This window comes from Mauremys mutica, chromosome 2, assembly GCF_020497125.1.
Source record: "Mauremys mutica isolate MM-2020 ecotype Southern chromosome 2, ASM2049712v1, whole genome shotgun sequence".
NCBI classification, from domain to species: domain Eukaryota; kingdom Metazoa; phylum Chordata; order Testudines; family Geoemydidae; genus Mauremys; species Mauremys mutica.
Genome location: NC_059073.1, coordinates 135,300,431 through 135,422,985, shown reverse-complemented (window position 1 = coordinate 135,422,985; position 122,555 = coordinate 135,300,431). Strand labels below are relative to the sequence as shown.

At 46.9% G+C, this 122,555-nt stretch overlaps 5 protein-coding genes, 1 long non-coding RNA gene and 1 other non-coding gene across 11 annotated transcripts in view; 3 read left to right on the top strand and 4 right to left on the bottom strand.

The window, feature by feature from the left end:
- The first annotated feature begins 7,584 nt into the window (after positions 1-7,584).
- On the top strand, positions 7,585-27,742 carry SLC18A1 (solute carrier family 18 member A1). Of its 2 annotated transcripts, XM_045003618.1 has the most exons (17): positions 7,586-7,906; positions 9,758-9,955; positions 10,282-10,648; positions 12,036-12,094; positions 12,593-12,676; positions 13,992-14,084; positions 14,610-14,699; positions 16,252-16,295; positions 17,578-17,638; positions 17,804-17,899; positions 21,782-21,860; positions 22,384-22,435; positions 23,298-23,361; positions 24,073-24,192; positions 24,425-24,558; positions 25,355-27,568; positions 27,602-27,742. In XM_045003618.1, the coding sequence occupies exons 2-16, from the start codon at positions 9,832-9,834 to the stop codon at positions 25,466-25,468; spliced, it is 1,581 nt and encodes a 526-aa protein (XP_044859553.1). In that variant the 5' UTR covers positions 7,586-7,906; positions 9,758-9,831; the 3' UTR covers positions 25,469-27,568; positions 27,602-27,742. The 2 variants fall into 2 exon arrangements, with proteins under 2 accessions (XP_044859554.1, XP_044859553.1); XM_045003619.1 differs by lacking the exon at positions 12,593-12,676 and having other exon boundaries at positions 7,585-7,906.
- Positions 27,743-36,739: 8,997 nt separating this feature from the next.
- Positions 36,740-46,025, top strand: MAK16 (MAK16 homolog). 3 transcript variants are annotated; one of them, XM_045003623.1, is made up of 10 exons: positions 36,740-36,923; positions 38,264-38,313; positions 38,936-39,045; positions 40,348-40,412; positions 41,883-42,034; positions 42,402-42,456; positions 42,553-42,627; positions 43,859-43,975; positions 45,002-45,058; positions 45,674-46,025. In XM_045003623.1, the coding sequence occupies exons 1-10, from the start codon at positions 36,909-36,911 to the stop codon at positions 45,881-45,883; spliced, it is 906 nt and encodes a 301-aa protein (XP_044859558.1). In that variant the 5' UTR covers positions 36,740-36,908; the 3' UTR covers positions 45,884-46,025. The 3 variants fall into 3 exon arrangements, with proteins under 3 accessions (XP_044859558.1, XP_044859557.1, XP_044859556.1); XM_045003622.1 differs by lacking the exon at positions 36,740-36,923 and adding an exon at positions 37,057-37,167; XM_045003621.1 differs by lacking the exon at positions 36,740-36,923 and adding an exon at positions 37,202-37,306.
- TTI2 (TELO2 interacting protein 2) lies at positions 45,996-55,445 on the bottom strand. Its single transcript, XM_045003620.1, has 7 exons — positions 54,495-55,445; positions 49,959-50,145; positions 49,059-49,151; positions 48,117-48,304; positions 47,893-48,036; positions 46,652-46,814; positions 45,996-46,143 (listed from the first exon to the last, which is right to left on the bottom strand). The coding sequence occupies exons 1-7, from the start codon at positions 55,169-55,171 to the stop codon at positions 46,063-46,065; spliced, it is 1,533 nt and encodes a 510-aa protein (XP_044859555.1). The 5' UTR covers positions 55,172-55,445; the 3' UTR covers positions 45,996-46,062.
- Positions 55,446-56,205: 760 nt separating this feature from the next.
- On the top strand, positions 56,206-56,304 carry LOC123365487. The gene has a single exon (XR_006577621.1). It is a non-coding gene; the product is annotated as a small nucleolar RNA U13 (small nucleolar RNA).
- A 3,506-nt stretch (positions 56,305-59,810) lies between these two features.
- On the bottom strand, positions 59,811-83,163 carry RNF122 (ring finger protein 122). The gene is made up of 6 exons (XM_045007948.1): positions 82,840-83,163; positions 70,962-71,118; positions 64,334-64,379; positions 63,172-63,213; positions 62,515-62,597; positions 59,811-61,215 (listed from the first exon to the last, which is right to left on the bottom strand). Exons 1-6 carry the CDS (start codon positions 82,862-82,864, stop codon positions 61,101-61,103), a joined length of 468 nt encoding a protein of 155 aa, XP_044863883.1. The 5' UTR covers positions 82,865-83,163; the 3' UTR covers positions 59,811-61,100.
- Positions 83,164-92,244: 9,081 nt separating this feature from the next.
- DUSP26 (dual specificity phosphatase 26) lies at positions 92,245-100,909 on the bottom strand. The gene is made up of 4 exons (XM_045006688.1): positions 100,789-100,909; positions 96,914-97,164; positions 94,339-94,553; positions 92,245-92,879 (listed from the first exon to the last, which is right to left on the bottom strand). The coding sequence occupies exons 2-4, from the start codon at positions 97,090-97,092 to the stop codon at positions 92,680-92,682; spliced, it is 594 nt and encodes a 197-aa protein (XP_044862623.1). The 5' UTR covers positions 97,093-97,164; positions 100,789-100,909; the 3' UTR covers positions 92,245-92,679.
- An 18,143-nt stretch (positions 100,910-119,052) lies between these two features.
- LOC123364611 overlaps positions 119,053-122,555 on the bottom strand; it is a 19,437-nt gene continuing 15,934 nt past the window's right edge. Inside the window, exons 5-6 of one of the 2 annotated variants that reach the window (XR_006577181.1) lie at positions 120,111-120,304; positions 119,053-119,762 (exon numbers count right to left, since the gene is read on the bottom strand). This is a non-coding gene — a long non-coding RNA (uncharacterized LOC123364611). The remainder of the gene's footprint in view (positions 119,763-120,110; positions 120,305-122,555) is intronic. The other variant, XR_006577180.1, reaches the window with a different exon arrangement.

Here is a 122,555-nt window from a genome sequence, read left to right as displayed (position 1 = left end):
TCCTCAATTACTGATGGTATAGAAGGCATTAACAGTTTACAATATGAATACATCATCTCACTTCTTTCCATATATAGAGGAGAAATATTTATTGACCACTTCTTCCTTTGGGCACCACATTTCCAGAAAGATATTGGCAAATTTTAGCAGGTTTTGAAGACTAACAAAGTATCAGGGGCTGGAGGGACTAATGTGAGGGAAAGATTTAATAATCTAACTATACATAGTCTAGCTAAGTAATGACTAAGTGAGGATACAATCATCAAGAGGTAAAGCAGTGACTGAGAAGCAGTGTAGTAGATTAAACATAGGGCTAGAATCCCAGTAATATGGGTTCTGGTCCTAGCTCCACTATTGATGTACTGTGTTACCTTTAGCAAATCACTTACCTGCTCTGTTTAGTTCATTAGTATCTGTGAAACACTGGACAGACTATTGATATTAAATAGAAAGAAATCAGGAGATCATACATAGCAATCACTTTGAGGATGAGGTTCTACTTTTCTTTCTTCCAGTAGCTGTTTTCAGTCATCTGCAAAGCCTTTCTAAAAAGTGTTTCAGGGAGATGTGACGGGTTCGGTCACAGAGACCCCCTTGGGACTGTCACCTAATGTGCTGAATTTGCCTCTGAGCCCATTTTCCCTGCCAGCTTGGGATTCTAGAACCCTGCCTTGTTGAGCCAGACATGCTAGCCAGCTGCAAACACAGACTCAGGTCTTGTCCACACCCCCAAAGCTGCAGCCTTTAACAAAAAACTGCTCATCAAGTACTCCTGTCTCCAGCACCCAGACATCCAGCTCCCAATGGGATCCAAACCCCAAATAAATCCATTTTACTCTGTATAAAGCTTATAGAGGGTAAACTCATAAATTGTCTACCTCTAACACTGAAAGAGAAATATGCACAGCTGTTTGCTCCCCCCAGGTATTAATCACTTATTCTGGTTAATTAATAAACAAAAGTGATTTTATTAAGTATAATAAGTAGGATTTAAGTGGCTCCAAGTAATAACAGACAGAACAAAGTAAGTTACCAGGCAAAATAAAACAAAACATGCAAGTCTAAGCCTAATACATTAAGAAACAGAATAAAGGTAAATCTCACCCTTAGAGATGTTCCAATAAGCTTCTTTCACAGACTAGACTTCTTCCTAGTCTGAGCCCAATCCTTTCCCCAGTACAGTTCTTGTTAGTTCCAGATCAGATGGTAACTAGGGGATTTCTCATGACAGGCAGCCCCCTTTGTTCTGTTCCACCCCCTTTTATAGCTTTGGCACAAGGCAGGAATCCTTTGTCTCTCTCTGGGCTCCCACCCCTCCTTCTAAATGAAAAAGCACCAGGTTAAAGATGGATTCCAGTTCAGGTGATGTCATTACATGTCACTGTAAGATCTCTTTCTTCATTACCTACTGGAATTCGGGTACATAGGAAGGCTTGTAGGTAAACAAACCCATTCACAGTTGATTGATTCTGAAGCATCCTTAATGGCTTCCACTTAACATGTTTACATTAGTAATACAAGTTTATATTTTATTCTCCTAACTCCAGACATAGAAATAATACATGCAAATAAATAGGATGAACACACTCAGTAGATCATAAGCTTTGTAATGATACCTTACAAGAGGCCTTTTGCATGAAGCATATTCCAGTTACATCATATTTACACTTATAAACATATTTCCATATAACATTATGGAGTGCAACATCACAGGAGACATAGTCCAATTAGTCTAGACAGAAGGATTCTTTCATATTCTAAATAATTTAATGTATTGTTGAATACAGTGGCTGAGAATATGAGTTTCAACATCCTACAATAACACAACATCTGACATCCCAAAAAGCTTTACAGACTGTATACATTCAGCACCACAGAAATTCAGCTTCTTTGATAATGGAGCAGCAATCAACTTACAGCAAAAAAACCCACAAACCTATTAATTTATGTGTCAAGCAACATAAAGCTTCCTCTATTACACAACAAAATAGATACAATCAGAAATTAATTTCAAGTTTCACTGTGAATGTAGCACTTTTGGGAGTTGTCAGTGCTGATCTCTGTTTAGACAGCAGTTTTCATCTGACAGAGAGCTGGCGACATTATATCTGTGAGTCTTTTGTCAAAAATAATTTTATGACATGCTGCTTTGATACACTGGTATACTGGAGTGTTCCAGCCCTCTTATGGGTCACTTAGAGGATGCTCTATAACTAATATATTTTACTGCATTTTAGAATGAGGAGTCAACAGCAGAGGGCAACCGAGTCAGAATCTATTGACAAAGTGAATTCACCGTGATTGCAACTAGCCTGTAGGTTATGCATCAGGTGCTGCTTACAATGAGTTGCTCAGTCCCATATGGCATGGATTTGAGACACGCTAGGAAGTCTATAATAATTTAAGTAACATATTAGGAATGTGCATTAAATGTCATTATTTCATAGAATCATAGAATATTAGGGTTAGAAGAGACCTCAGGAGGTCATTTAGTCCAACCCCCTGCTCAAAGCAGGACCAACCCCAACTAAATCATCCCAGTCAAGGCTTGTCAAGCCGGGCCTTAAAAACCTCTAAGGATGGAGATTCCACCACCTCCCTAGGTAACCCATTTCAGTGCTTCACCACTCTCCTAGTGAAATGGTTTCTCCTAATATCCAATCTAGACCTCCCCCACTGCAGCTTGAGACCATTGTTCCTTGTTCTGTCATCTGCCACCACTGAGAACAGTCGAGCTCCATCTTCTTTGGAATCCCCCTTCAGGTAGTTGAAGGCTGCTATCAAATCCCCCCTCATTCTTCTCTTCTGCAGACTAAACAATCCCAGTTCCCTCAGCCTCTCCTCATAAGTCATGTGCCCCAGCCCCCTAATCATTTTTTTTGCCCTCTGCTGGACTCTCTCCAATTTGTCCACATCCTTTTTGTAGTGGGGGGGGGGGCCAAAACTGGATGCAATATTCCAGATGTGTCTCACCAGTGCCGAATAGAGAGGAATAATCACTTCCCTCAATCTGCTGTAAATGCTCCTATTAATGCAGCCCAATATGCTGTTAGCCTTCTTGGCAACAAGGGCACACTGCTGACTCATATCCAGCTTCTCATCCACTGTAATCCCCAGGTCCTTTTTTGCAGAACTGCTGCTTAGCCAGTCGGTCCCCAGCCTGTAATAGTGCATGGGATTCTTTCATCATAAGTGCAGGACTCTGCACTTGTTCTGGTTGAACCTCATCAGGTTTCTTTTGGCCCAATCCTCCAATTTGTATAGATCACTCTGAACCCTATCCCTACCCAGCAGCGTATCTACCTCTCCCCCCATCTTAATGTCATCTGCGAACTTGCTGAGAGTGCAATCCATCCCATCATCCAGATCATTAATGAAGATGTTGAACAAAACCGGCCCCAGGACTGACCCCGGGGGCACTCCGCTTGATACTGGCTGCCAACAAGACATCGAGCCATTGATCACTACCTGATGAGCCCGACAATCTAGCCAGCTTTCTATCCACCTTATAGTCCATTAATCCAATCCATACTTCTTTAATTTGCTGGCAAGAATACTGTGGGAGACCGTATCAAAAGCTTTGCTAAAGTCAAGATATATCATGTCCACTGCTTTCCCCATATCCACAGAGCCAGTTATCTCACCATAGAAGGCAATCAGGTTGGTCAGGCGTGACCTGCCCTTGGTGAATCCATGCTGACCGTTCCTGATCACCTTCCTCTCCTCCAAGTGCTTCAAAATGGTTTCCTTGAGGACCTGCTCCATGACTTTTCCAGGGACTGAGGTGAGTCCAGTCAAGAGTAAAAGTTTAGTTATTTCTTTGCATGTAATGTATAAAGAAATCTCCTTGAAAGTATTCCATTGTCATAAGTGAATTGCATTTATACAGCATTTGGAAACTTTAAATTACAGATACCCATTTGAGTAGAGTAGATAGTATACTCATTTTATAGACAGAGAAACACAGGAACAAAGCCATTAAGCTACCTACCAAAATCCACACAGCAAGCCACTTGCAGAACTAGAAATATAATTTAGGACCCAGGGTCCCATATACTGGATGCAACAATACTAGCTAGAAAGCCTGAAAAGTCAGCCAACCAGGCACACTGGGAAAAATATGAGAGAAAAAACCTTTCCAAGCCAGCCTTTCTCACAAGTCTTTATTGTCAGGATTTAGAAGCAGGGAAAACAGCAGACAAAAAATAAAAAATAAAAATCCCCCATCTCAGAGCTCTCCCTGGTCTAACCCTATATCTCTGATTGGGCCCTCGGCCACATAACCCCACCCTTTACACCTGTTTGAGCATGCAATGCAAACATCTTTAACTGGAAGTTAACTTCTTGCTTGCCAGTGCCTGGCTAGAGCCTCTGCCTGTCCCATGCCTCTGTCTGTCTATAAAATAGAGAAGTAAGAACGCAAGTGGGAATGGAGCCATCACACTCACTGGGTCATCATCACAATCAGCTGCTTTCTGGATGATGACTTAGGTGGAATATAAGCCACAGGAGTTAGTGGGAGTACTGAGAAGCCAAGATTGTGTTTTCATTGCAAATACCATTAGTAGTAATAACATTTTTTTTAAAAGTCTAGGGGAAGAGACTGGAAAATATCTAATGCATACATGGAAATGTTTCCAAGGAGAATATTTGAATAAGTTTTGCCATCATCTCTGTGAAAGAAGATACACAATAAAGTAACAAATGTGTGGTCACCTTAGCCTATGGCTGCTCAGAACTTCATGGTGACAGCATAAATAGAACTAAAATCCTCCAGTTCTGGATCCCTAAAACTCAAGCTAAAGAAGAATCGCTATTAGGTGGTTACCATGACATAACAGAGCAGTTATGATTCTATCCAGTAGATGGTAGTGGTACACTGCTCATGCTGTATCTGTATTGTGGATATTTGGAAGACAGTTTCCAGATCTATCTATTCTGCCCTAAACTCACAACCCAAACACATGTAAAGGCTTCCACCTCTGCTCTCCTACACAACTAGGAAATTCTTTGGTAGGTTGCACTCATCCGGAGTTATTGACAATAGTTGTTGACTATACAAAAGCCAGGTAAATGGTCTCAATGTCAAGTATAACTGTCAAGAGAAGGAAGGTGAAAATGATCAAGATTTGTTTTCTTTCACAGTGGTAACTTCTATCATGAAAGGATGGAGGTAACATTTTGGATCTAAAAATTAGAGACCGCAGAGCCTTATGTTGAAAGAACAAAAATAAATAATGGAATAAAGTCTAAAATAAATCATATTTCAAGTGACGTGTACAATGTGTCACCCACACACTGCCGTTATTTTCCAGCCAGCAGTCCGAGGAGCTTCTCAGTTGAAACACTGGACTTCTCACTTCCCTAATGACATGGCAAATGGCTGCTTATCCCTAAGGACAAAGCAGCAGAGAACAGAAAAACAAGGGGCAAGGGTTTGTTTGGAAAATCCCACTTTTAAAACAGAGGTAGAAACTATGCCGCTGCCACTATCTTGGCATGCTGCAATGGCACAAATATGTCCAGGTGTGGAAGGGGGAAAGGAGCAAGACAGTGGTCATGAGGTGGAATGTTTTATTGCAGCATTGTGATGGAGGCCTGAAAGGAGCCTTACCCAGATCCATGTGCAGCATTGCATAGTCAGGTGGTGTGGCCTTCACCTCCTCTGAAACACCCAGTATCAGTCACTGCTGGAGGCAAGCCACTAGTCTATGATGAGATTCTTAAGTTTCACATGGCAAAGAGGGTCTTATTCTGAGCTGCTTTCTTTTCCCCTGGATTGCAACAATAGGCTGCTCAGTTTCTTTTTCATGGGGAGGTTTGTTGTTGTTGTTTTTAATGACTCCCTCCAACAAAGCAGTGAGATAAACCAAACTGTCCACTGGAAAAATGTTATACCAGGTTGGAGGGCTGTGAGATTACCAGTCAGACCCAATTGTATGTCTGTGCAGGGAAGAGAATAGGAGCTTTTTCCATGTTAAACATGGAAGTATCCTTTTGAGGGAGACCCTTGCAGTCCATCCCAGGAGAGAAGGAGCATCGTCACGTCTTTACTTTCTGCTTGCAGCGAGGATTTAACTTAAACTTTCCCCTTCCTCCATTTGTAGCCCATAAGCTAATGCAATTTGCCCATTTACACACATGTACTCTGCCCCCCTTCACACACCTACGTAGATGCTGCCCCCTGCATATATGCCTTGATGCAGACCTCTCTCCCACACTTTGGAATAGCCTCCTCGCAGACACGACACACTGATGCAACCCCATACGCAGGTACACACAGTGACGCAGCTCTCCACATGTGCACTGATGCAGCGGCCCTCCCTACACTGACACAGGGCTCACCACATACACAATGACGTAGCATCTACACACAGACTTAGCCCACATGTTGGCACAAGCTCCCATACAGTCACATACACACTGACACATATCCCTACATAGTGCCTCAATTCCTGATACTCACACACACACACACACAGTCCTCAACATCCCTCTTTTTTTAATTTTGGTCCCAGAATGATGGATAAGATTTAACCCTCAAATTCCTGCTCCACCGGAGGCCTTGCCAATGAAATCTGCCTGTTTATACATAGGAGCGCTGTAACTTTGATTCAATTTTTGAACAACGAAGTAGGAGACAAAAACTGCAGCTACAGCTCCCATTTTAGCCTGTACAAATGATTCCTCTGAGTCCAGGAGATTTTGTTTTTGTCATTTTAACCTGGTGGAAGTTGCACAGGAGATTTTGAACTTGGCTGTTTGTTACCTATTTCATTTATCTGAGAAGTCTTGTTTGTCCCTGCAGTCGGCATTTGGGAAACCAGAAAATAATCATTAATTTCTCAGACTCTACTACTACTCCCAGCAGGTTCACCTCAATTCTGCAAGGGCATTCTGACCACCTGTGCAGGCATTTGGGATCCCTAGAAGGATCAGAGGCAGAACAGGGCTGGTTTGTTCTTAGAACCTCAGGACAATTGTGGAGAAACAACAGAAGGATTTTATTATTTTTAAATTTAATTTTAAGTAAATTTAAGGCTGACGAAAGATACCAGATTGACAGCCATGGAGATGAATGCCTTCTGTTTATCCACGGAACAGATATGAAGCAGGCTGCATCAGAACATCCTGTCCCAGCATCAATTTGCATCACTCCTAACTTAAAAGGTCCCACCTATATGGGTCAGAGTGGAGTTTAGATTCCATGGCCCATTCTTTCCTTGGCCTGTCTACTGAAACTGCCAACTAATTCATGGCAGTTATGTAGGTAGGAATTTTCTGATGTGGACACTGGACTACAAACCTTCAAACTCATTTCATTCAAGGATCATGGACCAATCCTCAGATGTGAGTGATCACCAGTATCTGGAATCAGTAACTGGTGCTCGTGACCTAGAGGTCCATTTCCCATGACCAGTTGCCTGAGCTAGCCAGTCCTCCAAATGTTTTATTATTATATTTCTTGTTATTTTTATTATTACAGCCTGTAGGGTGTAGAAGGCCATTTGTGGCATACAGGTGCCTTCCACACCATGGAGGAGGAGAGCTGTAAAACCCCGGAATAGCCTCCACTCACTGTGCTGAGACGCAGGCAACAGTTAAGGTGTGTGATGAAAGATAAGCATTGATGAAAAGCTGTGGAGTGCTGGTGCTTCATTGCTGCAGATAATCTGTCCATCCTCTCTCCACTCTCCCCTATATCCTTCTTTCCTGCCTCTGACGCAGAGGGAGCTGCAGGGTTGAATAGAACCTGTTTGAGGTTCCAATTAAATCTTCATGGAAGCGGGGCATTCATATCCTCCCCAGATAAAAGGATAAATTCACTGGGAACAGCAGTTTCAGACCACAGTGCCACCACTGCTACGTCTAGCAGCCAGCTGCAGAGACCAAGATGTGTTCTCTGGTAAGAGTCCTTTCTTCTCTGCTCAGTGCAATGGATTTGCAATCTGTTGTTCTGAGAGCAGATTTTAAGATCTAGATTTAAAGGATGAGTTTAATTATATTTATTTTAAATTTTCTATATTCTTCCTTCCTTTCTTTCGAGTCTCTAAACTGTTTTCTTTCTTTCTTTCTTTCTTTCTTTCTTTCTTTCTTTCTTTCCCACGTAGATTTGTGCTTTTGCATTTGTTAGATTGCATACTTTACATTTGTTTGCTTGTTCTCATTTACCTTGAGGAAATAACCAAACGAAATAACCCAAGGTTCTGAGCCAACAACTGATGGGTGGGACTCAGGCATTAGGTTAAAGAAAAACAATGTTTTTCATAAAGAATTAAGTGTAAGGGTAGATGGCATTGTCCATGATTTCACAAATCAACAGGTGGATGAGGATGAACGGTAGTTCTGATCCAATCTCCAGACCCTTTCTTCTTACCACTCTAGTCTATGAGGTGACAGCTCTTCATATCAGCCATTTAGTATATTAATGATTTTGTTTGGTTGGTTTGGTGCCAATTAACTGCAGATTTGTAATTTATATATTCACCGTGGTGGAACAAGTAATCTTTTCTCAATGCATCTTAAGCCCTGATCGTAATTGTATTTGTTCGGTTTTTAAGTCTTGTGTTTGGCTGTGATGTTTCAATTAGGTGAAATGAAAAGAGGTGTAAGGGAAATGAAAAGCCTTCAAGAAACTTAATTTAATCTCCAAGGACCAAACGTGAAATGAAAGATGTGGAGATCACTACAAATAAGCTATCAGCTCAATATTTGCTTAGAGTCTTCTAAAGCCTTACAGAAAAGAAGAATTAAATGATGCCCTAAAGCCACAGTGGCTGATTCAGGAGACTGGTAATGGGTAATAGGGAACTTCACATGTAGAAGCTACAGTTTCAAATGTAGCACAGATCCACAGCTGATGGAAATTACTGTCACTTGGTAGCTGAGCTGGTGGTCCCAGTTCAGCTCCTAATGAGTGGTGCCCACTTCTCAAAAGCAGTTGACACTGCTGACCCCTTCCTGGCAATCTCAGCAGATAAGCCAAGGGCACTGTGAGGGCATGACCCAGAGGAGATTCCTTAAGAGCAGGGGTGGAAAGGGATGTGGGGACATTTGCACTGTTGCTGCCTATGCTGCCCTGCTGTGTGCATAAACCAGAGAACTTCAGCCTGACTCCTGAGCAAAGAACCATTGAAATGAGGCACCCGCTTGTCTTTCATTCATTCTAGGCAGGCTTGGCAGAATCCAGCTGTTACTTTTTGTAATTTCAGCAGATAATATCAATGTTTATTTTCAAGCATTTTAAAAATATTTTTATCTGTTCAATTGTTCCAAATTGCACAAAATTATCTTCTACACATTTTTTTTTCAATTTGTATCTACTTACATGTTCACAGTTGCAGGAAATTATGGGGAGAGGTCAGATAATTATTTATTGATAACAGACACTGAGATTAAAAAAATTAAAGCTTTATAACCATTAACACACAAATTGTCAACATCACATATCAAAATATACAAAATAAATAACCGTACATCAAATTCTATAAGTGCTCAAGCAACATTTTTCTTACTTTGCCTAACTCTAAATTTTGATTATTATCGATGGAAATATTTTTTCCCTCAGTTTGTTTGCGTGTATAGGGTGAAACTGAAGTTTAATGACATTTACTGATACAAATCTAATCTTTCCAAGCCTAATTAGGGTATGGTCAAAAGCTCATTGAAGTCAATGGAAAGATTCCAGTTGATTTCTGGCCCTTGGATCGGGCTCTATGTATTTTCCTGGGTATTTTGCAGAGTGTCTTTCTTAAAGATTACAGGACATCCTCAGCCCTAAGAAGTCATACAGGAGTCAAAGACTGAAGCAGCCCTGCTGGGTTTCCAACAATGCCTCAAGCGGTGGAGTGCACCCCCTGGAGGTGGCTGAAGGAGGGAAGGGAGTCGCGGAAACTGGTTCTGGTGGTTGTGTTTGTCGCTCTGCTGCTGGACAATATGCTGCTCACTGTTGTGGGTACGTTAAGTGTGGGTGTGGGTGTGGGTGCAGGTGTAGGTGTCAAGGTATCCTCAATGCTGCGCTGAAGGAATTAAGACTCTGTAAATCTCAGTTGCAACTGCAGAAACCATAAGAGAAATGAGTTTAACTGGTCTCCATCCCAGGCAGTGATGCAGGTCTGGAGCCAGGTGCACTGGGAGAGTTGGGTGTGGGCAGTTTACCTGAAACCTGTCTCTAGCTCGAACTATTAACCTTTCATTAATTTCACACACACACACACACACACACACACCAGAAGTGCTGAATAAAATACTAACTAATCTCCTCCTTTAATTTTCTTCCAGTGCCAATCATCCCCACCTTCCTCTATGCAACAGAATATGAAGGTGCTAACAGCTCTGCTTCCCAGAACTGGATCATGGCAGCCCCCACAGCCTTTGCAGCTCCTCCCTTCTCCTCCATGTTCTCTTACTTTGACAACACCACAGTGACTGTCTCAGACGACGTGGCTGTCAACACCACAGTGGGGGTGAACAAGACAGAAAACAGCAGCCTGCCTCAGCTCTCTGAGGCCAGCCTGCCAGCAAAAAACAGCTGTGTAGATGGTGAGGCATTCCTCATGGAGGAGAACGTGCGCGTTGGACTGCTGTTTGCCTCCAAGGCTCTTATGCAGCTCATAATCAATCCATTTGTGGGTCCCCTGACTAACAGGTATGTCAGCCAGGCTATAAAAGAGTTTATGAGCGTGTAATGCAATGAACAAATTTGAATCACATTCCCCCTCTAGTGGCTAGTCTATTCAGGGATAGCAGCCTATTGCTGCTGCTAGCAAATAAAGTTACTCCTTCTTAAATAGTAGAGGTGTGTTGAAGTGCTGAAGGGCATGCATTTAAGCCTTGCCAGTGACCCATGTTTGGGACCATTATGATAACACAGTATGGGAGCTCACCAAAGCCATTTGTGAGCTAGACTAGCACAGTGGAAATATCAACATCCAATCGTCCAATCGTCCAGGAATTCCACATCTTTAAGAAAGCCAGCAAATTGCTTTGAACATGTGCATGACTAAGGAAATATTATTAGTGCTCCCTGGCCAAGAACTCATTTGTCCCAGGCCCTGCTCAATCCAAAGTACATGACCGAGTTAGGAACTGTGTACCAAGTTGAGCCGAGGGCATCAATAACTTGCATGATGCTCCAATGAGACTGAAAGAACTGAAATGTTGTCACACATTCTGTGTCAGTAGCTAGTAATCACAACATTTTGTACTTGAAGAGGGAACAGGAATTATTTTTTTACCCATCCTTGTCAAGTAAATAAATACTAGTGAGCAGGTGGCATTCTCACAGAGTCCACAAACTAGATACTGGGCCAGGTTTACTCCCTCCCTACTCCCTTAAATTTGTCTTTGCCTTTATTTTTAACTTAAATAACAACATCATCACATAATCCTCAGCCTAAAATTCCCCTGGAGCTTGAGGCTCCCAGGTATTTTCCCTGCAGGATCTCTCTGCCCTCTGCTTCAGAGAGGCGCCTGAGTTAGAGCTAATAGGACCCCCTGATCTGGCTGGCAGGATGGGTCAGCAAAATAGATCTGCATCTCTGTGCAGGGTCCTAGAACTTGTTACAATAATTTCACACACTTATACACACACATTTATACTTATGCACACATCTGTAGAAACTAACACACACATTTGCACCCATATACTTTGATATAAATCCTCACACTTCCATATAAAAACACTCACTGACACATACTCATATACAACAGTGCACACATTCACACTTCCCTGTACAAACACACATAGGTGTACTGATGCACACTCACCACACCCTTAGAGACACATCTATACAACCACACACACACAGCCTTGAATACATACTCGAACATTTATACACCTACACATACATATATTGTACACACCCATATTCCCCCATTCTCCTGCAGTCTCATACATACATACATACAGCATTTACTCATACATGTACACAGACATACACTCATTCGCATACATGCAATAATGCATTGGCGCTAAGATAAAGTCCTTGGCTTTAAACTCTCCTTGAGTTCTTGACTGTCTCCTCCCTTTTTAGGATAGGATACCACATTCCCATGTTCGCTGGATTCATCATCATGTTTCTCTCTACAGTCAGTGAGTATTCTGTTTCTCTACCTTTCACCGGGTAATGTCAGGTCTGTTCCAGTGAACCAGTCACTAATCTGCAATGAGGCCAGCATGGAGCCTTGGGATCCTTTGTCTGTGAATGTCCCAATGTCTGAGATATGGGAGGACAGCAGATTGGCCTACTCCCATTCTAGAAACATAAAATTCAACAGGTGGTTTCCAGTGCTTGACAGCATTTGAGTTGGATGTTTGTTGCAGCAGAATTCCACTCTTCTTGGAACACCTCTGGGTGACCCCATCAGCATGGTTACCATTTAAAGGCTCCAAAAAGGAGATCTTTGAAGAAGGTGTGTGGTGACCTCCCTTCCTCTGGACCAGAGGATAGTGAAACACACTGAAGTGGCCTTCAGAGACTGTAGGCCTGTGAGTGCATAGCTAAGAAGATTTGTGCAAGATGGTTTTAATTAGAGATGGGCTTGAAAAATAGCCCCAAATGCTGACACTGCCTTTCTACTTCCCCCGCAGTGTTTGCTTTCTCAGGTACCTACACCCTGCTGCTTGTGGCTCGAGCACTCCAGGGCATTGGCTCATCCTTTTCATCTGTCGCAGGTAAATGTACTGGCTTATGGGAGCAGCTGGCAACAAGGCAGATCTTAGCCAGCTACAAGGACTGATGTCCCAAAAGTAGCTTCTGGGCTTTGTCTGCTTTGTCTGAGCTTAAATGGTGCCTCTCAAGCAACCTGGGCCATAGAGAGTGAAAATTCACAGAGTGTGAAATGTGATGGTTCAGTTTGCAGAGCAGAGAATCACAGAGATCCTTCCTCCAGCCTAGGAAGCTCTCACTAGCATGCCCAAGCAAGCACCAGATAGAAGGAAGATTACTCAAGAGAGGCCCCAGGTGCTACAATGCACAGACCAGGAATCAGATTTCAGACTGTTCAGGGGGTGAGCTTTAAACTCTGTGGGCTTAGAATTCATAGATTCCATGGTCAGAAGGAAACATTGTGATCATCTAGTCTGACCTCTTGCATAACTTCCCCAGAATAATTCCTAGAACAGAGCTTTCAGGAAAAACATCCCATCTTGATTTAAAAATGGTCAGTGATGGAGACTCCACTGCAAATCTCGGTAAATTGTTCCAATGGTTAATTATTCTCACCATGAAAAATTTGCTCCTTATTTCCAGTCTGAATTTTCTAGCTTCAACTTCCAGCCATTGGATCATGTTGTACCTTTCTCTGCCACACTGAAGGGCCCACTGTTAAATATTTGTTCTCCATGTGAATACATATAGATTGTAATCAAGTCACCCCTTAACCTTCTCTTTGTTAAATAGATTGAGCGCCTCAAGTCTATCATTATAAGGCATGTTTTCTAATCTTTTATCATCCTTGTAGCTCTTCTCTGAACCCTTTCCAATTCCTCCTCTCCTTTGCCACAATTTGGCACATCGCTCATGCAGACATTAAGGCATGGGCTACTCCTAAAAATTAAATCAACCTAGCAACATTGCTCAGGGCTGTGAAAAATGTCATGCCCTGTGCAATGTAGCTGGGTCAATCTATCCCTCCATGTAGGTGCAGCTAGTTCGAAAGAAGAATTCTTCCATTGACCTAGCTACCATCTCTCGAGGGGATGGATTTACTACACCCATGGAAAAAAAACCTTCCAGTGTTTACGCTCCAGTGGTGTAGCTGCAGCGCTGCAGGTGTGCCACTGTAGTGCTTGGAATGCAGACATACCCCAGTACAGAGCATGGTAATACATAACACTGACTACAAATGAAATTAGGGGCCCAGGTGTGACATAGACAACTGAGCTCAGGTAGGCTGGAGACTGAAGTATCCAGGTGCAATTCAGACATGGGTCCTGATGAGATACTAGAAGCTAACTCAACTTACCTCTGCTTCCTTTCTATTTCCAGGCCTGGGAATGCTGGCAAGTGTGTACACAGATGACTACGAGAGAGGAAACGCTATGGGGATAGCATTAGGAGGTCTGGCATTGGGGGTGCTTGGTGAGTAAACTTTGTTCCCAAAAAAATTTAGATTAGTGAGAACTCAGATGCTTCTTCAGCCATTAGATGCTGGTTTCCCCAAGTCCTTGCTCTGCCCCACTGTCACACCTGTCCCCTAACATGCCACGCTGGCTCGTTCCAAAAGGCATGGCTGGTCTTTCCTCCTGCCATTCCCATGATTTAGCCCCATTTTTTCTCCTGTGCTCATTCTCTGGCACCGTTTTCTGCTCATGCTGGAAATTTTTCTCAGCAGATACCTGATCCCATGAAAATTGAATATAACAGAATATAAAATGCACCCTCCTCTTTCTCCCTGCCTCTTCAGTTCAATACATAATGAGAGGTGGGCAGAGTGCTGACATAATGCTACGGTTCTAATGCCGGCTTTCCCACGGGAGTCAACAGGAGTCTTTCCATTGGGTCTGGGGTCAGGAATAACTGACTGTTGCTTTGCTACTGCCGAAACTCCAGCGCACCCACGTACCCTTCACACCCCTCGAACTGACCCAACCCTTTCCCTTGCAGTTGGGGCTCCCTTTGGAAGCGTGATGTATGAGTTTGTTGGAAAATCAGCGCCCTTTCTGATCCTGGCATTCTTAGCCCTTTTGGACGGAGGTGAGTAACCAAGTGTGCTGGCCAGTTTTGTCTTCACAGCTCTGAGTATCCACCCCCAAACTAAAACATTCAAGAATGGGTATCTGAGAGGAAACATCCCAGGGTTTGTATGGAGGAATTGACAGGCTCTATAGTGCTATTAGCAGCAGCAGTTACTAGCACTGTTTTTTGTTGTGCATTCAGCACTGTTCACATTCAGACACTGGCTCTGTGCTCACTGCCTGACGTCTGACTTACAGATACCGTCAGACCCAGCTTCTCATTCCCCATATAACCCACTTGATTGCATCACTGGAGTGGGTAACAGATTCAGGGAAATGTGTGTTAAGAGCTCCATATGCTGGCAAAAGTGGCTACTCTGCTTAACAGACACTCCCGGTCAAGCCGAAAACAACTGAAAACAGGGTCTTATAATAGCAAGTGATAGGCAACCTTAATGAGAGGCATTGATATCAACTCTGCCTATAGTAAGTAATCGGCATCGTTAACTATAGCCATCAATACTGCTCTGCTTATAATACTCTGTCACTTCATGCTGAGATAAAATCGTTAGCATGGTGGAACAGACATCATGACCTAATTTTGTTGTTATTATAATTTATTATTTGTATTTGTATTTGTATTGTACTTGTAGTGCCCAGAGGATCCAGGCCCCATTACTTTACACTCATATAATAAAAACATGGGCCTTGCCTCCAAAGAACTTACAATCCAAGTAATAGGGGTAACATTTTCAAAAGCACCCGAATCATTGAGAAGCCTACGTCCCATTTTCAAAAGAAATTAAGGGCATGTCTAAACGGCAAATTACTGCCCAGCAAGGCAGGCTGTGAATCTCCAACACATCCTGTGCAGTGGTGTCCTGTGTGGACACGGCTACAGTGCAGTGAAAATCCCGGAGCACAACCATGCTCCAGGAATTTCATTGTGCTGCAGCAGTGTCCACATGGGACGTGACTTTGTGGCAAGCTGGTGCACTGTAGAGTCACACCCTGGTTTGCTGCACTTGCCGTAGAGACGAGACGAGCCCTTAGGCAGTTGGGAGACTTTTGACAATGGGGTTTAGGCTTCTAAATCTCCAAGGGCATAATCTGGCCTTAAAATTCTCACTGATTTCAATGCAAGTTAAGTGCCTAAATATCTTTGCAAAGCTGGCCCTTAGGCCCCTTTGAAAATCTTACCCTACGTCTTTCCATCTCTAACTTCGACTGTGCTCTCATTGTGACTGCTCAACAAATGGCTCTCACCTTAACGTAGGTTGTTTGTATGTTTTACTGCTTTGTGTTTGGATAAAGCACTCACACTATAATGGCCCAATCCTGCTCTCACTGAAGTCGACGGGAGTTTTGTCGGAACAGAATTGGGGCCTAAAATTTCTCCCATCTCAGCAGATGCCCCCTGAGTATGTTGGAATTGAGAATGCTGGCCCATTTCTGGGATCACTGGGCTTTGAGATACTGAAGGGGGGTCTACAGTAAATATGAGACAAGAGGTAATAATGGATGGAGGTGCCGTGCCAAGGGATAAGCAAATAATGGTATTTTTCTCTTAGCTTTACAGCTGTGCATCCTGCAGCCCTCTAAGATTTCCCCCGAAGTAAGTACAAACGTATGAGTGTGTGACCTTGTGCTAGAGAGTGTGAACAATGCGGGCATGGATTCCCTGTAGGGGAAGACTGTGGTGATGCACCCAGCCATAGATCATGGTGGCACCAGGACATGAATGCATGGGAAAGGGACAGAGATGGCAGCTGGGAATGGTTACCTAGATGAGTGGTTAGTGCATTGTAACGTGTATTTAATAGATTCCTGGGCGATATTCTGATCTCAGTGACGTTCGTGTAACTCTGGAATAACTCCATTTGCTTCAGTAGAGTTGTTACTCTCAGTGTCACTAAGAGCACAGTTTGGCCCTATTATCTGCCTTTTGAAACAGCCAGAAATTCAGCCTTCCCTGTGAAAGGTGCCCAATTCTTATGGATGTCCGTAGGATGCCCTGTGAGAAACAACTGCTGTGCTTCCTGCTGCTGGCCAGACACTCGTGTGGATTTACCCAGTCCATGGCAACAGGGCTCCCTGCGTGCAGCCGCAGTTTGACCAGCGCTGTGCTCCATAGGCAGCCATTATACCAGCGATGCTCTCTCTGGATAGCTGGGGGATGTTCTGACCGGGCCGCCCAGAGGATTCAGGGGGCCTGGGGCAAAGCGGGGGAGCTGTGGCGCTTGTACTCACCTGGCAGCAGTCTGGGTCTTCGGCGGCATTTCTGCGGCGGGGGGCCCTTCAGTCGCTCCGTGTCTTCGGCAGCACTGAAGGGCCCCCCGCCGCCGAAATGCCACCGAAGACCCAGACCATCGCCAGACCAGGGCTCGCGGGGCCCCTGCAGGGCCCGGGGCAAATTGCCCCACTTGCCCGCCCCCCTCCTCCCCCCGGGCGGTCCTGTGTTCTGAGCTCAACCCTGCTAGGAGTGACTCAGTGCTGATTTCGCTATAAGAATAGTCCATGAAAGGAAGATGCCAGGTTGACAGATCTGGGCTCAGGTATAAGAAGCTGACATGCTGGCTCTTTGAACCATGGCTAGGTGAAAATGCTGAGAAGAGATGCACACACAGACACTGGATCCTGACCTGGAAAGGGAAGCTCAGAAACAATCCCATGGTGGAACCAGCTCTCTTAGCACATTCCCCATCTTGGCGCTCACAGGACAATGCCAATGTGCCTTTACACAGAAGGGCTGGCTGGCCACATGGGCCATGCATCTGTACACACACAGGCTGCCTCACAACCTGGACCATGCACTTCTACAGCATCTGGTTTGGTTTACATGCTTTCACTAGAGCACTACTTGTAACCCCCTCCCCCTTCCTTTCTGTATTATGCAGAGCACCAAAGGCACCCCCGTATTCACTTTGCTGCGAGATCCCTACATCCTGGTTGCTGCAGGTAAGGCGGGATGGCTGCACCCCTCACTGCCCCACAGTGCATCTTTACCTTGTTTTTTAGAATATTCACTGGGGGCTTGTGATGGAGTCATACTCGTAATCCATTAGCAGGATCGAAATGTGGGCTGTTAAAATTGAGTGTTTCCTGTTGTTTTCTCTCTCCCAGGTGCCCTGTGCTTTGCTAACATGGGGGTGGCAATGCTGGAGCCCACATTACCCATCTGGATGATGCAAACCATGTGCTCCCCAAAGTGGCAGCTGGGTAGGTGCTTTGTTTCTCAGCCTTCTTAGTTACTGAACAACAATAATAGCCCACACGTGTTTAAACCACATCAGCTTGTAGAGGGTGGGGAAGGTGCTGGTTACTGGTGCTGCCTGTTGCATGAAATGAAATGTATGCATCCACCTGCAAAGGATGAGTGCTCCCAGACCATTACAATGTAGTGTGATCAGAGGGACACTCATGGTCTCTGAATGGGGGTCACCCTGCTGTCTATAAATAAAAGTTAGAGAAGATTCCTGACTGAAGAGAGAGAAACACCAGGGACCTGATTTTCCCTGCACCTACACTGATGTAAATCAGGAATAACTGCACTGAAGTCAGTGGGGTGACACCGGGATGAGAGGAGAATCAGGACTCAGGTTGAAAAAAGAGAAAGGAGTCAAAGAAAGTGCTGTGCAGATGGGCCCATAATAATGCAACTCCCACACAGGAGAGGGGGCCTCTGGGAGCTGTCTCAGACAGGCCTGACACATTCTCTGAGCCAAAGAGCTCAGTTACACCAAGCAATATCATCCTGTGAGGTAGAAGCTAGGTGATTTAGGATCAAATCTATCCTTAGGGTAAGGGGTGCCACTCCATTGAAATCAGTGGAGATGTGCCTGCTTACCTTGCTGCTGAATTTTGCCCTTTTCATGGCCAGACACTAGAACAGGGCTTAGCCAATTAGCAGGTTTCCCTGCTCAGTACCTGGGTCTGTGTGCTCAGCATACTGCTGCTGTTGAGACCTGAACCAGAGCCCAGCCTCTCTATGGGTATGTCTTCATTGCAGAATTATCGGCACCCGGGTCAGTCTACACTGCAGCTGGGGGCGAGCTTCCCGGCCCAGGTACACAGACTTAGAATCATAGAATATCAGGGTTGGAAGGGACCTCAGGAGGTCATCTAGCCCAACCCCCTGCTCAAAGCAGAACCAATCCCCAGACAGATTTTTACCCCACTTCCCTAAGTGGTCCCCTCATGGATTGAACACACAACCCTGGGTTTAGCAGGCCAATGGCTCATGCTAGTGTGAAGGGCCGGCTTTAGGCCAATTTGCCCGATTCCCTGGACTCGGGCCCCGCGCCTTAGGGGCTTCAGTGGCATTTCGGCGGCAGGGGGTCAATTCGAATTGCCAATTACTGCACCTCTATTCAAGGCCAGCTTTATTAACTGCGGGGCCCGATTCGAATCCCCGGTGGCGGTCTGGGGCTTTGGCGGCACTTCGGCGGCGGGGCGTCTGCTCCGGGGATCTTCGGCAGCATTTTGGCGGCAGGGGGTCCTTCCGTGCCGCGGAAGACCCAGAATGGACCCCCGACTGCCAAAGTGCCGCCAAAGCCCCGGACCGCCGCCGGGGATTCGAATTGTGCCCTGCAGTTAATAAAGCCGGCCCTGCTAGTGTGCTAAAAATAGCGTGGATGGTGCAGCAGCGGTGGAGGCTCGGGCTAGCCACCCGAGCTCAGACCCCAGGGTTAGCTGGGTCCAAGCTCAGGGGGCTAACCCAAGCCTCTGCCAGTGCCACAATCTCAACGCACAATTTTAAGAAACAAGGCTATTTGCAGAGCCACAGGGAGGGACGCATGGTGCATACTAATTACTCACTGTCTAGGAAATGTGATAAGGAGGTAACATTGCCTACCTTCGGTACAAAAAAATTATAAAAGCCAACTGACAGTGGAATGACCTTTGGGGACGCTCCAAGCTACACTTACAACCCAAATTGAATTTCAACCTGGCAGCAGCAGAGCTAATGAGAGCTGCTAATTGAGTTACTAACTAGTCAGGCAGGAGCCTTCATCCAGATAAGGGGCCATGATGCCTTGGCTGGAATGAGTGACTGAGCAGGAGTGGATGAGGTTAGCAGACTTGTCTCTCAGGGGCTGCGGATAGTGGAGGGAAGGGATAGTGTTTTGTGGTGGGAATGGAAGTCACTGAGCAATTCACTGGGGAATTATCCAGTGTCCACTGAAGATGAGTGGAATCTTCAGATTCAGATTCAGAAGATGAGTGGAAGATGAGTGGACATCTGATCAGGCCCTTGCAGAGGAAGAGGCAGAGATGGTGGAAATGGAGCCCAGAGGGATGCTAACCTGGGAACGTAAGACAAAAACCCAAACCAAAACCTCAGCTGTAACCATCCCCAGAAAAGTTTGGATCCAAGCACAAACTCCTTGGGCTGAACCAAACTCTCAGTACAAACACCCCTTTGAACTTTGAATCTGGGTCCCAACTTTGCAGCCAGGGCACAGCTTCACATTTATAAAGCACATGGCAAAGCAGTGTCCCATCTGAGCTGCCCCTCTAGACTGGATTAATACATAACATGCATTATTTGGGAAGGATCCCCCAACCCCCCCAGCTTCCAATTTTGCACCCCTTCCTGCCAGATTTCATGACCTGTGATCATTATTAATTATTTGTATGACTTAGTGCCTAGGAGCTATAGTCATGGACCAGGACCCCATTGTGCTAGGCACTGCACAAACACAGATCTGCAGCCATTTGGCTCCTGTCCATGCCACTGACATGTCACTCCCAGGAAGAAACTGCAGAACAGCATAACCTCTCTCCCCTCATCTCCCAGGGCTGAGTTTGCTGCAGAGGCCTAAAAGCCAGGAAAGAAAGCAACCAGGGCCAGGTCTCTCAGGTACCAGTGCTGAGCACTAGACAAAGGGGGCCTGATTCTCCACTCTGCATAGGGTACCAGTAACTCCCATTGATTTCAAAGGGAACAGCTGGTATCCTGCAGTAGGAGACTAGGTCCCAGGGCTGCTGAACAGCATCCCTCTTAAAAGCAACTGTAGAATCATAGAACTATAACTATAAACTTGAAACCCAAGTGTTATTCATTCTTTGTTTCAATTTGCCTCCCCTTGTGTTCCTTGGGGAAATGGGAAAAGCTCAGACTTCCCCAGCAAACCTGCAGGGATTAACAATGCTTTATAACCTTTAAAAAAGAGGAAAGGAAATTAAGCACAAATCAGTGTGCTTTAATAAGGAAGTTGCCTTAATACACAGGCAAATAGAGGCAATCATGATTTAGTTATAGTCTGTACAGGAGAGTATATTAAAAATAAACAACTGGTAAACCAGCAGGATGGTCAAATATTTGATTTTAACTTAATTATAATCCCTGAGGTTTTTCAATAGGCAGTTTTTCTACGCTATGAGATGGAAGGGGGAGAATGAGAAAGAGAGAAAGCAATACAGAGTAGCAGGATGGCTTTATGGTTAAAGCAACAGTCACGCAATCTAGGTTCAGTCCCTGGTTTTATCACAGATGCCTTGTGTGACCTCGGGCAAACCACTTGATGGCTCAGCTTCTCATCTATAAAAAGGGGATAAAATCCTTCTTTTCTACCACCCTGTGTGTGTCTTGGCTATTTAGACTGCAAGCTTTTTGGGGTAGAGGTTGTGTCTCACTATGTGCACAATGCAGCCCTGATCTTGGCTGAGGTTTGCAAGCACTGCTGTAATACAAATATATACTAATAATAACCGAGAAGAATAGAGAAGCCATTGCCTTGTAAGGGCTAATATACATTATGCCTGGAGACTCTGCATTGGATATCCATTTGCCCTGTCTAATCTCTCCTGGCTCACATGGCCAATAGCATGTGATATTTGACTGATCGCAAGACTGTTCATGATTCATCACTGGAGCAGATTTAGACTCTATGGAGGCCGGATCAAATTGGACCTTGAGCTCTTCCATGCATTTACAAAGTGGTTATTACTATGAGCATCTGACTATGAGCCATCTAGCACCTAAAGGGCTTGAGCTCTGAACTTCTTTGGGAGGTGGGAGGAAAGTCTGATGTCCTTAGGCAAATCTTCTCTGATGATCATGTGTATGTATTTGAGGCTGGGGCTCTTCTTTTGCAGGGATGGCATTCCTGCCTGCCAGCATATCTTACCTTATTGGCACCAACCTCTTTGGAGTGCTGGCCCACAAAATGGGGCGGTAAGTTGAACTCAATGGCTTTCAAACCTTGGTGTTCTTCCCAGCTGTCTCCAGAGCACCCTGCTGCTTATTTGTAATGAGGAGGTGACGCTACTCAGGGGAATGCCTGCCTCACACTACAGTGTGGTGGGGAGGAAGGGTAGCTCAATGAAATTAAAGGGCAGCAAATTTAGAAGCAACACAAACACTCTCTATTTCATGCAGCATGAAATTGGCCTATGGGACTCAATGCTGCAGGAGGATATTGAGCCAAAGACTGTCTAGATTTCTCAGAGAGGTAGAATAATTTTATGACCAATAATAATATTTATGGCTATGTAAGATAAGATAAGGTGATGAAATCTCATGCTTCAGGGTGTAAACTTCCTAAGTCAGGAAGTAAACATTCCCCCTCAGTGAGTAGCATTGCATAGTTGGTGCTGAATTAGATTGGAATGACCAATGATCTGATCCGGTCTGACAGTTCACGTGCCCTTGGGGGTTACAGTGGATCATGCTTTTCCTATCTTCTTCCTCGTTGCAGGTGGCTGTGCTCCCTGATTGGAATGGTTGTGGTGGGGATTAGTCTCCTTTGTGTAAGTATTGCAAGGTATTATGAGACCTCTCTGCAGAAGACTCATTGGAGATTAGGCAGGAAAAGCAAGAGCTTCATTGCCCCAGCCCTCCACCTGTGCAAAACTGGGTTACGTTGGGGCCCCCATCATGCCTGAGCTGACTTTGGGCATATCAGCCCAGCCCCTAGTGGAGTTTTTCCATATCAAGAAGCCAAGATAAGTTGTCTCTGCTCAAGGGATACCCAGCACAGGGTTAGCAGAGGATACTGTGTTGGCAGAGCGGTGGATGAACAACAGGGTTGCTGTTAGTCACAATTAAGGGCACAGCTAGTGCTTTATGAGGATTCAAGACTGGAATGGAAGAGTGCCTCAGATCAGGATTAAGGTGCCCTGGCAAAGCTGTGTGAAGTAACACTGGTGCCCCATCTCTCCCTCTGTGGAATCTGTAAATGGGGAACCATCCTTTTCTTCAAAAGCCAACCGGACTCTTCTGGGGCACGAGGCACTGAATGGATTCTGGTGCTCTGCAGTATCCCAGGCTTAGGGCCAGATGTGTAATGGTATTTAGGCATCTAACATTGCAGATAGGCATCTAGTGGGATTTCGCATAGTGCATTAGGTGCCTAATGCCCATTTATTTTCATAGGAAATGGGTGCCTAAATACCTTTGACATTCTGGCTTTTAGTGACTTTTCTGTCTCATCTTCCTGCAGGTCCCACTGGGCCCTGGAGGCGTGAGAAGTGTGCTCACACGCCTGGCAGTTAGTTGGAGCCCAGTGGCTGCATTACTGCGTCTATTCCACTAGTCATGTGCCCCACAAAGAAAGGCCTCTGGCCAAAGCCCCTCTGGCCTCCCTCATATCTTTTTTGTTTCCCCTCCAAGGTGCCTCTTGCGCAAAATATTTATGGACTGATCGGCCCAAACGGTGGGCTTGGCTTTGCCATAGGTAAGATGCCAATGCAACTAATCACTCTGTCCAAGGCAGTCCCAAATACCATAATCCTTACTCCGTGCCTTTGGAAGGCAGATGTCGCTACAACATACCCAATGGCTGGTTGCTGAGAGCCTCTAGTCCATGCTTGAACTCCCAGGAACCCTTATAACCTATAATATGCCCTATACCCTGCTCTCAACTACTTCCCTTATCACTCATCCTCTCCCAGCCTTGGTGGGAATGAGTCTGGCCAAGAAACAAGCTTGTGCTGTTAAGTGACCATAGAGCCACTAACACAGGGACAGCAATGGTGCACTAGGCCTTTCAGAGGCCACTGGATGGAGCTCAGTAGCTTGTCTCACCCTCGAGTGCTGCTTTGATTAGAATTGTGTGTGTTGCACTCAGGAGAGACACTGAAAGCCCTAGATCCTGGAAAGTCCATGGTCAGGACATCCGGGTCTCAGTCCCGGCTCTCCTGCCAACGTGCTCTGTGGCCTAGGGCAAATCGTTTCCTTGGCCTCGTTCCCCCCCATTCTGTAAAACGGGGATAACAATATTTATCTGTCTCGCAAAGGGAGGTTGTGAGGACTAATGAAAGTGTAGTGCCCAGAGCGCCTTGGCTGAAAAGTGCGGGAGAAGTGTTGCATGCCCTTCTGTTTGCCTTTGAAGAGATTCACTTGGAGAGGGCAATGGCTGACCATATTATTTTTGCTTTGGGGGCAGGCATGGTGGATTCCTCGATGATGCCTATTATGGGATACCTGGTGGACCTTCGCCACACCTCTGTCTATGGCAGCGTCTATGCCATTGCTGATGTTGCCTTCTGCATGGGCTTTGCTATCGGTACGGATTAACATTTGCCTGAAAGGACAGCATATATGATGATTTACCAGTGTATGGCTCCATAGCATTAATTCACAGCACCCCACCTCAGTGTTGGCTAGAAGCAATTGGTATTAGGCATAGAAATCAGCCATGATACAGTAATTTTACAATCCATCTGTATTGACCTCTCCAATTTGGCAAAGGAGGTTTTTGTAATCTTGGTCTTTGTTTAACCCTTCCTTATATCCAGGTCCATCCACAGGGGGTGTGATTGTACGGGCTATTGGGTTTCCCTGGCTGATGGTAATTATTGGAGTGACCAACATTGCTTATGCCCCTCTCTGCTGGTACCTGCGGAGTCCTCCAGCTAAAGAGGAGAAGATTGTGAGTTGAATCCTACAGCATGTGGTCTTGATAATCCAGGGGATTTGCATGTGACTGGTGCAAATGTGTGTAGAATATTGTATTCAGATCTGGGCACTGCAGCACCAGACAGATATTAACAAATTGTCTGGGTGCTGGAGGGACTGACATACTAAGGCCAGGCTAAGAGTTAAATCTGTGGTACAGTGATCTTGTGGACAGGGAGTTGGCCTAGGACTTGAGATACCTGGGCTCTGCCAATGGCTTGTTATGTGACCTTGGGCAAATTACTTCCTCTCTCTGCGCCTGTTTCTCTTTCTACCTTGTGTCTAGCTTGATTGTAAGCAAATCTGAGGCAGGGAGTGTCTTGCACTGTATATTTTGTGTATGTCTTGCTTTGTGTTCGTAGCACAGCAGGGCCCTAATTTTGGTTGGGCCCTTTACTGTAATAGTAAGAGTTTGTTCTGTTGAGCGGACAGAAGTGGCAGAGGTTGGGATTCACTCTTGTGAGCAAATGAGTGAATATTTTGCTAGTTGAGCATGGTAGGGTTAGAAAAAGCTGAAATATTATATTCTCTTGGGTTTTGGATAAGAAGCCGGAATCCACTGGAGAGCAAACAATTTCTATGATTAAAAAAACAAACCAAAGTACTGCCTAAAATTTCCCTTGGCCCACAGTTTGTCATCATTGTGCAAAGTCTGTGTAGGGCTTTAGGTTATGGTAGATATTTGTAGATATGGTAGATAGTTGTAATAATTAATGTATTATTATTTTAAAATATTATATTATTCAATATTATTTTTCCCCCATTCCCAGGCAATTTTAAACCAGGAATGCCCCATGCAAACCAAATGCTACGCCACCCAGAAACCTCTGCGGGAATTCCCCCTGACAGATGGTAGTGATGAGGAGGCAGAGAGTGAGGAATAGCAGGAGCAAAGATGCAGCTCTTGCTCTGAAGCTGTGTCAAGTTTACAAAACCCCGGACGTCTTATCAAAGAAGACTAACCCAGACTCCTTCCTGACAGCCAACAAGATCCAGGAATCCTGGCTTCATTAATCTGCCATTCTCATGGCACTGGGTGGTCAGGCAGTTTACAGGAAGCAATTGAGAGCCAGGGCTCCTGGGTTCGTATCCCTGGCTATTCTCATCTGCTGTGTGAACTTGTGCAACTCACTTAATCTCATTATGTCTCATCAATGATAAGGGATTATAAGCAGGTGGGGTCAGCCCATACTGTCCTACAGAAAAGCAGTCGTGTGGTGCAATCTACCCATCTGTGATATGTGGATAGTACCAACCTACCTCACAGGGGTATTGTGAGGCTGTTAATTAATGCCTGTGAAGTGCTTATGCTCCTTGGATGAAAAGCACTAAAGGGTAAAATACTATCTCCAGGGGATTTTCGTCTCTGGGGATCCTATTATAATCCCCAGCTTGGATTTTCTCTGTAACACCATGGAACCATCACTCTGCACCACTGTCAATCTGCCAATAAAGATACCACTACATTAATGTGCTCCCGGCTTGTATCAAGGTGGCAAAACAAACAACAACAAATCCTGCCTTAGCTTATGTGTCATGCATGCTGACTCCTCTAGGTGCCTCTTCTACTCCCTGTTCATTCATTTCCTTTGGGAATTGATAAAGAAATTCAGGTAGAAATGGGGTGGAACCCACATGTAGAATCCTTATTATTATTTATATTATCATATCGCCTAAACGCAGCAATTTCTATAGCAGCTGAGATCACTGGTCCATGTAGCTTTGTATCCCATCTGTGACAGTGGCAATCACTATGTGCTTCAGAAGAAGGGACAGGAGCCCTGCTGCAGGCAAGTTTGGAATGAGCTGTCCATAGAGGAAGCTCCTTCCTAACCTCCATCAGCTAGTGATCAGCTTATGCCTTGAAGCAGGAGGGTTTATATCCTTTCCATGAATTTTTTTTCCCTCCGTATCTTTGCTGTGAAATTTCCATGTCAAAATCGTAGCCTTATTCGTAACTCAGGGTCTGTGTGTGCCTTGAGTGCCCATCTCACTCAGTCCATATTCGCCAGTTTTTTTCCCCCCTCTTGCAAATAGAAAATGGTATAATTAAATTTCTTAGGCCACCTGGGACTGACTAGCTCAAAACCTACATACAGCAACCAGATATTTTTATTTTATGACTTTCTCCCCAGCTCTCCTGAACATCAGCACCTGCTTCCTTGTGCTGCCAGGATTTCCAACGAGAAGCGAAGCCTGTTTACTTTCTCCAGGGAGGAGGCAGAGGGAGGGACCTTCCTATGCTGAGATCTATTCACACCTCTACAATGGGTCTTCCATTTAAATATTAACTTTAACTTCATGTGCGCATACCCTGTGGCTGGATGCTATGGAAACTCACTTAAGGTGGCTGACAAGGGATGCAGAGGAGACTGGGAGACAATGGTGCCTACACAATGGGTTTCTCATCAGTTACTCAGCCACTGGGCACCTTAGCTGGCAATACTCCATTAGGTTCAGATGGGGAATGCACGTCAGACCCCTTACTCATTTCTGTATGTGTTTACAAATCAGGAGCAGAGAGGTTGCGCCCCAAAAACCGCCCCACCTGTGCATGCTGAGTTTATAATGCTTTGACTGCCTGGGGATGGTGGCTTTCAGGATTTTTTATTAGTATCTTATGCCAACAATTTGGAGAGAATTGTACATGTAGCCAAGTAACGATGTGCACATACGCGATATGTTATCATTCCTGTCAAGTCAAGTTTATTAATAGTGATTTAGCCAACATGCCCAAAACACAGCATATTACAATAAACCTTAAAACTAAAGCCACAATCGTAAAATATTCAAATACATATCAATACACATTAAAAAGAACATAAACCAATTAAACCATATAATCACCATGCCACTTGCCTCTTCCTTATTTCGGCGGCTGGCCATGCAAATAGGGTGTAGTAACGGGAAACAGAGACGGTGCTGCAGAGAGGCGTCCTAGGAAAGTCCCGGACCTTTTCTTTTATTCCCTTTCTTACAGACAGGTTACTTATTACTACATGATTGATATCAAACAGGTTACTCATTACTACATGATTGATATACTTGTTTATTTCCTACTAATTGGTTAAGGCTGGCTTTCCTCAATGGGCCATTGTCTTGTGTCTTCCGTGTAACTAAGACTTGCATAACAGAGTGTACCTACTGTACCGTACTATGAGGGGAACAATACCAAGGTTCAATGCAGGGACAGCGTGGTTTGCCAACACTTGTACCCACATCTCCCCCTTTTTGTTTTGTTAAATATGACTAATACTTTCGAGGGGGCCCTGGGTAGGTCCACGGACAGCCCTTGATAAAGAGAGAAACAAAGGAGGGGACACACTGAATGCCGCAGCAAAATAGCACGAGCAAGAGTACAGTGAGTCCTCCAAAGGTGACAAGCTGATGCAACCACCCAATGTTAGGAAGCCATGAGGAAAGCCAATCCCACCATCCCGCGAGGGGGTCTGGATTGTATCTGATTTGATCTGTTAAATTTTTAATAATCTTGAGTTGATTTTCAACTGAATGATGGTGATCAGAAATATTAAAGCAACACATATCATTAACCTTTTCACACCCATAATGATGCAGCATAAGTAAATAATCTATAGCCGCTCGATTTTGCAACACCCCATGGCGGATGTCTTCCTGCTCATCATTAAGGAGGGCTATAGCGGTAGATGTCGCATTCAAAGCCTTAGTGGCCGCGCAAGCCAAACCATTAATTCGCATACTGTTTCCCGAGGCCAACCCGGGGACCCCGACAAGAGAAACAGCCAAAGCGACAGTCTCGGTTTTTGAAAGTAAATGTACATGGCTATCACAGGAAGCATCCAAAGGAAGGCTGCGACTAACTCGCGAAATATTTAACAGCTGCCTTTTGGTTGGTAATATAAGTGCAAATCGGCTTAGGCAACAACAAGTGCCATCACTAAGATTGGCGGGCATATAATTGAAAGTATATCCTGAGCATGTCCAAAACCACCCATTTGGCAGCTGTACATGCTTGTATATATAAGAGATATTTGTCACAGCAGAACAATTCAAGGCTGGAGCAGGAAACTGCTTACAATTACTCATAGTACAATTGGTCATGCGGGCACAGGTTATGTTATGTGTGGCAGCATAGGGGGTGCGAAGGGCGAGCGCATTCCTTGGTCTGCGAGGTGTTTGAGGTCCCCAATTATGATAGCCAGCATAGCCCAAACCATGAATGGTGGAATTGGGCTCCAGATTGGAATAAAACCAAGTAGCATTTTCAACATCATTAGGATTATGGCATACAGGAATCAGACAGGTACCTAAAATGTCTCCCACCGTAACTTGCTGGGAGAGACAAAAGGATGTCTGATTTAAAGTGTGAATAAATGTCTCCCACACATTGGTGGAAGGGAGAGGGGTTGCAACACCTTGCGGCAAACACAGAACGGTCACACAAATGTACATAATCCAACAAAGAGAATTAGCATTTAAGCTGGCTACTAGCGCAAGAAAATAATTTTCTGTAGTCTTATCCGCCTTAGTTTGTTCTAATACACGTTCAGCCTGCCGCGATAAAGCTTTGACCTGTCCCCAAGTTATGGAAGCGTTGGGTGTGCCACGCTTTCGGGCCTTGTCGATCTTGTCCACCCTATCCGTCAGGGTCAGACTGAAATCCGGAATGGGATTCTTTAGCCCCTGATGCCAGGCCATCTTTCCACGGCTTCACAAAGCGAGCGGGAACCCACACAGGGCCGGTTTCAGTTGACACCGCTGCGTAGCCCCGGCCCCAGGTAATGAGCGGCACGGGCAGGCTCCACTCTGGTCCTGGCAGCTTGCGATATATCACCTTCGGCGCTGGAAGGGGCTCGGTCTGTCGATAATGGCGCTGGGCTCTAGATAAAAACTGATTATTAAACAAGGTTAAATTTAAATGATTCAGTGTAAACAAGACACGAGCCAGCCATTCTTCCTTATCTGGCAAGGATAGGGGCACTCCTTCTTTTTGTTTTTGTTTAGTAAGGGCCTCCTTTAGGGTGCGGTTAGCCCTTTCAACAATGGCCTGACCCCGGGAATTATAAGGAATGCCGAATTTGTGGAGAATGCCCCACCGGGCACAAAATGCGGCCATGGCGGAGGAACAGTAAGCAGGGCCATTGTTCAACCCACACTGGGACGTGGGTTTTCAACTCAGCGGGGCTGCCCATTACCGCAAAACTGCGAATCAAGTGATTGCAAACATGTTTGGTAGCCTCCCCTTTTTGGGCTGTTACCCAAGTGTAGCCTGAAAATGTGTCGATGACAACGTGCAGGTATTTCCAAGGGGAGAAGGGGGGAAAAAGGGTAACATCCATCTGCCAAAGTTGATTGGCTCCGAGACCACGGGGATTTACCCCTATGGGAGGACCCTGTGGGTTAAGGGTGCATTGAGGACATTGTTGAACAATACCTCGAGCATCAGAAAGAGGGATCTGAAATTGTTTAGCCAATGCCTTGGCATTTTGATGATGTAGGGCATGACTTTCTATAGGAGTACAAGGGAATGCCCGGAGTTGGGTATCCGCCTGGGCATTGCCTTCCGTCAACATGCCAGGGAAGGGTTGGTGGCTTCGGATATGAGCAATAAAAAACTGATCGGTACGGGAATGAATGAGATGTTGCAATGCTAAAAACAAAGCTAGCAAATTTTTATCTAGTGCCGGTGATACATAACTGCCACTAATATTTGAAACAACATTGGCTACATGCAAAACTTATGCATTGAAACTTATCAATGCAGGGACAGCGTGGTTTGCCAACACTTGTACCCACAATAGGGCAACTGCTTGGATCATAGATACATTGTCAATTACTAATAAACGGTCTGTTTTCTGAAAGGTTGTAGAAAAAGGCATTGGGGACAAAAAACACAGAAAGCCATTTTGACCTCAAGTGCATTACACATTACTGTATAATAAATGCTGCGATCAGTCTTCCACCTGCCCAGAGCCGCATGGGCAGAGGCAGTTACGTTTCGCAATGCCAGTATATTGGCCAAGTAAGCTGTTACTATTCATATATTTTATTTGTATGGCAGTAATGTTAGGGGCCCGAGTCAGGATCAGGACCCCATTGTGCTAGGCACTGTACAGACTCATAATACTCTGCTCTGAAAATTGAAGTCTTTTCAGGTTCTTGCAGGTGCCAGTGAGTTGGCATGATTCTAATTTCACACTGGTGTAAATTAGTAGTAACTCCACTGAAGTCAATGGAACTGCACTGGTTTGAGAGAAGAATCAGACCCATGGACTTCAAACTGAGCAAAATTGAGAATCCCAATGATATTATTCCCTGCCAGGGGACAGCAGCTTTAAAACAGATGCAGATTCTAACCCCAACGAGTTTGTCACTTTAATAAATCTACCATGCATTGTACATGAATAGGACATAAATGCCCACGTAAGGGCACATGCACACACACAAACATTATGGAGGCACCAGCCACAGTTCCATAGTTAAGACCGAGTTGACAAAATGTGTGTACTGTACTGTGTAAACCTAGCACAGAATAAAAGAAACCTATTCCAGATGGGCACTGACGCCCTTAAGTGACACGCGGTGGGGAGAGAGAGAAGCTTAGGACATGTCTACACTACGGGCACTACAGTGGCACAGCTGTAGTCCCATAGCGTAAATGCTTCCTACATCTATAGAAGGGGTTTTTCTGTCAACGTAGGTAATTTTTCCATCGACTTAGTCAGATACACACTGGTGGTTAGGACAGCTTAACTACAGCGCTCAGGGCTGTGAATTTTTCACACCCCTGAGGGACGTAGCTAGGTCTACCTAATTTTCAAGCATAGACCAGGGCAGCATCTACCTTTTGTTGGGCTAGCAATGTTGGTTAGGAGCATGAAAAAAATCAACGCCCTGACAAAGCTATGCCAGCAAAAGCACTAGTGGGAGTGCACTTATACTGGCAAAAAAGTTGTTCTATGTGCAGCGTATTCCGTTTGGGGAAAAATAGCTCTTTGATGCTATAAACTGCATCCCGCCCAGAGGGTTTGCTGGGATAGCTATACAGGCAAACTCTTTCTAAACCGGGACTAGAAAATTTTCTAAAAGAGATGCTCTAGGTCAAACAGGAATTAATTCCAGGAAGGGCAACGGGGTCAGACTAGATGATTGCTGTGGTCCCTTCTGGTTTTAGAATCTGTGTCTCTAGAGTAGGTGTGGCCAGAGAGAAACTGCATGGTATTTGCTGTTTCTCAATGAAGATTGAGATCTTTGCCCTGCAGCCATTCACACATCCATTTCACATCAGAGCAGAGAAGCATCTATGTTCTGTGTCTGTGGCAGCCTTTCACTTTATAAACTATATTACATTTCCCATTGTTGTTATTTTTCATGCTCCAGTGACTGCTGCCCTTTGTGGGCTAGATTAGGGAACAGAAGCCTTTCCTTGCTTGCAAATTTAACCAGTCACTTGCTTAGCAGTTTATCCTCTGGAGATAGGACCAAATTTGCAGCCAGCCTGAGAACTTGCACACCCAATTGTTCACCCACACAGCTGATTGTGCCCATCAAGCTGGCTATACACCCATCTTGCACACAATATTTCTGTGTTTGAACAAATTGAGTTTGTTGCTGAGATCCAGACAGATAGAGAACATAATTTACTAGCATGTGAGAGGGTACACGCTAAGCAGAGAAAGTAAGTATACTATATAAGAGTAGGTTAGACAAACACCTGTCAGGGATAGTCTAGATAATACAGGGGACTGGACTAGATGACCTCTCGTGGTCCCTTCCAGTCCTATGATTCTATTATTTGTCATACAACTGATTCTAGTCCTACTCATTCAGTTGAATATCTATCTGTCCTTGGGGAGACAAGGGAGTTGGTGGTAAACAGGACTGGAATAGCTCCCCCTGGGACTGGACCTCTGCAGATATACACACCCCTCACAGCTTCAGTGGCATGTCTGCTCAGTGTGGAATTAAAAAGAATCCATCTATGTCAGGAGCTGATTGTATCAGTCGGTCTCTGTCACTGCAGCAGCTGCAATTTCCTTTTGCCAAAAACAGAGTGTGTGAATGGAAAGAACAGACATGTCCTGTGGCCAGAACACCCTCTGCTGTGATGCTTTTATATCTGTGACACATGGCCAGAAAGGGTTAAACATCCTGAAAAATAAATGACTCAAATTCAACCCTTAAAGACATGTGGGGAGATAATGTTAGTGTTTTTGTGTATTTACATACATATGGGTAGTGGTCAACAATGTAATCAACAGTCCCTGTCTATGCTGTATCCTGATCATTCAGAAATCAAAAGAACATCCTAGCATTTAAATAATCTGTAAACACGAGATATCTCTGTATTCATCTTTTTTTTAAATGTATAGCAAATAATCTGATGAAGTGAGTTCTAGCCCAGGAAAGCTTATGCCCAAATAAATTTGTTAGTCTCTAAGGTGCCACAAGGACTCCTCGTCCTTTTAGCAAATCATCAGTGAATGGCGGAGGAACAGGCAAATGTCTTGTGTTAATTCGTATAGCTAAGTACTGGTGATGGACCCACTTCAAAGATGCCCTGATTACCTATTGTTCCCAGAGGGACTCCGACTTGTCAAAGAAGGCCTGAAATTGTAAAAAAGATCCTTGGGTCCCAATCCTGTTTATCTCAGATCTGCTTAAGCTTCATCAGGGGAAGTTTGCGTCATCAGACTGAGATTCCAGTTAAGCTGGAAACACCCTGGATATGATAGTGGACATTGGACTATAACCTATGAACTAAATTCTAAAAGAACTCTTTGCAACTACAAAGCTATGTATCTGAACCTCAAGAACTGAACTCCCATCTGTATGTATATTGATCTTTTAACCATACTTCCTCTCTTTTCTTTTTTGATAACTTTTAGTTAATAAGAATTGGCTGTAGCGTGTTTTTGGGCAAGATCTGGAATATTCATTAACCTGGGAGGTAATGTATCTGATCTATTGGGATTGGTAGAACCTTTCTATTTATATGGTGAAATAAGATTTTCAGAAATCTTCATCATATTTGACTTGGGTACTGGATAGAGGCCTGAGGCTGAGTTACTTTAAGGGACTATGTTGTTGGCTTCTGGGCAACCAGTAAGGTAATAAAGAAGCTGTTTTGTGCTGGCTGGGTAAATCTAAGTATTCGAATATGCACCAGCTTTGGAGATTATCTGCCCCATTCTTTGCAGTTTACCCCAATTGAGTTACCTCAGCTGCCCCCCACTGGGACCCTGGTCACAACATCTCACAAGGTAAGGGCTGGATCTGACCAGTTCCTGGATGAGACACCTCCCTAGAAAACCCAAGTGCTGCAAAGAGCAGTATTGGTGGCTGAGAAGGGGGTGCTCGTCCTTCTGAACACAATGCTGGCACATGGGGAGAGGCAGGGGCAGTGACAGGGCATATGCTACTGGAGCTGCAACTGTTCCGATGAAATGCAAAACTGACCTCCTGAGGTCATTAAAATCCTGCGACCATGTGCAAGTGCCTTATTATTGGTGTCTGACCTAGATTCTGTGCACTTCCATTCTGCCTCCCTAAAGCTTTCAGAGGAATTCAATATTCCACTTCAGTTCTGGTATTGACCATTTCTTACCGTTGCCGTTGTGCTGTGCACTGTTAAAGAGCTGCTGCGCTCCAACTCAGAGCTGCATCTCCAGCTGGGGGTGATGATCCCTCGGTATAGTTTGCAGAGTGAACTAGAACGAAAAGTGCTCTCGGAAACTGCATTGCCCTGTAAGGGAATCAAGCTGGGATACGTGTCTGAGGAAGCATAAACTGCACAGACTCTGAAGAATCAAGGTGCTCCTTGGAAATTTCACTGCTGCAAAAAGGTTAATTCTGCATTAACCCTTTGGAGACTGGGGATGTGCACATACTTTTCCCTAAGCACCTGACAATCTGGAAAATGCCTGCAAGTCTATAGGTGGAAAAGCATTCTTGGAAACAGGATGGGACTGTGAACAAGTGGGCACTGAGGTAAAATGGTTGCTCACAGGCACAAGGTCACTACAGACTTGTCCCTGCCACTACCCATAGGCACCAAACAGGGCAGAGTCCGAGCCCTCTAACTTGGACACATCATTGGGTGCATTAATGTCTCTACCTATTACTCCCTTGAAGAGAAGAGGAGATTCTACGGGCAGCTTTTCTGTAAAGTGAAATCCCTGTTAGTGGGATAATAGATCCATGATCTAATTATAACTTTGGCCCAAAGTTTGCTGGAGACCCCATAATGACCTGGATATGAATCCAAATATCTTAATTCTCCTTAGCCTTGGGATAGTGACACACAAGAGAGCTGATGATCAAGGAGGCATTTCACTGATTCAGAGAATTCAAGGCTGTAAAAGACCTGGTAGGCCCTGTCTAGTTCAACCTCACCTGAGCCCAGTACAGAATTGTTTCTTACAATCTATTTGTCAGGGCTCTGTCCCATCTGGTTTTAACAGTCCCAAGTGAGGAGGCTCCCACTGGTTCTCTTAGGGGGATGATTTCATGGTCTCATAGAAACTTTGCCATTTAACATTCATGCTAAATGTTCCATTGCGCATTTAACATTCATTTCAGTGCATTACAGCAGCCAGTTTAAATAACAAGCTCCTAGCTGATAAGACGTTACAATCCCTTTATTTGGCCTTCTCTAATTGACTCCATGAATCATCCAGAGCCACTGAATACAATCAGCTGAGACCTTGGCTTTAATCCGGCCCACAACCTATAGACATAAGACCTGAAAGACCAGACTTCCTCCTGCTTTTCATTGAGCTCCCTGCAGCAGGCACAGAGTGGCTGCTTTCATCTGATAAGGTGGGTTATTATTATTATTAGCCAGCAGAGAGGGGCATGGGCTCTGTTGGAGCAAGAGAACAATGACAGAGAGGTAGCTGGACCTGGAGGAGGAGCCTACTGGAACATGGCTCCTCTGGGAGGCTAGCTCAGAGGTGTAGGTACATCTTCCCCCGATGTCAGAACTGTAGTTATTAAAGAGTGTGACAGCCTCTGGCCTCCGTGAGAAGGAAAAGGCATCGTCACGAATCAGTGTCACATCCGTGTCTCTATTACATGCCCAGATTGAACTCAGCAGTGAACTGTTCCTGCCAGCCTGGAACTTTAGAGGGTTTTAAATCACTGGTGTATGAGGGATACAGAGACAGACAGAAAGGCAGGCACCTGAGAGATGATTTCAAAGAGGACAAGATCAAAGCGTGTCCATCAGCAGGGTGCAGACAGACACACTGTGGCAGGCTAGTGTGGGGTAGATTCACACCCCAGCTTGCCACAAACTTAATGTTTGTGTAGAAAAGCCCTAAGGGCTGGTCGACCTACAGCAGCCATGCGGACTATGGGAGTGTGATTTCTAAAGCATACTAACATGCTGTGTATTAACTGGTCCGTGCAGACCCTGCTGGTGTGCACTAAAGGTTCTCTAGTGTGCTTTAACACAGCGCTTCTGGAAACAGTACTGGGTTAAAGTGCACCAGGGAACAAACACACTAAACGCTAAACCAGGGACTCGGCCACCAGGGTACAAAGCTTAAACTAACATGTAAGGAAGTTTTATAGGCAAAACAGAAATGAAAGTAGATCCCATTTAGACAAGACTTTTGGGAAATATCTGGAAAAAAAAACCCCACCCTTCTCATTACAGTATCAAAGAAAGAGCCTCCAAAACTCCACTTTGGACACAGAATTCGTGCACTGCTAAAAAATAGCCCCCTCCCCCCCAAGCGAAATTAATAAAACCCCGAAAGCCAAAAGCCCTAGTTACGCAGCTGGGGTCAATGAACGGCTATTAGAGGTTTCTTGCTGCCATCTGCTGGCGGTAGGTGCGCACTACACCCCACGTTTTGCTATTCAGGATACTCTTTTGTCTTATTACCCAGAGCGATCCCTGGTGTTTTTCACCCGCCCAAAGCTCTAAGGCAGGAGCAGAGGAAAGAAGGTGCTCTCTCTTGGAAGCCGTAGCTATTGGGGTGTCCACACATAGCCCATCCCCGTCACCCCGATTCCCCCCTTTTCTGCATCACTCCCCCTCCTCTCCGCAGCACCCCCAACTCCTCCCTCCCTCGCCCCCTCCAGCTCCCATTCCCCCTTCCCTCCTATCAGCCCCCTCTCTCCATTACCTCCCCCCATCATCCCCTTCTCCCCATTACCTCCCCGTCAAATCCTACTCCCCACTCTCCTCCTCCCTCCTCCCCCGATCTCGCGAGAGCCCGGCACTGGCTCTGCCCTGTGCCCTCCCACTGTCATGGCGACTCCCTGAAGCCGACCAGCCCCAGCCCGGCGTGGAGTTCTCTGTGAAGCCCGGAGCAGGCGAGCGGCGGAGGCGAGATGCATTCGGACGATGTGAGTCCGTGGTGGGGTTGGTTCGGCTGCGTCCGCCGGCTCCAGGCAGCTGCGTCCTAGCCAATCAGCGCCCCTAAGGCAGGGTTGGTTCGGTTGCGTCCGGCCGCGCTTCCCTTCCCCTTGCCCACGTGGAAATCAGAAGGGTGCAGAGCATCGGGCCTCCTTCTGTGTAACCTACGGACCCACCGGCTCCTATGGGGCGCTGGCCATGCTGGAGCAGGGGAATGTGCCACCCTCCCCGGCGGTACATGAGGCTGGTTGCCCTAGACGGGGAAGGCAGACCCAGATCTCCCATGTGGCAGCTCAGCACATGGAGTGGGGCAGCACCTGGGTGCCTCTTTACCCCCACCCCCTGCTTCCTTGCCTCTGGGGGTGGGAGAAAGGTGTGGTGATGTGCAACCAGGTCTCCTGAATGAATGTACAGGATCCCTAGTAATAGGCTCTCCCCTCCGAGGCTTGAAAACTGGATTTCCTGCATGGCAGGTAACCATAGGGTCACCCCCAGGACTGTCTTGGGAGTTAAAGAACATGGTCAGGACAGGAGCCCAACAAGGGCCTGTGCTTTGGTTTGCAGGTTTGCCCAAGCAGCTGTGGCTTCATCTGTGATGCTCATGTGCTAGCAGCTGGCTGCTGCTTTGGCATATAATGCAGCCAGTTACATTGCTGGTGTGTGTGTTTAAATACTGCGTGTGATTATCACTGTACCCAACACTATTATAATTATAATCATAGAGCTTGGAATGCCTCAAGGCTTTACAGACTGCATAGGAGACATGGTCTCTATTCTAAAGAGCTTTGGGTTAAAATGAAAACGTGAGAGACCCACAGGGGATTGGTTAGTAGATTACAGGAAGTTCATATGCTGGTTTAGAGAACCATGCATCCATTTTAGTGGGTTTTAATATTTTGTTTGGGTTTTTGTAGTTTTACATTATGAAAACTTATAACTTTGTTGTGTCAGCAACAGTGCATCCTTCCTTGCTGGTGAACCCACCCCCCCAAAAAAACAAAACAAAGAGAAAGTATGGATACATACACTGTGCAAAGCACCAGACTCCACGCTTGGTTTCCTTGCTTGCAATGTGCTGTAGTAGAGCCATGTGAGTCTCGGCTCCTGGGTTCTATTCCAGGATCTTCTGCTGACTTGTCTGACTTTGAACCAGATAGTTTACTGCTCTGTGCCTCAATGTTACCATCTGCAAAATGGAAATAATAATCCAGATCTTCCCTCTGTTGTTAATGAGTGTTTGTAAAGTGCTGAGAGAGCCCTGGATGACTGGCTCCTCTAGAAATGCAGGTGCTAACTATGAAATGTACTAACTGACCTCTTGTTTATTCAGGTTGTCTGGGACAGTCTTGGAAACAAACAGTTCTGCTCATACAAAATAAAGTGAGTATTTCAGGATCCAGCTCTGTATCTTGCTCTTCAGATTCTGATTTGAGACCCAAGTTACTACTGGGAGGATGACTTCCTGGCTGCCGGGGTCATGTGCTAAATGTTTCAGCACTCTAATTTGACTGCTTCAGGAATTCTGCACATTCCAGCGGCTGGGGTGGAACCAACCGTTTGGAATGAAAAGGTTAGGAAACTCAGGGTATATCTACACTGGAATAAAAGACCTACAGCATGGCCATGGCTGGTTCAGATCAGCTAACAGGCTGCGGGGCTAAAAATTGCTGTGTAGTTGTTTGGGTTCATGCTGGAGCCTGGACTCTGGGACCCTCCCCGCTTGTGGGGTCCCAAAGCTTGGGCCCCTGCCTGACCCCAAACATCTACAGAGCAAATGTATAGCCCTGTGAGCCCAGATCAGCTGACAGGGTGTTTTACTGCAATGTAGACCTATCCTGAGTGTCTCCGAGACTCAGTTCCATCTATAAAATGGAGATAATAATCCTCTACCTGACAGTAGCAGTTGTGAAGCTTAATGCATGAGTACTTGTACAGTGTGAGATTCTCAGATGGAATCATCCGTGTTACTGTTAGCAACTCATCTAAAGTCTCTTCTTTCCAGAACAAAGACACACAACTTTTGCCGCAATGAGTATAACCTGACAGGTCTGTGCAACCGATCATCCTGTCCCCTGGCAAACAGCCAGTATGCCACTATCAAAGAGGAGAAAGGTGAGACTTCTGCAGTGCCCCAGCAAGGGCCTCGCAACCTGGCACGGCCCTTCCCCTTCTCTCTCTCACTGGAATCATTGGCAGCTATTGCTCTTTCCTCCGGCTAACAGGGTCCCTTTCAGGCTTCTTTGTGTCCCAAATGCACATTGGTAAACTATCCAGCCAGACATCTGCCATGCATTAAGGGTGGTGTGTGTGTATCTCTCTCTCTCTCCAGTGGGTTGAATTGCTCAGCTTTGTGCTTTCAGGAATTTTCTTTGTGTTCTTCTTTTCTTTTCACCTCCCCGGTAAGCCAACTGTAAGCCAGAGGGAATGGCTCAAGGTTCTAAGCCTCAAGTTTGAAGCCCCTAGACTCTCTGGGTATGTCTACACTGCAGTGTAAGCCCTGGGTTAGTAGAACTCAAGTTAGCAGGCCCTGGGTCTGTTAACCTAGGAGTTAAGCATCTACCCTCATTTGTAATCCCAGGTTACAAATTGTTGAAACCTGAGTCCCAACCTGGGGTTCCTTTATCTACACTACATTATGCAGGCTCAAGTCCAACTGCCCATATCCCAGACTTCCTTGTGCCCTCCCAAAATGTGGCCACTCTAGCCCTTTGTTTGTGGTGCAGGGTGGGAAAAGTTGACTGTCCACCAAACTGGACTGTGCAGAGCACAAAGAAAGTCAGCCCATCGGATTGTGGGATACTCCCAGAGCACAAGTCCAGTGAGGCTGCATCCAGATTGCAGTGCATTAGGGCTTGAACCCTGCGTGTCAGCATGACTCAGGCTCAGACCCACCACCCTCAGGAAACCCTAAGTTAGCGTGGTTTGTGTGTAGACAGAAGGAGGGTTAGGTTTGAGCCTGAGTTCGACCCTGGGTTTACACTGCAATGTAGACATACCCTCTGGAGCCACAGGGTGGGCTCAGCCCATTGCCCCACTGTGCAGTTCAGTTGTATGAGAGTTGCCTTATGTGGATGTGAAAGCTCCCTGGGGACTTTCCTCTAAGAGTTAGTCAGCCTTGAGGTCTGTGGCCTCCTGGCTCCCCCTCACCTGTACAGCTGTTGTGCAGCAGATAGCTGCTGCTCTCCACATCGAAGGTGGCTGCATGTCCGTAGGGCTGTCTGTGATGCTCTTTGTGGGGAAGGATGCTCTGTGTCTGTCAGTGGTAGCCTTCGCTGAGCCTTAGTACAACAGATTGGAGATCTGGGCAAGTGTCCCAGTGCTGGAGTTTTTTGCAGTGACTGGGATGAGCTAAGCCTGTCTCCTGGGTGCCTAGTGGTGGTTTGGGTGAGTTCATGTTATTCCTCTTTCCCTTAGGTCAGTGTTATCTGTACATGAAGACAATAGAGCGGGCGGCTTTCCCCAGTCGACTCTGGGAGCGGGTGAGTTAAATCCCATACCAAGCCTGAAATTTAATCCAGCAAGCTGACAGATGACACTGTTGTTTTTAAAAAAAAGTTCCACTATTTACCACCTATCCAAAGCGTTCCTGTTTAAACCCACCTAAATCAACCCTGATGTTTTTGTCCCTAGGTGTGGGCGGTATAAGGAGCAGGTTCTGACGTGGGGAAACAGCTCAGGACTGGCAATGGGACACAGACACTTCCACCTTGGCATTGTTCTAGTCCACGTTATTTTAATTTTTCTTCAACATATGTATGAAAATAAAAGCACCAGCTGTTCTGGAGAGAACATATCCTCTACTGCTGAGCATGAATGCAGTATATTATTTGTATACTGGACCTGCAGAACCCTTGTGTCACTGCAGTTTATGGCACTTAACCTCCTAATGAAATGTCTTATGCCAAGAAAATATCCAACGGCAGCGTAGTCCCTGCTTTTCACAGACTATTAGCTCTGTCATTTTACACTGACTCTTTCTTTAGAAAGCCAGGGCATGCTGTGTTAGAGCTCAAGACTGGGTCTTGGGAGATTTGAGTTCAATTCTCTGTTCTGCCACAGACAGTCTGTGAATTTCTCGGTGCCTCAGCTGTATAATTGGGATAGGACTTGGGGAGATGTGAAGATACCGTGGAGATGGAGGCTGTATAAGATAGTAGGTAGAACACAGAATGGATGAATCACTGACCAAATTGCTAGGCTTTCATTTGTAATCTAACCTATGATCAATAGAATCTGAAACCAGGAACATTTTAAGTGTTCTTTTGAAGTAATGGCCAAAGGATTTTTTTTCTTTGAATGTGTCTGGTCTGGTTGGCTCTGGGGATTATTAATACGTAGACTTGAACCTCTTTTTTTCAAATCTGATCTGAGTTGGTCTTATCCTCAGTTGTCATCTGACTGACAGCTGTTCATTGGCCTATCTGTAAATTGAGATGCTGGGACATAATTCCATTCACAAGTGTCCACATCACAAAAGCCATCACCACAGCTGGCTCCTTTGTATGTAGCATCAGCCGAGAGACCAAGGATTGGATAGATGGGCTACAGACTGAATTCCTTTTGTGTTAGAACACACCCATAATAAGAGACTGTCCCTGCCCCAAAGAGCTTACAGTCTAAATAGGCAAGGCAGACAAAAGGGTAGGAAGGGAATTTTCCCATTTTATAGACGAGGATATAAGGGCCAGAGAGATTAAATGACTTCCCAAGGTCACACAGGGAGTCTGTAGCAGAGCTGGGATTAGAAGCCAGATCTTCTGAGTCCCAGTCCAGTGTCTTAACTGCAAGAACATCCTTCCTCTTGACAGCTGGGTTTTAGGGAGAAAAAAAAAAAAAACAGGGGCGGAAGTGGCATAGCACCACAACCACCTTAAACTCCACTCCCTTTTGTGAGGATGTCCCAGAATTGCTTCTGCTCCAAAGCTTTTTACCCTCCCTCTCACCGTCAGGTCCGACTGAGCAAGAACTATGAGAAAGCTTTGGAGGAGATAGATGAGAACCTCATCTACTGGCCACGCTTCATCCGTCACAAATGCAAGCAGCGCTTCACCAAGATCACACAATATCTGATCCGCATTCGGAAGCTGACGCTCAAGCGACAGTAAGTGATGGCGGTTCACTTCTTTCTTTCTTCCTTCTGCTCCATACCATCAGCCTGCCTGTCTCTCTCAGAGCTGGTCTGTAGTTTAAAATAAATAAATAAATCTTTGTGCCCATCTAACTATCAGTTTGAAATTTATTTAGTTACAACCCTAATGTAGACGCACTTAAACTGATTAAAACTGCACTTTTACAAGCTTAGCCTAAGTTTCCTTTGAGAGGCCAGTTTGTACCAGGTGGGGAGCAGGGAGCATCCTGTATCGGAGGCTGTGGGGGGGACTCGAATAAACATTTACTCACTTGATAGGCATCAGTGGCTGGTAGACTGAAATCTTCACTAACTGCCCTTCTCTCTTCCTCTATCACAGGAGGAAAATTGTTCCTTTAAGCAAAAAGGTTGAAAGGCGAGAGAAAAGGAGAGAGGTAACGTGACTCTGGTGCAGTCCTGATTCCACTGCTCTTGTTTTTTTTGCATCTTGGAAATGAATTGATGCCAACTCCTCTTTCCCCTGGTACTAGGAAAAAGCCCTGATTGCTGCTCAGCTGGACAATGCCATTGAGAAGGAGTTACTGGAGAGACTAAAGCAGGAAACGGTAAGGGTTACCACTAACATCTCCTAGTACAAAAGTGTGTCTCTCCGCTAAGATAGTGGGTGTTTACCACACTCATTCGAACAGTGACGCATGAGGCAAAATAGAATCCAGCCTGCTCTCCCATTGCTGTGTTGGCACCATGTTTGCTAACAGGAGTTCACACTTGCTTGTGATCATCAGCTCTGCTGAGATGGGGGAGGCTAAGAAGGGGTTGTTCTTACACAGCCACTCTTCTGACTTTGGGGAATGCTGTTGGGAAGATGAGCTCTCTAATATTAAAAGGACAGAATTATTGGTCACTGGCTCTGTACTTGTTCATAGCTGTATTTGGTTCTGAGCCTCAGTCCTGAAGTGCCGTATAATGTGACTGGCATAAAATGCATAATAAACCAGTGAATAACCTGAGCAGTCTCATCCGCCTGCTAGAGTCAAACCCTTTACTTCCTCAGCATCTCCATCTGGGCAAGGCCTCTGGCCACCTGCAGCAGTGTCAGCAGAGTGTAGGGGTCTCTTGGCCAGGGTAGCAGTGCAGCCTTTAGCAAGGGCTGATGAGGAGAGCTGATTTAAAAAAAAAAAAAAAAAAACACACGGGGGAAGGGGAAATCACTGAAATTTGTCCTTTTTTTATCATCTTAAAATATTCAAAAGTTCAGTCTTTTCCACCAGTCCTAACAATCCGCTTTCTGTGCGCCCAAGTGGTGAGGCAGCTCAGTAGCTTCACATAGCAAATCCAGCAAACCCTACCTATGTGCTGAGATTTACCCCCACCTGCCAAACCAGAAACAGGGCATGTTGTGCATAGGCGCTGGATTTCACATAGCTGGCTCACTTGGCACCTGTTGCACTTCACTTCTGGAGGGAGCACGTTTGGCTGCACTGTATCACTGAAGTCCTTTCAATGACTTGGCGATCAACAGATCCGTGCAGGCTAAAATAAGGGGGTGACTATGGAGGAGCTGACTCTCATGGTTCAGGGCTTTAGGTGACCAATGCAGAGGTCAAGAAAGTAAGTTGTATCCCTCCCTTCCTGGTGCACACTGCTAGTCAGGGCAGATTCCTTAAGGGCCAGTATAAAATGTGGGATGAATGGATTCTGTGGCCTGTTAGTCATGTTTGGTATAACCTGTGTTCTTAGCCCCCGGCATGGTGTGAACGATAGCCAAGAGGAGTCAGTTCCTAGCTGATCTATCTTCCTGGTATGATTTAAAGCAGGTGCTTGTTTTCCTTTCAGTATGGAGATATCTATAACTTCCCCATACATGCCTTTGACAAGGCTCTGGAACAGCAGGATGCAGAGAGCGAAGCAGAGTCTGACACGGAGGAGAAGGATGAAGAGGAGGAAGACGAAGTAATGGTTTTAAAATTCATCAGAGTGGGACAGTTGGAAAGATCGTAGAATATCAGGGTTGGAAGGGACCTCAGGAGGTCATCTAGTCCAACCCCCTGCTCAAAGCAGGAACAATCCCCAGATAGATTTTTGCCCTAGATCCCTAAATGGCCCCCTCAAGGATTGAACTCACAACCCTGGGTTTAGCAGGCCAATGCTCAAACCACTGAACTATCCCTCCCCCATAAAATATATATGGAGATATACCTATCTCATAGAACTGGAAGGGACCTCGAAAGGTCATCGAGTCCAGCCCCTTGCCTTCACTAGCAGGACCAAGTATTGATTAACTTAAGTTAAACCATGACTGCAGTAGTGCTGGACCCATTATATATATATGCACATGGGGTTGTATGAATTTTGCAGAAGAGGGGTGTGTATGTAAACAACTGCATATTAATATTCATTCATGTCTCCATTCTCCTCTCTCCTATTGTTTGCCAAGTACAATAGGAGTCTGGCTTGTAGCTTTGTTCCTAGTCACTTCCTCCAACCCCAAAGCCCTTTGCAGATAACTCCATTGTCTGTAACCTGCTACGAGTGCTAAAATCCCTTACTTGAGAATCAGTGCCAATAATTGGGGGATTTAGTCCAGAAAACAGTCGAGTGTAGAGATACCACTGTAGCTTGCAGAAGGCAGCCTGCTCTATGCCGCTACTGCAGTTAGTGTTCCCTGCTCAGCAGAGACACCAGGCAAATGCATCACTTTCTTCTGGAATTTGTTCTTGTGAATGCTGTGTGGTGGGGAGAGTATGTTGCTATGAGTTCATCATTTATAGTTTTGAATCTTCTACTTAGCAACTAGGGGGCAGGGCTACAAGCTCCCCCTGTAAATCCTGCTCTGTAAAAGATGGTCCGTCCAGGACCCTGACTCTCAGTATCTGAGTGGGTTGTGCACACCCCTCTGACAGTGACACTCCCCCACCCTCCAGTCCTCGTGCAGTGTATCCAATTTAGATGCTCAACTTCTGACCTGATTTCTTACAGGATGCTGACAAGCTTGAGTTTGTAGAAGTAGATGAGAGCGACCTCAGTGACTTTGAGGTATGTGAAACACCCAGATAGCCTGCTCCAGCTACACATCAAATGGCAAGGGGTATAATGCGTGTGCAGTGATACAGACACCAAGAGTTCTGGCCCTGATCTTGCTCAATGATTACACTAAACCGGCTGATGGGTTATAGCTAAACTTAGAGCATGAGCTTGCTAATATTACGAGGACAGAATTATTGGTCACTGGCTCTGTACTTGTTCATAGCTGTATTTGGCTCTGAGCCTCAGTCCTGAAGTGCCGTATAATGTGACTGGCATAAAATGCCAGAATATTAAATCAATGGAATGCAGCCCTGATCATCCTGCCATTTTCAGTCCTCCTACAACTGCCCAGTTTAACTCCTTTTAATCCCAAACATCCTCCCCTCTGGCTGTGGTCAGAACTGTGTTCATGGATTAGTGCCTGAGCAATTGGATTCACATGTTGTTATATCAGACTGCAGCGTATCTGTTCTATTCCCTTCAAAGGCAGCATGGAATAGACAACAGGGAGCCAGGATCTACATGATAGGAGTAATGCATTTGCAGAGGAGCGGAGGCTTTGTTAAAATACAGCACTTTCAAGTCAGTATCTGTATTAACCCTCCTGCCTTCCCTCCTGTCCAGGACATGGATAAGCTGGCAACAAGCAGTGAGGAGGAGCAGGACGACAAATCCTCCAGCGAGGAAGAGGAGAAAGAGATGGCAGAGAGAACCTGTCACTCCAAATCCAAGGGCAAAACTCCTGTGAAAGGACCAGCGAGGATAAAACGAGCCTACATTGAAATAGAGTATGAACAGGAAACAGAACCTACATCCAAACAGAAAGCAACCTGACTCCTTTGAAGGAGGGTATAAACTTGAGCTGTGTGGTGGACAGTGGGACTGTATAGCTGGAGGAGTACCTGACAGTGTGACTTTAGCAGGGGGCATTTTGACAGGTGCAGAATCACAAATTTAAATATTTTAATGTAATAAAAAAACAAAAGCAGGTTCTGGCTACTAGTAGCTGTGTCTCAGGTGTTCTCTTGCACCTGTCGGATGCAGGACCGAAGGCTACAGTCGTCACAGCTGTGGTAGATTCGTTCAAGCAGGATCTGCAAGGGGAAAAGCACAAACACCTCACTTGCAGTGCTGTTTGACCTCAGATGTTACTACTCTCCTGTTACCCACCTTAATTACATTGTAGCAACTGGTGAAGGGTACTGCAAACACTGAGGCACTATGGGGTGGTAGCATCCCTGTACTTCAATGGGTCATTTTTATATCTCCACAATTTCCCTGTGTATGTATCTGAGCTACCTCCTGAACCACCTTCTGCATCACCTAGAGAAGAGGACACCTGACTGTATCTGTCTATATGCCTTTATGCCTACATGCTAGCCCAGAGAGCCTTACAATTCCATAAGGGTGGTGTGTTTAGCTGTCTCCCTTAACTACAGATGCTGCTGTGGACTCCAGGACTTTGCTAAGGGAAAGACAAAAAAAGCCCCACATGCCCAGAGCCCCTCTACGTGATATTCTGTCCTAAAAAGTCACCAGTACTTTTGTTTTCCCCTTTAAAGAAACAGATTTACAGAATGGGATTTGGAGTCCCTGGCTCACCTTCACTTGCCCCTGAGAGCAGTGATCCAGCAGGATCAGGCACTCTGTGGCCCCATGCAGCAGGGCTGTTTTCACTGGCTGTGGTGTCAGGCCTCCATCAGTAGATACACCCCAAATCATCTTCAGCAGGGCCTTGAGGAGCACAGCGAGCCTGCATGCCATTCTGTGATGGAAAACAGACACTTTGAAGAACCTCTTCCTGAGCCTGTCTCTAGGATGGTGGGGAATAGGGGAAAGCATGTCCTAACCGCTGCAGGAACCACTTACTAGAGAGTGCTGTCTGCCATTCAACTATGCATTGCTCTAGACTGCCACTGGGCTCAGTCGTGATCAGGACAGCAGCCTAAACTACATGCTAGGTTAGAAAACACTTCAGAGGCAGGGGCAAGAGGCTCATTTTTAAAGCAGCGAGAGTAGTTTAGCATTTGCCTTAAAGCCCAAAGGCTAGGAAATACTGCCTGACAGCACAGAGCTTATACAGTGTGTTCCCCCTCCCACTTCTATTACGTCTCCCCTAATTAGTCACTTATTCAAGCCAGGGTCTGAATCTATAGTGTGGGAGCCTGCTGTGTGGTGACATCGCTACAGCGCAGTGAAAGCCCCGGAGTACGGCCTGGCTTTCTCAAGTGGGCCAAGCTGCACTCTGGGACTCGGATGGTGCTGCAGCAGTGTCCACATGGGATGTTACCACACAACAAGCTGGTGGGCTGTCAATTCACAGCCTGGCTCATTGCACAGTAACCTGCTGGCTGGAGCCACCCTTGTGATTTGAACTCTCCTAAAATGCAGGCAAATACTGTGGCCAAGAGGCTGAATGACTACCACGTGTTTTAATGTAACCACCAGGGGGCATCCATATGCCCTGAATGCAAAGGAAACTGAGTATTAAAGATTGCATATATAGGACTAATGTCACTATAAAGTGCTGCTTAATTCATCCTAAGATCTACATGCAGGAAAAACAGCTTTCGTTCCCGTGTGTGGTAATTCTTCCACAGTTGCCACGTGAGGCCAAAATGAGGATTGGTCTAGGTGTGGGACTGTTTCTCAACTAACATCGCTGTAGAGGGGATTTCAGTGCTGTGATAGGACTGAGTCCTGTTGACACAGAACTCAAGACTAGAGATCCATTTCTCACTCAGTCCAAGGTGTCTTCCTCAAATCCCCAGACAAGTGTAGCTCAGTAAGGGTGAGAACATTCAGGTTTTGCTTCCTATTGTAGCCATTTCTCCTAAAGGTACCTTGGCCAGGCATGCTGTATGGTGCACTTCAGTGTCTCTAATATTCCCAATCTGGCTGCTTCATCTGGACCATCACAGACTTCCAAGTATCCCACAATCACCCGCTCCAGCCTCTTCAGGTGCTGTGCTACCAGGATGCCAAGTCTGCCAAGACAAGAAGAGTCATGGAGGGAAGTTACCGTGGCCAATAAATAATCACCGAAGGGCTAGTGCACAGTTCTTACCTCTTCACAAAGGCAGGGAGGTTCCTGGCATACACTCTCCGGAGTGGGAGCCGGTGTTCTGCTTCCATGTGAGTCAGAACTAGCTGCAGGACCTCATGACAGGGAGTTGCTGCTCTGGGTTCCTGGGACAGCCGCTGTGGGGATTTCTCCAGAACCAGCAGCAGGTCCAGCAAGCAGAGCAGCACCACCTGATGCAATGAGAAGCAGGAAAGGAGTCACTATACAGCTTCTTTGGTAGTCTGAGGGCAGTGCTCTCAACCTTTCCAGCCTACTGTGCCCCTTTCAGGAGTCTGATTTGTCTTGCGTACCCCCAACTTTCACTTCCCTTAAAAACTACTTGCTTTCAAAATCAGACAAAAATACAAAAGGGTCACAGCCACACTGTTTACTGAAAAATTGCTCTCTCATTTTTAGCATATAATTATAAAATAAAATTGATGGGAATATAAATACTGTACTTACATGTCAGTGCATAGTGTATATAGAGCACTATAAACAAGTCGTATGAAATTTTAGTTTGCACTGACTCAGTGCTCTTTATGTAGCTTGTTAAAACTAGGCAGATATCTAGATGAGTTGATGTACCCCCTAGAAAACCTCTGTGTACCCCCACAGGTATACATACCCTTAGTTAAGAACCACTCTCTTAAGGCACGGGAATGTATGTCATTCTTTCACATCTTTGGCCTCTCTACATAGACTGCAAATAGGGGGGCCAGGAGGTGGGGTCCTTTTCCCTGTCCATTAAGACCTAACTGAGATCCAAATTCATTTCATATGGGGGCAACTAATCAATGGTCAGATAGTAATAACCTAAGGCTAGATTAGAAATGGTGACCTAGAAAATGGAGGTTCTATATCCCAATCCTCTGAGCTATCCATTATATTAATTAAAATCCCAGTAGGATTAATCAAGGTTTAGAGTAAACCACAGTGGCTTACCTGAATGAGCTGTGCCTCCCGTACGTAGAGGTGATGGTACAGTGCATGGTAGACAACCTGTGCCCTGTTAAACTGGTTCAAGTCAGCAGCTGGCTGCAACAACATAGAAACATCTGTGTGTAATTCAATGTGATGGAAGATTCAGCAGTTCTGTACAAAGCTGATCACCTCAGCTTTGTTAGAACAGCTCTGCTACACTTCACAGTACAGGGAGAATGTAACAGCACATCTGTGCTTTACAAACCAGGGCTATTAAAATACTCCTCCAAATGACAAACAGCAAGCAAGGAGTGCTTTTTGTTTAATGCTTAGGGGGAATTGGGAAACAGGACATGAGTTCTATTTCCATTACTCACCATGTGGCCATAAGTCTGTACCTCTTTTTTACCATCTTTTACAGATGGGTGAATATTCACCAACCTTGCATGAGGGGGAGATAGTAAATGTATTTGTGTCTATAAAGAGATACTAGGTGAAAGGTCTAGAGAAAAGCAAAAGTGTTGTTATTATTAAACTGAGTTCCTGCTCCTGCTTAAACGACACAGCAGCACTGCCAGAAAACCCCCACAAAACTAACTTTAAAGTAATTGGGAACATATGTGGAAATACTTCAAGATTTGCCCAGCATTTTATAAATAGCCCCAATTGGCATCCACCTTTTTATGAGTCACACACAGATGGACATGGATATTTTCCAGCTGCCACTATCACTGCAGTCTGAACACTGTAGAAAAATGAAGCTAAGAAGTGGTGTGCCATGTCCAGTGTCAGCTTGGGAGTTAACAGCAGAACCAGGAATTCTGACTCAAGAGTCCTCTGCTCTAACCATTAGACCACAGTTCCTTCGTATGTTCGCCTATGGCAACATGGTCCCTCCTCCCAGCAGTGATCTTTCCTTACCACATTGAGAATGATATGATGCAGGCAGCACACACCCAGGATTTTATTCTCCTCCTGGTAGTCATCTGAGAGGAGCAGTGATGGTGGGAGGACACTCTCCAGGTGAGGGCTAAGCCATGGCCGGGTGACTTGACGCAGCGTCCAGGAGAACACATGCTTTGTGGCAGGGTTGCACTTCCAAGTTGCTCTGGAAAAATGCACAAAGCAAACATGACCCTAGTGGTTTCACTGCAGCATCACACCACAAGATTCAGGTTACAAACCAGGACTAGCCCGTGATTAGGGCAGACTTCTGTTCTTTTTTTATATGCAAACTTTTTCCCCCTTTAAATCAAATAGTTTCTTGCTCTGTAAAAAGTCTTTGACACTTCAACCAGCAAAAACGTGACAGGGCAACTAGCAGCAGAAAGTAGATTCCAAGTAAATAAAACATTAACAGTAACATTTTCACAAGTAACCACAAATTACTATTATTATTATTTTAGCTATTTACAAGTTTAGGAAGTTTTAACAGGTTTACAAATCCTTGCTGTGTAAATATCAGAGACATAACAATAATCAATCATTGCAACAATGACTTTTGTTTAGACTAGAGAAACATTATACAGTAATATATTCATCCATTCTCTCTATTTAACTGTTACCACATTACAAAGTCAGCATCTTTATACTACCCATGACCCATTGTTTCTGTAGCCACTGGTTTTGGGTGCCTTAGTTTTGGGGGCACACCTCTGAAATCCCTTGGGCCTGATTTTCTACAGAGCTGCCATTAACTTCAAGGAGAACAAGTGCAAGAACAGGCCCCAAAGAGGCACATTGTTTATTTCAGTAATGTGCTGAACAATGACCAGGCCAGAGGGGCAGTCAGCCATGTGCATACAACTTTTTGGGGGGATCCAATGTTTGGCTAATTGATTCTCCCCAACCCAGGCACCCACACTGATCCCAGCTACCTGCCCTATCTTCTCAGTATCTTCTCAGTAAAGCATGATGGGGGCTAATTTAGCTACAACGAGTCAGGAAAAAGATCTTGGAGTTATCGTGGATAGTTCTCTGAAGATGTCCACGCAGTGTGCAGAGGCGGTCAAAAAAGCAAACAGGATGTTAGGAATCATTAAAAAGGGGATAGAGAATAAGACTGAGAATATATTATTGCCCTTATATAAATCCATGGTACGCCCACATCTCGAATACTGTGTACAGATGTGGTCTCCTCACCTCAAAAAAGATATTCTAGCACTAGAAAAGGTTCAGAAAAGAGCAACTAAAATGATTAGGGGTTTAGAGAGGGTCCCATATGAGGAAAGATTAAAGAGGCTAGGACTCTTCAGTTTGGAAAAGAGAAGACTAAGGGGGGACATGATAGAGGTATATAAAATCATGAGTGATGTTGAGAAAGTGGATAAGGAAAAGTTATTTACTTATTCCCATAATACAAGAACTAGGGGTCACCAAATGAAATTAATAGGCAGCAGGTTTAAAACAAATAAAAGGAAGTTCTTCTTCACGCAGCGCACAGTCAACTTGTGGAACTCCTTACCTGAGGAGGTTGTGAAGGCTAGGACTATAACAATGTTTAAAAGGGGACTGGATAAATTCATGGTGGCTAAGTCCATAAATGGCTATTAGCCAGGATGGGTAAGAATGGTGTCCCTAGCCTCTGTTCGTCAGAGGATGGAGATGGATGGCAGGAGAGAGATCACTTGATCGTTGCCTTTTAGGTTCACTCCCTCAGGGGCGGATACTGGGCTAGATGGACCTTTGGTCTGACCCGGTACGGCCTTTCTTATGTTCTTATTATGTTCTTGTTCAGTGAACTATTTATTCCTGAAATCACAAGTGTTCCAATAAAAGCAGCAAAGAATCCTGTGGCACCTTATAGACTAACAGACGTTTTGCAGCATGAGCTTTCGTGGGTGAATACCCACTTCTTCAGATGCAAGTGGTGGAAATTTCCTGGGGCAGGTATATATAAGCAAGCAAGAAGCAAGAAGTCTGTCCTATCTCGGGGACTCTCTTTCTGCCCTGCCACCCCCACCAATATGATACAGTTCTGCGGTGATCTGGAAGCCTACTTTCGCCGTCTCCGACTCAAAGAATTCTTTCAGGACAACACTGAACAGCGCACGGATACACAGTTACCCTCCCACCAACAGCACAAGAAGAAGAACTCCACATGGACTCCTCCTGAGGGTCGAAATGACAGTCTGGACCTATACATTGAATGCTTCCGCCAACGTGCACAGGCAGAAATTGTGGAAAAACAACATTGCTTGCCTCACAACCTAAGTCGTGCAGAACGCAATGCCATCCACAGCCTCAGAAACCATCCTGACATTATAATCAAAGAGGCTGATAAAGGAGGTGCTGTTGTCATCATGAACAGGTCTGACTACCAAAAGGAGGCCGCCAGACAACTCTCCAATACTAAATTTTACAGGCTACTTCCCTCAGATCCCACTGAGGAATACACTAAGAAACTGCACCATCTACTCAGGACACTCCCTACACTAACACCAGAACTAATCAACATACCCTTAGAGCTCCGACCAGGGTTATTCTATCTACTACCTAAGATCCACAAACCCGGAAATCCTGGACGCCCCATCATCTCGGGCATTGGAACTCTCACTGAAGGACTGTCTGGATATGTAGACTCTCTACTCAGACCCTATGCTACCAGCACTCCCAGCTATCTCCGTGACACCACTGATTTCCTGAGGAAACTACAATGCATTGGTGACCTTCCAGAAAACACCATCCTGGCCACCATGGATGTAGAGGCTCTCTACACAAACATCCCACACACTGATGGAATACAAGCTGTCAGGAACAGTATCCCTGATGATGCCACAGCACACCTGGTTGCTGAGCTCTGTGGCTTTATCCTCACACACAACTATTTCAAATTTACTGACAATATATATCTCCAGATCAGTGGCACCGCTATGGGCACCCGTATGGCCCCACAATATGCCAATATTTTTATGGCCGACCTGGAACAACGCTTCCTCAGCTCCCGTCCACTCACGCCCCTTCTCTACCTACGCTACATCGATGACATCTTCATCATCTGGACCCATGGGAAGGAGACTCTGGAAAAATTCCACCACGATTTCAACAGCTTCCACCCCTCCATCAACCTCAGCCTGGACCAATCTACACGGGAGGTCCACTTCCTAGACACCACGGTGCAAATAAGTGATGGTCACATCAACACCACCCTATACCGAAAACCTACCGACCGCTATGCCTACCTTCATGCCTCCAGCTTCCATCCCGGACACACCACAAGATCCATTGTCTACAGCTAAGCACTGAGGTACAACCGTATCTGCTCTAACCCCGCAGACAGAGACCAACACCTAGAAAATCTCCACCAAGCATTCTCAAGACTACAGTACCCACACGAGGAAATAAGGAAACAGATCAACAGAGCCAGACGTGTACCCAGAAGCCTCCTACTGGAAGACAAACCCAAGAAAGAAACCAACAGGACTCCACTGGCCATCACATACAGTCCCCAGCTAAAACCCCTACAACGCATCATCAGGGATCTACAACCCATCCTGGACAATGATCCCACACTTTCACAGGCCTTGGGTGGCAGACCAGTCCTCGCCCACAGACAACCTGCCAACCTGAAGCATATTCTCACCAGCAACTGCACACCGCACCATAGTAACTCTAGCTCAGGAACCAATCCATGCAACAAACCTCGATGCCAACTCTGCCCACATATCTACACCAGCAACACCATCACAGGACCAAACCAGATCAGCCACAACATCACCGGTTCATTCACCTGCACTTCCACCAATGTAATATATGCCATCATATGCCAGCAATGCCCCTCTGCTATGTACATCGGCCAAACTGGACAGTCTCTAAGGAAAAGGATAAATGGACACAAATCAGAAATTAGGAATGGCAATATACAAAAACCTGTAGGAGAACACTTCAACCTCCCTGGCCACACAATAGCAGATCTTAAGGTGGCCATCCCACAGCAAAAAAACTTTAGGACCAGACTTCAAAGAGAAACTGCTGAGCTCCAGTTCATCTGCAAATTTGACACCATCAGCTCAGGACTAAACAAAGACTGTGAATGGCTTGCCAATTACAGAACCAGTTTCTCCTCCCTTGGTTTTCACACTTCAACTGCTAGAACAGGGCCTCATCCTCCCTGATTGATCTAACCTCGTTATCTCTAGCTTGCTTCTTGCTTGCTTATATATACCTGCCCCAGGAAATTTCCACCACTTGCATCTGAAGAAGTGGGTATTCACCCACGAAAGCTCATGCTGCAAAACGTCTGTTAGTCTATAAGGTGCCACAGGATTCTTTGCTGCTTTTACAGAACCAGACTAACACGGCTACCCCTCTGATAAGTGTTCCAATAGATTCAGAACTTGACCACAGTCCAGCACTGCCCCTTACCTCACTGCAATGCTCAGCAATATCTCCAGTCCTTTGACCCACTCGTGCCAAGCCTCACCAAGCAAACCCCTCCGGGCAAGTGATCTTACTTACTTAGTCAGCTCTGGTTTCAGGAGTCCCATCACAGCAGCAAACCTCCCTTCTTCATCTTCGCTTCCTCCCTGGAGGAATTCAGCCACTGACCCACAGCCTGCAACCTGAACCAGCAAGGTCAGCAGTTCCTGTGCTACTGACCGAGACCTCGAGCTGGTCCACGGCTTCTCTGCATGGTGTGTTGCAGCAAAGATGTAGATCAGTCCTAGGCAATGTGGCAGGACCTGCCTCACCACCACGTTACCCAGGGACCTGGATCCCTTGGTAGCTTCCACTTTAGCAAGGAGGCTAAGAAACACCAAGCCAACGTCTGCTGTTCTATCGGCCACTGTGGTGTAAAAGTCATCATTACTGGGTGGGCCCCCGGTGTCTGAATCCTGCTTTAGCAATGCTGCATAGTGGCACAGCACAGACACCAAGTCCCCCAGCAACTTGGGGGTGACATTGGGGTGGCAACCCCCAAACAGCCACTGGCAGTCTGCAGCCTCAAAGAGCACACGCAGGTCTCTGACCATCCCTGCCTTGGCACTGCCGCTGACTCCCTCCGCTGAGAAAAGCAACAAGATTTGGGAGAGAACCTGCTCTGCTGGGGGGGCAGTGGCAGCTGGGCATTCAGGGTCTCCCCTTTCTGGTGGGCTCTCCAACTGCAGGGATTTCAGCAGGCTGCTGAGCTCCATGGCGCTGATTGCAGAGACACCGCCACCCGGCCTACTGCCCTTCCTACACTGATCCTAAGTCCTGACCACAACCACCTCCCACACTCTCTCCCTCACCGATAGACCCGACACCCTGACCCCCAGTCATCTCTCCCTATACAGACCCTCCTGCTCCACCCGCTCTATTTACACTGCCCCCAACTGTAATCCCCACCCTTAAACCCTGACGCCACTCCCTCTCCTACACTGACCCTAATCCTGCACCCCCACTCGCCCAGGTCAGCATGGAACCCCCCAGGAAATGTCTTTAACAGCGGGGGTGGGAGACTCCCCCACCTCCAATGCCCCTCTGGGTATAGAAAAGCTACGGGGGGGAGGGGGGGTTTATAATCACCAGTCCTGGCCCCCGTCTTTGTGGGGGGGACGGTGCTAGAACCCCACCCCCGCCCAGGGCACTGACTCTCCGCCTGAGAAGGGGGAGGTGCAATCTCCCTTCAGCAAAGTGGGGGTCCCAGGTGCCCCCCCCCGTCTTCAGGGCAAGGGGTCCCCTCCCCTGGTGCAGCCCCGCAGGGGTGTGAGCGGGAGACCCAGCTCCCGCCGGGGGTGCAACGCGCCCAGACTCCCCGATCCCTGCAGCCCAGAGGGGGATCCGCGCTCCCCAGGAAAACCCTTCCCCCAACTGCCGGAAACCACGCCGAGCTCCCTGCCTTTCCCAGCACTGTCGCAACCCCCCTGCTCCCTTCCACGTGGGCACCGCGCTGCCGTAAAGGCAGAGAGTGAGCGGCTCTCGCCAGAGTAGGGGGAGGCGGGGTCTGGATAGGCATAAATTAGCATGCGTAATGAGACGGCGGCTCAGGCTCCGATCCTGCCCCTCCACGGGGGCCCGGATGGGAAATAAGGGCCAGCTGGAGCGGGGTCTGGCTGCAAATCGCATCTCGTTGGGGGCGGAGGGGAATCCAGGGGTCGCTCGGACTGGGGCCGGGCGAGGTCCGCTCGCCCTGACTGGGAAATCAGTGGGGTGGCATGGCCCCCCCGAGCGCGGCTATCGCGCGCTGATCCTTCAGGTTCTGACGCATGATGAATGGGGTTTGCACACGACTGTGTGAGATGTGCCGTCCTTCTTTGTTACGACGGGGCACAGTACCCATCTGACCAGAACCTGGGGGCCGCGAGTACGCGGGGGTGAGGGGGGTTGTTTTAGGAAAAAGAAGAAAACTATGTTGTCAGTTATTGGGAGTGGGATTGTCTGTACGTGTCTGCTGCGTTTTGTTAGTTTCGTTTTAGGGTGGTTCGCAGACTGTAAATCGATCGTCTGACTACAGTTGTAGTTGGAATAGTTAAATGTTATACAAAGGCAAGATTTTCATACGATTTTGTTTCTCTGTGTGTGGCCCGGGCGCTACTCGGTGCTCTAGGAACATTCTTAGCTGGTAATGCCCTTTGTATGTATATTGTGCTCTTTGCACAATATTTTCAAGTGCGATTCCTAATTGTGATTACCTAGCTTGACATGCTTTAAAGGGGCTGATTTTCAGGGGGAGTGCTTATCACTTTTGGGGAAATCAAGTGCATTTAGGATGCCTACATTTGGGCACAAAATGACAAGTCATTTTTAAAAATCATGCCCTGGATTTGCAGAATTCATTTTAGGGCTGACAATAACTCTTGTTATCCCTTGAGGTAAGAAGTCTTATTTTATCAGGACACTCTTCATCTTTTTATTTAATGTACAGAATTCCCCCTTGTTTCCTGTGAAATGAGAGCAGAAAATAATATACCGGTATTAGCACAGTCTCTGCTTATTCACTTCAAAACTTTATGTAGGTGGCTATGTACTCTTCTTTGCTAATTATGAAACTGTGATAGACAGGAGACATGACCTGGCCGAAGTCTCAAAAGCCATCCGCAGAGTTGCGAATAGAAGTCAGGAATCCTGCCTCCACTCTACCAGACCAAGTGTAAAATTTCAAAGTGCCTAAATTCCATTTTCAAAGGTGACTTATTTTAGCAAATTGGGATTTAGGCACTTTGAAAATTTTACCCTGACTCTGGATTGGTAGCTTCTATTGCTGGCTCTCACAGTGACCTGCCTTGTGACTGGGCAAGTCACTTTCCCTCTCCGTAGCCAAGTTTCCCTTATGTAAAGTGAAGATAACAATACTTAATTTCCTCAGTAGAGATGCTTTGATATCAATGGATGATGTAAGGGGGAATACTATAGTATCTAATTACTGGATAGGTTTTTGGGACCGTGCAAGGCAACTGAGAAATCCCAAGGAAGTGGTGTAGTTGCTGAGCTGACCGGACTTCCTTCCATGTGTCTGATGTTGAGTGACTTTTCCTGTTGCGACCGACAGATGGCAGTAGGGAATTTATGAAGCAAATGTTCTTAGAATTGCCAGATATCTCGCAACAATAAATTTACAGAGTTGTATTTGGAATGCTTTGTACATCAAGGACTAAATGAACTCTGCCCCATGACTCCCTTGTTCTCTCCTGTCACACAGGCCCCCAGAGAACAAAGATGGAATACAGAGCTGCTACAGGAAGAGCTGGGATAGAGGCACAGATGTTATGTCCCTGCAATTTATCCATCAGCCACTAAACTCTGATTTTACTAGCCTGAGAGAAAGGGCCCAAGAAACACTTAGGGACTCAGAGCTAGAGAAGCATGTGTCAGGCTTTAATTGCATGACTCAAGGAAACAGTTCTACCTGAGAAATAATATGATTTTGTTTGATCAAAACATAACACTCACTGGGTGGCGGATGAGCTGTCCCTTTACACTTCCATTCTTCTCATGCTATGGCTATATTTGTGTATGTGTGTATGAGCAGATGACCTACCCAAGCTTAAACATCCTTTGGTGGGGCTGGAAATAAGTAGTTGTGCTTAAACTCTGTTTTCTTCCTGATCCTTAGTGGTATTCACCTTGTGGTCTGAAGAATGAGGATTAATAACCCATGCATTTTTGTCCCTCCCACTGTCACTGCAGCTTAAGAACATAAGAGCGGCCAGACCAAAGGTCCATTTAGCCTGGTGTCTTGTCTTCTGACAGTGGCCAATGCCAGGTGCCCCAGAAGGAATGAACAGACCAGGTAATCATCAGGTTATCCATCCCCTGTTGCCCCTTCCCAGCTTTTGGCAAACAGAGGCTAGGGACACCATCCCTGCTCATCCTGGCTAATAGCCATTGATGGACCTATCCTCCATGAACTTATCTAGTTCTTTTTTGAACCCTGTTATATAGTCTTGGCCTTCACAACATCCTCTGGCAAAGAGTTCCACAGGTTGACTGTGTGTTGTGTGAAGAAAGACTTCTTTTGTTTGTTTTAAACCCGCTACCTATTCATTTCATTTGTTGACCCCCAGTTCTTGTGTTATGAGAAGGAATAAATAACATCTCCTCCTTATTTACTTTCTCCACACCAGTCATGATTTTATAGACCTCTATCTTATCCATTCATATAAATGTCCAATTAATGTCTAGATCATCCTAAGTTATTAAATATCCTGCAGCAGTAAGTTTTACCTGTGACAGAGATGTTAATAGGGCTGGGCAGGAAACTGTTTTCCTGTTCCATGAGAATCTAATATTTTGAAAAATTTTCTTCTGCTGAAGTGGGACAAAAAGTCAATCTCAAATTTCTGCAAACTGAAAACCCAAAATCTTTTTTAGATCTGGTCAATTAAAATATTTCAATAATTGACAGATTTAATTTCAATTTTTGACTTTTTTATTGTAAACTTACTAAAATTTCTAAATGGAAAGTAATTGACTCAAAATGAAAATTTCAGTTTGTCTAAATGTCCCATTTTAGACCTTATTAATCTCAATTTAAAAAAAAACAACAACAATTTTTTTGAGTCAGGTGCCTTGTCAAACCCAACAGTTTTGCAAACCATTTTTGTTTTGACAAATTGGGATTTTTTTGTGAAAACGATGTGAAAACATTAAAGTTCCTGACCAGCTCTAGATGTTAACTTATTTTCAACATCTGAACTACTACGCTAACCATGTTTGGTGCCACCAGCCATGATGCAGCCCCCCAGTTGCTCACTAGTGTGAGGCTGCTCCTGAAGACAACTGGTTGTGGGTGTGTTGATCACTATCATTAAACGCTGCTTAGAGCAGGTCTATATGACACGGTGGTAAATACATCAAGAGCCTTACAGCAGTGTGCCTTATTGTTACTTACCCCTGTTGCTACAACCACCAAAACCAATAAAATACAGGAGGATAATACTTGGCTTTGCTAAAGCACCTCCTATCTGCAAACTCAATGCAATTAACAAATTGTACTTCATGTGCCCCTGTGAGATAAGTATTATTGCCAGTTTGCAGAAGAAGAAACAGACACAGAAAGGTTGTGGATTGCCCAAGATCTAGTAGTCAGAGGTAGAGCTAGAAACAGAACCCATGAACCCTGATTCCCGGTTTCTTGTGCTGATCACTCTCTGCTCCATTCCAACTTCTTAATTTGATTCCCTCAACACTCTGAAATATTCCTAGGCTTAGTTCCAGTTCCAATGTGAATGTTTTTGGAGCACCCCCCAATAACGTGTGTGTGTGTGTGTGTGTGTGTGTGTCCTAAGAAAATACATTTTTTTGTGCTTTGAGAATTTACTGGTAGATACCCCTTGCTAGAAACAAACATTCACAATTTAGACTAAGATGCCTTCAGTTTAATTATTGTTTTACATAAAACTGTACATCCCCCATCCTCAGGGGTGTGTAGGAAGCCTGAGACAGTCAGGAAAGTAATACATACAAAAATATTATTTACAGTGCAACATAGTGGGGAGGAGGTGGGGGAATCCAGACTCGATTTTCCACCCGTCAGCCCCTCCCTCTCCCCAAACTTTCTGCCTTATGCAAACAGTGACAGTTCACTTTCAAGGTACAAAACAGAATATTTCAGAGTGGTTTTACTAATTTGCACAGTCTCTGAGCTGGAAGGAAATTCTGAGAGGTGACTTTAAAAACAAAATTAAAAAAAAAACAGCCTCCAAGTTTAAATTAAAAATAATTCAAAAGAAAAACCTGCTTTGTATTTGAAACATCTCCAAACTATCTCCACCAGCTGCTAAAAGGTCTTGCTAGCCTGATACAAGAAAGGAATATTAATGTCCAACATGGGGCATTCCCCTGTCCCTCCGCTGTGGTTCCCTAAACACCGCTCCCACTCTTGCAACAGTCCAGCTCTGCCAGCAGGATCTAATCAGTTATGACATGCCCTCTGCAGCTTCTGTTTTTGTTCAGGCCCTATGTAAACACTGACTATTCTTTTTTTAAGACAAAGAGATCCCATCAATGGGCCATAGATAAGAATCAGCGCTGTGGTTCCAGCAGTCAGGGGACAATACCTGGCTGGCTGTAGCAGAGCTAAAGCTTTGGCCTTTACAAGGGACCTGTGGAAGAGTTAAGGCCCTAAATGTAAGTTCTGGTTTTGAAAGAGGGTTATAGTAAACCTATTAAGAACAGTGGTAGATGGGTTTGAACCACAGTCCCCCATGGGATTGGGGGTGAGGCTCCTGTCTTGCTTCCCACCCTGAACTGGGTGGTCTCTGCGAGGAATATCCAGTTTCAGAAGCCTGGTGCCAAGAAATCAGACGTCCCTGCAAGATCAGCTAGGAAGGGGCACAATTAAGTCTCCCAGGCCCTTCATGCATCAGGAGTTTGACGCTCAGGTCCCAATGACCCCAGAGTTGGGCCAACACCTCCTCCTCTGTGTGCTTCACGGGGGACACAGCTTGTTTTCCTCCTGCATTCATGGCAGTGGATCTGTCCCAGGTGTTACGAGGGTGCCATATGCCCATGGCAGGAGGTATCACAGGCTGCTGTCTTAGCAATCCCCAGGGGAGGTGGGTGGAGGGGTTAAGTGCAGAGATCACCAGGAAATGGTCCGTCTGGATGGCTGTTTGGCTTCATGGGAGAGAAAAGAGGCCCTCACACCAGCTCATCCAGGAGTGTCCCAATGCCTTGGTGGGGCTCCGTGGGGCCTGTGATGGGCTTGTTGCACATGGGACAGACGCAGCGAACCTCCAGCCATTTCACTAGACACCTGCAGCCAAGAAACAGAGAGATGGAGGGGGTGAATTTAGGACAGACATGTCCTTCCCCAGTTCCCTGAGCCCACTACCCTCCTCACTCCTGCTCTCCCAAGTGTGATGTCATGGGCCCGCACAACCCAGCAGGTTCCTGCACCTGGCACACACCCACCCACCCACCCAGATGGGAAGAGAGTCATTTCTGCTCTCTATGCCCAGCTGTCCACACACCTCCCATTCTCTCCCTTGCTTATCAACATGCTTCTGTATATTACTCTGATGCCCTGCCCCCTCATCCAGGGATCCCAAAGCATGTGAGCGTGAGAAGGCTCCAGCGGAAGGAGAGAGCTTTACCTCTGTCCCTCCCTGGCGCTCAGGAGTGGGGCAGTCCCAAGCAGAACTCCCACCTCACCCTTTCCTAGTCAGTGCTTCTCTCTGAACACAGCCTTTGCATGGAGAGGGGGATGCTATGGGTGCAGCAGTGACTCTGTTTCAACGGGGAATCTGTCCCTTCCTGGAGTCTGGATTCCCTGCTCCCGGGAGTGGGCAAGTGGGGCAATTTGCCCCAGGCCCCGCAGGGGCCCCCACGAGAATATACTATTCTATAGTATTGCAACTTTTTTTTATGGAAGGGGCTCCTGAAATTGCTTTGCCCCAGGCCCCCTGAATCCTCTGGGCAGCCCTGCCCACTCATGCAGCGGAGGGGGCTGCAGAAATCAAGTGCTGATTTAGGAACTCAGTCCTAAGGCCTGTACGGGACTCCCCACGTCTTCAAAGTCCAGTCCTTTGCTATCGCAGGCAACCCCACCATGTAATCCCATTCAAATTTACCAACATCTTAAAACGAGCCCCCCACTGTTTATCCCCACTGCTCCTAGTGGGAGGCTGGTCCAGAGCCTCGCTCCTCTGGTGGCTAGAAACCATCTTCTCATGTCCAGACTAAATTTATTCCTGGCCAGTTTACACCCAGCCAAGATGTGAATCCCCAAAGCAAAGGCAGGCTGCGGCTTATTGATGGGAGGAAGCCTGTCCTAGCTCCCCAGATGGCTTTAGCATATGGCTAGAAGGCAAAGGGGTATAGCCAGGTGACTTGTGCACATTATTATCCAGCTTGCTTAGAGCTGCTCTGGGCAACTTTGCTGTCCTGAGAGGGGAAAGGACCAGACATGGGGCCTCTTACCACCCAGGATCTGTATGAGGTATAGGCTGGGCCTCTCTCCAATCAAGGGCATGAGAGGCATAACTGAACACTGGGCCTCATGCCAAGCTGGGGGCACAGAGCAGGCTCTGGGCTGTCCTTGGCAGCTACTCACTTTCTGTGGAAGGCATGTTGGCATGGCAACACTCCCAGCTCATCTTTCACTTTAAAGTCTTCCAGGCAGACGGCACAGGTCTGCTGTGGGGAGACAGAGAGGAGGGGAGGAATGAGCCTGCAGAACAAAGCATCACACCCACAGGCACCAGAGATCCCAGACGGAACCAGCCTCACACTATCACCAGCACCACTTGTCTTTTGCTCCCTCGGCAGCTCATTTCACACAGCCAATAAACTGCCCTCGGAAGGGGAGTTGCTCACTGATACAGGCTGCATCTGCACAGGTAGGGGCCTACCTAGCATCTCTGTTTCCCAGAGCCACCCAAGTTCCCCTCAAAAAGCATCCTCATTGTGACACAGGCCTTATGCAGGGTCACACACTGAGTCAGTGGTAGTTCCAGGCAGGTAAGCTGAGCGCTCTGGGCTTGTGAATGTTCATCTGACTTCAAAACCCCATCTTGTTACAATATACGAGTTTCATTAAAAGGCATCTGCTCCCAGGCAGCGAAAGTAGCATGAGGGCTCAGGTCCTGCTGGACCTCTCTCTTATCCTTCAGGTAACAAAAGCAGAAGGAAAAGGGTCTCAGATGGCAGCAATCCCATGAGGCCTGTTCTCAAAGTTCAGGGTAAAAATCAGAGTGGAGGCTGTCCTTACCCCATGCAAATTTAACTTCCTGGCATCACCTTTCAAGACCACCTGTGGGAGAAAAGGGAAAAGAAGCAAGCAGATGAGGATCAGAAGCAGTTATCAAAATGACCGGGGTTATTTTTAACTAAGCAAATGTTGTGCTTGTGAAAGTTGTCAGCCTGACAGTGCTGGAGACAGAAGGCCTCTGTTCATCCAGACAGCAGGCAGCGCACATGCAGTAGCAGTGCTAACTAATAACTGGCACACAATTACGCCAGTCTGAGCTTCGACTCAGGATAACCTCAGGACTGGGATAGCAAGGCGAGCTGCAGGTCAGGACTGAAGTGCATCAACAGAGTGGTGTGTGGGGAGCCCCGGCATGGAACAGAAAGGCAAGGACTTAGGAGCACTACGGCTCCCAGGGCTGGAATGTCAGAGAGCTGCAAATCAGGATTGAGGGGCATTGGCAGAGCTCTGTGGAGAGGCCTGCCTTGTATGTGACCACACCATTCCTGACTTCAGCCAGCAGTGATAGTCCTTCCCTCTCTTCCCCACAAATAAAATCCTTTGGGATATTTGACCTTGGACAAAGAGCCTCTGCAGTGGTTGGTCTTTCCTCTGCAGAGGGCAGCAGCTGACTGCCCGGGACCTATTCCCCTATTGTATATGATTCCCATTGTAATCCCAACTGGCTTTTCCCCAGCACTGGTTTTGCTTTGGCTCTTTATTCAGTTCAGTGGCATTCTCCAAGCTGACAGCCCAGCACTAAACCACCCTGGGCATTCCCCTTCAGACCCAATACACAGCCATGCCTCAGCACTGTTCTCTGTAGGTTCTCAGGTCCTATGCACCACTTGTGTCTCTACTCTGAAGGCTTGGGAGGTAAGCTCACAGGTCTTGCACTGGTCTCCTGCGCAGGGGTGAATTTCACCCTCCTGTGAACAATAGAGCGGCATTGACCCTGCCTCTAGAAACCAAGGTTGAGCTATCCATTCAAATCCAGCTCTGGTTCAGCACTGACCTCAAGTTAGTTCCATCGATGGCTTTTTCAGGTGTCAGTCCAGTTCCTCATAGAAAAGTGAATGGCTCACAACTCCCTCCCCTCACTGGCACTAATCTACATGCTTGTAAATATCACAGGCCTGCTGTGAAACCGTGCAGAAATATTTAGAAATTAGCCACACTTTACCTCCTTGTATCCAAATCTTTCACTCTGTGCCTGATGCCGAAGTTTGCTGGTGAAGGAAAAATAATACATTCTGTCATAAAACACGCTTTGTGAAAGCCAGTTGAGGCTGATAAGGGACTTGAATGCAAAACTCAAGCTCATAAAACTAAGGAAATGCAGTGTAAAGCCTACATACATCTTCTCATACAGAAATCCCCACAGACACATACCATCCATCCCCCCTCAGACCCAAATCCTCAGAGATATTTAGGTGCTTGACTCCCATTGATTTTGGGAGTCAGATGCTTAAATACCTTTGAGGAGCTAGGCCCAAGGTCACACTCAAACCACCTTTACTCTGCCCTTCATTTGATTCCAGTGATCCTGTGGGATATGGGAATTTTCAGTTGGAGAGGACCAGGAAAGGTCATCAAAGCCTGAGCAGGACAATGAGAAGGTCGGAGACAAGTCTGCTTTCTCTGCTGAGCTATATTGTCGATGCAAATCTGACCTAACTGCACAGGAGGCATGAGGGGAGCTTGGTTTGCAGGTCTATAATTGGATAGGATTAGAATCAATCATGACCATCAGCAACTGAAAGTCATCACCTCCTGAAGGCTCTTTGGGATCCTCTAAGAGGTGACCTTTGTCCATTTTATAGTCTGAGAGGTGCCTGTATCAAAAAGAAACACTGCCTGTTTCTCACTAAATGGCCCCCTTGCTTCTGGTTTCAGCAGAGAAGCCAAGGACTGAATAAGCCAAGGAGAATGAGCTCCCTTCTTCCAGCTCCTCCTGAAAGAGCGACCAAGGAAATAAAAGGACAATTATATGAAAACTATAGGACAAAGCTTATTATTAGGGGACACCAACCCACAGAGATTTATTCATAGTGCAAAATTCATTGCAGTCACAGTGAATGGGCCTTTTCATAAGGGACTCTGGGGCAGTCAGTCCAGAACTTTTCACCAACACTATATTTTAAAAAGAATTCCTACATTTCTTTAAATCAGTTCAAAAAATCAGATCAGATTTTCAGCATTCATATTTAACAATTAAGTAGCATTTCTGAAGTGTTTCAGATATTCACCCTGGCGCTTAATAACCCCATCAGGTAGGAACAGTGAGACATATGGGTGTCGCAGAGTGTGGAGCGCTCATAATGGGAACCCAGCTCTTTTGATAAAGCTGGACACAGATTTTCAAAAGCTTCCTCTGATTTGTGGAGTTCCCATGTTGGGGACCCCAGTTTGAGATGTTGTGTGCCTTTCAGACACGCTGAGCACCTGCATCTCCCATTGACTTCAGCTAGAGCTGTTAGAACCCAAAGTGCCTCAAGTTGGGCACCTGGTAACAGGCAGCTGAAGACAGTAGTTGCTTTGGAGAATTTTGGTCTTAGGGTAGGTTTACACTTACCTTCCCCGTCGACGCGGTGAGTTCGACTTCACGGAGTTCGAACTATCGCGTCTGATCTAGACGCAATAGTTCGAACTCCGGAAGCGCCGCGGTCGACTCCGGTACTCCACCACTGCAAACGGCGGTGGTGGAGTCGACGGGGGAGCCGCGGAGTTCAACCCCGCCACGTCTGGACGGGTGAGTAGGTCGAACTAGGGTACTTCGAATTCAGCTACATTATTCACGTAGCTGAATTTGCGTACCCTAGTTTGACCCCCCTTCTTAGTGTGGACCAGCCCTCAGTGTCTTGTCCAAGGCCACAGACAGTAAGCCGTTTCTGAGGTGGGACTAGAATTCATGCATACCCAGCTCCCAGATTTGTGCTTGGACCTTTATGCCAGGCCTGTCCATGATCCAAATGAAACTGAGACAACCTCCCTCCCTTCACTCCTCTGCAAGTGAAAGCAGCTGGCACACACTGCTGCAGGGAGGGTATTTATTCAGGACACTAGTCTGCTGTTGTCCAAAGGCAGCAAGTTCATTGCTAAACAGAGCACAGCGTCTCCCGAAATACCAGCAGGAATCAGAGGACGGAGCCCGATAAGATCATGCAGCCTGCGGCCCCAATTGTTTCACTTAGGAAGTAGTGAGTGTTCCAGGAAGCACTGTATTTCCAGAGTTCCACTGACCCGTCAACAGCAGCTCGGCCTGGCCCCAACCTCGGTCTGATGAGGGAGCAGGGAAGGGGGAGACAGCACTTTCCCAAAACTCCAGTGGGCCATTACACAGGGTGGTGACAAAAGAGATCCCTGACTCAGTGCAGGCAACAGATGGCTTTGTTCGTTTCTCCTGCACCCCAGACTCAGGAAACATCACCCCCGGTCCCACCACTATGAAGCACTCATGGAAAAGCCTCTTGGCTGAGGGATACCCTTCTGCTATCTATGCTGAGCATCGCAGGAGCCTGGGAAATCTGTTACCCCAGCAACTGTGCTGTGTCTATAATCTGTGCTTCTCTTCCCTGAGCACTGCCAGCATCTTGCAAGCTGTTTGCCTGCTGTGCCCAGCCACGGATGGGGAGGAGCCTAGTTTATAGACACCCTGAGAGAAGGGATGGAGGATGGGTGGGTGAGAATGTGTGATAGGGCCAGATAAGACACATGCCCCAGCCCCATAAGGACAAAGTGCTCCTCCCAGCTTACTCAGAAACTTGTTTTATTTTCCCATGTGTTCCTCTCTTGCTTTGATTTATGCAGAGGGATTTTATTCCCCAGGAGACAGGACAGGATGCAGCACCTGGTCCTCCACAAGATTCTGTTTCGCACCTGTTTGTATTACAACTGGGCTGGGTTACCTCACAGTTGGCAACCCAGAGCCTTCTCATTGCTCTCCGGCCATAGTGCATTGCCCACATCTGCACTACTCCTTTGAACCCAGGAAGTCAGTGAAGCTGCTTTCCTCAAGCTGTTCAGGGAGCCAGAGTCACAGGATCACCCATCCACTGCTCTAACTGGAAACAGAAGCCGGGACTATGTGGCTTGTCCTGGCCTCCACGTGCTGAATAATCACCGCTGACAAAATGAAAATAAATCCCCACGTCCCTACATGTGCAACAGCCACCCCTCCCCATGGTCGACAGCAGGGCTTGAACCCAATGCCATCCAGCACAGGCTAAAAGTGTAATTTAGTGGGAAGCAGTTGTAGGCTGTTATCCTCTAGTGGCTCAGACATGGGGTGGAGGGATGGAACACAGCACATACTTTGCCAGTGTGTTACACATGAGTGTGGAAAAGCAAAATGCTCGGGGGGGGGGTGTTCTTACTGAGCCATCTCCTGTGTGTATGACTGGTAAGCCGGGGGCTGGGGCTGGGGCTGGCATGAGGCTGTATATTTATCTCTGTGGTGCCTCTCACTGTATTCATCTCTCTCTCTCAGAATCTCAGTTCACTCCCAGCCTCTGAGTGAATGTTAGACTGCAGAGGCCTGAGAAGGGCCACTCACACACACAGAGCATCCTTTATGTGCTGTAAGCAGGAGTGGAGTAACAGCTGCAGGAACTGCTTACTATCAACCAGAACAATTTCCTGGGCAGCCTGCCTCCCCACTGCCCCCACGCACGCAAGCCAAAGAGACAACCAGTCTCATTATTCCAAGCTGTAAAAAACCCAGGTCACTGAGTGCCTCCTCCAGACCCAACAGCTTATTTTTTTAATTAATAATATTAACTAAATCACTGGAGCAAGGGAGCAGCGGAGGGTGGGGGAGAAGTTGTTTCCAGAGCAGGGCAGTGAACGGCCGCTTGGCATAAGCTAGCGCCAGGCCAGGGTACTGTATCCACAGCGGTCTCTCTGGTAGCGTGGGGCATCAGATCTGAGCCTGTGAGAGGCAGCTGCAGAAGATCCCACTGCAGAATCCACAAGCTATGGGACATGGCAAAAAGGCAGATATTGCTCTGCCAAAGGCTGCAGAGTTAGGTCACAGGGTACTGGGAGGGGACTGACTCCCCCTCTCTTATCAGGGACCTTTGGGTTTCCTGAAGGTTTGATAGTTCCCTTGCGAAGGACAGACTCTTTCAGATCCATCCCATGCAGCAAGTTACAATTGCACGACTGAGGGCACTAGCAGAGCTGGGGAAGCTGAGTGGGGAGCCCAGGATGGCAACAGCAAGATGGAAGGGCTGCAGATCAGGATAAAGGTGCAAAGGCAAGCTGGACAAGGTCTCAGGACTGGAACAGCAGGGGCTGCTGTCGGGCAGAAGTGAAGTGCATTAGTAGAGCTGGGTGGGGCCCTGCAGTGGGGTAATGAATTCAATTTTTCCCAATCCACTGGAACTTTTCTAGACATCCCAGTTGCTGCTAAACTCGAGAGTTTAAAAATAGCCTTCTTCAACAGGGAAGGGTAATGAAAAGACACATCCTCCCCCCTTCCCCTGTAAACAATGCATCAGTCTAGCTCGGTCACCTGAATAATACCCCCCGCCTTCCTGCCACTTCCTGCTCTGCTCAGTCCCAGTCCCTTACTTAGATGGAGCCCTGTGGAGACCAGGATCCTGGCTTGGCTCAGAGCCCTTGCAGGGAGTCAATTGTTTGCTCCTTAGGGAAACGGGGCGAGTGCTCTTGGCAGTGGTTCCCAGCAGGCTACGGAAATAAACAGCAGAGGCAGCGGCAAGCAGTTTGCTCAGAGCAAGGCTAGACAACATGGTGCTGAAAATGCCCAAGCCCTTCTACATTCCAGCTTCTGCTATTGCTACCCTGGGTGTAGATACGACAGCAGGCGAAGAAGGGGGCAAGTTCCTTGTCCCATTTTTGCCAGTGCAGAGCGGCTTAGTGGGCTGCCAAAATGGGAGGCACCTAAAATCAGAGGCTGCTTTTTTTGGGGGGGGAATGGCCTAAATGACTTACCCAAGATCTAACAGTGGCAAAGTCCAGAAAAGAACCCAGATGTCTTGATTCCCAGGCCTAGACTGAGACCACGAACCCAGCCTTTGTCCATACTGTTCTGTCCGTGAGTTTGCCTGGTAGTCACTAACACTGGAAAACACCCCTTCCCTTCTGCTGTCTCCCCAACGTATTACTCGGGGGGGGGGGGCTTTATTTGAAGCAGGAGAAGCTGCTAATTTCTAGCCCTATGCATGGTAGATACAGAGTGTACTGTACTGGGCCAATTAACAGCTGCTGTTCCAAAAGGTGACACATGGAGGGACCAGGTGTCAGATGACAGCAGAAGCCTCCAAATGCGGAAGGGAAATTGCTGCTCAGAAGCTGCTTTTGATACTCGATTTGCTGGGGCAAAAAAACCCTCAATCCTGCCAGATTATTTTCACGCTGTCCTCTCCCAGCCCTCATCCCAAACTCCATCCCGCCCCAGTGGAGAGCTTTCCCAGCAGTGCCTGGCCTGGGTAAACATGGGGTTAATGCTCATGGATTTGTGACCATGGCCTGCTGTGAAGCTCAAGGCAGATGGATGGGCTCTAGCGACACAGAAGAGATGAAATTATTCTAATCGGTTTAATAAAAATAATAGATCTCAGACTAGGAATGGAGGCGACAGGCAGCTTCTGGGAGGCTAGTCAAAGCTTCTAAAAATAGTCCCAGATCCTCTGATGCTGCCATCTGCAGAATTCCCCTGGTGCGTGTCAACACGGGGGTCAGGTTTGCAGCAGATCTCTTCCTCCTTCCCTGGCTCTGTAACCACAAACACAAATCAGCTCTGCGCCTGGCAAGCAATTGATTGTTTGCTCCTTGACGGGGAGAGACTGCTCTTGGCAAATGGTTCCCAGCAGATTACAGGGCATACGGGGGGGAAGAAGGGATGGTTATTTTTTAAGGCGTCACTACTAAAAAGCACTGTGGTAGAATGACTGTATGATTGCAGTATGAATGGGATATATGACAGCCTCCAGTTATAATCTGCAATGGGAAGCTTGCTCATTCTGCTTCCTTAAAGGGACTTGGAGGTCAGCAGAACCAATGGTGTACTTCCCCTCTCACAAAGGTCTGCAAAGCCCATGAAGCTCTTCACTTGTCTTATTCAAACCACACATTTGAGGGCTTTGAAAGAAAAAAAAAACAGTTGCAACAGCCCAGCCCTCATAAGCAACCCTACGATAACAAATCAGAATGCTCAACGCAGGACTCATAAGCAACCCTACAATAACAAACTCCTGTATGTGTGTGTGCTGGAGGAAAAATTTGCTAAGGCAACATTTAAGGCATTTGTTGTAGCCAAGCAGAAAGAGAAAGGAACATACAGATCTTTGTATATACGTATATAATACACTTTGTATATACATATATAATACACTGGGGCTGTTCAGTGGGTTTGTCTGAGATTCACCCCAGTGGGATCCCACTAGGCTCAGTGATAAGTGAGAGTCTGAGGTTGCTAGGATTCTTTATGTGAGTTCTTAAAAAGCTTATGCTCAAATAAATTTGTTAGTCTCTAAGGTGCCACAAGTACTCCTGTTCTTAAAACAAGGATAAGTTAGTCTGAGTCAGGGTTGCCAACTATCATGGATTTTATCACAAGTCTCAGGATTTTCTTCAAGACCCAGCTCCTGGAGTCATGTGATTATATGAGACTCACAGCTTTCACCAAAAAAAATTCCAACTGGCTCCCTGGACACTAGTGTCCTTAGACGTCCCAAAAAGCAGCTGGGGGTGAAACTTTACCAGGCTGGAGCCCTGAAGTCAGCTGATAGGCTCCCCTGTATCCTCCGTGCCAGGTGCATGCAGAGGCCATTGGGTCCCTAGCTCACCTGATGAAGTAGCAGCAGAAGATGAGGCTGAGCACAAAGACAAAGATGCCGGTGCCGAAAATGACCATGTAGATATTCAGTGGTAGATCCTGGAAGGTGATGGGAGGCATTGTGCACGATTTATTGGTATAAATCAGCCCCAAACCACAGAAGCATCCTTTGGGGAGAGAGAAACAGCCTTTAGAATGAAGAATGGAAGAGAGAAAATGGAAGACGATCAAATTTACCCTTCTTAGAGAAACACAACTTTCCCTCCCCACATTCTCTGCTTGGGGCAGACAGCACAATTGTAAGCCACTGCAGCATTTGTTGTGTTCTTCTCTTGTTACATCCCCTAGCTAGATAGCCTGGCTCTTTAATTTAAGATGTAAAGACTGGTGCTTCTAGCTTCGGAGATCCCCTTTCAGTTCCTGGGGTCTTGGCCATCACACTATAGTTATGGCTTTAATCCTTAGTGGGAAGGAAGGGAACCTGGCTAATCCAGGCTCCAAGCACTGAACAGATACCCCCTTGGATTCTCCTCAGGCACATCATGCACCATAATGGGTAGCTATGCAGAATAAAGTGACTAAGAGGAGGGGTATACTGCAAAAGGAGGGGTGTTCTTAATTTGGGATAGCAAATAGCAGTGAAGACACAGCAAAGCAGATTACCATAAGAACATAAGACTGGCCATACTGGGTCAGACCAAGGGTCCATCCAGCTCAGTATCCTGTCTATCAACAGTGACCAATGCCAGGTGTCCCAGAGGGAGTGAACCTAACAGGCAATGATCAAGTGATCTCTCTCCTGCCATCCATCTCCACCCTCTGACAAACAGGGGCTAGGGACACCATTCCTTACCCATCCTGGCTAATAGCACTTAATGGACTTAACCTCTATGAATGTTTCTAGTTCTCTTTTAAACCCTGTTATAGTCCTAGTGTAAGCGAGTGGACTCACCCTTGCGGCACCTCCTGCTGGTCTCTGTTGGGCATTAGCTCTCCAGCCATCGGAGCACCCCCTGCAGGCCAGTGATCCACCTTACCACTGGCCCCGTGTCCCTTCCAGGACCCCGGTGCCCCTTTCTCTAGGGTGATGCCCCTCTGGCAGTAACCCCCAATCTCAGTGTCTCCCCTCCCAGGGGAACCCCCACCCCCTATTCCACCTTGCCTCAGTCTTGGCTACTGCCAGTCACCACTTAGCCCCTGTTCACTGGGGCAGATTGCAGTGTATCAGCCACTCATCATCGGCAAGGAAGGTTGGACCTGCTGCCTTTGCCTGCTCGTGGGCTGCCCCTTTGCAACCCCAGTACCTAATAGGCCTCACCAGGCCTGCATCCTTGGGCTTTCCTAGGCCGGAGCCTCCCCGGCTCCCTTGGCCTGTCCCCAGCCCTGCTCCCCTCCAAGTACCTAGTTAAGCTTCCTGCAGCCAGGCCCTTCTCCCTCTGAACACAGAGAGAGAGTATGTGTGTCTGCCCCTGGCTTCCCTGCCTTTATAGGGCCAGCTGAATCTGGGGCATGGCCATAGCTGAGGCTGCCTCCCAATCAGCCCAGCCTAAGGCTCCCAGCCCCAGCACTCTCCAAGGGCTAGCTTTTAACTCCTTAGGCCAGGAGTGGGTGACCACCCCGCTACACCTAGCCTTCACAACCTCCTCAGGCAAGGAGTTCCACAGGTTGACTGTGTGCTGTGTGAAGAACTTCTTTTTATTTGTTTTAAACCTGCTGCCCATTAATTTCATTTGGTGGCCCCTAGTTCTTATGGGAACAAGTAAATAACTTTTCTTTATTCACTTTCTCCACACCACTCATGATTTTATATACTTCTATCATATCCCCCCTTAGTCTCCTCTTTTCCAAGCTAAAAGTCCTAGCCTCTTTAATCGCTCCTCATATGGGACCCGTTCCAAACCCCTAATCATTTTACTTGCCTTTCTCTGAACTTTTTCTAATGCCAGTATATCTTTTCTGAGATGAGGAGACCATATCTGTATGCAGTATTCAAATTTACCAGTATATATGTACACAGTATTCAAGTTTACCAGTATACCAGTTCAAGTTTAAGCCTATGGGGCAACCTGGAGTTGATCCTGAGCTGCTAATCTGAGTTGTCATGTCTCCACTGCTATTTTAACCTGAATTAGCTAACCCGAGTTAAGAACACACTTTTTTTGCAGTGTGCACAGGTTTGGAAGGATTAGATTTGTTTAAAAATAGGTAAACATTGATTTCATTGCACACATGCAAACCAAAAAAAAAATTCTTTCCATCAATAATAATACAAATTTAGATAAACAGGATTTTCTTACTTTGCCTAAGAAATTATTAGAGTTAAAATCCAGCGACCTAGACTTTTGAATTAGGCTGTTTACCAATGGACTAGTGAATGAATAGTAAAAATGGGTCGGAGTTGATTTAAAGAGATTTACTTTGTATATTTTGGCATGTGGCATTGACAATTTATGTTTTAACAGTTTATAAAGCTTTAACGTTTTGAATCTTAACATCTAGTGTCATTAAATAATGGTCTGACACCCCCCCCACCATAATTCTCCCCAATTGTGAAAATTTAAAATGGGTAAAAAAAAAAAAAAAGCTTAAAAATCAGCCATTGATTATTATCTGTCAAAATTATAAACAAACAAACATCAAATTCTGCCAAGCCTAAGGGCAAACATAGTCTGTGTACGAATGGCCTCTGCTCCCACAGCATCTCTCTGCTCCCTGTTAGTCTGAGTCCACACTGCTGACTTCACTGCCTCAAAGCATGCTTTCACTCCCATTAGTGCAGTGGGCCCAACACAGCCACAGGAGTGCAAACTGGAGTCTTGTTCTGACCCAGGCATCCACTAGAGAGGATCCAGTCCAACTGCAGAAACTGTATTGTGGCTTGTAGAGTGAAGGACCCTGCTCTGGAGCTCTGAGAGAGAGAGAGAGAGAGAGAGAGAGAAGAAATAGCCTTGCTATGTCCTCTTTACAAAGTCTCTTTTATGACCATTGCCACATCTTCAATGCAATGCCTTTATCTCCCGGAGATCTTCCCTTGGGAGACTCAAGACTTGTTAGGGCTCCTTGGGGATTGCCTTAGCTGAAGGCCACCTTTGTTCTACCTCAATGGGATTCTTACTGTGACATCGTTCTTAGCACGTTTCCCCTGACCCTCAAGGCCAGAGATTTCAGTTCTGCAGGTCAATCTTTGGGTTTGTCTGCACTGGAGACTTGCCCTGATTTCAGCAGCTGGTGAAACCCCCCAGCTTAGACGGGATAAACTGCTAAAAGCCAGTTTGCACTGATGCAACTCACTTTAGTTCCAAGTAGAGGTTAGCTGCACCATGCAAATATTATTGTTAATTGTTATTTGTATTGCAGCAATGCCTAGTGAGCCCAATCACAGACCTGGGCTGCACCGTGCTAGGTGCTGTACAAACAGAACAAAAAAAGAGACAACTCTTGTTCCAAAGAGTTTACAAGCTAAACAGCAGCTTTGCTTGTCTATACGAAAGGTTCGCCCTGGTGCAGCTACACAAATGTCTAGAATCAATGCAAACCTCTGGTGTAAAGAAGGCCTTAGTTTTGCATCAACAGTGGAGATGCTACAATGCAGTCCTGCAGCATGGTGAGTACGTCTCTGTTATAGGTGCTGTCAAAAGAGGAGCAAAGGGGACACGGTCCGTTTGCTTTTGATCTATGCTTTTCTCAATCCCAGGGGGAACTGATTTTAATCAAAATGATCATCCTCCTCCAGCATTTTGGACTAAAAGCACCAGAGCCAGGAAGCCAGGCATTTGGAAGAAAGACAAGCACATACTCTCTATCTCCATAGAAATACACAAACTCCCTTCCTAGTCCAATGTAAGGGCACAGTAGAAAAATGCTTGAAAAACAGGGACAGTTGGCATGCGTCATTCCAGCCGTGTGCTAGCGCACAAGAGCCAGAAACTGAAATGGACTAGATTAGGGGTCGGCAACCTTTCAGAAGTGGTGTGCCGAGTCTTCATTTATTCACTCTGATTTAAGGTTTCGCATGCCAGTAATATATTTTAACATTTTTAGAAGGTCTCTTTCTATAAGTCTATAATATAATAACTAAACTATTGTTGTATGTAAAGTAAATAAGGTTTTTAAAATGTTTAAAAAGCTTCATTTAAAATTAAATTAAAATGCAGAGCCCCCCGGACCAGTGGCCAGGACCCAAGCAGTGTGAGTGCCACTGAAAATCAGCTTGCGGGCCACCTTTGGCACGCATGCCATAGGTTGCCTACCCCTGGACTAGATCCTTCACTAGATTCCTGCTTCCAAGTCTGAAGGGGTGACACACTCAATGGGCCTTCTCCAAAACCAACTGATATCAAGGAGATTTTTTATCAATTGTCTTCAGTGCGCTTTGAATTAGGCCCAATATGCCCATGTGTACCCAGACGCACTCACCAATGCACTCCTCCTGCAGGTCATCTTGGTGCTAGAGGGTAGGGTGGGATTTTATTCTCTACATTCATAGGCTTGTTTCCTTAGGTTTTGGAAACTCACAGGACCCACGAGGGATCCATCTAATTTGGGACTAGAGCCAATGGCAAAATCACAACTACTATTCCAAAGGCATCAGCCCAGGAGTCCTAAACGGGGCACAGCAGACTCTGGTAGGAAAGTAATGGAAAAGCAGGGGATTATAAACCCAACCATCTCAAGGAGTGGGGGGAGAAATGCAGTTCAAACAAAGAGAAGAATGCAGGGGAAAAAAACCCAAAGCCAGTGCAGACTAACTCCCCAGGAAGCTGTTGCAAAGCAAGTCTCTGCCATGAAAAGGCACCGTCTTTGTACATCAAAATAATGCTGACTTAATGAAAAGGGGAGCTTTGATTTCACTTTAGATCGTGCTCAAATAGGAATTTAAAAGGACAGCAGTCTCTGAACTGAGGCCCCATCTGTGTTCTCAAGTGCCTCTTCCTCTCCCCCTTCCGCTCCAGCACCCCGTGTCTCTGCTCTGCTGAATCTCATTAAAATCCTCCTAGAGAAACACTTAAGGCTTTAATTACAGCCAATTAAATCCCTCTTCCCTCCCTGCAGCTTCTGGTAACAGGGTGAAATTTCCCCTTTGCCATTAGGAACAGAGAGGGGCAGGGCAATTGGTGGAGTTGTGGACAATGGCGCATGAGCAAGGAAGTCACAGGAGAGATGCTTTGCATGCTCCTAAAGCAGCACCATCTCCCTCCTACCCAGACTCCCATAGGAGCCAAGCAGGAGGCACGGAGAAGCTGAGCTACCTGGAGACAGCAGCATGCGTCTAGTGAATAGAGAGGGGTCTGGGAGCTGGGACTCCTGAGTTCTAGTCCTATCTCTTGGAGGGAATGTGAGTACAGATGGGGACTGGGAGCCAGGGCTGCTGAAGTGAAATCCTGGCCCCCTTGAATTCAATAGCAAAATGGCAGCTGACTTCAGTGAAACCAGGCTGTCACCCTTGGAATCTACTCCCTGTTTTTCTACGCAGTCACTGTATGAACTTGGGCATGGCACCTCACCTCTTGTTTTATCCATCCCTTAAATAGGAATGATGCCGCTTCCCTACCTGCAGAGGAGGATTGTGGGGTTATGTAATCAACAGCTGTAAAGCGTTGGACAATCCTGGGATGAAAAGTGCTATGGAAGTATTATTAATTAATAAATAATAGTTATTCAACAACATTCAGTTCTTCCCATTTGAAGTCCCAGACATGCCCCAATAAGAGGTATTTATTAGTTCTGTAGCACAGTAAGCATGCACCATGCTTGTAAACACATGAACACAAGGTTCCTATCCTAAAGATCTTACCTTCAAAGGCCAGATTCTGCAACCCCTACTCACATTGCTGCTTCAGGGCGGGTCAGAGCCAAATACTATAGCTGGGTGGATAATTATATGTCTGGTACTAAAATTTGTAATTATACAAATCAAGATAAGGGCTGTCAAAGTTCATGCTTCAGGGTGTAAACTGATCCTTCCAGGGGTCAGGAATGAAACTCCACATACTATCACCTCTGTGTACTGATAGCTAGGAGCTTTATAGGGCATCTTTTTTGCACTGTTTTGAAGCATTGGGTATTCATTGAACCTGATGGAGCAGTGATCAAATCTGGTATGACAGGAAGCAGGGTACTTGACTGTATGGACCAGTGGTCTGTTCCTGTATGGGAGGGGACAGGATACTGTATAGACTAGTGATCTGGTCCACTACAATAGGAAACAGCATTTATCATATGGGGACAGGCCCATCTAACTCAATATCCTGCCTCTATTTGTATCAGAAGAAAATACATGATCTATCTAGTCTCCTATGCCACTTCCTGTTGGACTGAAAAAGATCATAGGCCCACAAAGTCCTGTATCCCTTCTCTTGCCATACTGGAATAGAGCAATACTCCACATTTGCCAGCATCCTACTCTCCAGATCATCAGGGACAGGAAAAAAGATTGGAGAGAAGTGGTCTCTTCTCACTGTTCTGAACAAAACTACTCAGAAATGATCAAAAGATCATTAAATCACCCATTAAAAATAATGACACAATGCTGGTGGTATCCACTGAGGCCATATTTAACTTAGAGTCCACATTTGGGATGCAGGCAGTGGAGCAGCTGTTACTGGATTCAGGAAGGCCCATTAGAAGTCACCCCCAAAAGTGATGACTAATGATGGTAATAATGGGCCATGCATACATAAGAAACAGGATAAAAAAAAATAAAAGTACACAACCCAGCAGGTCTACTTTGAAGCAGTGAGCTATTTTTAGCACCTACTGCAAAGTGCTAACCACTGAACCCTGGCTGTGTCTCTGCACAAAGATTTTAGACACAATTTGCTACCCAGTTATATGAAGTCTCTCCCTCTGGCAGTCTGAGGTCTATTAGCAACTCAGAGGAAGGATATGGTTTCATCACTAGACTAGAAAGCAGGTGATCTGGGTTCAAGTCTCTGATCTGTCATGGACTCACTGTGTGATCTCAGGCAAGTGACATCAGGCCATGTGTTCAGCTCCTGTTGTCATGCTTCCAGACAGACTTCAAAGAGTTTGGACTCCCCTCTAGCTGGGGAGTTAAGAATTAAACTCCCAGCTTGTGGCTTCTCTTGCCTTGAACCCTGAAAGCGGTCACTTTAAAGGGTTTTTTTGCATCTGGACAATGTAAAACAAACACCTGGGGCAGTTGCAAGCAGCCTAGTTGTATGGCAGGTTATCACTAGTCATCTAAAGATGATCTGGACTTATGATCAAGCCTCTTGAGTAGTTAATTGATCACTCATTTATAATGGGGTGGAAAATCCCCATCATAAATAAGTGGGCCTAGAGCAGGACTCAAAACATGAGAGAAAACAGAAAGCAAAGCCAGCTACAGGGAATCTTGATTATGTGCATAGAAAGACAGGGTGAGCTAGGCAACGACAGTCCATATAATAATAGTAGTACCTGTCTTCTTATTTATGAAGCCCATTGGGACCTCAGAGAGCTCTTAAGCATTAATGGTGTCAGAGTGAGCTTCCCAGCAGGCCTTCACCTACACTAGTTTTAACTGAGTCAGGGGACCTGATACGAACATTGTTCCAATGTGTCGTCTAGATGGGACCTTGCCTTTCTTCTGTTTGGACATGTTTGTAAACACACACCCTTGCACAGAATCTCTGCTTCTGGGAGCACATTTCTCTGGCTCCAGTCTGGCCCCATGCTTGGGAACAAGCATAGGAGAATTGTGCTCTGGCTACTGACTATTTTCCTAAACATTTCCCACTGGTGGCAGCAGCAGTGGGAATACTAGTTTGCAAAAGGCACCACTAGCAGCTGGCATTTAACCACCTTGCCATCAAGACCTGCTCCAAGCAGGATTAGTGACACAATAGTTGGAACACATGCCTCTAAACTAAAATTCTCACTGGAACTAGCAGTGGGAGTCGAATCTACAGTAGCAACAGTGGGAAATTTTAGGAGAAAGAGGAGAAAGGAGAAAGAATAAAACCTTAGTGATTATCCCCCCACTCCTGTTCTGAAGGAAGAACGGGACCTTGCTCTCCAGTGTGCTTTCCAGCCACAACACAACTAATTTTAAATGCACCCACTTTGCAAGTAGCATTAAAAACAGGCATGTAGAACCCAAGAGATCCAGTTAGAAAAGCCAGACAGGGAGCCAGCCAGACTTGGAGGTAGTGTCCCTTTCCAACAGCAAACTAGAGTACTAGGCTTCATCTAGACTCCAATTTTAAAGGTGTGTTGTTGGAGCATGTCAGGTAAAGTTCTAAAAGTGTAGCCTAGATGAGGCAGCATAAGCTTTAACACATGCTAAACTAGTCGAATGATCACCAAGGCTCCTCCTAATTCAAACAACATGCCTTTAAATTCTAGCCTAGATAAAGACTTTGTCCACATGGACAACTGCGTCGGTTCACGTAAATCCAATTTAAAAGCAATTTAGATGAATTGGTGCAAACCCCTGTGTAGACTATTATTTCAGTTTAAGAGTGATTTATTTAGGTTTATTTTAAATCAATTGGGATTAGATTTAGGTTTAAAATTAAATTAACGAAACCCTTCTTAATTCGAAATAAGAGTATCCATGTAGGGGTTTGCATCGGTTTAAGCAAAATAGTGCATGTTTGTGTATACACAAGATCTGAAGTTTTTTAACCAATCATCCTCTGATGAGGAAAGCTCCCCTCATGATGTAGAAACCACTACTCCATTTTGCTGAGGAAAAGCTTACATTTGTATAGGGCCACAATAAAAACAATGAGCAGACAGCAATAATCTAATCTATTTCCCAGAGCTGTGTGAACAGATCCTGGGCTCACAAACCAGGATGCAATGAGACAAGCCATGTTAATTGTCAACGTTTAAAAGCAACACAAGGTCTTTTTGAAAAATAAAAAATTGTTTGCTGAGGTAGAGGCAACCAAACTTGTTAGCACAGGTGGGAAATTTTCTTTTTTTCCCCAAGAGGTTCTTAGAGGGAAACAATGGAGAAAAAACAGCACTTGACCCTGTCCCTTCAAAGTTACTTGTCAAGGACAAGATTTGCATTTGCTAGCACGGATTTAGGCATGAGATCATATAGAGTCTAAGTGCCAGATTCACTCCTGAGCAATCCCAGTGAGAATGATTTTAGCCCCAAACACGTACAGGCCTGCAGATGAGAAATGGACAGCAGAACCATTGCAGGATTGGGGGCCTATGTTTGTAGTTATAGTGGTATGGCCGGGTTTCCATTGACTTTGCTGGGTGCAAGAGTCTGCATTCACGGCCCCATCCGGATCAGTGCAGATGCCAGGGTCCAGTCACACTGATCAGAATCAGGGCTTTGAGCAAGTGCAGGCCTTTGAGCTAGCCTCACCCCACTTACTGTTTAATAAGATGAATCAGAAACTCAGCAGGTCATTAAATAAACATCACTCTCACCCCCCCGATGAAAAAGGTACATGCTTCACATCTGTAAACGGAATGCAACATCCATTGCAGTTCTTGCTCTGATGCTAGAAGACTTCTAAACACATGCATTCCCCCAAACCAGCAGTCCACAACGGGGGTCATGGCTTTCTCCACATAAAGTGACAGGTAGGTGGCTCGTTTGACTCGCATTTACCCACTGGTATCTCTCTATGTGACATAATATAAATATATACCGGTAATTCAGTATTCTGTAAATAGTTCAACAAGAAGCAGAATATTTGGTATACTTATAAATAAATAATGGAAGTTGGAACTCAAAAGTTAACTGTAGCATGCACTACCTGCTACAAAATATTCAACAAACCTTATTTATGTGAAAGGTCAATTTGTCTATCGGGTTTAGGCTTAACACACTAAGGCCCCAATCCTGTCAACACTTATGCTCATGGCTAACTTTAAGCATGTGAGTAGTCCCAAAATTCACAAAGCAATGTGCCTAAGGTTAGTCTCCTAAATCCATGCTTAGGTTCCGGTATAAGAGTGGTCTAGTTTTCAGCATATCCAAGCATCCTCAGCCTTGAAGCCAATGGAGCTGGAGGTGCTCAGAACCTCTATTACACAATCTCTATTATTTAGGAGCCTACATATGGATTTAGGAGGCTAACTTTATGCACCCAGGTTTGAACATTTTTCTCTGATGTCTTTATATCTATATCTATCTATATCTCTATCTCTATCTATCTATATATATCTTATTTTAAACAGAATGCATGCATTCAGAACAAGTTAGCACTCAACATATGGCAAGACCATTGGCTTCCTGTCCCCAAAGCTGCATGAGAACAGGCAGTATATGAAGCGGTATTATGGAAGAGGAAGCCACTGGTTGCATTATATTTCACTTCAAAGCCTGCAGCTCTTTCAGAAATTAAAATAAACTGAGCTTTGTTACTCAACTATGGCTTAATGATAGAATCCCCAGCACAATTTTGAACTACTTAGTCATTAAAAAAGGTTTTATTATTTTTACAAAAAACTCACAAATATACTTGATTTTGTCTTTGTGTCCCATTTGTATGTTTAGCACAATACAATGGAGATACAAGGCCCTGTCTTGAGTCCTTTTTTAACAGGTTTATTCCCATTCTGTGGCCCCTTGAAAGAGGGATTTTCATTATAAGCAGCATCAGAAATGAATACATGGCAAATTAATTTAGTAATTGGCTTCTATTCACTGGAGCTAAGCAGGATTCACAGTGCTTGAAATAAACTGATTCTCTTCCCCACTCCCCTTCCTTTTCCCTTCCATTGTCTTTCAGCACATGGCCAATCACTGTGTATGTGACATGTGTTAGTTAAATTTCATGAAACTATATATAATTAAGGGAGAGGGAAACGCAATGCAAACTAGGTTTAGAACAAAAGCCTCTTGAAATAATTGATCCAAGCTCAGCCTGAGTAGGTCCAAGAAAGGATTTTTCTTATAATTAACCACATTACATACAAAGAGCATTTACCATCTGCTAGCTATTAAAACCACAACATCTCTTGCAAGAAAAAGAAAAAGGGGGAAAAAAAAAAGAGAGAAAGAAGGAGGAATCAGACTAGAACAGCAGAAAAGAAATAAAAAAAGTTTCTAAAACTAAACTGAAAAGATTTCTATAAAATTGTTTAGAATTGTTTTAAAGGTACTTTGATATTTAAAAACAACTGAGATCCCCCCCCCACACACTTTTTTTTGGTAAAGGAAAATAAAAAGCAGCAGTATAAGCAAATGTAATTTGGCGGTTGGGGGGAATTGGATCCCAAAGGTTTGCTGATCTTTATTAGCCACAACAGAAGCTAAATTCTTCAAGAGCAATACCATGTTCAGCTTTGTTTTTAATAGAAGCTGTGTGAATGAATTGGCTCATTCACACAGCTAGTATTAAACAAATCCTAGTAATTGTTTAACAATATTAAAATTAACCATATTCAAATTCTTACTATCGACTCCAGTCACAAATGGATGAAGGGGGAAAAATCTCAGATCGACATGAAGAATTAAATGTAACACTGTGAGGGGGAGAAATATATGCATATAAACTTAATAAAGCTGGAAAAATGAATCCCTTTTGGATAGTGGTTCACATTGCTTTGACTTCATCAAGGATCACTAGCAAGGCCAGCTTTAAACACACACACACACACACACAAACACAAAGAGGAAAGTGGGAACAAAGCCTGAGCTTGCATCTCACATACTTCAGCAGATCTCTCCCACTCCAGATCTCTAAGGAAATGACAGACTTTTTTATCTCTTTAAAATATCTTTGGATTTTGTTTATAGAGTCAGTCTGCCTTTATAAATAGGAACAGCTTCCCACCCCACCAATGTAATACAATGAACTTGGGCACAGCTGGTGTCCATGTGGGGAGGGGAACCACTTTCTCTCAATACAAGGAGACTTTGCGTGCACACACACACACACAACCAGCACACGCACACAGCTACTCACCGTTACACCACTGAAATGGGTGCATCAATGAGTCCCAAAGTCCTGCAAGGAAAAGAGAAATAGAGAAGAGGATCCTTTCACTTGCGGGGATGGGGAGTTTAGCAGCACTCGAAAAAGAGCTCTCTTCTCACTACCAGCAGTCCAGAAAACAGGCTTGATGGGTTTGTAAGTGACAAAAGAAAAATCCCAGAGCAAATAATGGTAGAACTGCTGAGCAAGAAAGTTGATGGTTTGGGTAACAGGGGCCTGTTAGTTTGCTAGATCCTATAACTGAAATTTACAAGCAGCTCCTGCTCAGGGATTGTCTCCTACTCTCTGATACATTTCTATAAGGCTCAGAGTGACAAGAAGCAGCCTCCCCCTTCTAGCTTGGTAGCCGCACACATAACCAATCACAGTCTGAGCTGCTTGCCTCATTAACATACTTTCCTTTTAAAGGTTGAGTGTGATAGGCTGGCTTTGAAGTGTCTTTCCAGCCTATGGCTTTCAGACAACAGGCAAGGTGTGCTTTTCTGCATATGTACTTAGTTAATACAATGTAACTTTAAATTTATTTTTGAAAGCCTGTTAGTGAACTCAAACAGATGGGTTTGTCTTTCATAGGTGTGAGGGTCATCAAAGAGTCCTCTAAGAGTAAATGATTAAAGATGCATTTTTCTACAAGGGAGCTGGTCTGCTTTTTAGGGCATATACATCCTAAAAAACAGAATAGTTCCTCTTATTCCCTTTGAAGGTCACAAATTACAATAACAACAAAGAATCTGGTGGAACCTTAAAGACTGACAGAGTTATTTGGGCATAAGCTTTCGTGGGTAAAAAAAACCTCACTTCTTCAGATGCATGAAGAAGAAGTGAGGTTTTTTACCCATGAAAGCTTATGCCCAAATAAATCCGTTAGTCTTTAAGGTGCCACCGGACTCCTTGTTGTTTTTGTGGATACAGACTAACACGGCTACCCCCGATACTTGACAAATTACAATGCTTCTTAGCATTTACACCGGGCTTTATATTGTCACAACATTGTGCTAACATGACACTAATTAGACCTCAGTGTACCCTAATATGTAGAGATTGGGAGATCAAGGCTTGGGGTATAATGGAAGTTACTTGTCCAGGTCCATGCTCATTAAATCAGAGGTAGAGCTTGGATTAGAATTCAGGAATCCCAGTCTCCTTACCCTGGGATGAGGCCGTTGGCCCACACTCAAAGTAACTTCACTGTGGTGGAAAGCTCTCCTATAAATAATAAATATATTCTCTCTCTCGAGCCCCAGAAATCTTTATGTAGCTCACAGATTTGTGTTTCACATCCATTGCCAGGCCTCCTCCAGGATTTGAATCCAGGCCAATCACACCCACAGGCCATTTAAAGTGCATAGCCATAGCTACAGGCGGAGGAAGAAAAAGTTTGAAAGGACGTGAACTGTGAACGTCATGCTTCAGGGAGTAATCTAACCTCTAATTGAGTAATCTAACCTCTAATTGATGGTGGATAGGAAAAGACTCATATGTCACAATAATCCATTATGAGATTTCTTGTCCTTCACACTGAATCAATTGGTACCAGCCATTATTGGAGACAGGATAATGGGCTCGGTGGACAACAGGTCTGATCCAGTCTGCAAGTTCTTATATTCCTCTCTCTCTATTTCCTTATGGCTTTATGGTATGGTTTTACAGTAGTGGTGGATGAATACCTAAAAAAAAAAAAAATCTGCCCATCTCCACTTATAAATGAATTGGCTGTGGTGGCACTCACATCCGTTAGTGTTTGCTTTCGCTGATATTCCAGCAAATATGCTTAATGGCCAGAATGGTCCTGGAAATAAGTGGTTTTAAGAGAGTATCAGAGAATACATCATAAATTCATGGAGATTAAGTCCATTAATGGCTGTTAGCTAGGATGGGCAAGGAACGGTGTCCTTAGCCTCTGTTTGTCAGAGGGTGGAGATGGATGGCAGGAGAGAGATCACTTGATCGTTACCTGTTAGGTTCACTCCCTCTGGGGCACCTGGCATTGGCCACTGTCGGTAGACAGGCTACTGGGCTGGGATGGACCTTTGGTCTGACCCAGTATGGCTGTTCTTATGTTTAATAATCTGTGCAAACCAAATTTGACATATTTGTCAACATGAATCTCAGCAACAGAAACCTGATTTTAATAGTTACACTCATTCAATCAGGGAAAGAAACAATGCCATGTGATCTATGTGTCTAATCCATACTAACCAGAACAGCTCAGTTTGTGGCTCTCTGAACCTCATCAGTTTGCTCATGGTGGGCCCGTTTGAAAAATTATTCAGGAAATAATTTCAATAATTAATACATCTGAGGCAATTGTAAACTGCTCCTGGATAATTTTCAAACAGAAAAATAGGCAGAAGTCAGTATATAAATTAGTCTTTCCACCATAAGCGGTATCCATCCACTGAGGCCCCAGCCTTTCTACACACAAACTTGTATTAGTTTAATTTAACCAGTTTAGCTAAACCAATGCAAACCCATAGTGTGGACACTCCAATGTCAGTTTAAGAGGGGCTTATTTAGATTTAGCTTAAACCTGTTTGTAATTGACTTAAATTAAACTGAAATAAGTCCCATTTAAACTGAAATAAGAATGTCACATAGCCTTTTCCACTAGTTTAACAACATTCTAAAAGTTAAACTGGTTCAACTCTGCCTGTAGACAAGCCCTGAGACCTGCCAAATACATTTAATATGGGCTACCAAAATGGCAATACTAACATCACTTGCTCGCTACTAGTCAGCTGAATTTGTACTCATTCCCTACACTTGAAAGGTTTTGTAGCCCATGTCCACTCTGCCAAGCATGTGTGTGTGTGTGTGTGTGTGTGTGTGTATGTGTGTGTGTGTGAGAGAGAGAGAGAGAGAGAGCGCTTACTCAAAGCAATGAATCATCTTTCTCAACTGTTCATTTCAGACCCAAATTTTCCTCCCCATCTCACACTCGCCTGGTATTATCTCAGCTTCTCTGCTCTAAATTAGCAACCCCAGAAATGCTGGCTCATGGAACTAAGATGACATCAAGTGTTTTTTTAATGCAAAAGAGAACAGTTACTTAGACTGGAAGTTCTTTGGGTCAGGGACTGTCCATTCAGAATATGTGTACAGCGCTCTGCACAACGGTGATCCCTGAGTGGGGCCTCTAGGTGCTACAACAATAACACCAGAGTTTCCCATTTCTACCCCTCCTGACTTTCCTTGTGTCATTACGTTTGGGCTCCTGTCTTTTCTATTGCACACTCTTGGCTCTCAGGTCAGTCACCCTCACCCCCAGGCAGTGATTCTAAGAGGTCAGTCGCTCTGGGTACCACTAGCGGTTTAGAGGAACCACATCTGCTCATAGCTTGATACGTTTCATACCTTAGAAAGTCTGGTAGTCACCCAACAAAGCCAGCACCTCCTCTCCTGGAGTGGCAAAGGCTCCCCTTGCTGTAGAGAGATTTGCAGGCAAGGCTCAGCAATGGGGACTTCTTGCTGCACCATCCCTCAAAGCTATTCCTCTAGAGGGCATGTGGGCAACACACCTAGGGCCTGTCGGAAGCTACAGAGGCTCAGCATCAAAATGACTTTCAATCTGCTTCCTCCATTGACCCAGGGCCACCTCAGGCTTGCAGAGCTAAGGTCAAGGGGGCTGTGAAGCCACTCTACGGTTCCCCCTGGGGAGTTCCCCCAATTATATAAGAACTGTCCTTGGCAGTCAGTGTAACTGGATCTATGCCATCTCCTGCAGGCAAAGGGTGGCTCTAGGTAAATTGCCGCCCCAAGCACAGCAGGCAGGCTGCCTTCGGCAGCTTGCTTGCGGGAGGTCCCCAGTCCCGCGGATTCGGCGGCAGCCTGCGGGAGGTCCACTGAAGCCGCGGGACCAGCGGACCCTCCGCAGGCATGCCGCTGAAGGCAATCTGCCTACTGCCCTCGCGGAGACCGGCAGAGCGCCCCCCGTGGCTTACCGCCCCAGGCATGCACTTGGCGTGCTGGTGCCTGGAGCCGGCCCTGCCTGCAGGAGCCCCAGGTGCCAGGGACATTCCTGGGGGAGGGAGAGAGGCAGCTATCCCCTGCTGCAAGTTAGGGCTGCTCTAATTTACACCGGGGACAAACTATACCCTAGCCCCTAACACAGGAGAGCAGAATGGATGAAGTAAAGCTGCTGTTGCTCCCCTATGGGCCCTGCCCTTTGTTGTGCTTAGCAGGCATGAATTTGGGCCTCTCTGTCTTTCCACCAGCGGAAAATCCCAGCATCCCCTTTGTCCTCAGGCCTGTCTCCTGTCACTGCACCTTCCACCATCACAGCTGCATCTGTGATTTCACCCACTGGATTAAATCATACAAATGATTTAATTTGTATCCACCATCATACAAATTTCCCCTTGTGTCCCTCACCTCCCTGATCCCAGCTTTATCGGACAACGGCCATGCCCACTGTTAAAGGCTTAATTAGCAGCAGGACCCACAACGGGAGCCACACACCAGCAGGGCCCACAACACGTGCGGTGAAGTTACAAAATCAGGCAAGGACTTTTCAGAACATCGCCAGAGTCCTGTTCAACTACATAGTCTCAGTTACCCAGGAGCCTATGGAGCCCCTGCCCAGACCCAGCACAACATTCTCTGTTACCCAGAAATCCCTGGGTTTGCTTCCTGGAGCCACCTCTATTGTTCATATTCTGGGCAGTTCCTATGTGTTGTCCTACCATGCCTTGAGCAACCTAGAGTCTACAATACAAGCCTTTGAAGTGGGATACAATAGTCCCTTTCCAAACTCCTTTTTAAGGAGGGTTTGCCACAATTCCTAGCCCTCCTTTCCTCCCCCACCTCTCATAAACATCTCTTTCATTGACAAAGGGGGAGCGAAGCATTTCTCAATGTTTCCCTGGGAGCCTGATGGGCACCCTGCCAGCCCACTGCTTGCCTGGGCCCTCAGTCTTGCCAAGACACTGGGCCAGGTGTGTTATGGAGTCCCAGATGACCTGGCTACCATCCAAACAGAGCCAATCGCTCTTGCATGGCTATCAGAGCCCTCAATGACACATGTTTACAAGATTCAAGTTCTAAAGACACAGAGCTGCCCAGCCAGCCAGCTAGTGTGTCAGGAAGTGGAAGAAGAATGGAGCTATGTTAGGAGCAGATAGACAACAACCCCCGGAAACATAATGGGGCCAGTTCAATGCAGCTAAATATGGTCTGAACTGTGATGTGTTTGTGGGTCATAATATAGCCACCGCTAATTAGCCCTGCTATAGTGCTTTTCAGCCATAGACCTCAGAGCCCTTTACAGAGGCGAGTATGATCATCTCCATTTTAAATAATGGGGAAACTGAGGCACAGAGGGTTTTCAAAACCCTCCACTGATTTCAGGATACTCCATTTTTGGGCACAACAACTTACAATACCTTGGGCCCGATTCTCATGTAACACATTGGCCAAGTGTGTCTTTGTCCCCTGATAGTAACTGACTCATAAATAGGTTGGAGCTGTTACTCTCTGAACCTGACACTTTAGCTCAGGCACTAGAGGCATGTGGTTTTAGAAGCAGGTGTCCGAGCATGAATGCCTAGCCGGGGTGCAGTTATATTTATAAGTGCAGAATGCCCACTGCAGTTATCAGGTGGGGTCACACCTCTCTGGTCTCTGCTTCATAGCCCTTCATGCAAGTTTCCCCACTCCTACACTGCAGGCTTGTGTAGCACCCTAGTTCCCACTTGTATGTGTGTAGGTAGCAAGGCTATCCCAGCCCCCAGACAGCTTTGACTGGGAGCTATGCAAACCGACTGGTTCCCAGCACATGACTTGCCTGATCTATGGGGGTTGTTTTAAGTTTCAGCTTTGATCAACCTGCCAAAACGTGGTTAGAATGGTCACATGTTACCTGGCTTGGGGGCTTGAATGGGGCTGGGAATCTGGACCCAAACCTTGCAGCTTGACCTCATTTCTAGTTATAGGTTGAAACTACCACTCCTCCCTTTGGCAGCCTTGGGGAGAAGGGGCCTCACCCCAGACATGAAGGAACAGGGCCCTGCACCCCAGTAAAGCTTCTGGCAACCATGGCCACTTCCACAATTCCAGATCAAGTACACTTGGGTAAGAACAATTGTGTACAGCTTGACTCTGAATCCTGTCTGGCTCATTGGAAATTTGTTCTTGCGTGCCCTCCTGTGACTGTTGGGAGCAAAGTGGAACACAACTGCAGATGGGACCAGCCTGAGTTGCTTAGATGAACCCCAGAAGGCCGCTTTCCAATGAGCTAGGACAGAGGCCCATCGTTCTAAAGGCCTCAGTATAAGCATAGTTCAAAGGCTGAGCCAGGGAGGTCAGCAAATGTGAACTAGAGACCTACAGGGATCAGAGATGAGGGGTAAGAAGGGACTGCTTTTCACTTCATCTCTTTCCAGTCCCCAAGTGTACGTCTAAATGGCATTTTGGAGTGAGTCTCCCAGGCCGAGTTGACAGAAATGGCTGTACAGACAGCGCGTTGAAGTTGCAACCTGGGCTCTGAAGCCTAGGGAGGTGGGTGCTCTTCAGAGCATGAGCGCCAGCCCCAGGACAACATCAAAGCTCTGTCTACACAGCTATTTTAGAGTACTTGTGCGAGTCCCACTAGCCTGAGTCTGCCAACTCAAGATCTGATTGTGCCAACCTCTGAGTCTGTCAACCCAGCCTGGAGGCTTGCCCCCCAAATTCTGTGTAGACATGCCCTGAGCTATGAAGGGTGAGGACTCGGTGAGTCCTTTATGTATCGGTAATAGTCTGTCTTGGTTGCTGGGCTCAGGTCAAACCAAGCAGGAGATTCCTTAGTGGATGTATGAGCTGCCCTCGCATAGTACCAGCAGCCAGACAGGATGACTGCTGCAGAACCAGCACTGACATCCTTGCTTGGGATGTGCCTGGCATACCCAATGTAGGTGCTTTGGAGAGCAGCCCAGAAACATCTCCCCTTGACCTTCCCAGACCCCTGATGCTCTCAGAGCTGCTGTTGCTGCCGCTTGGGCCTTCAGCGTGTTTAGGGGTACAGCCCGCTCCTGGAGGTTAAAAGGAGACTTTTGTCTCTGCATAGTTGTCAAGGAAGCTAACTTTTGCTGGTCCTGGTTTCCGTGGCCTGGCTTCTTTTGGCAGAGAGCAACATCACCATCTGGTGGTTGATACAATTCATGACAGTGGGTTAAGCATTTGTATTGTGTTCTAATCCATTGTATTGTATTATATCCTGGGGCTGATTCTCCCCAGCAGCTCCACTGTAGATTGTGGGCCTCAGGCATTTTATCTCACGGGTTTGTTACCTGCCTTCTTCCTTCAGTTGGAAAAGACTTTCTCTTTTGCTTTCTGCCTCCATGGGACTGGTCCATCCATTACATGACCCCTTTTTGGGTGATTATTGAGACCCAAATGTTATCCTTGTAACATTTTGTAACACTGAAACAAACATGCCAAATTAGGGACCCACCCTCCTCCCTAATGCATTACATAGTTTATGGACAGCCCCCTACTTGGCCGCCCATCCATTCACACTGAGCTAGGATTTGGCAAGGCAGATCAGGCTGCCGGTCCCCTCCAGCCCAGTCTCCAGAACTGGACGATACTTGGTGCCTCTGCAAAAGGAGAACCCCCTTGATAATATGCCTGGCCAGTAGTGCTGTGCGGTAAGGTAACCTCATGCAGGTACTTCTATGCCAAGGCACCAGCTTTGCTGGCACCATTGAAACCCAGCCCACTGGCACAGGGAGGAGAATACCTCTGGGTGGAGCATAGAATCTGGAGGGGGAATTTGGAGCTCCTCAGGAGAGGACTTTACACCCACCTTTGCTTGGGATCACTCCCAGTCCCCATCCCCAAATCCTAAAAGTGGGAGGGGTGGGGAGCGGTTCCTTTGCAACATGGGGGTCTGGAGCTTCAAGTTAGTAATATGGGGCGATAGCTGGGCCCAAACATGGAGCCTCGTTATCTTGAGAGTTGAATCTCAAACGTGTTCCTGCAGGGATGGAAAACTGTGTCACAGTGAAGCCACCTGAAATGCTGGTGAGGGAGGATGACTCTTTGATCTTATGCTGCTCCCTTGTGGTCATTGGTAGTATGGCTCCCTGAGTCTTGTTATTTATGCAGGGAAACTTTTTAGCAGGGTGGCAGTGAATGCAGCTGGCAGCAATCCTGGGAATATAGAGTCATAGGATCATAGTCTTTAAGGTCAGAAGGGACCATTATGATCATCTAGTCTGACCTGCACAACGCAGGCCACAGAATCTCACCCACCCACTCCTGCAACAAACCCCTGACCTATGTCTGAGCCACTGAAGTCCTCAAATCATGGTTTAAAGACTTCAAGGTGCAAAGAATCCTCCAGCAAGTGACCCATGCCCCATGCTGCAGAGTAGATGTCATATATGGAATATGGCAGAGGCTGGGCTGGTTTGATCTGCCTGTGGCAGAGGGGCGCTTAGGCTCTGTGCCCACTCAGTCTTTGCTCAGAGTCTGCTGCTCTGGAAGTTAGTTAGTGACTGCCCTGATGTCAGTAGACTTTTTAAGATATGGCCACCTGCCCCTCACCAAAAACGAGACGGACACTCCTCAAAGCTCATCGCACTCAACCCCCCTCCCTCCAAAGCTCATGTATAAACACTGTTCTAGAATGAACCCAAGCTTCAAAGATGGAGCCTGTCCCTCGGAGGTGCTGGGTACTCTGGCTATTGCTGTTGGATCAGGATCCCACCTCTCCCAAGTATTTTCTTCCAGGCCCATCACTAGGGTCTCGGTTTCTTAGTCCTTTGCTGGCCCATTCCCTCCAGTAGCTCTGTGGGGGGGTCCCCATGTCCCGGTGAGGAGAAGGGCTGGAGGGGCCTCTTAGCACAATTCTTATATCCCTCACTGCAGAGATAAGGAGGGAGACAACGCTCCCTCCCCCAGCCCACCCCATCCTGTCAGGTAGACGCCTTTAGGCAGATGGGATTTGCTTCCTTCTCACAAACCTGACCTCAGCCCAGGGGCTGGGAGAGGATCATGAAGAGTTGATTGTAGGCTTAATGTGGGAAGGGTCACAAGAGGCATAGCAGACTCCCCCCCACAAAAAAAACCCAACAAAACCCACCCTAATCTGAGAAGGGTTGCTGAGGGCTGCACTTTAAGCACTGTCTTACTTACACACACACACACTTTTTTCAGATCTCTAAGCACTGGCTGATTGGACCTTTGACTGCCCCACAGTCAATATATCAGTATATTGCACATGGAGCTACTAGTGAAGAGGCAGCAGCATTTCAGCTTTTTGGTAGGATGTGATCCCTGAATACACAGTCTAGAACCTATCTCTCAACCTCATTTTGGGTCTGGGCAAAGATGATCCAAAACACAGAAGTGGGGGGACATATGTTTTTCCTCTGCAGTAACTTTATTCTGACAGGTAAATGTTTTACATTGAGGGCACCCCTAGTCTATGACTCCATGGGCCATGCCTAATTCTCATTGTCACCAAGAAATGCACGCAGCTTGGATCTCACAGCAACAACCGGCAGGGCTGGCTTGCTGCCTGGGTGTGCCCTCTGGCAGAACCAACCCGTGTGGGCTTCCCAGAGCCAGGGTACACCTCTAAGTCTTGCAGCCTGGAAGGAGGTTGCATGTTAGGCCTCCATAGACCACAGGACTGCAGGTTGGGGGCCCCTCTGAATAGCTTCCACTCCTTGAGGACCCCCCTGGACAGGGTGGACATGGGCCGAGGGAGTCCATCTGCACCTGCCATGTGCCTGGCCCATGATGAAAGCCCTGTGTCTGCTGCTCAGTTGGCAGTAGGGTTGGGCTGAGCACCGGACGCTGAACAGTGCCCTCTCCCCTCCCTGCTCATGCTCGCCGCTTCAGCCTCAGGGAGTTGTCCAGGGAGACCAGCTGGTGCAGGAAGCCCCGGTTGGGGATGATGCCGCGGTGGTCCTTGACCGTCTTTATGGCTTCCACCAGGGTCATACGGTGGCGGATCATGAGGTAGGCGAGGACCAAGGTGGCTGAGCGGCTCACCCCAACGGCACAGTGTACAAGGATCCTTCCTGCAGGGAGAAGGGGAGCTGTGTCACAGAGGGGCTACAGCCCCAAGGCCCCACTTCCTGGGGTTAGGGAAGCCCAGGAAATAGTGCGGGTGAGATGGTATCTCCAGTGCAGGAGTTAGGATACAGGGCTAGATGGGCCAGATGGTCACACAATGACAGGGGAGGAGGGTTCTCTTGGAAAAAGCTGACTTTTCATTGAAAAATCAAAATCTGAATTATCTTGATTCAGAAATACTGCTGTGGTGCCTTGTGGGAGCGATCGTTTGAATGGTTCATGCGCTCATTTTCCTCTCTAAGCTGGGTGGACGGGTCAGATGACATCTGCCAGGATGCACTGTAGTGCTTCTTATAAGCATAACAGCACCACAGTCTCTCATTTTGGGCAGGGGAGGTGATGTATCATGGAAGTCCCACAGCCATAGTGAATCATGGGAGATGATGTCTGGCTAGGGAGCCCAGCTCCAACAAGGAGAATGGGAACATGAGGCCACTGAACTACAACTCCCATGAGGCTCTGCTGCAGCATTTTCAATCAATGTATTCCAGTGTATGGCTAAATAGTTCCGTTTTTGGTAGAAAATCAAAAACTTTTTGGTTTGTTTTTTTTCAGTGAAAAAACGAAGCGTTGCATGGAAACCAGATACTTTAGTTTTAGTGAAAAATGTTTAGTCAAAAAAACAATCTTCCTTTGAACAACAGTTTTGACAGCAACATTTTCAACCTGCCCTACTCCACGGTCCCTATGAGCCAGACTCTGAGCTGTGCCTCCTGAATGTGGGAGGCCAAAGATGCTTGTACCCCACTATGCACCTCCTGAATCCTGGTCTCGTCTGGGGACTCCAGATCCATCCCATCCTGCTCTAGATCCACCCCGCAGCCCTGGCTTACCCTTATGCCAGGGGTTGCTTATACTCTCTAGCACCATAGGAATTCCCAGTGTTGTGAGAGGAAGGGATCCACCTCAGATTTGGCCTATTTGTTCCATCAGGGTGGCATGAAAGGGTCAGGCCATGGCCCATAATTGGGGCCTTGCTCCCCTTCCACAATGATGGCTGCTGGGATACTGGGCTAGCTGTACCATTGCTCTAGTCTAGCTGATCCCAGCGTAGATGGAGGTGGCTCTGTTCTGGCGCAGCAGGAGGTTTGATACTGAGCTAGGAGGACCATTGTGCTGGTCCAACATGGTGACCCTGGTGTTATGGTGGCAGTTTCACAGACTCCAGAAGTGGATGGATTTGGGAGGTTTCTCTGAGCCAATCACATGGAGGTGGGAGTGAGGATCCCCATGTCTTGCTAATGGTATCTCCACTGCTTCCAGCACAGAACCCTGGGTGGCATGTTTATAAGGAAAGAAGGCAACTAGAGATGAGAGTGTTGGACACGGCGTCTCCTCTTGCCCAGCCAAGCTCCTCATCCCAACCGCTGCTCCCTCTCCTCCAACCCCTCCTCTGCCCCTCACCTCCTCTCTCGCTCAGCGCCTGGTGGATGAAGTCAGCTGAGGGGTGGAAGTAGGGACTCATGTCGAAGCTGGGCGAGTCGTGGGCCTCGATGCCTAGGTAGCGGATGCCGGTGCCCTCATAGTACTCGGCACCTCCTCTCCACTTGCTGTGTGAGGCATTGAGTATGTGGGTGATGTGCAGGCGGGCCAGCTCACGCCGATTGGCTGCTATATCTCTGCAGAGAAGGGAGCAAAGGGTTAAAATGGGGGATCTTATGTGGTGGCAGCTGAGCAGGGGGAGGCTTCTTGGCAGTGGACTGTGCAAGTATTGTCTGCTAGAACTGGTACTAGGGAGGGGAGAGCTATTGGGCCAGGCCAGCATGGATTTTTGGCTTGAAGGGAACAGGCCAGAAGAAGGCATGGGGGGAGGAGGAGTCATCTGGTGGGTACACTAAAAAAATAAAAAATAGGTCATTCCTCAGCTAGCAATACACATTTCTCTGGACTGGGAGTGGTTGGGTCATTACAAAACCTAAACCTAAACCTAATTTCCCCCTACTGTTACTCACACCTTCTTGTCAACTGTTTGAAATGGGCCACTCTCATTACCACTACAAAAGTGATTTTTCCTCCCTTGGTATCCTACTGTTAATTGAATTGTCTCATTAGACTGACCTCCCACTTAGTAAGGCAAGTCCCATCTTTTCATGTGCTGTGTATTTATACCTGCTACTGTATTTTCCACTCCATGCATCTGATGAAGTGGGTTTTAGCCCACGAAAGCTTATGCCCAAATAAATGTGTTCATTTCTAAGGTGCCACAAGGACTCATTGTTTTTGCTGATACAGACTAACACGGCTACCGCTCTGAAACACATTTCTCTCGTTTTCTTACCCCCAAGTGATTCTAGCCTGGGGCTCCCCACACAGCTCCTGCCAATGGGCCTCAATCCTGACCCACAGCCCCCCTGCTATACCAATCTGGGTTCCCCTTATCCCTTTACAGGTCTGCTAGTGCCCCTTAGTCGTGTACCCTTGGTTTCCCAGACCTCTTGAGCAAAGAATCATAGAAATGTCAGGCTGGGTGAGACCTCAAGAAATCATTGGGCAGGTCTACACTACCCACCGGATTGGCAGGTAATGATCGATTTATCAGGGGTCGATGTATTGTGTCTAGTCTGGATGCAATAAATCAATCCCTGAGTGCTCTCCCATCGACTCCGGTACTCCACCGCTGGGAGAGGCACAGGCGGAGTTGACGGGGGAGCGGCAGCAGTCGACTCAGCGCCATGAAGACACTGCGGTAAGTCAACCTAAATACATATTCTCATAGCTGAAGTTGCGTATCTTAGGTCGATCTCCACCCAGTGTAGACCAGGGCATCTAGTCCAGCCCCCCATGCTGAGGCAGGACCAAGTAACCCTAGACCAGTGGTTCCCAACCTTTTTTGTCTGGCGGGCGCCAGACGATGAGCCAGGGAGGACTGTGGTGGCGGACGAGCATCCTCTGAAATGCCTCCGACTAGCGATGTCATCCAGAGGCGTCGCCGCTGAAATGCCACTGAATTTCGGCAGCATTTCAGTGGATGCTCGTCCGCCGGCCAGTATGCGGGCACACTTAGACGCCCCGGTGGGCGCCATTGTGCCCGCAGGCACCGCGTTGGGTACCCCTGACCTAGAACATTGTTGACAGGTGTTTGTCTAACCTGTTCTTAAAAACCTCCAGTGATGGGGATTCCACAACCTCCCTAGATAACCTGTTCCAATGCTTAACTGTCCTTAGAGCAGTGATACTCAGACCTCAGTGATTCAGGAGCCAAATTAGCAATCAACATTACCCAAAAGAGCCACAGTCGTGTGAATTCGTTTCATTTACTATATATATTTTTTCTTGGATATTCTGACCAAGTATTATTATTCTATCAATGACAATTGGTTAACAACATAGTAAAAGCATCCTGATGAGTTAATAATTTAAACTGGTTAATAATTAAATCACCCAGTGTTTTACCTTAGAGAAAGTTTTTCCTAATATACGACCTAAATCTTCCTTGCTGCAAACTAGGGTGCTTGCTGTGTCCGGTTTGTGTGTGGTGGGTCTTTTTACGTGGATACCTTTACTCTCAGGGGCCATTTTTGAGTGCCACTATCCCGAACGGAAAGGATGGGGACACCCACACATTGTTTTTCTTGTAGCCCCGGCTCCTGGAATCAGTTTATTACTAGGGAATCCCTGCTTTCATTAAAACAAAAAGTAAGTTTTCAGCCCTTGTGGCTGCAGAGAAAAGCTTGAAAACGTGACCTGAATGTGCTACACAGGCTTGGAAACCAGAAGGCTAATAAAAAGAGCCCAAAATTTATTATTTTAAATGGCTCAGGATTTGAGGCTTGGGGGGAAGGGGGCTGCCTGGATGCTTGGCATTGGGAATACTGCACGCACGTGCGCACACACACACATACACACACACACTGGTGCTGCAGTCTCCTCCTCACCAGTCCGTGCTCCTTTTCCACAACTATGCTACCGAGTCCCTTTCCCTCTTCCTTCCCACCCCCACCAATTCCCACTTCCCCTCATGACCTGGGCCCTTACTTACTGGTCTCCCAAGTAGAGTCCTGGCCAGACCTCATCTGCATGGTTACAGGCCGTCTTCCCCGTGTACAGCAGCCTCTCCAGCTCAAAGACACTGAGGATGGGGTGGTTGCTGGTGTCTTCCTGAGACCCCCGGCTGGGTGACCTGGAGCTGCTTCTGGAGAACCTGGACATAAAAGCCATTGGAGCTCCCGAGAGCCACGATGCATCCCAGTGGTCAACAACACTGCTGCTGCTGTCACCCACGGTCCCGTCCTGTAAGTAGTGGATATGCCATTAGGTGACCCCGGCATGGGAGGATTGCCAAGCCCTTCCCCAAGTGATAAGCGATCAGCTCAGAGACTCCCTGCCTCCCTGACACACACACAAATCTAGCGGCTTCTTCCTGAGTGGGAGACCCAGGTCAAGCAGCTTTGGGCTGAGACTCCTGGGTCCACTGGAACTGGGGTGAGTTGGTCGTGCATCAGAATACCTCAAAGCAGCCCTGCAGATCCTCCCAACAACCTGACTATGTGAACAACTAGCTGCAGATGTAGAGCCCTCTCTGCCCATGGGTTCCCAATGTCAGGAGGGGGCACTACATCATCGGCTTCCCTCCTGGAAGGTGGCACATTTGGGGAGAGTTTAATGGGGCCAGAGCACTGAGAACCAAGCAATGGAGGAAGTGGGGTCACCAAAGCCTTCAGCCCACTTGTGCACCCCCTTTCATGGCAAAGAGACAACGTTCCAGCTCTGCTCTGCTGGATCAGTGCCACACTGGCAGACCAGAGTACCCAGGGCTTTCGAATTTATGGCTGCTGCCATCCCTCTGAACTGGCTAGAGGGCACTGGCTGCCAGAATCACTATGCTAACTCAAGAGCGGGCTGTGCCAACCTAGGATTGGAGGAGCTGGCAGGCAGTGAAGACACTGGGCCTGGTGCCAGGCTCTGGGGCTGGGAGGAGAAGCAGGCGGAGGATTTCATATGGTGTCACATGGGGTCTCACTGGGCATCGTCCTGTCGTGTACCAATAAAAACAGTCTAATGGGACGGAGAGGCTGTCTTAACCTCTCTTGGTACAGCAACCCCCCTGCTGCATTTTAAAAGCTTGGAGGCTGCTCTGGGTTTGGGGTGGGAGGCGTTAATTGTAGGGCATGAGACTTTTATTGCTAAGCAATAGAACCCAAGAGGCCTGACTCCTAGTCCTGTGGTCTAGCCACTAGACCATGCTGCCTCCTTTCTCACACCTACAACAAGCCTCCTGGGACAGTCTCACCCGTATGGGGGATGTACCCAGCCTCAGTAACAAAGCCTCAGCCCTGGGAACATTTTTCTTCTTTGCTGCCTTCCTCCTCAATGCAGCCAGCTGAATGCTGCTGCTGTTGATGCGTTGCCTCAGCTGTTGCCTGGAGCTGCCTCCAAGCATTTGGAACCCGTCCAAAGTGTCACATCTCAGCTCCATTCCCATCAGTGGCGCTGCACTGGCCAATTGTTTTCAGAGGCTAAAAGGGGAAATGGAGTGACCTCAGATTTGCCTTGCTGGCTTAGACTATCAGTTTGGTTGGTCTGGCATCCTGCCCTCAGCAAGGGCCAGCAGCCAGTGGTGCCAAAGGAAGAAACCCCTAGACACTTACCTGATTGTGCACAGAGGCTGCAAACATCATGAAGGCACTGCAGAATTTGGAAGGAATCTAGAGAGACCTGCTAAATACTTCCCTCCCTACTGACCTCTCTCAACAGTTTATTCCCTGCAGGGTATTTTGGATGCTGCCTTGAACATGGTTGTGCAGGGTATGGAATAGAGCATTCTGGAGCCAGAGTTCCCCGTCAGCCCTGATATGACTGGATGCAGCTGCCACAGATAGTAATGGGAGCTGCAGCAGCGTATACCATGGTCCAGAGTTGGCCCTATGTCTCCTGCACTCTGCTGAATGTTTGACCTGCTGGCTCCAGGAATAAATACCTGGTAAGCTTGTGGGCAGCACACTACAGCTGGGATCATCATCAGCACAATGCCGTGGGGTGTCTGCCCGCTCATGTTGCAGCAGACCCTTCAGCCTGGGCCCATCCAAGCTTGGCCCATACTGTGCCCCTTAATATAAGGCTACAAGCAGATCCATGGCTGGCTAAGGGTTTGCCTACTGTAATTGGAGGTGTGATTGCAGTTCAGGTAGACATACCTGCACTAGCTTTAATTTACTAGCACGGCTAAAAATAGCAGCGAAGACTTGTCAACACACAGACCCTGGTGCAGGCTGCATATGCAAGTAGATATCCAGAGTTCCGGGTGGGTTTGTATACCTGCAGACATGCCAACTCTCGCAAATCCATTGGGAGAGTCACGATTTCTGAGTAGAGTAAAGCCTCATGAGTCACTCGTGATCTGGCGATAGAACTCTCAAATGTGGATTTTTTTTTTCCCCAGCCCCGCCACATTCTTAAAATGTGTTTCCAGTCCAACAGGAGTTACCCCCACCTTAAACAAAGGAATGTGGTTTCTCCACGGGGCAGTTACTTCCAAAGTACTTTGAAAGACAATGAGAATTCATTTACATATCAGATAAACAAAGCCATCAAGCTATCAAGTAGGGAGAAGAAACAGCACGGTTATACCCAGCAGGGAAGAGAAACTTCATCTGAGACATAAAGAAGGGGGGCAGGGCCAAATCTCAAATAAGCAATTGAATCACTGGAAAAAAAAATCCTGACGTTTGACAGTTCTAAAAGTGAGGCTTAATTTTATTTAGAAATCCTGCCAGCTGCCCTGGGCACAGCTAGGACTCCAGCTGTCAGCCCCAGGCGGTTGCTCCCCTGCTCGCTTGGTAAATGGGAGAGGGGACCCCACTGCAGCCCCCCAGGCCTAGGAAGGGTGAAGAACCCTAAGGAGCAGAGGTGAGGCTGTGGGCTGCAGGGGGGCTGAAGTGAGGAGGGTGGGTGTACTGATGGGGTGGGGGCCTGTACTGATGGTGGGTTCTGAGCAGATGGGGTGGTGCTGGGAGGGTGAACTGAAGGCAGTGGGGGTCGATAGGGCAGGGGCGCTGAAATGATGGGGTGGAGATGATGGGGGCTTGGGGCTGAATTGAGTGGGGTTGGGTGGGGACAGAACTGATGGGAGACTGGGGGACAGGATTAATTGCTGGGCAGGAGATCAGCAGATGTGGGGGTAAGAGCTCCTGCAGCAGGGGCCAAAATCACCTTACCCAGTACACATGGGAGAGTGGGTGACACTAATAGTCGCATGCACACACCTTATGATGGGCAGGGGGAATTCAAACATCAAGAGACCAATTAAAAAAAAATCTTTTTAAAAAAGTCATGATTTTTGGGCCAATCTCATGATTTTGGTGGCCCCGACTCCTGATTTTTGATCTCTGGAAGTTGACAATACTGCTAGTTTTAGCTGCATTAGCTAGATTTAAGCTAGCAGGGGTATGCCTGCTTGAGCTGCAACCCCACCTTTGATTGCAGTGGAGACAAGCCTGAGAATCTGTGGGGCAGATCCACTCTGGCATGTAACTCGATAGGCCTCACCGATGTATCTGACCCTCATCTTCTGCCCCCAACACCCACTGGGTGCTGATGTGCAGTGGGCTCTAGCTGGTAAATATCACCAATTGCTACCTGATATACAAGACCTAGAGCAAGTTCCCAAAGCTCCATTGCTACTTGGGAGATGTGGCTAACAGGTACATGGCTGCCTCTGCCACTCCTGCCATTCTCATGCTGCGCTCGGAGGGAGGAGAGAGACAGATAGACAGACAGACCCTGCCTACACACACGGCTGCTCTGCATAGATGTTATCGCACCCGGGCAGGCTGCCCAACCCCACACACTCAGCAAAGAGACAGAAAGACAGACAAACGGGAGGCAGGAGGGAGACACCCACCCCTGTTACTCTACCTTTGTGCAGGCTGTGATTTCTCAGCTCAGGGTGAGTTTTCTAGTCAGATCCAGTCGGCCATGTCTTCCTACTGCTGCAGCTCTTGCTGCTGCCGCCGCTGCTGCTGTAGGAAGGCTGATATACGAACATCTATTTTAAGCCATGACATGTCCAGAGGCAGGTTTGTTTATATCATCGTGTGTGTGTGTGTGTGGGTGGAGGTGGGGGGAGAGAGAGAAAGCAGAGGGAGATTGACACAAACACAGAACATCCCATGCAAACACACACATGTAGGTGCATGCACACACATAGAGCCATACATATAAACACACACACACACACACATATGCACATATTCCTATGCATGGAAATTCACATGCACAGCCACAAGAATATACACATGCATCCAACCACACACCAATTCTTCTCCATATCTCTGAAAGCCTATTCTACTGATGAAAAGCGCCATCTAAGAGCTAGTTATTATTATGAATAGTAATAATAATGGGAATAGAGTCATAGGGTTTAAGGCCAGAAGGGACCGCCAGATCATCCAGTCTGATCTGTATATAACAGACCACCAGTGCCACCCAGCACCCGCACACTAAACCCAACAACTGAAATGAGACCAAAGTATGACAGCCTGCAGGAGACAAGACTATGATGTGCTGCAGGCAGAGAATAGGAGGAACCAAGGTGCATCAGTGCCCGAGTCACCTGCAATGTCAAGAAATGGTTAAGTCAGATATACTCAGATAAATCAGCATGGATTCACCAAGGGCAAGTCATGCCTGACTAACCTAATTGCCTTCTATGAGGAGATAACTGGCTCTGTGGATGAGGGGAAAGCAGTGGATGTGTTATTCCTTGACTTTAGCAAAGTTTTTGATATGGTCTCCCACAGTATTCTTGCCAGCAAGTTAAAGAAGTATGGGCTGGATGAATGGACTATAAGGTGGATAGAAAGTTGGCTAGATCATTGGGCTCAACAGGTAGTGATCAATGGCTCCATGTCTAGTTGGCAGCCGGTATCAAGTGGAGTGCCCCAAGGGTCGGTCCTGGGGCTGGTTTTGTCCAATATCTTCATTAATGACCTGGAGGATGGCGTGGACTCTCAGTAAGTTTGCAGATGACTCTAAACTGGGAGAAGTGTTAGATACGCTGGAGGGTAGGGATAGGATACAGAGGGACCTAGACAAATTAGAGGACTGGGCCAAAAGAAACCTGATGAGGTTCAACAAGGACAATTGCATAGTCCTGCACTTAGGATGGAAGAATCCCATGCACTGCTACAGACTAGGGACTGAATGGCTAGGCAGCAGTTCTGCAGAAAAGGACCTAGGGGTTACAGTGGATGAGAAGCTGGATATGAGTTAACAGTGTGCCCTTGTTGCCAAGAAGGCTAACGGCATTTTGGGCTGTATAAGTAGGGGCATTGCCAGCAGATCGAGGGACGTGATCATTCCCCTCCCAACACTGGTGAGGCCTCATCTGGAGTAGTGTGTCCAGTTTTGGGCCTCACACTACAAGAAGGATGTGGAAAAATTGGAGAGTCCAGCGTAGGGCAACAAAAATGATTAGGGGGCTGGAGCACATGACTTATGAGGAGAGGCTGAGGGAACTGGGATTATTTAGTCTGCAGAAGAGAAGAATGAGGGGGGATTTGATAGCTGCTTTCAACTACCTGAAAGGGGGTTCCAAAGAGGATGGATCTAGACTGTTCTCAGTGGTAGCAGATGACAGAACAAGGAGTAATGGTCTCAAGTTGCAGTGGGGGAGGTTTAGGCTAGATGTTAGGAAACACTATTTCACTAGGAGGGTGGTGAAGCACTGGAATGGGTTACCTAGGAAGGTGGTGGAATCTCCTTCCTTAGAGGTTTTTAAGGTCAGGCTTGACAAAGCCCTGGCTGGGATGATTTAGTTGGGGATTGGTCCTGTTTTGAGCAGGGGATTGGACTAGATGTCCTCCTGAGGTCCCTTCCAACCCTATTATTCTATGAACCCTGGCTCCCCCAGGCTGCAGAGGAAGGCAAAAACCCACTAAGTCACTCCCAACTTGATGTGGGGAAAAATTCCTTCCCAACACCACCTATGGCAATCAGTTAGACCCTGTGGAATGCTCAGTGCCACCTCAGAGCCCTGTCCCTCCCTGTCCTATGTCCCATCTCTAGCTGTGGTTATCCCTGCTGCTTCAGAGCAAGGAGATTAAAAAAAACCCTCCAGAATACACTAGGGGGCAACAAATCCCTTCCTGACCCCTGCAGGTGGCCAGTTTAAACCCTGAAGCATGAGCTTTTAGGAATGGTGCCTGAGAAATGATTGCTCAAAGAAAGAAGTCAGCACAGCTCCGACCATCTCATCCCAGGTGGTGCATCATCCTTCCAGTTCACCTGAGAGAGCAGCTGCTGATAGCTCACAGAGACCTGGTGTGTCTTCGCTGTAGTAGCATGCAAGGTGCATGTTGAATGTGGTCACAGTGTGAGGGACTCATCTGCACGTGGGGCCAGATTTCCCAAAGAGCTCATCACCCAGCAGCTACTATTGTACCCTTCTGGGCAGATTTCCAACAAAGCTCAACACCCAGTGTGTACCCAGTATGCTGGGCTCTCCTGAAAGTCTTCCCCCCAGCTGGCTGATACAGCCCACCCCCATCTTCTTGGGTGATAGGAGGAGGTATTGGGCTGATACCCATCATGGGAGGGCTATGGGAAGGTAAGCAGAGGCTGTGGGTACTCAAGGGCAAGTGAAGGCAAAAGTCACTGAGTGAACCTGAATGAAGGCAGCTTGGGCCACCATCTCCATCTCTTCTTTCTTTTCTTTCCTTGCCCATCTTTCAATGGCACCTCAGGAAGTTGGTCTTTGCCTTTGACAATAGGGTCGGGTACACTAGCATAAAACTAGAGAAACGCAGCGGGGAACCAGACCCACCTTCCAGCTGGGTGGCCAGCACTGGTCAGGAGCTCAAGTTTGATGGTAAAAAAGGTCCAAGATGAGACTTGGCATTTCTGGTGCAAAGTCAGGGTTCCCTGACAGGGGTGCCAGTGCTGTTTTAACATCTCACTTTAAAACACAGCGATCACAGTGAGGACAGAAAGCTGCAAGACGGGAGGAAGCTTGGCTGCGTGTCTGGAAGGATACCTTGGATACCCTCATGTAGTTCCACTGATTTCTATGGGAGACCACATGCACAAGGGCAAGAGTTTGGGTCCAAGACGCTCCCAGGGAGCTATGGGTTCTTGGGGAAAACCACCAGCCCCTTTTTGCTGGTTAGGATTTACCAAATTCTTTCAGAGAGGATTCAGCCACATATCTCGCTAACGTTTGTTTCCTGGCTTTGCCAAATCAATCTGCTGTGTAATTATCCCCAGGGTGCCTCTGAAATGGTAGCTACAGCAGCGAGCTGAGGAGGATTTGACAGGATCCTGTGTTAACTAGCTGGTTACACACACGGTGCTGACTGGAGGGAGGGAGAACGTGTATAATACCTTTAATGACTGTGTTGCTGCAGCCAGTTCCAGGGATGGGGAAGAAAGGTACAGCCTGCCACCGCCATCCACTGGAGGCATCAGAAGCCATTCTGCTCCTCCAAGAGCAGCCTCACTGCCTCTTGGGCTGGGGTATCCAGGCCCTCTGCCTGTAAGAAAACCAGCCAGCTGCTAGCAGCTCCAGGCAACAGAAGGAAAGAGATGGGTTGCTGATCCTTCCCTTTGGCCCCCACTGAAGCCCCACACATATGCAGCTCTCTGTATGTTATGTGGGCTGCATCCACACAATACGCATACTACTTGTATGGCCCTGAGGATGTCACATGGGCCACAGCTGTGCTGTGCTGATTGTGCTGCAAGTGGCCTGAAATCCATGGGTTGCGAACCACTGCACTATAGCCATTGTTCTCCCTCCCTCTCTTGTCCTCACTGCTTGTTATCATCACTTAAATATGAGACAGATTTTTGCAGCAAGGACCTGGCATGGTGGTAAAGTATCCTGCATACCTATGGTCCCGCAACAATGATCCATGACTCCAGGGAATGCTGATGGGCAATAGGGGTCTTCGCATGTAGGTCACTGGTCTGGGGCAGCAGTAATCAAAAGCTTTTGCCATCTGGATGTTGTTTGGTGACTTATGTGAAATGAACTGATGGGAGGGGATACATAATTTTGTGGCTATGGTAGCAGACTGGAGAGCTATGGTTGGTCCCTAGCTCTGCCACTGACTCCCTGTGTGACCTTGGGCCAGTCATGTAGGACCAAATTTTTAAAGGTCTTTAGGTGCCTCATTCACACTGAAATCAGTTGAAATCAACAGGAGTTAGGCACCTAGATACCTTTAAATATCTGGCCCTTAGTCTCTCTCTGTGCCTCAATCTACCATCTGTATAATGGGGATAGTATTACTGCATACTGGAAGATGGATTTGTTGATATTTAGAAGGCTCTTAGATACTATGGTGATTGGGACTGTATAACTACATAGAAGGGTGTACCTAGTGGACAGGAGTCCATAATACATCTGCACCCCTTGCTGGTAGTCTCAGCAGAGAAGCGAAGAATATTATGGACCTGGAGACGGTAATATATTTACTTGCGATATTTAATCCAATCTCTACATGCTGCATGAACCTCCAGAGAAAATATGATTCCTGATAAACAAGGGAGACAAGACTGGAACTCAAGCTTTGTGGAAGCATGCATGTTTGTCTGTATTGGTTTTGTTGAAAAAATGCCACCTCAAGAATAAGGATTGTGATTCTACATAACATGATAGAGACTGAACTCCCCACTTATTCCTGGAAGTGTCATGGCAGAGGAACATTGGCCAGGCAGTGTAAGGGGAAGATTACACTTCCACTGCCCTGTGCAATACCTTTAATGTGGATAAACAGAGGCCTTTGCTTCCCTGGGCCACCAGTCAAGGACTGTTCACACAATTCACATTGAAAAAGAAAAGCTTCTAATGCCCATCAGTCATGTGTAAATCTGAATAAAAAAAATCTCTGAGAAATAAAATTAGGTGGATAAATGTTTTGGCTTAGTGCTGCCTGTAGGGCACTTACTGGTCATTTAACGGGGAGGATTTTCATTCTGCATGTTTCTACTCCAATAATAATAATGGAGATGCTTTGAAAAGTAGCCAAACTCTGTAGCAGAGCCAATGAATGCCTTTCACATAATGAAATTTCAGGCACTTTGAAATGCCTGGGCAGCCACATAGAGTAAAAATGTCAACAAGCCATCTCCTGATTAAGTTAAGGGAAGTCGCTCAGATATGAAAAATGGAGCTATGTGCATAATCTACCCCCCCGCCTACCTCTCCCTAAACATTGGTCCTGGAGCAGAAAGTGATTTGCTTCCTCCTTCCCGGCTGGGGTTTTTACTTGCTGAGCGGCTTAGTGCATTTCTTATGAAGCGTGTCTCTTTCAAAGATAAGGGGCAGCTCGAAATATGTGTGCAGTCTCAGTGGAAACATGGACACTCTTTGGGTTTTGTGGTGACTCCTGCATGCAGGACTGGGCGGTTGATTTACCCCAGCTGAGGATCTGGCCCTTACCAGCCACGTTTGCATGCCTCTTGAAATAGGAGTTACTTCCGCAACTTAACCCCCACCCTCTTGATACAAGGTGGGGAGATGGCAGGTGTACGGATCCCACAGAATCCAGGTGCCACAAAAGTCAATCTCACCTACCAGTTTGCAGCCTTGTTGAGACAATGTTCAGCCACAAACAAAATTAATTCTCGGCTGATTCAACGTTGACACGAGCTACGCCAGGGATGAATCGGTATATGACACCTCTAGTCCTCCGCCCTCCCAGAGAGGAGAAATGGGAGAGGAACCCCTGGCTTAATCAATGCTGTGTCAAGAATCCAACGTGGACTATAGGATAGCGTGGGTCATTCTGGACAATGTAAAAGAGAGAGAGGGAAGAATTCATCCCTGCCTGTGTCCCCTTTGCATGAGAAACAGCAGCCAAAAGGGGTGGCAAAGCAGCCGTATGACGCTCCATGGAGAATATCACCGGGGAGGGGTCTGGCATAATGACTCTATACTCTCTTCCTGGCAAGAGCCCCTGGTGCAGAGCACATGCCAGCAGCATGCTGGGGGTGGGTTGCAGGATTTAAAAGGGGTGTCCGGCCTTAGCTATTTGCAGGTACGCCCACGCCCAGAAGGACTATTGCAATCAGGGCACAAGAGCTGCTTTAATCTGCTCTGGAGGGCAAATTAGCCTCCAGCATTCCCCCCAATAGGCAAGGTGCAAGCCGCCCCCAGCACGCCCTCTCTGTGCTGGGCTCAATGCCAGGGCTAGGGAGACAGAGCCTCACAGAGCTTGCAAGAGAGACAAAGCAACAGGCACCTCCGTGAAGGAGTTCATGGATGCAGCCACTGGGGGCTGCTCTGGTTATACATAAATCACATCATGTGCATTATCTCGACTGCAGTAAAACACAGAAAATGGAACACAAGGGAATAAATTGCAGTGTCTGAGGAGTTTTAGAGCTGCCGCTTCCCAGCTTCAGACTCCAGATGCATGCAGATTTGCTGTGGGCCTCACAGCCCTATTTTAAAGATCAGAGATCAATCACTGGGTATTTATGCACTAAACACAGCGCATCCAACGGCCACCTGGAAAGCGCAGTAGCCAGAGTTTATTATATTCGCTCATAAACAAGAGAGGATTTACATGTTTCATTGAACATCTGCCATCCAATAGACCGATCACAGAAGGAGGCTGGCAGAAAGAGAGATTGTATTAGAGAGGGTATAAATGGCTGCAGTGCAGCAGGGTAAGGTTAAAGCCATTGCATAAGAACATAAGAAAAAGAATGGCCACACTGGGACAGATCAATGATCCATCTAGTTCAGTATCCTCTCTTCCAACAGTGGCCAGTGTCAGATGCTTCAGAAGGAATGAACAGAATAGGGAAATTTTTGAGTGATCCATCCCCTGTCATCCAGTCCCAGCATTTAGCAATCGGAGGCTTAGGGACACCCCGAGCATGGGGTTGCGTCCCTGACCTTCTTGGCTAAATTCCATTGATGGACCTATCCTCCATGACTTAGTGAATTCTTTTTGAACTCAGTTATATTTTTGGTCTTCACAACATCCCCTGGCAATGAGTTCCACGGGTTGACTCTGCGTTGGGTGAAGAAGTACTTCCTTCTGTGTGTTTTAAACCTGCTGCCTATTAATTTCATTGAGTGGCTCCTGATTCTTGTGTTATGTGAAGGGGTAAATAACATTTCCTTATTCAATTTCTCCATGTCATTCATGATTTTATAGACCTCTATCATATCCCTGTTAGTCATCTCTTTTCTAAGCTGAACAGTCTCAGTCTTTTAAATCTCTCCTTATGTGGAAATTCTTCCATACCCCTAATCGTTTTTGTTGCCCTTTTCTGTACCTTTTCCAGTTCTAATATATCTTATTTAAGATGGGCTGACCAGAACTGCACACAGTATTCAACGTGTGGGTGTTCAATAGCTGTATATCATGGCATTATGATATTAACTGTCTTATTATTTCTCCCTTTCCTAATGATTCCTAACATTCTGTTCACTTTTTGACTGCCACGGCGCATTGAGCAGTTGTTTTCAGAAAACTACCCACAATGACTCCAAGATCTTTCTTGAGTGTTAACAGCTAATTTAGACCCCATCATTTTGTATGTATAGTTGGGATTATGTTTTCCAAGGTGCATTACTTTACATTTATCAATAGTGAATTTCATCTGCCATGCTGTTGCCCAGTCACCAAGTTTTGTGAAATCCCTTTGTAACTTTTTGCAGTCTGCTTTGGACTTAACTATCTTGAGTAATTTTGTATCATCTGCAAATTTTGCCACCTCACTAAGACAGAATTTATGATCCTTTCTATTTTCCTCAGAAGGATTTGACTTACTATTTTTAAAGGATGCTTTTTTACCTCCAGCCACCTCTTTTAGTCTGTTGTTTAGCCACGATGACATTTTTTGGTCCTTTTGCTGGTTTTTGTTGTTGTTATACATTTAATTTGAGCCTCTATTATGGTGTTTTAAAAAAGTTTCCATGCTGCTTGCAGGCATCACACTCTTGTGACCGCAGGTGGGTGGCTTAACTGAGAAGCAGGCACACAAAAGGAGGGAGCTCAGAGGGTGTGGGAAGGGAGGATGGTATGGGATAGGAAAGCAGCATGAATGCAGGACACTGATAGAAGCTTTCAACTGGGTCTCTCTTACAGGGTGCACCAGAAGGGCAGATAGAAAATACAAGAGGCTCTGTAGGATGGGACCCCTGCCTAGCAGGTATCTGAGGGAGTGAGCAGAATGGCCCCGTGACGGATAGTTGTTGGAACCCTGACGCACCTGCTATCGGCATGTGACAGTTAAAGGCATCATGGCAGCCACCTGTCCCATGGCAATTCCCTACCATCAGGGCAGCACCCCTCCCTGAGCAAAAGCAGGTGTGGGAAGCAGTCGTGCTCTGAAGAGGGGACTGTACATAGTCCCAAGGAGACAGGCAATGCCACAGCTGGGTAAGTCCAATGAATAGTCTGCCACATGAGTTTATCTACTGCATTCATAACAAGGGAGAGGTGACCACTGCCCAAACTCTGTGTGAGTTTGGAGCTGGGTCTGGACTTCCCAGCTCAGGGCCATGAGGTCTGTTCCCATCCTTCTCATTCAGCTTCTCTATAGGACCCAGAGAGGGAGGAACGTTGCATTTGAGCCTCCCCCTTTTCTCATCAAATTGGTTAGTAACAGCGGACAATGTTTATTCAGGCAAAAGATTCCAAGGAATGAGGCCAATGCTCAAACAAGCAGGTCCCCATAGTTACTTAGAGAGAGGGGATGTCGCCCATAAGGTACATTTTATTATCATTATTTTGCAGATTTAGATCAACAAAAGCTTTGTTTTCCCTGGGCCTGTGTGTGTGTGTGCGAGCGCATGTGTAAATGGAAGAGAAATGACTGATTGTAGTGAGGCGGTCTGGGTCCCAGCCGCACCTGAGAAGGGGGAGCCAGAACCGCTGCCACAGTGGGCGGAGCCATTGCCGCCTGTCCCCGCCCCCCGGAAGTCAAGGGGCGGGACAGGAAGTATAAAAACCCCGGCCCAGCGCTCAGTTGCAGCCCGGCGGCCGGAGAGGACAGACGCTCCTGACCGAGCTCCTGCTGGACCGAGCCTGCCCCGAGCCAGGTATCCTGAAGAAGGCTGGCCGAGCCTCCCCCGAGCACGGTACCCCGAGGAGGACTGGCCGAGCCTCCCCCGAGCACGGTACCCCGAGGAGGACTGGCCGAGCCTCCCCCGAGCACGGTACCCCGAGGAGGACTGGCCGAGCCTCCCCCGAGCACGGTACCCCGAGGAGGACTGGCCGAGCCTTCCCCGGGCCCGGTACCCCGAGGAGCTACCCAAGCGTAACCCGGACCTGCGTCCTGAGGAGCAGCCCGAGCTAGCCGACACTCAGCACGACGAGGAGCCCATGGTGTTGGACCCAGCGCCGGACACCGGTACTTAGCAGGTACCCATGGAGTGGGAAATGGAAAGTAGCCTGGGGGTAGCTGACCCCAGTCTGGCTACAGCAGACATTGAGCTGATGTTGGTGTGTTGCGGTCAGGACCCCACCGACCCAGCAGCAGACTAACTGCTGCTGTTAGGGCCCCGGGCTGGGACACAGTGGAGTGGGTGGGCCTGTGTCCCCCCTGCCACCCCACTCATGGGTGGCAGTCTCCCCCTCACCCCAGCGCTCAGACAGTGAGCCCTGAACTATTGCTGTTGCTCAGCCCCTGCCAAGGGCCTGAGCCCTGAACTATTGCTGTTGGTTGCCCCGCCCTGACTGAGGGCTTGGGGCTTAAACTACTGACTCTGTGTGCCCCGCCCTGCCTGAGGGTCTGAGCTAGAACTGCTGTTTTGCTGCCCCGCCCTGCCTGAGGGTCTGAGCTAGAACTGCTGTTTTGCTGCCCCGCCCTGCCTGAGGGTCTGAGCTAGAACTGCTGTTTTGCTGCCCCGCCCTGACTGAGGGTCTGAGCTAGAACTGCTGTTTTGCTGCCCCGCCCTGACTGAGGGTCTGAGCTTCATTGACTGTTTGTTTTGCTCAGCCCCTGCCTGAGGGTCTGAGCTCGTGGACCTTCAGAGACTGACTTGCAGATTTAGGCCGTGTAGTGACGCGGCCTGGCTCCCGGCCGCACCTGAGACGGCCGAGCCCCCACACCGGACCCATACACTGATGGTTGCTGTACTTGTCTGCCATTGAGCAGAGCAGGTGCATTGAGCGACAGCTTAATACCCTGTTTGCAGACCCTTATGCCTATGGATTCCCTCGCAAAGTCTCTTGTAAACATCAGATACATCTTAGCAGCAAATCAGACCCTGCAAGTGAGCCAGCAGCACCAGGCAGCTGCCTACCTCTGTTGATTCATTGGGACCTTATAGCAAAGGAAGGTGGCAGAGAGTTATCTGGGGGGCAAGTGACATGCTCTGAAGCTTGAGCGTTGTTTGCAGTGCCTCTGGGATGTAATGATGGGGACCCAGAGGGATGTTGCATTCTATCACTTTGTAGCTGGTTTCAGAATTCCCAGGGCCGGGGAGCAAATGCATAAGTAGATGCAGGAGAGAGGCGTCATCAGGCAGAAGGAGTGCAGAGGCCTGAGAGGGGACAAGTGTACATGTGACTGAGCATAAGCAGTCAAACCAGGTGCTTCCAGTTCATTTGATGGAAAAAGAAGAGCAGCTTGGTAGGGAGAGGCAGCTGGGAGATCTGGGTTATATTTCTGAGCTCTGTCACGGATTCACTATGTGACCTGCAACAAGTCACTTTGCCTCTCTCTGCCTCAGTTCCCCATATGTGAAATAGGGGTGATAATACAGCTTTTATCTCTCTTGTCTATTGAGACATAAGCTCTTTGGGGTGGGGAATTATCACTTCCCCAGCACAATGGGGACCCAATCTTGGACGGGGTCTCTTGTAATACAAATAATGTCTTTTAATACAAATAAGAATTATGACCTGGCAAATCACGTTCATTTCCCATCTGTCAAATGAAGAAGAGAACACAGCATACAGATAAGGCTTCCATCACCACAGCAGCTCAGCACATCAGAACCTTTAACATTTTTATCCTCACAACACCTCTGTCAGGTAGAGAAGTGCAGTTATCCTTACTGTACAGAGAGGCTAAGTGATTGGCCCAAGGTCACACTGGAAATCTGTAGCCAAGCAGGGCTATGCCCCCCCACATTCTCCTAAGCCCCAGGCTAACACCCTAACCAGTCAATCATTCTTCCTCTCCTGACCTGCCTTACTTCATGAAGGAATGTTTGCAAAGCACACAGTGAGCCTGAGCTGGAAAGTGCTGGAGGAAGGAAAAGGTTTATATATTTATTACTATTATCAGAGGAGCCCTAGTCGTGGAGCAGGACCCCACTGTGCTAGGTATTGCATTCTAAGGCAGGGGTCGGCAACCTCTGGCATGTGGCTCGCCAGGGTAAGCACCCTGGCAGGCCGGGCCAGTTTGTTTACCAGCCACATCGGCAGGTTTGGCAGACCGTGGCTGCTACTGGCCGTGGTTCGCTATCCCAGGTCAATGGGGGTGGGGAGGGGAGGATGGGCTGAAGGATGTGCTGGTCGCAGCTTCCCGCCACCCCCATTGGCCTGGGACGGCGAACCGCGTCCAGTGGGAGCCGTGATCCGCCGAACCTGCCGATGCGGCAGGTAAACAAACTGGCCCAGCCTGCCAGGGTGCTTACCTTGGCGAGCTGTGTGCCAGAGGTTGCCGACCCCTGTTCTAAGGATTTAAATTTATCGGTGTGTTTCTCTTTTAGCAGCAGTCTGCTAGCCAGCAGGCCAGAGCGAGGTGAACACTCTCTGCATACCCATATCCATCTCTTCATGATCACCTCATGACGTCATTGGAGCTGGAAAGGGTAGGATGGGGAAACACTTTCTAATGTGACAAAATGTCTCTCCACCCCTTGTGTGTTTTCCTCTGCAATGGTGTGGCAGAGAACATGAGTGGCAAGATGTCAGAGGCTGACTGGCCCTTTGAGGCAAGCTGGGCTCAGCCTGGCCCATGACTTAGCCGCTGATCTTCAGCCTCCCTGATGATCTGGCAACATAAGGGCTAATCAGTGATCCCAGCTGGGTGTAATGGGGCTTAATTAGAAGGACTGACCACCCCCAGCTGTGGGGCTGAAACAGGCAGCACACAGCTTAAACAGAGCTGGGCCCTCAACAGTGGCAGGAATACTGGGGGAGTAGCTCCTGGAAGAGCCCTTGCTGGGAGCATGATAGGCTCTTGTGGGTGAGGCCTGAATTAGAGCCTAGAGGGAATTGAAGTCAAGCCTGGGAGGGGCAAAGGCCCTGCTGTATGTGAAGTTGAGCTCAGGAGAGTGATGGACCTGCTGTTTAGAAGTGTATATTGGAAGGGGACTGAGCTATTGTGTGACTCGGCTGGAGGGCTGAAGCCCTTGTGAGGAAGTCTGGGGAAGGGATCAGCTAGGTGTGATTGCTGTGGCCACCACTGTGGGTGAGGCAAAGGACCCTGTAATGCCATGTCCAGATGTGAAGAGATGACCTAGAGGTAAGGATGTGTGTTTACAGAGGGTTCTGCTGGGTGGGACACTAGCACAGACAAACAAATCTGAAATGACAAAGAGGTGCTGTCTGATGGCATGGCCCTGTTTTTTCCTGCAGCAGATGGAATGGGCTGGAGACTTGTATGAGGAGACTCCCTTTCCCTGGCTATGCTGATGGAGAGGTGTAGAAGCAGGATGCCATGTTAGGGCTTCCTTTGCTGAGTTCCCCAGTGGTATGAGTCACTGCTAAATAGAAGACATCATCTCTGAGCAATAATTAAGTGAACTTTCTAGGGAACCCAGAGGCTCAGGGGATCATGAAGCCCTTTGTAAGAGAGACTGTGTGTGTTTGCTCTGTGTGTGTTTGCTCTTAGAATGACTTTAGTATGCACAGGATTACATCCTGCTAGTATGAAAAATAGTGTGGTCCCTGTGTATGATTTGGGTTGAAAATGTTCCAGGACCCCTCTGCCTTTCCAGGAAGACTTTGAAAATGGACACGTTTGCCCTCTAAATATCCTTCTATATAAATGTGGGTGCATGTCCCATGTGAGGTGTGCTCTGTGTATGCTACTTGTGCATGGTGCACATCATGCAGGTTTGTGAGGTGTGAGCAAGTCACAGATGTGTGGTGTATGGATCACATGTACAGCATGCAAGTGTCATGTATGGGTGTGTGAGCTGTGGCCATGCACTTGTGTGGTGCACAGCCCATGTATGAGTGTGAAGTGTGTATGTAATACACATGGCCTTGGTGTGTCTGTCATGCCTGTGTGTGACTATGGGGATCACACATGATATCAGTAGGTGACGCATTTTTGATTACGGACCGCTGTCCAGGATTTTAGGAATCTGAATTCCCTAGTCTCTGAGACACTTATTTGCCTTGTTGAGGGGAAGTGAATCTTTAGCCAGTGTGCATAGCACTGCATACAACATTCAAGATTGATTTAATGCTATACTAACCTGTCTGGAACTATTTTCTGCTGGAGAAGCAGGAAGGCTCTGCAGAAGAAAATTAACACACTACTGGAGGTTGCAATATTATTGCTATTATCCATATTAGGGTACTGCCACAATGCCAGCTGAGATCCAGGCTTTATTGTGCAAGGTGCTGTGCATATGTAGTATAAGACAGTCTCTGCCCAAAGGCAGTCAACCTATATAGACAAGTGATGGGAAGGGAAAGAAAGTGACATACCAAAGGCCACAGAGTAGGTCAGTGGCAGAACTGGAGCCAGAATTAAGGTCGCCCTAGTCCCAGTGACTTTCCATCTAGATCATGGTGCTTTCCCAAATGAAACACTAATGTGTTTCTCTAAGTTTTGTGAAGATTGTGCTCTCTCCCTCCCAACGTGTGGGCCAGGGGGTGAACATTTCATTCAGGGATATAGTCTCTTAAAGGAAACCGCAAAGCTGTAAGTGATCCTCCTCCTGCAAGCTCCCAACAGTTAAGTGCTCTACCAAACTCCCCCACCGTGCTGCATGCTAGGCACCAGGGAGGAGACAGAAGCTGTCTGGCCATGACTGCAGTCCAGGATGACAAAATCACCTCAAAATAAATATATGCTTCCCTATAAGAAACATGATAGACCAAAGGAAGGAAGGGCAGGTAACTCAGTCTCTCTGGTGCTGATTACAGCAGCATCAGCCACAAAGGAAGTTAAAACCTTCTGGAACTTTTTGATTGGTTGCCAGAGGAGCCAATTTCAGCTCTTGTGATGAGATCCCCTTTTTAAAAAGAATAGGGGAAAAACAGGCACCAAAGGTCCCCAACAAGTCATTGTCCTGCAGCTCTGAAACCTGAGGAGCCTTAATAGGTTAGAGGAGACAGTCATCTTAAAGCCTGTCTAGAAGCCGCTTGCTTTGTAGAGAACTTGCAGCATTTATGATGACTGAGCTGGCAATCTCTGATTTGCTTGTGGATGCTTTCTGCTTGTCATATGCTGCCTTGTTAGTGTCAGTTGAAGTCTGGGATGGATTTGAGTTGCTGGTGTGCAGGAAAGGGAGGGGGGGGGGGAAACCTAAAAGACAAAAAAAAAAAAATAAGTTGCTGCCAAAATGTGTTAAATCAAGATGCTTTCTGACTTCACTAAAGCTAGGGGCTTGTCAGCAGAGGAGGCCAGGACCTGATTCAAAGCGCTGAGCTTTTTTTGGTTGGGGGCTTCCATTGACTTCAGTGGATTTCAGATTAGCCCCTTGAATACAAGATTTTAAGTGGTAGAGAGAACAGTACACAGTTCATGCCACTTGACCCTGCATTTTGACTATCTATAAGGTATGTAATGTCCTCATTACCATAGCATCTGAAACCCTCACCTGGTAAAAATTCATCTTTTAAGACTTCGGGCTTGTCTTCACTACTGTGCTAAATCAGTGCTGCAGCACTGATGAAAGTGGAATTTGCTGGGGTGGGGGAATGCGCTACAGTGGCTCACCACTTGAGGGTTAGGGTCCATGCCTTTGTCCAATTAAGGTCAATAGCAAAACTCCTACTGACCCCAGTGGAGCCAGGATCTGGCCATCTATGAGCAGGTAAAGCATATATCCTCCTCTGTCCCTATTTACATATTGACTGATTGAATGCTTTTCAGGGCAGGGTTTGTCAGGGATCTGTCCATCAGAGCACACCCCCTCCTTGGATGCTACATAGCAAGTGCACGCTCACAAGGTCAAATCTTCCAGCAAGAGCATTCAATGACAGGTCCTCAGCCCAAGGCCTCCTGACTTCTTCTCTCCTTTTCCAAGTGGGAAAACAAATTCAAGGTCAGCAAACAAGACTAAAGGCAAAGAGGGGGAACCCTGCCTGTGGGAAGTTCTAGTCATGATAGTTGGACTCTTCAGAGGGGCCCCAGTCCATCCAGAGTCTGCCAGGGCCGCCCGGAGAGGGGGGTGGAAAGTGGGGCAATTTGCTGGGGGCTCCCCCACATTTCCCCATCCCCCGGCACCTAAGCACACGACGTCCAGGAGCCGCCACACACTTCTGAAACCCCAAACCATGTTCAGGTTTTGGCAGACTAATTTCAACTTTTCAATTAAAAAAAAAAAACACAACAAATTTTGAAGGAAAGCAGACATTGTCCGTGATTTTTTTTTTCCTGCTTTTTAAAAACCTCTAGTTTTCAATCCAAAAAAAGTTGACGGAAAATATTTGTCCAACCCTTTTAATGAGCTTTAGTGCTTTTTAGCACTAGCTGATGCTGAGAACCAGTGATACCTTGTAAAGGTGACTTGAAAAGAAGTTCTCTCAAAACTGGCTTTGTGCCAAGATGTGGAAGGGTTTTAAATGTTTATTTTTCCCAGGGCTGCCCCGGGGGAGGAGGGAGCGCAAGTGGGACAATTTGCCCCGGGCCCCCATGAGAATACAGTATTCTATAGTATTGCAATTTTTTTTTTTAATGGAAGGGGCCCCCAAAATTGCTTTGCCCCAGGCCCCCTGAATCCTCTGGGCAGCCCTGGAGTCTGCTGGGCCTCCAAGAACAAGGTATAAATATTCTCTTCCCCTTCTTTAGCATAGGGAACCTGTGTTCCCTTTCTATGAGGGCAAAGGCTCTGCTAGCTACCAGGCTTCAAGCTGGGAAGTTCAACAACTACTCCCTCTCCAGGTCTGCCTACTACTGCTTCCTCCTCTTAAACTCCTCCAGACCTGGAGTGACTTGTGATAAGGCAGGGCTATTCCAAACCAAAGCAGCTTCTTAACCTCTTCCATGCTGGTGGAGTTTATATGCCCTGTCAGTCTCTTTTCATTTTATATACACATACAGCCCCTAGCCCAATGGGATGCTGTTAGATATACAAATCGCCATACATTTCTTGTTCCATTTCCTACCATAATATCTAGCCTAAAGTACCTGGGATTTTCAAAGCTGCCAAAATGATTCAGGAGCTCAGAACTGGCCCTTGAAAGAAAAGGAAGTGGCTGAGAAGAGTCCAGGCTACCCCATTCCAAGAAGTATCTTCTGAGCCAAGATCCTGGGGATCTCAGGGTCAGATGTGGGAAGGGAGGAAGAGTCTTGCCTTTTCTTTAAGGGCCTAGGGCTGGGACTGTTGTGGTGTTGAGCGAGGCAAGGCTCCCTTCTCACTCCTGTTCAATCACCCAACCTCTTATAAGCCCAAATCTAAATTCACTGAGAGTTGGGTGCCTAACTGTCAAAGGTGATTATGGTAATCTCAGCACTGAGGCTTTAGGGCCCCAGGCCACCTTGTACTTTTTTTTTTTCTTTGAAGGAAAGAGCTGTTGCATGAAGGGCTCTGATGCCTGTAGGTTCCCATTTACGCTGTGATGAACCCAGGCCCTCACTAAGGCTGAGCACGTTGCTACGGCATATCTTTTTGTCAATGTCATTGTCTTAAACACACGCTTGCTGTAATAACATTTGCAGTAATGAAATTGCCCAGCTGTGCAGGCTGCTTTTAACAGCAGAAATATCTGAGTCTGCTACAAAGGGAGATCTAAATGTCACAGAGAATGTGCTGCATACACCCATCAGAAGATAAGGTTTCCATTTGTTGGAATGGAGCTGCTATGGCAGCTGCTGGGGATTTGGAGAATAAAGGCTTGCTGCAGCTCCATTAAAGGAGAACCAGAGAGGGCTTTGTGTGTATGAGGATGATCGAAAGATGTCCAAGATCACAGATCTGTAATAAGATGCATGCAAATGTAACAATGACAAATGATTCAATTTGCAAGCCAAGTCAGTCAAAAATCAGCTCCCCTTTTGCTGTTGCTGAGTTGGGGCTTCCCCCCCCCCCTTGAAGTAGCTGATGAGACCAGGCAGAGCAGTGAGATGTCCAGTGATTGGGTTAGGCAGATCTCAAATGATAAAGGGGTAAATCCAGAGTAACTGCATTGTGACAGCAAGGAAGAAATTCAAACTCCAGGTCTGACCTTTCTCTCTTTTACACCCATGTAATTTGGGAGTGACTCCACTGAATGTAGGGGGGATTACAATATGAAACAAAGTATAAGTGAGATCAAAATCAGACCCCCCCATGTGTACTTCTGTGGATGAAACTCCTGGAGGCTCAAGTCCTTAGGAGGAAAAGTTGAGGTGATAATGCTTATACAGCACTCTGCAAACATGTACTAATTACTCCTCAAAAGGAACTCTGCATTATTATCCTCACAAGACCAATAAAGGAACAGGCACAGATTGTTGTGGTGCATCATAGAAGACATGTGACCATGGTGTATCATGAGACAGCTAGTCTGAGCCATAGAGAAGAATGGAAGCATAAGGCACCCAAACTAAAACTCCCATGAGACATGTGGTAGCTCAGGTGGACTGTTTGTGGGTTAAGTCAATATCAATTACATGTCAATTGTTTTTCTAACTGAAGTACTTCAACATTTCTAATTGTTTTTAAACTTTCCATTTCATGCAAAATTTCTAATATCTTGACTTTTCCTCCCAGTTTGGGCCAAACACAAATATTGGAATTTCCCCTAGGATGGAAACTCCAGTTTTCGGTCAGCTCTCCCTGAGATGCTTTTGGCCTGATCTGATTTGCTTCTGTTGGAGCCATGGGTTTTCAGCACTTCAGATAACTTGAAACACTTTTAAAGGTTTGGTTAAGTAGCAAAAAATCACTGTCCACTCTTGAAGACTTGGCTGCGTGAGTTGAAGTCTATGCCTACACTGCAGTTGAGAGGTGTGATTGTAGGATGTGCAGACATACCCAAACTAGATAGATCAGAGCTAGCTTGAGCAATGCTAGCAGTGAAACCATGGCAGCATGGCTGGTAGCTGCTTGCATACGTACCCAGGGTCCTGGGGGGTGGGCAGGTGAGCCTAGTCCCTGTAGTTAACCATGCTGCTGGAGCTTCATTGCTATTGTTGCCTGAGCTAGATTTGATCTTCAATCACACCTCCCAATTGCCTACTTTCAGTGTAGGTTCTGTTTGGTAAGCATGAAAGCTGGCATAAATAAAAGAAGAGCGAGGAATTCAGTGGGGCCAGGGTTTTAGCCTTAGACCTTGGCTACACTTGAGTTACAGCGCAATAAAGCCGCCCACAGTGCTGTAACTCACTCCCCACCCACACTGGCAAGGCATGTACAGCGCTGTATCTCCGTGGCTACAGCACTGCACGTACTCCACCTCCTCGAGAGGATTAACAGCTGTTGCGGAGTGGCTGAGATGCTGGTGCTCCAGTGTAAATGGGGAGTAACCTTGTTATGCAGTGATTGACCTCTGGAAACTCCCCATAATCCTTTTAAGTGAAGCTTCCTCTCTTGTTTCTCTCCTTGTTTTGTTGTGATTCCTCTTTGTTTTGTTGTGAACTCCAGAAGCTCCGGGAGCAGCTTATAAAAAAAAACAAACGTAGCTACTGTTTGCTTTGAATGAGTAGAGGCAGGCATGGGGGCTCCCTTTGGAACGCCCACAGATAATGTTTGTTTGAAGAGAGGCGGCATGGGGGGTGTCCGTTCAGTGAGCAGCTGCTTATCTGGTCTGTGAGGGAAAAAAAAACAAACAGCTGCTGTTTGCTTTCAGTGAGTGAGAGAGGGATGGAGGAGGGAGGGGGGTTGGAACTTGCAAGGCAGGGTGCTGACAGTGTGTCAGCACTCCAGAAATCCACTCTCCCCACCCCCCGCATGCTCTCTGTCACACTCCACCTCACCCACCTCTTTTGAAAAGCACATTGCAGCCACTTGAGCCGCCCATAATGTGCCGCTGCAAGTGTGGCCATGACAGTGCGCTGGCAGCTGCCAGTGTGGACAGACTACAGCACTTTCCCTACTCAGCTGAACGAAGACAGGTTTAACTCACAGCGCTCTACAGCTGCAAGTGTAGCCATACCTTTAGAAGTGAAAGGCAAGACTCATTTACTTCAACAGAGCCAGGGCTTTACTTCTCCACTTCTACTCAGAAGACTTGAGGCACAGCTGTTCCAGTGACTTGAACTGTTGTAACCCTTCACTACATTTTTGCTTCTGGCTTCTTAATGGTAAGAAGATCAGGGCCTCAAGCTGCCCTCCACCCAAATCCCCTGCCTGGGAGAAAGTGATGTTTCAGTAGAGGTAGAAAAAGCCTCTTTTTGCATGGGGAGGGAAATATAAAAAAAGAGGGGAAAATGTTGAAGCTGATGACTTAGCCTGAGAAAGGGCAGCTCGTGTCAGTTAATCTGACACATTGTCTGGCTATGAAAGGCATGACCTTTCCATTGTGGGAATCTGTGGTGCAATGGGAAGGGAGATGCCTGCTTTTCCATCTATGGCTTTTTAAAACAATGGCTTTTTGCATGAGATGGAAAGGTCACACAGGAAAAAACTAGAAGGGGTAAAATCCAGCCCCCCCAAAACTGGCCAGCTCTGCTGCTGTGCTGGACTTAAGGGAAACAGATGGTGAGGAAGAGTGTTATCTTAATCATCTCTTAGCATTGTGGGAACACTAAGGGCCCCAAACAAGATCAGAGCCCCATTGTGCTAGGAGCTGTACAGGCATGTAGTGAAGCAGTCCCTACCCCAAAGAACTAACAAGACAGACACATGAGGGGAAGAAAGGAACCATTATACTCATCTTAGGCCTGGTCTACACTAGGACTTTAATTCGAATTTAGCAGCGTTAATTTGAACTAACCGCTCAACCGTCCACACCAGGAAGCCATTTAATTCGAACTAGAGGGCTCTTTAGTTCGAATTTGGTACTCCACCCCGGCAGGTGGAGTAACGCTAAATTCGACATGGCTAGCTCAAATTAGGCTAGGTGTGGATGCAAATCGAACTTAGTAGCTCCGGGAGCTATCCCACAGTGCACCACTCTGTTGACGCTCTGGACAGCAGTCGGAGCTTGGATTCTCTGACCAGCCACACAGGAAATGACCCGGGAAAATTTGAATTCATTTTCCTGTCTGGGCACTTTGAATCTGACGTCCTGGCTGGACATCGGGGCGAGCTCCGCAGCACCTGCCACAATGCAGAGCTCTCCAGCAGAGGAGTCCGGGCAATCCCAGAATAGAAAGAGGTCCCCAGCATGGACTGACCGGGAAGTCCTGGATCTGATCGCTGTGTGGGGCGAGGAGTCTGTGCTCTCGGAGCTGCGCTCCAGCAAGCGGAATGCAAAGACCTTCAAGAAGGTCTCGAAAGCCATGAAAGACAAAGGATACAGCCGGGATGCGATGCAGTGCCGCGTGAAAGTCAAGGACCTAAGACAAGGGTATCAAAAAGTCAGAGCGGCAAACGGACGCTCCGGAGCCAAGCCCCAGACATGCCGCTTCTACGAGGCACTGCATGCCATTCTAGGTGGGTCTGCCACCACTGCCCCACCAGTGACGGTGGACTCCGAGGACGGAATAGTGTACCGGGACAGTTCCTCCTCGATGTTCGCCGATGGGGAAGATGAGGAATGGTCTTTGGAGGACGGCGCAGGCGACAGCGAACCCACTCCCGCTTTCCCTGACAGCCAGGATCTCTTCATCACCCTCACAGAGATCCCCTACCAACCCTCCCCTGCCGTTAACCCGGACTCAGAATCAGGGGAAGGATCAGGCGGTAAGTGCTATAGATGTGTAAACATTTATTTTTTATAAAATATGTATATAAAAAATAGAAACACTATATAAAAAATTGTAAATATTAAACTATATGAAAAGTAGGTCCACACAAAGAGGGATTGAAAAAAAATCCTCTAGCGACAATTCAACGAAGGTGTCATACAGTTCCTCGAAAAGCCTCCGCAGGAGGTTTCTTGGGAGAGGTGCCTTGTTGGGCGCTCCGTTGAAGCAAACTCTTCCTTGCCAGGACATCCGGATATACAGAGGGATCATCGCCTCCACGAGCATTGCTGCATATGGTCCTGGTCGGTGCAGCGCTTCCCTTAGCATCCTCTCTTTCTGGGCACGGGTGACCTGCCTCAGGGTGATCTCGTTCTGGAAATACTGCATCTAAGTAGGGCAATTAGTGTATTGTTACTATTGTTAATGGTTTAAAATTAGGTTGCATAACAATGACCCTCGCCTAACAGCCACGTGCTAGAGGCCACAGAGAACAAGCATACATTGATCTTTCCCGTGCACTGGCGGGAGGGGCTGCAAAAGGCTCATCCTTTCTGCTTTCCACATTGCCTTTAGCAGGAGAGCACAGCTATCCACTACCTGATAAGCATTATCTACTGTAAGACTTACCAGGACTGTCTGCAAGACGGATTCAGCTGTCTCTCCCCGCTTGTCCGCTCTCCTGTGCAATGGCGCCGCCAATGAGAGCGTACTCCAAAATCTCGAACTAGTTCTGAGATCTCGCGAGACTT

Bases quoted from the DNA above. Each gene is read 5' to 3' on its own strand.
- SLC18A1 (XM_045003618.1), top strand. From the start codon at position 9,832: ATGCCTCAAGCGGTGGAGTGCACCCCCTGGAGGTGGCTGAAGGAGGGA. The intron at 14,700-16,251 runs GTGAGTAACCAA...TTTTTCTCTTAG, and splicing joins CTTAGCCCTTTTGGACGGAG to CTTTACAGCTGTGCATCCTG. The intron at 17,900-21,781 runs GTAGGTGCTTTG...CTTCTTTTGCAG, and splicing joins CTCCCCAAAGTGGCAGCTGG to GGATGGCATTCCTGCCTGCC.
- MAK16 (XM_045003621.1), top strand. From the start codon at position 37,217: ATGTGGCAGCTCAGCACATGGAGTGGGGCAGCACCTGGGTGCCTCTTT. The intron at 38,314-38,935 runs GTGAGTATTTCA...TCTTCTTTCCAG, and splicing joins TTCTGCTCATACAAAATAAA to AACAAAGACACACAACTTTT. The intron at 42,035-42,401 runs GTAAGTGATGGC...CCTCTATCACAG, and splicing joins AAGCTGACGCTCAAGCGACA to GAGGAAAATTGTTCCTTTAA.
- TTI2 (XM_045003620.1), bottom strand. From the start codon at position 55,171: ATGGAGCTCAGCAGCCTGCTGAAATCCCTGCAGTTGGAGAGCCCACCA. The intron at 50,146-54,494 runs GTAAGTAAGATC...GCATTTTTCCAG, and splicing joins CTGAAACCAGAGCTGACTAA to AGCAACTTGGAAGTGCAACC. The intron at 46,144-46,651 runs GTGAGCCAGGGA...TTCCCCTTGCAG, and splicing joins GCTCTCAGGGGCAAGTGAAG to ATCCTGCTTGAACGAATCTA.
- RNF122 (XM_045007948.1), bottom strand. From the start codon at position 82,864: ATGCACCCATTTCAGTGGTGTAACG. The intron at 64,380-70,961 runs GTGAGCTAGGGA...TTCCTTCACCAG, and splicing joins TTCTGCTGCTACTTCATCAG to CAAACTTCGGCATCAGGCAC. The intron at 63,214-64,333 runs GTAAAGTGTGGC...TTTCTCCCACAG, and splicing joins AAAGATTTGGATACAAGGAG to GTGGTCTTGAAAGGTGATGC.
- DUSP26 (XM_045006688.1), bottom strand. From the start codon at position 97,092: ATGGCTTTTATGTCCAGGTTCTCCAGAAGCAGCTCCAGGTCACCCAGC. The intron at 94,554-96,913 runs GTAAGTAAGGGC...CCTTCTCTGCAG, and splicing joins GGACTCTACTTGGGAGACCA to AGATATAGCAGCCAATCGGC. The intron at 92,880-94,338 runs GTGAGGGGCAGA...TTCTCCCTGCAG, and splicing joins GGCGCTGAGCGAGAGAGGAG to GAAGGATCCTTGTACACTGT.